Consider the following 142356-nt stretch of genomic DNA (forward strand, 5'->3'; position numbering starts at 1 on the left):
CCGTATCGTGATAGTCGGTGTATACTGGATGGTACCCATAAGTGACAAATTTGCGTTTTTCCGTACAGATTTTCTTGTACGTCGTACACGTCTTAAAATGCATAATAAACGTACTTTGTACGGCAAAAACGTACAGGTTGACAGGTGTGCATGTTTTTTTGAGGTCTCACTTTTACGGGTACCCTTAGCGACAAAAACTCGCTATGTGCCTGCCCCGGCTGCCCGCCCGCCTGACTGCTTCGGCTCCATGCTTTGGCTGTAATGAGGACCCTGCGCTTCGACTCCCTGCCCCGGCAAGGACCTTCAGCCGTACCGTTACTGCAGCCACCGGAATTACATTTTGTTTTTCTTTCAGACCGGTATCAGACCTTCACTTTTCATCATCACATTTTCCAGTTCAACCTGCTCTCTAAGGTTTTTTTTTATGGTTTTATGATTCAGACAGATTCCAGAGAGATTCAGATTTCAGATTCAGATCTACTTTATTGTCATTCTAGTACACGTGTATACAGAACGAAATGTCAATACATCTGACCCGCACAGTTTCCTTGAATGTACAGATATAAATAAAATGTTGTATTGAGTTGGAGTATTGAGTACTAATAATATACTAAATAATTATGGCTATCTATAGTATTTTACAGTAGCGCAAATAGTGCAAGAGGAGCAGCTAACCAGATGTGCAAAATGTGCAGTCAGGTAAACAAGTCAGGTAAACAGTAACAATAACACTGTAACAATAACACTGTAAGTACAATAGTGCAGAGAAACAGATGTGCAAGGAGTGGCTAGCTATAAAGAACTGCCAGTAGTGCAAAAAGTCAAACAAAACCAACAGATGTACAGATTAGCAGCATTTTAGATTTACTATGTGTTTGATTGACCATTTAACAGTCTAATGGCCAGGGGGACAAGACTATTGTGGAACCTGGTGGTCCTGCACCGCACACTGCAGTACCTCTTCCCAGAGGCTAGCAGAGTGAACAGTCCATGATGAGGGTGAGAGGGGTCCCTGATAATGTTCTTAGCTTCTTAGTTTTATTGTCGATTGGTTGTGTGTTACTTTACTGAGCATTTTTTTGTGATTAAATACAGCCGGTTTTTGAGTACTGTGAGTTTCCTGCTTCCTGTGTTTGGGTCCATCAAAAATTACATTTTGCTCTTAATATTTCTTTTGTGTGACATTAACACCTCTTTAACCTTTGTATGACCATGTTTTTGCACTATTTTACCTTTATAATTTGTTTTGGTTGCACTGAAAAGAGAAGCTTTCCAATTTTGCTGAACTGGTATAATGACAATAAAGGACATTCATTCATATTGTGACAGTGGGTTGACAAACTGTGCAAAGTTATATCTCTGGTCAAGTATATTAGTGTTAGGAGATTAAATGACACACTTGCATGTTGACTTAATAATAGTGTTCATACTAAATACATATAAATATTAATACATTAGATATTTACTCGTTGCTTTGGAATTAGATCCGGGAAAACTGGGTACTTGTTGAATCGTTAAACAGATCAGCTTGGAATAACGCACCGGTTCCCTGAAAAGCTGGTCTTGAGTTCAAGCGATGTCATTTCCACAGTGAGTCGACCAGAAGCTAATCTAAGAAAATGTAGCAAACAAACCTAAGCATATAACAAGCGAAAAATAAAATATATAATTGTTATGGATACCAATTTGGATCACTCATTTGGTGGCAGCCGCTGCGGGATACCTGATTGGTTCCATGTCCCTTTTTAAACCCAGTCCTGTCACTCTCCGGTTGTCAGTCCATCAGCGAACCTCTGTTGTTACAAGGCAAGCATTTTTTACCCTGACTCCCGCGTGTCCCGTTTTCCACCTGTCCGTTCCTGATCTTCCAATTTGTCTATGGCTACGACCTGTTTTTGATCCCGACCACGTCTGCTCTCCCGTCCTGGCTTACGACCCATTTTTGATCCCGACCACGTTTTTGCTCTCCTGTCTCGGCTATCAACCTATTTTTCCGTCCCTGACACCGCCATCTCCCTTTTAAATATCTGACAGCATTGTAAACTTGTGTTTTAATTTGGAGATGACTGAAAACCAAATTGTTAAATGATGTTAAATGGTATCAGAAATCTGCATCAGAGTAAAGCCTTTCGTATGTATTAGTAGCCAAAAACACCATGTTCTTGAGTGGTCGCTAATAAAAGCTTTTTTCTTAAAAAAAATATCAAACTGGTCTAAATGTATATCACTCACTTTCTCTCGGGGATAAATGAGTACTGAACGGATGTGTAACAAATATGATAGACTTCAATACTTCAGGGAAATGACACGGACTAGCGGACAACCTGACAAGTCAAGGCCAACAATGGACTCACCGTAGTTGGTTCTTCCTCCTGCTTTCCGGTCTCACTAAACGATAGAGCGACACCTAGTGGTCAAAAATTACATAATTTCCCTTAAAGTAAAGGAAAAATGTTGCATATAAATTTGCTGATTTTATTTGCTCATGCTATGGAAAAGTTACAATATAGGTAAAATCAAATACTCCGCTGGCAGATCCTTTTTGCACATTTTAAGTATTTTTTTTGTTATCTTTAAGAAAAACAATTGTTACAAATATTGTAATATCCAAAATTACCGCAAAAATATTAATGAAAATGGATAACTTGTATCACCTTTTTAGCCATAGTGACTCTAAATGATTCAAACAAACAAAAAAAGGTTACAAGCAACTTGATCTTAAAAAAACGTTAGGAAACTCTTACCTGATGTTCTGTTTTGCTTTCCTTAATTGAAAGCACAGCTCAGGAAGTAAAACGCCTATCTAAGGATCAAGAGGTTGCAGGTCCAATCTCGGCTCCTGTTCTATGTCAAAGTGTCCTTGGGAAAGACACTGAATCACTAAAGTACCGAATAAGCAGGTAAAGTCCTTGTGTGAATGGTTAAGTGTGAAGCACATTGTAAAAGTGCTTTATGAGGTCTTCATTGACTTGAAAAGTGCTATATAAATGCAGACCATTTACATCTGATTTATTAAAACGTGCATTAAGAAATATTGTGAGCATTCAAATTCACTAATTATGATTGTTGTTTAATCCAATGCTCGACCAATTTGTGGTGGGTAGACCATTTTCACTTGATCCTTTTGTATGTGATTCACATGCTAAAGTCAGCACACTTGCCTGAACATTGGCAAAACTCTGATCTCAAACAAAATATTCCCTTCATGTAAACATACTGATTGATTATAGTCCTTTTTTCCCTCGGTTGTTAGCAGGTACATCTGAAAATACAGACAGCAGAAAAGTCTCTGGGTAAGTAACTTACCTGGCGCCATACTGATCTGGTCATCTTGTTAGAGCAAGCTGGACTTGGGCCTGCTGGCTGAACATTTGCACAACCTGCAAATAAGCATGAGACAATTTGGGGCGGCAGTAGCTCAGGAGGTAGAACGCTCGTCTTGGGATCAAGGGATCCCAGTTTGAATCCCGGCTCGTCCGTGTTCCATGTCGTGTGGTTCAGTGTCCTTGGGTAAGACACTGAACCCCTAATACCCCCAATAAGGAGGTTAGCGTCTTACATGGCTGCAATACAAGGCCGCTATTGGAAAATGTGGAGCACATTTTAAAGTGCTTTGGGAAGTCATTGACTTGAAAAGCGCTATATAAATGCAGACCATTTCATTTTATTTCAATTATGGTGTGCAAAGTTGCATCGTGATTACGGGAACGTTATACACACTTGTTAAGTCTACCGATTGGGTCGGGAGACTACCGCTTTGGCTACTATTCTCCCGCCTACCGATCTGAGAGCAACATCTACCGATTTCTAAAAAAAGAATTTTTTTTTTTGGTCGCCAAAATTTTTATGTAAACAAAGTTTTGCCGATGAAAATGTAGCCGAATTATCCATAGTCTTTATCATCGTCTTTTTTGGCGTTCTGCACCGGAAAAAGCTTTGATCGAGACTCGGCAATCATAATCTCGAACTCTGTAAAGTTGGCCGTTTTTGGTGTACATCTCTCAGAATTCAGTCTAATAAAAATAACTTGTTTTTATATTCCTAAATATAAAAACAATCTTTCTCACACACACACACACACACACACATAAAGTAACGTTTCAATAATGAGTGTAATTACATCTTTTGTGCGTTTATCAATCTTATATTATTTTATTGTGAAGTCGTGCTCATGTGTGTCCTGTTTTCACTGACGTATAATAAACCACGCCCACCGTTTGGGCTTCCCTTTTTCAACCAACAAGGAGCCTCGTGAGTACTTTGCAGCTGCTATCACGATGTAGTTTTTAACAATATATGTATTCTATCTGTGTAAATACAGCCACCAAAGAGTCTTAATAATGACTATCTTTGACAACTCCCCGTGATCTCATTCCTTCGAGAGCAGCAGACGAATAAGAGTGCTACATATGACTATGTTAAAGAACACCAGAAAATTTGGAATAATTAAACATTGTAATAATCACATGTAAACATAAAATAACAATAGATTGAAGAACGAATTTTTTGTTGTCTTTTCAAATAATAATAATAATAATAATAATAATTGCGGGCAGCACGGCGGCGCAGTGGTTAGTGCGTGTGTGGCCCAGTTCTTGGGAACCTCCTGTGTGGGTTCAAATCCAGCTACCGGACTTACTGTGTGGAGTTTGTATGTTCTCCCCGTGCTTGCGTGGGTTTCCTCCGGGCACTCCGGTTTCCTCCCACATTCCAAAGACATGCATTTCAGGTGGATTGGCCGGTCCAAATTGTCCCTAGGTGTGAATGAGCGAGTGAGTTTTCTGTCCCTGTGTGCCCTGCGATTGGCTGGCAACCAGTTCAGGGAGTCCCCTGCCCACTGCCCGATGATTGCTGGGATGGGCCCCAGCACCCCCGCGACCCTACTGAGGATAAGCGTTGCAGCTAATGAGATGAGATGAGATGATAATCGTGTCGAAAAAAAATCTCCCGATTTCCCATTTCTGAAACTTAACTTGGATGGCTATAGCTGGTGTAGCCCTGTGAAGCTAGCAAAACATATTTGTTTTGCGGACCTTATGAAAATTTTCTAGTTGATTGATGGTTGCTTGCTATGCCTGACTGCTAACAGGTTTTCAAGACTCTCTTCATGGCTGTCTTCCTTCCTGCCGGTCTTTCTCTTTCTCTGTCTTTTTGCTTATCTGCAGGACTATTAAGTGTGTGTGTGCACGCGTGGGCGTGCGTGTGCACTGAATGGATTTGCATGAGAGCCAGTGGGGTGACCCTGCTCTCTCACGCCAAGGCTTCTGAGGAACAAATAGGACTAGTCGGATGTCGTGACAGCACTCACATCAGTTTAAATAAGAGTGCTGCGCTGCAGCCGTGTGTGTGTGTTAAAGCAAGCAGCCAGGCACGCATTTAGTCAAAAAAGCTTTATGAGGCTTTGTGTGTGCCTGAGCGTGTTTAACAAGGAAGCATGCAATATCTTTTGGAGATTCGGCAGAGAGGAAGACTGCGATATTCACAGTTTAATAAACTCAATGGCGTTGATGCACACACGCACGCATGCTTTTAAGCGACCCAGGAATGTAAGGACCAGGTTTTCTGTGTGAGACCAATCAGCCTTGAATAAATGACTGCTCTCGTGGGGTTAAACAGAGTTCACTTGGACATCACTGCAATATGAATGAACCCGGACCACAACATTGATCGACACTTGGTCTGATTTAGGTTGGCAGACGAGTCCCTATGCTAGGGCCAAAAATCTGAAATTCAGAATTCATGATTTACTTTACCCATAGTAAGATCAGGACTTAAAGAATTCAGATCTGCGGGATTTGCAGGACCGAACACGAAGCAAACCTGTCACAGACCAGAATGGAAACAGGACCCAATTGCATACGTTTCTCAGTTTTTATTGAAAAGAGAGGGAGAGTAAGGCTTGCTCGCTTAAACCAAGGACTGACGGAAAACGGAAGCTAGCGAGGCGGGAGTGACACTTCCGTGTCGGATCAAGACAGGCGGAAATGGTAAGTCGTTTGGACGGGGCTGGAGATCAGAGGTGATGTCAAGTTCGTAATCGGCAGGAGGCAGGTAGGAAACGAAGGAAAACGGGTCAGGAAACAGGGGCAGGCAGAACAGGCGTAGTCAGGTCCAGAAACGGGTCAAAACGGAGATCAGGCAGGAGACAGGTATTAACAGGGACGGAGACGGATGGGAACGCTCACTGAGTGAAACACAACAGCTCGCAACGATCTGACAAAGTCTGAACTGAAGCCAGGGGCTTAAGAAGGGTGTGGCCACCAAACAGCTTGTGCTGTGCCAATCAAGCCGCCGCAGGTGTTCCCAATTGGCAATTGACAAAACCTGAAATTTCCCATTTTATTTACAAGTACTCGGGAGGAGGAGAGGTGATTTATGATTATTGATTTAAACCTGTCTTTTGTGACTGTCGTTTGTCACCTGTGGTCAGGTATTTTTTTTCTCCCTCCATTTCTTCCTTGCCCTTTTTAGTCACTCACTTTCCTGGCTCTAATGTCCAACCCACTCCTGGTGTTACTGGTCCTGATTACTCTCTACTCACACTTCTCGTTGCCTCATTGCCACGTTCCAAGCTTGATTTCTTCAAGTTGTACCGAACTCTTGCCTCCTTTCCCGACCTCGAGTAACCCCTGCCAAACATTTGGACTGTCGCCTTGCTGAAGTGAGTTTATCGGCTCACTGACCCCTTGCCTACCTCTTAGAACACAAGTGCTGTCTTTTGGGATATTGATGCTGTCGCACCCATATTTCACTCCCAATATACCGAACTCTTTTTGAATGAAAACAACCATTTCTTCACTAATCCACGTTTCCATGTGCTTCCACTCCACCCACCGGGGGTCCTTGACAAGACTGTATAAACATTTAGATCTTTCATATTTATGTGTCTGCAAAGGTTACATTAACTGACAATGTTCCATTATTGACGGATTGTTTCAAGAGTTGAAGGGAAATTTAGGGCCGGCTGTCATTTTATATGGGTTGAAAATTGTGCCATTAAACACAGCAGCAGTATGTCCTTAAGAGTCTAGTGCAGCACTAAAGAGACAAATAGATGCCAGGTGGATTAAAACAAAAACAAACAAAAAAAACAAGACAAGCCCGGCCTGACCCGAACGTAATGATTCACATTTTAGGCCCGACTCGACCTGAATTTTGTATCAAGCTCTGGCTTAAGATCTTACCTTTAATAGGGTAGCAAATAACATGACATATTGAATGACAGTGTAATGCATTTCAGTGCAATTCAGAAAAAGGTATTTTCCATCAGCTATCAATTAGAATCAGGCTTTCAACATGCAAAATGATACTTGCGAATAGACGAACTGAAGTGGGTTGCCCGAACCCACATTTTTAGTCAAGTGTAAATGCATTTAAAACAAAAGAAACAATGATTGCGTGCGTAGGTTTGTTTATGTGTTAGAATAAAATGGGACGTTCTACATTGGGCAGACTACAAAGTCAAGACAAACTGGTTTGCAAAAAAGAAAAAGGTCCAAAGACTATAATGGTAAAGACAAAAGCCTTTGAGTAACTGCATCAAGCAAGCCAAACAGTCAGGATAAGGATTTCCCCTATCATTTTTTAGAAAATAAATGTCCATCTAGCAGCCAACTTATGAAAAATGTATTCCAAATGTATGTCCCTTATGTTGGAAAACAAACTAGTTCCTGAAGGTTATTCATTCAATGCAAATTTTTGCTTTAAGAGACCCGTAAATTTCCAAGTAAAACTGCACCATGAAAAACAAGAAGATGAAGCCGAATAAAGAGTCAAAGAAACGTTGGGTTACCGTATTTTCCGCACTATAAGGCGCACCTAAAAGCCTTTTTTTTTTTTTCAAAAGCTGACCATGCGCCTTATAATACAATGCGCCTTATTTATGGATCAACATTAAGTTTTCCAACTAACTTGCAGCCGCCGACTCGATTTTCCCCCGAACGCCAAGTAGTACGCGGTGGATGGTGGGATTTATTTACCGGCGTTTCATTGGCTAACCAATGCGTCAATCATCAGTTGAATCGATCACTATTGGCTAAAGTTATTCAGAGGTCAAGAGGCGGATCCTTCTTATCATTTACAGACTGCCATTGGCTCAAACGGCAAACAAAGCCTGCAATTGGCCGAAAAAGATGTGTCAATCATCAGTTGAATCGATCACTATTGGCTAAAGTTATTCGGAGGTCAAGAGGCGGATCCTTTTTATAATGTACAGGCTGCCATTGGCTTAAACAGCGAAACAAAGCCTGCAATTGGCCGAAAAAGATGAATGCGTATAGCATGTGGCCGATGGCATAGAGAAAGCATTTTCTTCTATTCTGTATTTGTAAATATTGTATTCTCCTGGATTTACTACCCTCACGGATATAAGAGGACATTGCCTGCACAGTATTATGAACACAATGACTTCGGTGAGCTATTCCCGGTTTTATATTGTCTTGTTTCAGACTGAACTCGATGTTTCTGTGATAAGCGGTGCAGATAATGGATGGAATGGAGTGTCTATTTTTAAATTAAACTCAATTCCAAGTGTTTATTGTCATATGCACAGTAAAGTTGCGAGCGAAAAAGAAAATAGATACGAAGGAATGGTTATCATTTCTTGAATCCCAAGACTTTAACCTTCCGAATGATGGAACGATGCATTTGAGTGACATCTTACGGACACCGCATTCGCACGTGTTCTCGACACGTATTTGCGTCTTTGCAAGCTTTCGGAATGTTAAGGGGGTAATACGTTGGACTGAACTATCTGACTGTTTTGTCCACGTTCCCATTGTAGCGCCTTATAATCCGGTGCGTCTTATATATGTCAAAAATAGGACCAAAAACTATTTTTTCGGGGTGCGCCCTATAACCCGGGGCGCCTTATAGTGCGGAAAATACGGTAGTCTGTTTGCTTCACAGTTGAGATACTTTGTTGGTTTAAGATCAGGTAACTGTGTAATTGTAATCCTGTGCAGTCCTTTGAGACATTTTTGTGATTAAGGGCTATATAAATACATTTGACTTGACTTGACTTTAGTGTTTACTTCTTGTCTATGTGATGAAGCAGGTTTCTCTGGTTACACGTCTGAGGTTATTTTAGCTCGTCTTTTTAATTATTTAGAACATGATTGCGTAGTTCTTTCTCTATTCATTTGACAAGTCCAGGGTGCAGCCCAAAATCTTCATCAAAATGTATTTAGTACAATAATCCCTCTCTATAACGTGGTTGACTTTTAACACTATAAGAGATTTTAATAATGTATTGTGTTTTGCATTTTGTTTGGCTAAACACTGCCTAACAGTAGATATTGTTAAAATAAATAGATACATGCTTACAGGTTCAGTATACCATAAAGTAATTTAATGAACTAATGTTTGGGCCTGTAAAAATGGAAAAAATGAGTATTTACTGTAGTTATAGAATAAATGTAAAAAAAAGTAACGGTTTTTAATTCACAGATTTTGCCTTTGACACGTTATATTTGTAACGTAAGCCCTACGATAAACTGAATATCTGTCAAGAACCGGAACAGGATCAGGACCCAAATGCGTGACGTTTCTCACGCAAGCCTTTTATTTTACGGGAAATGGAGAGTCATGCACGCTAGGCCTCCATTTCTTAATCACAAAGAGTCTGGTGTGGAGTGACAGGAAGCCAGAGGCCAACGAGATCGATCAGATATCGGACGGATGGGGTCTATACCGGACAGGACAGGACTGACAGGATTGATGATAAAAAAGGACAAACTAGACGGCAACGAAAACTGGAGAAAATAATAAACAGGACAAAAATAGACAGGATCGAAACTGGAAGCCGATATTAAACAGGACAAAATAAATGGGAACAATACCAGACAGGAAATACTAACAGGAAACAGGACTAAGTCAGAACCCACGTCTTGCGGGGCAGAGGTTTGTTGACGGACTGACAAAAGGAGAGGAGCAGGACTGGGTTTAAATAGCAGGGAAGCCAATCCGTCAACGAGCCGCAGCTGGCGCCACACAGGCGGGGCCAATTGGGCGCCAGGGCAACCGTGACAATTTCATTTTTAACATCAAATATTATAGTTTATTCTAATACTTTATATGAAAAAAATACAACTTATTGCTCTTGGTTAACCATATACAGGCAAATGAGTATTTTGACCACATCATCCTCTTTATGCATGTTGTCTTACTCCAAGCTGTATAGGCTCGAAAGCCTACTACCAATTAAGCATATCAGGTGATGTGCATCTCTGTAATGAGAAGGGGTGTGGTCTAATGACATCAACACCCTATATCAGGTGAGCATAATTATTAGGCAACTTCCTTTCCTTTGGCAAAATGGGTCAGAAGAGGGACTTGTCAGGCTCTGAAAAGTCAAAAATAGTGAGATATCTTGCAGAGGGATGCAGCACTCTTAAAAGCTTCTGAAGCGTGATCATCAAACAATCAAGCGTTACATTCAAAATAGTCAACAGGGTCGCAAGAAGCGTGTTGAAAAACCAAGGCGCAAAATAACTGCCCGTGAACTGAGAAAAGTCAAGCGTACAGCTGCCAAGATGCCACTTACCACCAGTTTTGCCATATTTCAGAGCTGCAACATCACTGGAGTGCCCAAAAGCACAAGGTGTGCAATACTCAGAGACATGGCCAAGGTAAGAAAGGCTGAAAAACGACCACCACTGAACAAGACACACAAGCTGAAACGTCAAGACTGGGCCAAGAAAAATCTCAAGACGGATTTTTCTAAGGTTTTATGGACTGATGAAATAAGAGTGAGTCTTGATGGGCCAGATGGATGGGCCCGTGGCTGGATCAGTAAAGGGAAGAGAGCTCCAGTCCGCCTCAGACGCCAGCAAGGTGGAGGTGGGGTACTGGTATGGGCTGGTATCATCAAAGATGAGCTTGTGGGGCCTTTTCGGGTTGAGGATGGACTCAAACTCAACTCCCAGTCCTACTGCCAGTTTCTGGAAGACACCTTCTTCAAGCAGTGGTACAGGAAGAAGTCCGCATCCTTCAAGAAAAACATGATTTTCATGCAGGACAACGCTCCATCACACGCATCCAAGTACTCCACGGCGTGGCTGGCAAGAAAGGGTCTAAAAGAAGGAAAACTAATGACATGGCCTCTTTGTTCACCTGATCTGAACCCCATAGAGAACCTGTGGTCCCTCATCAAATGTGAGATTTACAAGGAGGGAAAACAGTACACTTCTCTGAACAGTGTCTGGGACGCTGTGGTCGCTGCTGCACGCAATGTTGATCGTGAACAGATCAAAGCACTGACAGAATCCATGGATGGCAGGCTTTTGAGTGTCCTTGCAAAGAAAGGTGGCTATATTGGTCACTGATTTGTTTTTGTTTTGTTTTTGAATGTCAGAAATGTATATTTGTGAATGTTGAGCTGTTATATTGGTTTCCCTGATGAAAATAAATCATTGAAATGGGTATACATTTGTTTTTTGTTAAGTTGCCTAATAATTATGCACAGTAATAGTCACCTGCACACACAGATATCCTCCTAAAATAGCTAAAACTAAAAAAGCCCCACTCCAACTTCCAAAATATTCAGCTTTGATATTAATGAGACTTTTGGGTTCATTAAGAACATGGTTGTTGTTCAATAATAAAATTAATCCTCAAAAATACAACTTGCCTAATAATTCTGCACTCCCTGTATTCTAGATTTCTCTAGCATTTACAACATGGTAAGCGCCACCTTTAATTTACAGGCATGTCTGATAGAAATAATAAAGGTTTTCAGGGTCTCAATGCTCTATTTTGGGATTTATTATTTTAAACGGGACAATTTAGCAGAATCAGAAAACTAACTTCAAATTCAACCTTTTTTTTATATTCTTCTAAGAACAATACTGTCTTCCCTGTAAGTGGCATTCCTGTGACCTCACTAAGGTACTCTGGAATTAGGAAGTCCACGCTGCCGGTGATTCATCCTCCACACAGCCGGAGGTGTAACGGCTGATAACCACGAAAAAAGTGCGTCACAGAGGCGGAATGAGAGGTTTGTTGTGCCAGAGGCGTGTGAACTAATTTGAGGCTGGACACATTTAGCTATACGTTGACTCGCGCAAGGTTTCAATGACGTATGTTTTATTTCCACTCTCAATTTGTGTGGGAGAACCATTTTGGCAGGGTCGCTTGCAAGAGAAAGGGGTGGAGAAAGAGGGAGAAAAACACAGATATAGAGTCATAGCTCAAGCCAGAATGAATGAGAAAGACATAAAAAAACAGGAAGAAACAGAGGGATAAAGAGAGACTTACATAAAGAAAAAACGGACCACGCAGAGACAGAGGGGAAAGGAGAAACAGACAGCAAGATAGAGGGAGAGAGAGAGATAAGCAAAGATAAAAAGAGGGATACAGAAAATAAATAAAGAGAATGAGAGAAAGAAAGGGCATAGAGAGGGAAAAAGAGAGGCAGAAATCAACAAAGAGAGACTGAAAAGAGAGATAGATAGACAAAAAGGGCTAGAAACGGATGGATTGAGGGAGAGGGAGACAGAGAGAAAAATACTCGATACAGATAGAGAGGGAGAAAGAAAGGGAGAAAGAAAGTCTTAATTAGAGAAAGAGAGCAAGGTAGGAGAAAGAGAAATGAGGCTAGAAACAGAATATAGGTAGGCAGTGGAAGAAAGCAAAACAGAGAGAAAGACATAAAGGAGGAAGGGAGAGAAAAAAAGCTAGACACAGATAAAGGAACAAAGAGACAGACAGATAAAGACAGAGGGATGGATAAAGAAAGAGAAAGAAGTGAATACCTGATTGGATATTGAGGAACAAAGGAAGAAATATAGATACGAACAAATAGAGCAATAGAAAAAGAAACATACCGATAGAGAGAGGGATAAAACAGAGAGCTAAAACAAGAACCAGACAGAAAGGAAGAGGTAGAGAGTGAAAAAGCTGGACACAAAGAGGGAGAGGAAAATAGATAGAAAGAGAAACAAATGAATACAGATAAAAAGATCTATACTGAAAGAGAACGAGAGAAAGAAAGACTCCATTAGAAATAGAGAAAGAGAGCAACGGAGAGAGAAATATAGGGACAGATAGAAAAATAGAGGGACAGACAGATAGCTACAGATAGACAGATGGATAACCTGCTCCCCTCTACATCAACCGTGAGTGAGTGGAAAGGGTCCTGCGGGCCCTAATCTCCTGGACAGCAAACACAAGAGTAATCATAAAACAAGGCCCTAGACTTCCTGAGGGTCCTCATGAGGAACAACCTTGACAGGAAGTCGCTTCTAGCATTCTAATACTCATCCATCGAAAGCCTGCTGACCGACTGAGTTACCACCTGGAATGGGAGCTGCAATGAGGCGGACAGAGGGAGGCTGGAAAGGACAGTGAAAGCAGCATTTCCTGCCTCCTCCCCTCCCTGATGGACATCTACTTCACTCGATGCACGAGCAGAGCCCAGAACATTATCATGGACGGATTGCATCCAGGTGTTTAGGTGTTTGACCCGCAGTCCTTTGGAGGATGCATGAGCGCAAGAACCAACGGAATGAGGAAAAGCTTCTCCCCGAAAGCCATTACCACCCTGAACTGACATTTTCAGCATTCACAGGCAAACTGATCTGCACAGAGTGAATATGCACCTATTTATTATATGATATACAGTAAATTCCGGACTATAAGCCGCTACTTTATTCCCTAACATTCAACCCTGCGGCTTATTCAGTGATGCGGCCAATTTCTGTAACTTTTCTAACGGCCGCTAGCGGCGCTCGAGTGTTGCTACCATTACCTGCCCTGTCAAAGCTATATTATTATTATTAAAGCTTTGAAAACTCTCTCGGTGTACCGTCTTTCTTTGTAAATATGTGTAACCCATGTATAATATGTATTTGCAACTGAATATTTTTGTAATGTATTTATTTGTATTCATTTTAGAAACTTATTCTGATATGTTTTGCCCGGGTGAAGGAAAAATGAGGGGCGGAACAAACGCGGGGTGCCTAGTTTAAGTGGGGACCGGTAAAGGTGAGGGACAGACAAGAAAAGGGGAGGGGGTAAAAAGTTGGTTAAAGAAAAAGGAGTTGCGTGAGTAAATGTGTTCATCTGATATATTTTTCCCACCCTTAGCTTTAGAAATATACACTTTTTTCCTTGGATTACTTTCAACGGGACCCGGACTCTGCAGGTCTGCATCAAACCTTAAGTACCGGTATCATTTTCTGTTCATTTTGCCGGCTGTGATTTTTGGACTGTGGACTTTAATGAAGGACATTTAGTTTCAATCGCGGGACTTGAAGTCGGGTTTGGGTTAATTTTGTGTTTGTGTTACATGTTTGAATGTGGGCGCATGCGGCTTATGTACAAAATCGGTTTTCCTCTTAAAATGTGGTGGGTGCGGCTTATAATCAGGTGCGCTCTACAGTCCGGAATTTACTGTAAATATATTGTAGTTTTTAATGTTTTTATCCTTTTTGCGAGAGGGAGAGAGCAAAATCCAATCAGAGAGGAGGATATTGCTCAATAGAAAGCTAGAGAGATAGATATTGTCCAGAATGAAGAGGGGAAGAAAATAAATGACACCGATAGATAGAGAGAGAAAGACAGAGAAAGACAAAAAAAATCTGATAAAGAGAGTGATAAAGAAAGACGGCGAAAGGAAGACTTGATTAGAAAAATAGAAAAAGAGCGTTACAAATATAGAGCCAGATAGATAGAGGGATGGGCAGCACGGCGGCGCAGTGGTTAGCGCATGTGCAGCACAGTTCATGTCTTGGTAACCTCCTGCGTGGGTTCAAATCCAGCTCCAGACTTCCTGTGAGGAGTTTGTATGTTCTCCCCGTGCTTGCGTGGGTTTCCTCCGGGCACTCCGGTTTCCTCCCACTTTCCAAAGACATGCATTTCAGGTGGATTGGCCGGTCCAAATTGTCCCTAGGTGTGAATGAGCGAGTGAGTTGTCTGTCCCCGTGTGCCCTGCGATTGGCTGGCAACCAGTTCAGGGTGTCCCCTGCCCACTGCCCGATGATTGCTGGGATGGGCTCCAGCATCCCCGCGACCCTACTGAGGATAAGTGGTGTAGGTAATGAGATGAGATGAGATGAGATAGAGGGATAGAAAAAGACATAGTGCATGAGAAAGACAGGAAGAGAATAAAAAGAGAGATAGGTATTGAGAGAGACAGTAATTACAGATATAGAGACGGATAGACAAAGAGAGAAATAGAGATTTGTGGATAGAGTAAGAAAGGGGGAGAGGGAGCATACACGGTATGTACGAGACTGGGAGTATGCTAGCTGTGAGACATAATTACGACAGATTAGTAAAGCTACACTGAGAACCTGAGTCTGTGCCGTCTGGATTCGCAGACAATGATCTCTGGTATCACACACTCCTCTATCTCCTTCTCTCTCTCTCTCAACCTAGGAATCTTTACTCAAATGCATGGTGAAGTGGAAAATATGTATCTCACGAGTACCATTTTTCCACGTAGCTCATAAATTCCAATCAGACCCGTCTGTTTTCAGTCCGTCAGCCCTACATAAGCTCCCCCGAGTTATCATAAACGTCCATATGACATATAGACTGGAAACGACAAGACGATATGATGACTGAAGCGATATTCAGAAAATGATCAGAATGACACGCTGTTTCAGTTCTAAACCTGGATCTGAAAGTATCTTGTATGCAATGGGCTTTTCTTAAAACTCACCAGCAAGTGTCATCATATCTTGATTCTTACAACAAACGCTGATGTTTACATTTCAAGCAGTTCCTTGAAGCTTTGACCTGCGGGAGCTGGGATTATTGTAATTGTGGTTTTACTAAAATGTGGTTTCTGTCATGATTACTTATGTGAAGCAACTTTGCTCAACTGCCGCAGGTTCTGATTGACTCCCTGTCACTATTTGAATCCAGTCCTGTCAGTCCCCTGTTGTCAGTCGGTCTGCAAACCTCAGTTTATACTAGGCAAGCCTTTTTCGGCCCTGACTCCCACCTGTCCCGTTTTTGCTCCCGTCTATCTCTGGCTACGACCTGTTTTGATCCTGACCACGTCTGCCGTCCAGTCCCGGCTTACGACCTCTTTTTGTCCCTGACTACGTCTACTCTCCCATTCTGGCTTACGGCTCGTTTCCGATCCCGACCAGGCCTTGCTCTCCCAGTCCCGGGTACCGACCAGGTTTTCCGTCCCTGACACCGCCATCGCTCGCTACGGGAGATCCACTTCCGTGTTCAGATCACAATCAGAGTACGAGAGCGACTTGCTTCCCGCGTCAGGCAAACACCAGAAGGCGCAGCCCTTCCTCTTTCTTTCAATAAAACTTGTGGTAAACTTCACGCAATCGGGTCCTGTTTCCATTCTGGTCCTGACAGTTACTTGAAATGTATGTGTGAACAGGAAATTGAATCGGAGACTGAGTTGGATAATAAACATTGAGAGTGCAGTGGCAAAGTGGCAGAATTCTCAGCTGGCAAGTTGCGGAAAAAAATCCGCAAGATAAATGGATAAAAATCCCACTTTTAATATTGGGGCCAAATATGTCGAATACCACTGGTCTGTGTTGTTTTAGCACTACCTGAGAGGGATCAACTGACCCGAGAGATTTCAGTTAACACCCTGGCTTCGGGTGTGAATGGGTACCTTTGTTTTGTAAGTTGTGGCCATTACTGGGACACTCCAGGGGGGCACATGCTTGTAGTTTTGTCCTGTAGTGTATTAAGTACCGTAAATTCCAGACTATAAGACGCTACTTTTTTCCCAAACCTTCAACCCTGCGGCTTATTCAGTGATGCGGCCAATTTATGTAATTCTTCTAACAGCCGCCAGCGGCGCTCGAGTACAAAAGGTAAGATTTAGACCGGTGGACTATATGAGCCGAGGAAGACTGCAACTTCTTAGCTTGTGCACTAATTAAATTAGCGTAGACATATCCCCATCATGCAAATTGCAAAAAGAAAGGCCAATGACGTAGCTTTCAAGCTAAAAGCAAACGAGCAGTCCGATAAAGAAGGAAATAGAGCTACTGCACATAAACTTCACTTTGCGAGCGTGTTGCTGGCATGTTTTTGAATAAGGGAGCGTGGGACGACGTCTATATGACAAAGTCTCTTTCCCATACTGGGGAAGACGATTTTGATGACGTCAGTTATAAGGAGGAAGATAAGGACGGTTTGCCATGGTTTCTACAAGTGCGTTTTAACAGACTCGTTTAATGTGTTGCGAGCATGTTACTAGTAGCATTTTGCTACCCTTCACAGGCACGGTTTGGGATGAAAGTTATAATATTATCATTAAAGCTTTAAAAACTCTCTTGGTGTACCGTCTTTCTTGTAAATATGTGTAACCGATGTATAATATGTATTTGCACCTGTATATTTTTGTAATGTATTTATTTGAGACACTTATTCTGATATGTTTTGCGAATTAAAAAAGAGGGGCGGAGCAAACGCGGGCTGACGGGAAGTGGGGTAAAGGTGAGTGAGACCTGTTGTCGCGGCGGACAATAGGTGATATATATTTTTCCCACCCTTACCTTTGGAAATATAGACTTTTTTTCCTTGGATTAGTTTCAACGGGTACCCAGACTCTGCAGGTCTGCATCAACCTTTAAGTACCGGTATCATTTTCTGTTCATTTTGCCATCTATGGTTTTTGGACTGTGTACTTTATATTCAGTTACAATCGCGGGACTCAAAGCCGAGTTTGGGCTAATTTTGTGATTGTGTTACATGTTTTAATGTGGGCGCATGCGGCTTGTATACAGGTGCGGCTTGTGTAAGTACAAAATCGGTTATCCTCTTGAAATGTGGTGGGTGCGGCTTATAATCAGGTGCGCTCTATAGTCCGGAATTTATGGTATTTCTTTTGTATTCACTCTTACAAATACACTGACAACTGTGAATACGACTACCGCGTTGCTACCCCAGCCTTCAGCCTTATAGTAGATCTCTGATTCACTCATTGTGTTTCACGCCATCTTATGGTACATACTTTGTGTGTTTTTGACTGATTTTCACTATTGCAGGTTTTCTGACCTCTGTGAGTGTATACAAGTGTGTGTTTGTGTGCATGCGTGGGCAAGCAGCACTTGAGTCTGTCATCTCAATCTGATCTCTATCACCCATGGCTGTCTGGCTGAGGTTATCTCGGCAATGGACCACCCCTGCAGACAAATAAGAGTTGTCTATGTCCTCTGCCGCTCACTCATGTCTTTGCCTTATCTGTCATTCATCATGATTCATTAACTCTGAACCGGTTCTCCTCAATTTTGCTCGAATTATTTTTTACCATCGGGTTTTGTGTTTACGGTGGCCCGTCTACATATGAGCTACTATGATATACAATATGAGTAATTTGAGATATGAGAAGTAGTTTGAGCAAATCTTATGCACGACATGCGAGAAAAAAATCCAAATTACAAAAAGTTACAGACGCTACCACTAGATGGCAGAGTGCTTGAGACTGCTCACATATGATATATTTTGTCGCATAATATTAACATTTTTGGGGGCTTATTCAGTCGGTTGTAAGATACAGAACTGTACTTAATCACATTTTTAGTGGAAATACAATTTTGGCAACAAGATTCACTTGATATAATTGGAAATTATTTGAATGCAACACAAACTTTTTCTTCTTTTTTCTGTGTTTTTTTTGCTACTTTTTTTTTAAATTCCTTTAAAAAAGACTCATTGTGTTTTTTTCCAAGCTGTTACTTTTTTCTTTTTGTTCTCTATTTACTTTTTTCCTAATTTTCTTTTTTTATGGCTTTCTTCCAAATTTTTCCTTCTTTTTTTCTCTTCCTTTAGTTTTTTTTCTCAGCTTTTCACAACTTTTTCATTTTGGTATTTTTTTCTTTTTTGTTCTATTCACCCCTTCTTTTAAGTCATTTGTGCATAGTTTTACATAATATTTGGTCATGTTGGGATTAAAGAAGCAAAAACAACCTGAAGAGCCGTTTGGTAGCCGAAAGAGCCGGTTCCTTTTAGTGAGCCGAGCCGAAGAAGCCGGTTCTCGACAAACTTTACTCAACTTCGTTCTACTTCGACTCGACTTCAAAATACCGCATTTAGGACACAACGTCAGGGGAACCCGTGTATTTTTACATTCATGCACTGTAACTTTGACTTAAATCGCTTCCTAATTAGTAATTTTGAACCCTCATTTTTGTGCGCTGGCTAGAATTTCTTGTGCGCTGAGAATGTGCGAGCAGTGCGCAATTGCGCACGCGCGCAGCTTAGAGGGAACACTGCTTCCGACCCCGACTTTGCTCTCCTGTTTCGGCTACTGACTCGTTTTTCCATTCCCGACACCGCCATCGCTCGTCACGGAATATCCACTTTCGCGTTCAGAACGACCTGCTTCCCGCGTCCAGCAACCACCGGATCGTGGCAGCAAACTTTTCTCTTTCTTCCAATAAAACCTGTGAGAAACGCAACGCAAGTGGGTCCTGTCTCCCCTCTGGTCCTGACACATACTCTTAGATCCTAAACAGAAACATGATCACCACCCTTGCTGTACTCGCGGAATAAGCATTTCCAGTACAAGGTGAGGGTTCACCAAAGGCAATTGTAATTACCACAGTACATCGAGTAAATTTATTGAAGAACAATTCTCCAAATCGGCTAATATTTTCTTCAGTTGTATTTTGTAGGGGACAAAAAAAAGGACACCGTCTCAACTAACTGTTTTTGGTAGCAATGCTAAGCTAACTAAACTGTCCCTCAGCTGAAATATGCGCTAAGTGTGGAAGTACTATCATGTTTCTTTTCTCACATACTTTCAGCCAGAAAGGAAAATAAAGTGTTTTCTTCCAAAACTCATATTCATTCTTCATGTTTTGGCGATGTTTTTAAGTCTGGGTTCTGACTTGCATCTTGGCAGTGAAAAGGGATAATAAGTAGTTCCAAAACTGTCGAGTTGGGAGCTTTTATCTGTGAAAGTGTTTGGGAAATTGTGTAAATCTGTGTGAATTCCAAGAGAGCTGAGCCAAAATAAACTGTGCTTAAATCTTATAAAATGAAGAAAGTTTGTTCTTCTTATCAAAGTGGTCCACTTTGTGATTAAAGTAGTAGAAATGCTGTACAATGTTGCAATAATAAATTGGCGTGCGGTGATGTTCATGTCTGGTGAGGTACACTCAGATTTACACATTAATAAATCTACATCTTATTCATCGAAAGAACAAAAATTTTATTGTCTTACCTTAACATATAATAAAGTCTACAAGCTTCTCCTTTTGTGTCAAAGCATCAAAGATAGATAATCGTCCATTATGAAAAAAAAATCCATTACTAAATGTCTTGACTCAATTATTTGGAGCTGATGTATCCGAATCCTTCATCTCACTATCACGCTCTGCTAGGAGGCAAGAGAATTGTGTGCCTCACTCTGCATTTGCAGACTCTCACCACAGTGATGTTACATACTAATTTTATTCATAATTGCCATAATATAATGTGAAAATTCTTATGTCAAATCAGAAAAAACTTTTACCGAATAAATATAACAAATCAATATACAGAAGCTGCCCTACTCACGAACGAAATGGGTTCCAGACGATCGTTCGTGAGTTGAATTAGTTCGTTAGTTGCTTCAGTGCTATATTTTGTATGGAATGTATGTTTAAGGCTTTTATAAGTAACCTGTATTGTTTCGTACTGACCCTAAACATTTCATAAAATAATATGCTCTATGAAGATAAATAAAGTTAAGTTTAACTTACTTTTGGAAGATGAGTTTCAAGAGTTAGGCGACTTCCTCCTCCCTGGTAAAAAGTGCGCGAAAAAAGCGATTCAACCATTTTCTCAACCGCATCAAGTTTTCTTATTCCACTTTTGTTTCAAAAGAAGCGGCACGCCTCTTCTCTACACGTTACACCAACCATATTGAAAAGATGAATAAGATATTAAACAATAAAAAAAGTTATTAGTGCACTGCAGATACAGTATAGAATGTTTACACATGAATTAGAAAGAGGAAGCGGATTTCTTCTTCAGGTGGATGCTGGGTGACCTCGCCGGAAAGAAGAACTACAGTCATGTTCTGTACTCGGAAAATGGTGCACACACACAATACAAAATCTAACTCACAGCAATGTCCAAATATTTTTCGGCATCCTGGAAAAAAAAATCGTATCTACTGTTTATCGCAAGTCAAATGGGCGTAAGTAGGGGAGAGTCTGTATTATATTGTTTTAATGTAGTGCCGTGCTTAACATATTCATCCATCACGCAAAAGGTCCTTGTTTCAAGACCGGGTGGAAACATATGTTGGCCTGGAGAGGGATGGGCGCCACCAGGCTGTACTCGCCCAAGCCTCTACTACCCTAGTGGTCAAGAGATTCAACCAACCAACCATTCCCCTGACTTCAGTCACTGTTGTTTTGTAGTAAATAATACCACAATGTCAGCCAAAGGACAATGACATTAAGGCAGGTTAATTGTCAGACACTTAGAGCAAAAACAGGACTCTTATCAATAATGAGGTATTTATTAATAATATAAGAAAGTATTGTGAAAAAGTAACAAAAGTAACTAATAGTTACTTGACAAGTAACTGTAATTAAATTAATGGTTTAGCAATTAGATTCCATTACATTATTTAGTTACTTTAGGTATGCTACGAATGTTTTACTTGCATAACTAGCATTAGGCTACCTCTGTACGCATATCAATGTTAAAAAAACATATTGTTTGCTTTTTAAGCTATTTTAGAATTTTTGCCCAATTTCAGTCATACTTTTTAGTTTTTATAACATTTTTGTCATCTTGTTTGATTGGGAAAGCTTTAGTTGTCTAAATCAAACATTGTTGTATTTATTTAAGTCCCAGTACACACAATTATATTATACTTATGTCAAGAACCAGAACAGTAGGAGGACCCAGATGCGTGACGTTTCTCACACAAGCTTTATTTTACGGGAAATTAGGCAGTCATGCTCGTTAACCCAAACGCCAGTGATTCGGCGATCGTTGGGCGGAAAACAAAAGGCAGGTGTCTGGCGTGGAACGACAGGAAGCCAGAGGGCGACGAGATCGATACCAATTGCACGAGTAGATATCGGGCAGAGGGGGTCGATACCGGACAGGACTGGACGGACAGGATTGATATCAGGCACAAGAGACTGGAGTCCGATAACAAGCAGGACAAGATAGACGGAAACGATACCAGACACCGGAGACCGAAATCAAACAGGACAAACTCGACGGGAACGATGTTTGGGATCGATATTAAACAGGACAAAATAGACGGTAACGATACCGCACAGGAAACACAAGCAGGAAACCGGACAGATTCAAAACACACGTCTTGCGGGTGCAGCGGTTCGTTGACGGACTGACAATGGGTGAGTGAGAGCACTGAGCTCAAACCGGAGGGAAGCCAGTCAACAAGCCGCAGCTGGCGCCAAATGGCCGGGGTCAATTGGGCGCCATGGGCAACCGTGACAATCTCAACAATGTTTTAATACAGTTTTTATCAGGAAAAAATACGTTTTGGATTTTTGTCAGTCGATAAAACAACTCCATTTGATATGAAAACAGTTCATAAAGTATTTTTAGGATTTGGAGGGAAACAACGGTGGCGAATAAATCCAGAAATCGCCATTTTGTTTTGTAACATCAAATCATTTTTATGACGTCTTTATTCATGAACTGAAATGTCTAGGTTTTAGTGTTATTTAGTCAAATGTATACTGTAGAAATGTTAGTCTTAGTTATTATTTATGGAATTACTTTTAGTTTAGGGAGATGCAGTCAGGGGAGACGGGTGAGTCCCCGCTTCATCTATCATTACGGATATATATTACTAAAAATATATTAAATGGTTGCATTTATTCAGTATTGAAGTCATTTTTCATTTAACTTGACAATTATTCGGATGTTCTTTTTCACAATTGCTGATTTTTCACATTATATAACGAATTTTATTAATACAATAAATTTGTAATGTATTACTGTGCTGAGCGTCTGCAGATGCAGAGTGAGGCACGCAATCCTCTTGCCTCATGGCAGAGGGCGATGGTGAGACTGAGGATTCTGATTTGGTGCAAATTTAAGCCCAGAATAGAAGTAGTGATCAGTTGATGCTGGAGAGGGATGTGCGCCACCAGGTTGTACTTGCCCAAGACACACCACAGGAAATGGTACCCCTATTTATCTTTTATTGATATTCACGATGTTTTGTGTCCTGTTGCCTAATGCTAAATCTATCGCACCCTGGTCATCCTGGAAGGGGGATTATCACTTGTGAGCAATGTTCCCTGTAATTTTCCTTACGGGTCTGAGCGTTCACACAAAGTCGGTGAGCAGCGCTTGAAACAACAGTGAGCCACCATAATCCCAAGTGTGGCAAGATAATTCATTATCAAACATGTCCAAAACTTGACATCAAGTTACATTTCGCTGAGTTTCCGGCAATGCAAAATTATTTTTCTCTTTTGAATGAATTGACTCATGTACTATTGCAAAGGTTGTACGGCCTACAAACGTCGTTTGTTCTTACAATTCTTTCACAAGATTCCCATTTCTTTTTATTTCCTGACATATTTTGTCGCATAATATTAACATTTTTGGGGGCTTAATTAGTCGGTTGTAAGATACAGAACTGTACTTCATCACATTTTTTTAGTGAAGTACAATGTTGGCAACAAGATTCACTTGATATAATTGGAAATTATTTGAACACAAAACTTTTTCCTCTTTTTTTCTGTGGTTTTTTTCTACTTTTTTTTAAATCTAAAAAATCTCATTGTGTTATTTTTTCCGAGCTGTTACTTTTTTCTTTTTGTTCTGTATTTACTTTTTTCCTATGTTTCTTTCTTTTCTTTTTTTCTGGCTTTTTTCAAAATTTTTCCTTCTTTTTTCTCTTCCTTTTGTTTCTTTTTTTCTCAGCTTTTCACTACTTTTTCATTTTGGTATATTTTTCTTTTTTGTTCTATTCCCCACTTCCTTTAAATCATTCTGTGCATAATTTTACATAATATTTGGTCATGTTGGGATTAAAGAAGCAAAAACAACCCCAAGAGCTGTTTAGGACCCGAAAGAGACGGTTCCTTTTAGTGAGCCGAGCCGAAGAAGCCAGTTCCCCGACAAACTCTACTAACTTTACTCAACTTCGTTCTTCTTTGACTCGACTTCAAAATACCGCAATTAGGACACAACGTCAGGGGAACCTGTGTATTTTTACCTTCATGCACTGAAACTTTGACTTAAGTCGCTTTTTAGTTAGCAATTTTGAGCCCTCATTTTTGTGCACAGGCTAGATTTTCTTGTGCGCCGAGAATGTCCGAGCAGTGCGCAATTGCGCACGCGCGCAGCTTAGAGGGAACACTGCTTGTGAGGCCTCTCTAAAGGTTTCCTTTATCCTCATGCTGAGGTTTTTGAGTTTCTCCTTGCCTGCATGTTGGTTTAAGATCAGGCGATTGTGTAATTGTAAATCCTTGACATGGTTTTACTCATAAAGACTTCATTTACAAGTTAAAGTAAAACAAAAAACAAAGTCCATGCTACAGTTTATATCCTGCATGGCGTTTTTCCTCTGCCAATCAAATTATGCAGGTTCATTTATTTGTAAATCAGGCTGTGCCTCACCAGATAAGAGCTATACTGCACTTCACTTTGTTTAGAACAACTTTTGAGAAAGATTGTTTTTTTTTGACACAATTAACACTGATATTCAGACAAAGTCTAGTCAATTAAAACGGTGGTCTCTTATTGTTTTGATGCAGTTGTAATTATCATAAGTGGTCTTTGTGAATTTTGCAAATACAGTACTGTATTCACAAGAGTAACCTTCACCCATCAGCCTGTGTATAATGCAAGAAAACATTTTGTTTTCCAAACAAGCCAATGGAAAAAGCATGAATCAAAACATGGCATCTCACCCTCGTGAGACTTGGCCCTTGTATCGGTCTTGGCCGTTCTTTCCTCAATTGCACGGTGGGGATAAGGACTTTTTGTCCAGTCGTGTGAAAGGAACATGTCAATCTGAAAACAGATTGACCTTTTATCAGAGTATATTGGTTGACTTATTTTAGGACTTGATTGATTGAAGCTTGATTGATTGGGGCTTTATTTGGGAACAGCACGCACACAAAAACGACATCAACGAATATATATATACAATATACAATATACAATAAAAAAATCCAGCTACCGGCCTTCCTGTGCAGAGTTTGCATGTTCTCCTCGTGCTTTCGTGGATTTCCTCCCAGATTCCAAAAACATGCATTTCAGGTTATTGGCCGGTCCAAATTGTCCCTAGGTGTGTATGAGTGAGTGAGTTGTCTATCATTTTTTTGCCCTGGTTAGCACACAGCACCACGATGCAGAGGTTCAAGGGTTCAGGTCAGCTATCTACCTGGAGTTTGCATGTTCTCCCCGTGCCTGTGTGGCTTTCCTCCCAGCACTCTGGTTTTCTTCCCGTTCCAAAAACATGCATTTCAGGTTAATATGCTGGTTCAAATTGAGGTGTGAATGAGTAAGAAGATGGTTGTCTGTCATTGTGTGGCCAGCATCTGGCTGGCAACCAATTCAGGGTGTCCCCTGCCCACTGCCCGAAGAAGGCTGGGATGGGCTCCAGCACCCCCACGACCCTATTGAGGATAAGCGGCAAGTGGATTAAGGTGAAAAAAGGTATATATATATATTGGATAAGTCACATTGATTGACAGATTGGACTCGAATATTTTTTAACAGGGGTGGGCAAACTTTTTTTGCATATATATATATATATATATATATATATATATATATATATATATATATATATATATATGGCCAGCACGGCAGCGCAGTGGTTCGTGCGTGTGCGGCACAGTTCTGAGGTCATGAGATCGAACCTTCTGTGAGAGTTTGCATGTTCTCCCCGTGCTTGCGTGGGTTCCTCCAGGCACTCCGGTTTCCTCCCACATTCCAAAAACATGCATGTCAGGTTAATTGGCCGGTCCAAATTGTCCCTAGGTGTGAATGAGTGAGTGAGTTGTCTGTCTTTGTGTGCCCTGCGACTGGCTGGCAACTAGTTCAGGCTGTCCCCTGCCCACTGCCCGAGGATGTCTGGGATGGGCTCCAGCAACCCCCGTGACCCTACTGAGGATAAGCGTTGCAGATAATGGATTGATATATATATATATATGCAAAAAAAGTTTGCCCACCCCTGTTAAAAAATATTCGAGTCCAATCCGTCAATCAATGTGACTTATCCAAAGCACACGAGCACTCACATCAATTCGAACATTTCACCTTTGCGTATGAGTATCAGGTGTTACCTTGACAACCTGCTGCTCTTTCACCTTTTTGTTTGCCTTGCAGCCAAGAACAGACACACAATAATGCATGAGCAGAAATGCGAACAGACTGAGGCAAGATGACGCCACCTCTCGCAACTGCTCTCAAGGTCACGGCGGCATCAGGAGTCAAAATGAATGCCTTTTTATCTCCAAAGACGAAAATGACTCATTTGGGTTGTTTCTCGCCTGCTGTCCAATTAATTATTAATGAACCTCACTACAGTTATAGAATCTCATCTCTCATTTTATAAGCTGCACCGCTTATCCTCAGTAGGGTCGCGGGGGTGCTGGAGCCCAACCCAACAATCATCGGGCAGGGGACACCCTGAACTGGTTGCCATTCAATCGCAGGGCACACGGGGACAGACAACTCGCTCGCTCATTCGCACCTATGGACAATTTGGACCGGTCAATCCACCTGAAATGCATGTCTTTGGAATGTGGGAGGAAACCGGAGTGCCCGGAGGAAACCCACTTGTGCACGGGGAGAACATACAAACTCCGCACAGGAAGTCCGGCAGCTGGATTTGAACCCACTCAGGAGGTTCCCAAGACCTTAGAACTGTGCAGCACACGCGCTAACCACTGCGCCGCCGTGCTGCCCACAGTTGGAGAATGTTAATATATATTTTTAAAATGACACTGGTTGACAGGATGGGAATAAAAACCTGCAACATCATTTTCATTGGTTCATGAAAAGGGAACAATAAACCACATTTCTCACCCAATTGGCTGAAAATTGTCTTAATTTCAAGTATATTTTTTTCTTGTTTTTAAGATATATCTTCTGTTTTATGGGTATTTACTCTAAATATTTATTCTGTGGATCTTCTTTTAATCATTGGATGAATGGTTTCTCTTTTTGACACTGACAACCTCCACCTGAAACATTTTTTTTGATTAAAAGTATACTTTTTTGGGTTTTACTAGAAAATTTAGTTCAACTTTCATTAAATTAAAAAACATACGCTTAAGCATCTTTTCTGTCGACGAGGTAAGATTTTCTGGGGCATTCTATGCAAACTAATGTGCAAAACAATATTTTTGTCAAGGTCTGGTAGGCCTCCCTCCACCAGAGGGTGCTAACAGGGATTAAAACTGGGCACAGGTGTGTCTGATCACCACACACCTGTCCCTTATTATCCTGACCCTTTATAAATACATGGACATTACGTTTGCTATTGGTATATTGTTGTTTGGTCCTTTTTCCGGTTTTGTTAGTAGTTCTCTGTTCACTTGTTTGTTTTTTACTTTGTTCCTTGCAGTTATCATTCCCAGTTTTGGTTGGATTTTGTTTGGGCATGTCATTTTTTTGTGACCATTGGTCATTTGTCACTTTGTTCCTGTGTTCCACCTGCAAAATTGTTATCTTTATGAGCAATTTTGTCTGAATGTGACCTTTAAATCCTGGTTAATTCAAGATATCTACAATTTCTCATCTAAATTACTTTTCAACATTTTTTCTTTGAGTAAAACAAAACTTCAGTTGATTCTGTGTACTTCTTATTCAATTGGTAGATAATGTTGTTTATCTTAAATGTAATGTTTTTAATGTTACGATTGTTTTGAACTCCAATAAGCTAGTTTAGTATAGAAATAGGTAATATTTACCCATACTAGTTTGAAATATATATTATTAATATGTTGTGTATTGGGCAGCACGGCGGGGCAGTGGTTAGCGCGTGTGCGGCACAGTTCTGAGGTCGTGGGAACCTCCTGCGTGGGTTCAAATCCAGCTCCCGGCCTTACTGTGCGGAGTTTGTATGTTCTCCCCGTGCTTGTGTGGGTTTCCTCCGGGCACTCCGGTTTCCTCCCACATTCCAAAAAACATGCGTTTCAGGTGAATTGGCCGGTCCCAATTGTCCGTAGGTGTGAATGAGCGAGTGAGTTGTCTGTCCCCGTGTGCCCTGCGACTGGCTGGCAACCAGTTCAGGATGTCCCCTGCCCGATGCCCGATGATTGCTGGGACGGGCTCCAGCACCCCCGCGACCCTACTGAGGATAAGCGGTGCAGCTGATGAGATGAGATGAGATGTTGTGTATTGTTCTACCTTATTAAACAGTGTATTTATAGCGATTCCAACAAGTGAAAAAAAAACAACGTAATTAAAAAAACAATAAAATATAATTCAAACATACATTTCTTTTTAATATTTTCAGGTTGGGATATAATCGTTAATTTACATAACATGAGTCTCACTGAAAAGGAGCTGACATAATTGTCTGCAATCTTGCCACGGGTACCTAAAAGTTTCAAAAAGGCGAAATAAAGAGAAATAAGTAGTTTGGATCATTCCTTCAAGCTAATTAATTAATCAGTGGCAATACACCATACAGCAACACCTAGTGGTCAAATAATACAGACTGTCGCATTAAAATACATCGAAACGTCTTAATCGAATGATACACATCAAAAGACAATTTTTACTCTTTAAATATGTGAGATATAAACAGCTTGCCAACATCATTTTTGCCGTTCCATGTATTCCGTTACTCCCCAAGCATGCACAAAATTTAGTAATTTTATTCATATTTAGTTTCTTTTGTCTTTTATTAGCATATTTGGTATTGGAGTAATCCAAAAGTAATCCAGTTAAAGTAACCCTACCCAACCCTGTCCAAAAATCATAATTGGACAGGGTTGGGTAGGGCTTACCACGTGTTGTGAGTCATCAACAGAGTGTTCAACAAGGAAGTGTTCGACATGTATTGTAGCGATAAATAGGCATGAAAAGATGCTGGAGTTGATGTTGGCTTCACAAAGTACTGGTTAGCAGTATGACAGATTGCAGAAAAAGCGTTGCTGGGCAATCTACTTGAGCGAGGTTGTTGGGGCCGTGGTTTGTTGAAAAAGCGTCAGGGAGCCACTAGGGAGTGCAAAAGAGCCACATGCGGCTCCAGAGCTGCTTATACATAAAAATACATATGTCATGGTTGCCGTGGCGACCGGTCTGCCCCGCCCCCTGGGCACCAGCCGAAGCAGATCAGCTAATTGCGTGGCTACTATTTAAGGTTGGGCTGTGGGTATTGCGGGTGTTGGCTCATTATACCTTTTCTGTTCTGTTATGCCTTGTCCTGTTTAGTTTAAGTCGGAGGAAACCTGTACCTGACCATTCTGAGTGTAAGAATGTTTTTGTTCTGTTTTGTCCAGGAGTTAATGGACAACTTTTATTTTGGTAAATAAAAGCTTTGATCGTACGCAATTGAGTTCTCCCTTCCTGCCTCCTGCCTCCGTTCTGGTCCGGTCACCCCTTCCACCACGTGACAACATATTGATGAATTGGTATTTATTGCGGTTGCCTTGACACCAATTCTGGCTAAAATAAAAACTTGCGTAGGCCTAAAGTATTTCTTTGTAAATTTTCAGAAAAAACGGTTAGCCATTTCAGGGCCTGTTCCACGAATGCACACAAATATAAGTAAATCAGGATTTCTAAATATGTTTAGATATTTTGAAATAAGGAAAATCATACTTAAAATGAGCAAAATATCCCACCAATGGCATAAGAATGTATTATCTAAGTTTTAAAAATATGAGTGAGATGCTTATTCATAGTCTAAAAGTGCAAAAAGGTAATGCGCAAGAGTACTGTGTATTGCAGCAGAAATATTGCACAAGGCATGAATGGCACCTGATATTTCCAAGACCATCTTGTACTTAACAGAAGAACAGAGTGTTCAACAAGGAAGTGTTCGACATGTATTGTAGCGATAAATAGGCATGAAGAGATGCTGGAGTTGATGTTGGCTTCACAAAGTACTGGTTAGCAGTATGACAGATTGCAGAAAAAGCTACTTCAGTCTGGAACAACTGCTCTTGATGCTCTGGTGCCTGAGGGGTTGGGAACGGAAGAAGGCGTGTAAGGGAAGTTTCGGGTTGATGTTCGAGAAGGCTTTCTTCCTGCATCTGTTAGGCCTGTCTGTGGTTGTGTGGAGGCTGTTCTGAAGCTGATGGATGAGAAGATGGCCTGTCCACTCCTGACACTCTGTGATTTGTGTAAAATCTAAGACATGGTTTCCTAGGGTTGGATTAAGCGAGGGGTGGGCAAAGATTTTAAATATCCGGTTAAAAACGTGGCCAAGGGGCCAGCCCTGGAGACCCATCCATATTTTTTTTCATTTATGAATAATATTACAGGAAGAAATCTACCGTAAACTCCGGACTATAGAGCGCACCTGATTATAAGCCGCACCTATCACATTTCGGGAGGAGAACCGATTTTGTGCATACACAAGCCGCACCAGTATATTAGCCGCATGCGCCCACGTTGAAATAACGCAATACAAACACGATTTTAACCCATACCCGATACAGTCCAAAAATCACAGCCGGCAATGAGCGGAAAATGATACCGGTACTTAAGATTTAACGCAGACCTCCAGAGTCCGGGTTCCCGTTGAAAGTAATCCAAGGAAAAAAGTGTATATTTCCAAAGGTAAGGGTGGGAAAAATATACATCCACTATTGTCGGCCGCGTCCACAAACACGTCTCACCTTTACTCCACTTCCCGTCAGCCCGCGTTTGCCCCGCTCTTTCTTTCTCATTTGCTCGTACAAAACATATCAGAATAAGTTTCTAAAATAAATACATTACAAAAATACATATATACATATTATACATGGTTACACATATTTACAAAGCAAGACGGTACACCGAGAGAGTTTTCAAAGCTTTAATAATAATATTATAACTTTCATCCCAAACCGTGCCTGTGAAGGGTAACAAAACGCTACTAGCAACACGCTCGCAACACGTTAAACAGCTCCGTTAAGAAAACATACCGTGCTCATAGTCAGCACGGTAAACCGTCCTCTCTCCCTCCTTATTACTGACGTCATCAAAGTCGTCTTCCTTCAGTATGGGAAAGATACTTTATCATATTGACGTCGTGCTACGCTCCCTTACTCAAAAACACGCTACCATCACGCTCGCATAGCAGACTATACGTGCGGTAGCTCTGTTTCCTTCTATATCGGACTGCTCGATTGCTTTTAGCTTGAAAGTTGCGTAAATTAAATTACGTAAATTGGCCGCATCACTGAATAAGCCGCAGGGTGGAAAGTTTGGGAAAAAAGTAGCGGCTTATAGTCCGGAATTTACGGTACATGTTTCTTTAAATTTGTTTTTAAATCAATCAGTATCATCAAATTAGTCTGGAAAAACTCACAAATAAAGCAAAATAATATACAGTATGTTCCAGGTTTAAAAACTTTTTTGTAGTATTACTGTAGTTGTATTTCAGAAGTATTTTTGTGGTATTTTGTGTAAAGGATTTTTTAAGTATTTCCATAGAAGTTTTTGGTAGTAATTCTGTAGTATTGTCGTGGAATTATTGTAGTTTTATTGCAGTAGTATTGTATTTCTGTTGTTGGATTTCTGAAGTATTTCTTGTAATAGGATTTTGTATTATTTCTTTAGTCGGATTTTCATAGTGTAACTGTTCTTGTATTTTAGTAGTATTTTTGTCAGATTTCTGTAGTTCCATTTTTGTAGTATTTCAATAGTGGGATTTTTGGATCAAATCCGTTGTAGTATTTTTCTAGTATTACTACTTATTCCGTAGTAATGCTTTAGTATGTTGGTGGTATGATTATAGTTCTGTATTTCTGTTGTCAGATTGGTGTCGGAATTCGGTAGTAGGATTTTTTTTATTCTTTTTTATTTCCGTAGTAGTAATTCTGTTGTCAGATTTTTCTAGTATTACTGTATTTCTATATAAGTTGTATTTTTTGTGTTGTAGTCCTGTAGTTTTATTTTTGCATTAATTCCATAATAGGATTTTTTTTGATCATTTTATTGTAGTATTATTTTTAGTAATACTGCAACTGTATTTGAGTAGTATTTTTGTATTTCTGTTGTCGGATTTTTGTTGTATTTCTATAGTCTGATTTTTCATTTGTTTCCACTGCAGTATATTGTAGTATTAATGTTGTTTTATTTTTGTGAAATTTGTCGTTGGATTTTGGTAGTTTTTCCTTAGAAAGATTTTCATTGTACTTTTGTAGCATTTCTGCAGTAGGATTTTTGTATTGTAGAATTAATGCCGTAGGATTTCGTAGTATGTTTATTTTTTTCTATTCGAAATAATGCAAATAATATATTAGGTCCCTGTTTTTAAGAGCCAAATTTGATTTGAAAGTTTGGTAATTTCGTAGTATTTTTGTAGTAGACACATAAAAAGGGACAATGGGGAAAAAGCTGGCAATAAAAACATTTTGTTATAGATAGTATCTTATTAACTAATATATATTGTCATTTTATGTTAACCATATTTCTCGGAGGGCCAGATTAAAAAGCCTCCTGTGTTGCATGTGGTCCGTGGGCTTCAATTTGCCCATCCCATTACAAATGAGATAGATGATGATCAGGGTTGGGTAGGGTTACTTTAACTTGATTACTTTCAATTACTATTGGATTACTCCAATACCAAATATGCTAATAAAAGACAAAAGAAATTAAATATGAATAAAATTATGACTCACAACACGTGGTAAGCTTTCTCTCCTGGCTTTGATCTATTTGATCTCCGGCAAAACCAACATAAAATGTGACAGAAACAAAATGAAAATAAATCCAAACAGCTTGCCAACTTCATTTTTGCCGTTCCATGTATTCCGTTACTCCCCAAACCCGCACAAAATTTAGTCATTTTATTCATATTTAGTTTCTTTTGTCTTTTATTAGCATATTTGGTATTGGAGTCATCCAAAAGTAATTGAAAGTAATCATGTTAAAGTAACCCTACCCAACCCTGATGATGATAAATGTTGCGACTCACTTTGAATCTACAGGGACTCAGCACAGTAATGTGTTACTTGTGTTTAATAGTATTTATAATACGATAATTTTGTTAGTTCTTAGCACACCAACACCTGCCAGGGGACTAATTACCTGAGCAACCATACCTGGCGCTTATTAGACTCCTGCATATAAGGACAGCATGGACAGGTCCCCAGCGTCGAATCATTGACGTTTCTGCCCGACCGAACTACTCCTCTAATACCGTTGAGGCATCCTTTGCGCTCAGTAAGCTTTTGTATTTATCCCGCCTTGTATTTTTTGCACCGTGTTTTGTGTTTTTGTTACCTGTTATTCCATATCCTCCTCCTGCGGAGCGCTTTTTTTTACTTTCCTTGTCCCCATTTAAACTGGCAATTTGACGATGTGTCCGCGTTGAGTCTTCTCCGCTATATTAAAAACAAATTATGTGATTTTAAAAAAGACAATGCAAAAATGGTGGATGTAAATGAGACATAACCTTAAAAGTTAATACTAAAAATCTAATACATTTTATATTCCATGTGCCTCTGTCTCATCTGACTACAAGCCACTGATATGGACCATTGATGAGCTGAGTGAAGATATTCTTCCAGTAGGAATACAGTAAGGGTCCACAGTAATATCAGATGATTTTTATCAGAGGCAGGATCTGAAATGTTTCAGAATGAATATTCTTCACCCCTAGGGTGTTGGGAACAGATATTATAGAGGTAGTTTTCAGGTAGGTTGAGACAAATGCCCTGTGAAGCAAGGTGTTGAAAATGCTTTTTAGCACCTCAGGCTGGTGGGAAATTATAGTCCCTAGGGACACGCAATGTACTGGAAACAAAAGAAAAATTCTTACCTCCTTGTCTGAAACGTATGTTAGTTTTTATGTGTATTATTTTAGGACAGTTTATTGCATTCTGACATTTTTAAAGGTCCTTAAAAAATACCTAATTACCTCATCTGGCACATAATTTTGCTCATTGCGAGATTTTGTTTTAGCTGGACTACAAAAATACTTCCAATGAACAAAATGATCTTCCATCTACTAGATATGACAATATTCTGTTTTAATGATAAATGTTCTTATTCAACAAAATGAACATTTTAATGGAAGAAAATACACTTTAAAAATGTCTGGGTTTTTTTTTGCTGAAAGTGTTTTTTTATGTATTTTTATTTTTCAAGGTAGTATGTTGTTGGGGCCTGCACTGCAACAAATATTATAACATTTGCAAAATAATACACTAATTGAATTGATGTGTATTTTTTCGGTTTTTACGATATTTTAAGATTGTTTACTCTTGCAAAAATAGACAATTTGTACTAAGCAAAAGGGTCTTCTTACATAGAACAAATTCTTACCCCGTGAGCAGAAAAACCTGCTCAGTTGGGTGACGTTTTTTAATGTCAGGATATTTCAAATTGTTTTCCTGATGAAATAGTTAAACACCTACTCAAATTGTCTCATCCCACACAAGGTTCATGGTTCTTGTTTTTTTTGTTTTTGTTCGAAAACATTTAACATCCACGAAAGAAAATATTTTCTTCCTAGTAAGGAAAAATATACTTAAAATAAGCAGTCTTTTCTAAAATGAACAAAATTATTTACAATCTACTTGATAAAATAGTTATTTTCAGAATCTTTATTTTATGTTGTTCAATATACAAAATAAAGGACCTGGACCTGACATGAATGTCTGACATCTTGGTGCCAAGAATACACCAAAAAAATCTTGCGAAAGGCCGGGCAAAAAAATGGAGACTTTGGGTTTCTATAGCCTGTAAGCGTTCTTATGCTTTGCAGCATTCGTTTTTGGTTGCGCTACAAAATACAGTGACATCTAGTCGTCAAATATGACAGTTTCCCTTTAAAATTATCTTAACATTCAAGCGTATGGTTGACCAATGCAATTTCTTGAGCCTGCATTTTTATTCTTACAATTCCGTGTCATCCAAAACATGAACCTGCAAATTTTTTTATAGTATTCGAAGCTCAAGTCATGACCTAGGAAACAAAAGCGAAGGACAAATGCAATGTCTTAGTGAGCAGCTGTGTTTGGCAGTAAACATGCGGTGATGAATAACTATAAATGCTTTCAAGATCGAGGAATGAAAAATGACCTCCGGATCACTTTGAGCTCTGTGAAAAGGGAAAAGCCTTCCCCCTTAAACCTGAGGACCTGTTGTTGCAACTCAGTAATTCTTTCTACCCTTCATCTTCTCTTGCTTTTAGGGTGTGCGTAGGATATTTAGCAGGCATCACAGCGGTGAGCCAACCAATATCCTTTCCACCCTTTCCTACTCCCACCTTGTTTGCATCCTGTCAAATAACAGCTTGCGGGCGGCTGTGTGCAGCTGAATTAGGTGGGACACGCTGACTGCCAAGACCGTATCTGATGATTAGGGATCAACGTGCCCCCAAGGCCTGTTGCCAAGGATATGAGCCAAACAATAACCGCAACAAACACTCAGGGAAAGCAAACAAAACATTGACAACGCGTCACACGCTTTTTCTTGAGAGTTAACAGCCGTTGGATTGAAACGGGAGAGGTGACCTACATTGGGTGTAACCCCCACGATCGTGGCCTCCGAGTAATATGAGGTGTTTTTGAATACTTTTTAAAACAAACTTCATTTGTGTTTTCAGCTCACGACTGACCGTTTTTAATATTCTTATATTTTATATTATGTTTTTTATCCATCCATCCATCCATTATCTGAACCGCTTATCCTCAGTAGGGTCGCCGGGGGCGCTGGAGCCCATCCCAGCTATCTTCAGGCAGAACTGGATAATAGGAAGAAAATAAAAAATACCCTGATATGGAAGTGAAAATGACAACCAAGAACTAAAAAATGCTAATAACCCAACATAGTTTTCTGATCAAAATATACTTTTAAAGTGTTCATGATATGATTTCTGTAAATGGACAAATATATATTGCCATATTCAGTATATATATATATATGTTAGTTAATGTGTGTGTGTATATGTGTGTGTGTGTGTATTTATAATATTATACCCAGTATGTCAAGCCTTATACAAAGCTTAAATTTTTTTGCAGCTCGAAACAAATATTGTTTTTCTTTCTTGTCCAATATGGCTCTCAAAATTTTGAGTTGCCAACCCCTGGACCAGCTAGTCAGTAAATGCATATGGCAAAGCTGCAAGATTAAAATCAGTGGTTCTAAGAGTAAGGGTCCGTCATGGTATCTCAAAGAAAACCATATAAAATCGCATATAAAACATATTTAGAAATATAAAACACAATACTAAGGTTAGGGGATTGGCTTATATGCACATAAAACAATATGAACAGAAGGAAGCGTAAAACAGGCAGTTTACTAATGCTTCCTTTCGCCTAATCTCCCTTCTTCCTGTTCAATCTGCACCGTGAGGATTGTGTTTGAGAGTGACTACATCTCATTTTATTTTGGTCAGGTGTTTTTCATTTGCTTTTAATGCCAATAATGACAGGAAAATGGTCTGCAATGTTTGTCTTTGAAGAGCTACTGAAATGTAGGTAAATTGTTTTAAGTTGTTTTTACTTTAGAAAATGATTTAAGAATCAGGGCAGCACGGCGGCCAGTGGTTAGCGCATGTGCGGCACAGTTCAGGTCATGGGAACCTCCTGCGTGGGTTCAAATCCAGCTCCAGACTTCCTGTGCGGAGTTTGTATGTTCTCCCCGTGCTTGCGTGGGTTTCCTCCGGGCACTCCGGTTTCCCCCTACATTCCAAAAACATGCATTTCAGGTAAATTGGCCGGCCCAAATTGTCCCTTGGTGTAAATGAGTGAATGAGTTGTCTGTCCCTGTGTGCCCGGCGATTGGCTGGCAACCAGTTCAGGGTGTCCCCTGCCCACTGCCCGATGATTGCTGGGATGGGCTCCAGCACCCCCGCGACCCTACTGAGGATAAGCGGTGCAGCTAATGAGATGAGATGAGATGAATTTAAGAAACAAGCTAAATTTGAACAGGCAAATTATGCTTTATCCAACTAACTTGTGGATTTTAAGGATTGTTTTTCATGTCAAACAACAAAAAATCCAAATAAGATAATCCTTAAAATCCACGTTAAAAAAACAAATCGATAACAATAAGAACACAAATCAATAAAAACTACGTTTAAGATCGATTTTAAAGCTAGACCTAACTCCATGCCAGGTGTGCAATATAATGTACTTCAGGTTTTTCTTGGCATCACCCTTTGTTAGTAATATTTCTAGAAGCAAAAACAATCCCGTGTTTCCCTTGTGACCAATCACTAATTAGAAGTGGAAACACACCGAACTCTTGCAGAAGTAGACCCAGCTGCTGGTTTAGGTTTTTTGATAACACATGGGTATGATTAAAGACAGAAGTAGATTTGTTTACTGAATACATCAACTTGGTGGACATGTTTCATGACAAAAGTGAATGAAAATTTGTCTTTGGACAGCGAGGTGTAGTTTATTGCAATGCCAGACCAGAAATCTGACAAACTGCTTGATGGTGGGAAAATATTTTGTTCACTCCGCTCAGGTCGGATGGAAACACTTTATTTCCAGTCAAAAAATCTGTGGATGTTGAAGCACTATAAACCTTAAATCACTAAAACGTGCAGAAATCAAGCTAAAAAAATTACTTCAATAACGATTTACTTTTAAAAATAAAGGTCTAATCATCTGCAATAAGACTACACTACAAGCTAATATACCCACTTTTGTGTCACAAGTCTATGTGATAGTTAATGTTCAATACTGTACTGAGAGGGAGTTTGTATCATGTTTATGTGTGTTCTCTATGATCTCTATGATTTTGCGTTTTTTCTTGCCCTCATGTAGGTTTTAGATCAGGGGATGGTGTAATAGTCTGTGGTTTGCAATCATCTCTGGTCTGTGCAGCCCTTTGAGACTCTTTGTGATTAAGCGCTATTCGAATTAATATGACTTGACTTAAAAACACACATCTACTCGAAACTACAAGATATTCAAAGTAAAAAGCTAAAACATCAGTTTCACACAGGTTAGTCAGTTATAATTTAATCAACGCCGAGACGAAAATATATCCGCAATGACCTTGTGCACCGAATATTGAAAACAATGACAAACTAAGGCAGAAATTACTTTTTTCTTATGCAAGGAAATCATTTTGTCAGACACAGAACAGATGGTAGACCCAAACACGTAACGTTTCACAACAAACTTTATTGCGGAAGAGAAGTCAGTTGTGGGAAAGCAAGCGCTAGCGATCCGGCGATCGCTGGGCAGGGGGAGCAGGGAGTTCACGGGATTGGAGTGTGGTCGGAAGGCGGGAACGAGTCGAGTAGCCGGGACAGGCGATCGGGGCGTGGTCGAAGGAAGGAAAAAGTCAGGGAGCTGGAGACGAGCGAGATACAGGTAAGGACTAAACAGACAGGAGTCAGAGTCAAATAGCGCTTGCCTTGAATGTGCGGAGGTTCGCTGGCGGACTGACAAGGAGTGAATGTAAGCGTTGAGTTTAAATAGGTGGGTAACCAATCAGGCAACGAGCAGCAGCTGGCGCCAAACGAGCAGGCACAGGTGAGGGCTATTGGTAATCGTGTCAAATTCACACAACCTATGGGACGGAAAACCAGCATACTTACCGGGTCAACTACGCACAAACACATAGTTAAAGCGGAGAGTCGGAAACATAATTACTCACTTGTGTCACAGATTCCACAAGACTGAACAATGTACATGTGTAAACAGTGGCAAGTTGGGTCTTAAAGGAACAGCATGTTTACAAGCAGGTAAATATACACAGGAGGCAAAAAACTGAGTGATAAATAAAATCACATTCTTTTCTGAATACGTTGACAATAAAGAGTTAAGCAGAAAAATGACAATGTTGGCACGTATGCATGCACACTCGTTAATCACTTCTTCTTACATTTCTCGATATTTAGGTTTTTGTCATGATTGCCGATTGAGCGCAGCTGCGACGGCTTAATTGGCACCAACAACCCGGACAGCTGATTGGCTGATTCTCTCTTTTTAAACCCCCGGCTTCCAAAAAGAAGCCGTCAGATCGTTGTGTGAACTGTTGCCTTCAGCTCAGTAAGCCTTTTCGTCCGACTCCGTTCCTGCCCTGTTTTTTTCTGCCTGATATTTGTTGCCAACCTGTTTCCAGACCTGACTACGCCCCGTTCTGCCTGCCTGTTACCTGACCTGTTTCGCCCCGTTACATGCCTGCCTCCTGCTACCGACCTCGCTTACAAACTCGACACCGCCTTTGATCTCCAGTCCCGGCCAACGACTTGCTATTCCCGCCTGTCTCCGATCCTCCTCGCCAGACATGGAAGTGCCACTTCCGCACCACTCTCTCCTTTTGTCCGTCAGCCATTGGATTGTGGAAGCAAGCCTTACTCTCCCTCTTTATCAATAAAAACTGAGAAAACTAGCACTATTGGGTCCTGTGTCCGTTTCTGGTCTGTGACAGTTTTTAAAAGAAACTTAACTCTGCATAATGCAAAACCAGTGATCTGCATTACGATGTCATATTTCGAACAACTACTACATATGCAGTTGCAAAGATTACCTGCATGAGTTATCTCTCTGTTGCTCCCTCATATCTTTTAAGGTTTAATTTCCCCCTATGTTCCAATCCTGAGCCTTCACTCTGAAAATGCTGGTCTACTCGTAATCCCTAGAGCCAAGAAGAGATCCGCAACTTTGATAGCGTTCTCCATTCGGGCCCTGGTGCTGTGGAATGCTCTGCCCTCTAACATTTCGATCCGCAACCCTAGTGGAATTGTTTGAATCTAGCCTTAAAACACACGTATATTCTATATCTTATGAATGCTCTATATTTCATGTCGACAATATCTGTGTATTATTTGTTTTCCCAACATATGTTGCAGTCCGGTCATCCTGGAAGGGGGATTACCTCATGTGCGTTCTCTTCTCAAGGTTTCTTCATTATTCTCATATTGGGGTTTTGAGTTTTTCCTTACCCTCATGTAGGTTTTAGATAGAGGGATGGTGTAAAAAGTCTGTAATTTGCAATAGCCAGTGGTCTGTGCAGCACTTTAGGACTCCTTGTGATTAAGAACTATACAAATAAACATGACTTCACTATGTAATTTGTCTTGAAAAGCAGGATGCGATTGGTTATGAGTATTGGTAGAAACAGCAATTTTTGTGCATCCCTTGTCATGTTTTTTGTGGATACATCCAAATTTCAGACAAACATAAATTGTAAAGTGCCAAGTACACTACAGATGTTTACAGGCTGACAGCGCATGTCAGGAATGTCGGTCTGCTGGGCTAAGCATGCTGCTAAGTACTAGCTGTTGACTTTAATAATAAGTATAAATGGAGAGCAGTTGTTTGGGGTGTAAAATGAAGCTGAGGAAGCCCAGTTTAGCAAAGAATGAGGTGGAAATAAGTGGTGAGGAACGTTTGCAAGGACATGTAAAAAAGAAAAAGTGAAGTGCATGCTACCAAGGAGCAACATAATACCGAATGAGATTGCTGTTACAAAATGTAGGTGTAAATCTAGTCATTCATCTTTTTGGGACACTTTTTGGGATATCGGATGTGAGTCATGTTACAGCAGTCATGACGTATCACATTCAAGTCCATAGTCACTGTTTGAGTTGTCACAAAGGAATTGATGGCACACCTTGATAATGGGATTGGCTACCCTCTTCAAAGGCAATCGGATGTTTTTATGTAATACTCCAAATTCCACAGGCTTCCCGTCACTTTCATTCTTCATATCCCGGTGTACATATGAAGGGAGTGTTGCCTATTTGGTTAGCAAGGCTCCATTGCGCTTTACCAAAAATAGAGAGTGGGGAGGAAAATCTTTTATACTAATATGATTTTTGAAGGGGCAGCACGACGGCGCAGTGGTTAGCGCGTGTGCGGCACAGTTCTGTGGTCGTGGGAACCTCCTAAGTGGGTTCAAATCCAGCTCGCGGCCTTACTGTGCGGAGTTTGTATGTTCTCCCCGTGCTTGCGTGGGTTTCCTCCGGGCACTCCGGTTTCCTCCCACATTCCAAAAACATGCATTTCAGGTGAATTGGCCGGTCCAAATTGTCCCTAGGTGTGACTGAGCGAGTGAGTTGTCTGTCCCCGTGTGCCCTGCGATTGGCTGGCAACCAGTCCAGGGTGTCCCCTGCCCACTGCCCGATGATTGCTGGGATGGGCTCCAGCACCCCCGCGACCCTACTGAGGATAAGCGGTGCAGCTGATGAGATGAGATGAGATGATTTTTGAAGGAGAATAAACATGACATAAACACCTTTAACATTCCCCACTGCAGTAAACATTTGTGTAATAGATATTATATTTCAACGAGGATCTGTTATGAGTTCACGCGCTTCAAGCTAAAATTCAGTGGCTGTGTGGCCCAAGCTCCGCCCCTTTTAAAGGGTAATTGCACCAGCTAGGCAGGTGGCCGTTTTCAATAAACCGGCAATGGACACTAAAGGTATAAATGAGGAGAACAGAGGATTTACTTGGACTTACTTATTTGCATTCATTGCCTATGCCAGGGGTCGGGAACCTATGGCTCGCGAGCCAGATGTGGCTCTTTTGATGATAATATATGGCTCGCAAATCTGAGGTTGGGGTTTAAAAAAATTATCTTTTGCTTAAATCCATCCATCGATTTTCTACTGCTCGTGTCTTGTGCAGAGTTCCGGTTGCTATTATTTTAATTGGATGATAATACCCTACGTTGGCCAATACTGGGCCGTTGCTGGGGGCACAGGTACACGCCCCCTTTTGCGTCCCTTGGCACTTTGCTGTTGGTCATTAGCTCAAAGCTAACCCTTCGACAGAGAAGATGGCGAAACGAGAAAAAAGATGATGAACAGTGTACATCTCAGGAAGACTGGACCGAAGAATTTGCCTTTGTGAAGAGGTATGCCTAAATTGCAATGACAAAAATGTATCGATGAAACGGTTGAATGTAAAGCGGCACTTCGACACACGCCATGCTGCCTTTGCATTGAAGATGTGGATGAACAAGTTCAAATCACTGAATGAAGAGTTGGAAAGAATTGCACGACAGAAAGCGGAGTTGGCAAGCAAGCACATGTGGACAGAAATGAACAAACTTCAACCCGAAGACGAGTTGGTCCTCAAAACTTGGAACGCGCTTCCAGTCACATACCACACACTGAGGCGTGTGAGTATTGGTGTATTGACAATGTTTGGATCGACGTATTCATTTGAGCAGTCATTTTCACATCTCAAATACATCAAGTCCAACCTACCATCACGGTTAACGGTTGAATGCCTCAATGCCTGCATGAAGCTTAATCTCACCATGTCCCAACCAAACTACAAAACCATCAGCAAATCCATGCAGCACCAGCAGTCGCATTAATGGTGATTATTATAACAACATTATTTAAAATAATAAATGAAGACGCTTGTTACGCTCACATTAAATTGAATTCAGTCTTAAAATATATGATATGGCTCTCACTGAAACAAATTTCCAAAAATTGTTCTTTTATGGCTCTCTCCTGGCCTATGCGGATGGATCACCTGAATGTTTTTCTGTAGAGAGAAGTTATCAAATAACAAAAAGAGTAAGCATAAGAAGGAAGAGGACCCACACAGAGGACTGGAAGGATGCTGCTTGGGAGGGTGGGATGGCAGAGCTATGCCCTTGCACAATAGTATTGCCCTTTACACGTTGGTTAACTACTGTTAAAAGATAATAACTCTGAAATTGTTTAATTGATGTTGAAAATGTCAGGAAAAAATGTTAAAACGTCATATCGTCACGTCATATTGTCAGATATAACAAAATTGTGAATATGCTTGATGGCTATTGAGATTGTCGTGTTTGTTTTGCTGCTGTTGGCGTCGGTGGATTTGTTCAGACCAAAGACAATCGACTTTGGCCTGGACGGATCTATTGACACTAACAAAGATGTTATATAATGAAATTGCTTGATTGCTATTAAGATTTTCGAGAAGGGTTGTTCAAACCTCACATTGTGTTTGCTGTTAAAAACGTCATATTGAAATATAATATTGTGAATGTGCTTAATTTCTGTTGAGATTGTCATGATTGTTTTCTGTTATTAGTGTCAATAAATTTGTTCAAACCAAAAATGTTACATTGGCTGAGTACCCTGTTGGAAGTGAGTTAAAAATTGTAAATGCATTATTACCCAATAAATTACATGGGTGAAAAAACAGTTTTAAGATGTGTATCTCCAAACTACCGAATGATTCCAAATGTGAGAAACGCCTTATTGCCCAGCGCGCTTTTTGTGGTGAACGTGGCTGGGGACTCAAGTGTGGGATTCCATGCGAAAGTTTGAATTGTGGGCATGTATATAAACCAACGGCGTGTTCTAATTGCACAACGTGTTGGACTTGTTTTGATGAGACTGAAGAGGCCAAGAGGCACACGAATGAAGCCCATTTTAAACTGGCTGCTGAGGAACATGGAAATTGAGCAGAAGATTAATAAAGCGATGGTTCGAAAATGAAGTTGAGAAACAAGCTCCGACAAGTGAGGAGAATGCGGCTGAGTTTCCGTGAGGTGGCCCATTTTGGAAAATGAGCACTGGATCATCGAGGAAAGATCAAGTGTCATAAACTTTTCGACGGTCGCCATTCGACAACAAGCAAAGACGCTACGTGTTTGTTTTTTTTCATCCCACTCTGTCGCTATGTATTTCTGACTCTATGCATGCCCATATCACAGCCAATGTGAAAAAAGTGAAGCAAATGAACTCCGTACTTGCTGTCATCCCGAGAGGCCTGACGAAGGAATTTCAACCAATAGACATCAGTATGAACCGGCCGTTCAACGTCAAACTGCATGCGCCGTGGGAATGGTGAATGACCGCAGTTTCACAAAAAGCAGAAGGCATCGCCAGGGGGGTATCGCCACAATTTGTAAATGGATTGTTGACGTGTGGGCACTTGTGTATGCTCTAAATGTTGTTCGATCCTTTGCAAAAACCAGCATTATTCCCGAGGGACCATGTGGCACATAGTGACTCTGAAAATTAACCATTTGTTAAAGGTTGTTTGCACCTTGTTTTTAAACCATTATTTATGACGAATGACAGTGAAAATGAGCCTCAACACTCTTAACTAAGTGGTATAAGGGTCATAGCTTCTGGTATTATTATTATTATTTCATACACTTTGTTGAATTATCAATCTTCTCACAGTGAAATAAATGTGCTGAAAAGTTAGCTTTTGTTCAGGTTCAAATTGAATACCACACGAAGATTTCTCAGTCACTCTGTCAAAGATTGTGTCAAGATTCAGAGTAGTATTTGAGAATATCTGAACAATGAGCTGGAACAACGATCAGCAGCTCATTATTTTGGTCCTGTTCCTGCACTTAGGCAAACTACATAGACACAGGAACCTGTCTGTCTCTCTCTTTCTCTCTTTCTCTCTTTCTCATGACCTGAATTGACCACTCACCTTTGGGTTCAATTTTTCTCCTCAGCTGGGGTCACTTGTCTTAATTTCCTTCCTATCACAACTCTCCCTTGTCACTTTTTAAATTCCCTGTGCCCTTGGATCACTGCTAGTTTGATGTCTTCCATGTCACGTCCCAAGCGCTGTTGTCCTACAGTTTTCTTATTCCAGTACACTGAACCCCAGCCTGGCCTTACGGATCACGAGCACTGCCTGACGAATTCTTGGATAGTCGCCCTCGCTGCTATGGTCTACTGGAACACCGACACCTCGCCTGCCTATCGGATCTCGATTGTTGCCTCGCTACCTGACTTCCTGTGTACCTAATCCCGCCCAAATATGAAGAAAATACCACTTTCTGTATTAATCTGTTTCTGCACTTTGCTTACGCATTATCCCAAGTGCTTTTTTTTGATCATATATATGTTCAACAATAACATTACATTTACAGCATATTTTAATCAGTCAGTCAAGCCTGCAAATCACAACATATAGAGCAGTTGGTTCCAATGCCAGATACAGGTGAGGGTCACTCGCATAGCAAACTTTGTACACTACGTTGTTTAATCAATGACAATAATGACCTATTCTAGTATTATACTTGCAAAGTGGACGTATACGACTACTATGCATTCCTCTGGGGCAGTGCATCCTGTTCTCTCAGCCCCTTCCAACCTCCAAAGCACAAGCACACATTTCGCTGCACGTACGCACGACTCAAACCCTCCGCCCAATTGTGTGCCCACGCTTCTCCGGCATACTTCCATGAAACAAATGTTTTCTGTTTTTTTATTCCTTTGTCCAACGAGCTACTACTTTTATTTTCATTCTGACCATTCTGAGCTCATTCCTTACGGAAAAGAGATTATTGTATTCGCAGGAAATAAATGGAACCAAGTCATATGTGAAAAGGTCATTGTGTAAGAATCAATATGAACTGGGCTGAAGGTACTGTAGATGGGAAATAAAGCGTATGTGTTTATGTCTGTATTGATTTAGTTTACATTACCAGTTATATTTATATTCAAAGTAAAATACATATTTCAGCTGTAGACTTATACAGTGGAACCTCGGTTCTCAACCATAATCCGTTCCAGAACCCTGTTCGAAAACTGATTTGTTCAATCACCGAAATCGTTTTTCCCATTAAAAGTAATGTAAAATCGTTTTAATCCGTTCCAACACCCTGAATGTTTACCATGAACGTAAACATGAAGCTAACCCAGGCTAATCGTACGTTTGCGTTAGCGTAAGATTACGCTAACATGAACGTGTAAAAATAAAAAAAAGAATTATGAATAGGATTTCTTACCTTTGTGGTGGACAGCGGGGAGAGAAAAATCATCAAATGTTTTTCAACCTCTTCCAAAACTTGCGGCAGTTGCTTGCATATAGCGCTAACTTTCTTAGCCGCATCACTTGATTTCACAGCCTCCTTATTCTTTACTATCGTACTGATAGTAGATTTAACCATGCTGTATTCACTAGCAAGATCGGAAATTCGTACACCTCGTTTATATTTAGCTATTATGTCTTTCTTAAAGGCAATAGTTGTACGAACAACTTGTCTTTTTTCACCTGTCCTGCTTGCACCGACCTTCTTCGGAGGCATAATTAGTGGCTAAAACACCCGTACGCCGCTCAGCATCGCACCTTTGCGTACAGGCGTTCGAACTCCGATTTTTTTGACCGAACAGCGAAGCAAGAATTTCTCGAAATTTTTGGTCGAACACCGTTTTGTCCGAACTGAGAGGCGTTCGAAAACCGAGGTTCCACTGTACTGTGTTTGGATATCGAAATGTGTCAGTCTAATAACATTTTTATTTCTTTCATTTCGTTGTACTTTTGTATTATGACAAGAAAGGCAATAAATTAGTTAAATGCAATTCTGGGTTCTGTTTTTATCGGTGGATCTAAGATTTTTATTTAGTTACGGTTTTATACCCTTAGGCGGAAAGGACGTCATCTCGAGGTAAGTTTACCCTATAGGAGCTCTTCTGAAATTGTGACACTGCATCTCGGATTTTGATTGTTTGCAGGGGGGTTTCTGGTTCCATTGACCTCAATAACCAAGGGATTAATGTATTTGAATGTAGTCAATTACTTATTTGCTTCATGTTTTATTGTATTGAGGTCTCAATGTATCCTTTCATGTATTTGTTATACATTCATAACATTGTTCTAGGTGGTGTCGGGTTGGATGGGTCTTGAAAAGTGTCCTCTATCAGTATCAAACTGAACAAACATGGACGAATTGAGCTGCCAGATGAAAGCCTATAGAACAAAGTCCAGGAAAAATTGTATAATGTTTTATTTTTTTAAACATGCATACACAAGCAATAGAACAGCTACAACAAATGATGAACTAACCATATGTATGGTGCAAAAATCACTGATGAATAGAGTGTAGGGATTTTTTTTAGCCATAATGTTGAAAATGGTTAGGATTGAAACAAATTATTCTTTACTGCAATAAGTAAAGATCTCTTTGCCTTTAGGGGTTGCTTGTGCTCCACCATAAATCTTTTTTTTACTCTGGAGGATACTAGAATTTCCTACACTGATAAAAAAGAAATTAATTTAGATTATTACTTTGAGTTCTTTGAGTTCTGATATGAATTACTAATCCCAAGAAAATTATATCAATGAACCAGGCCGTTTGAAATCACATGCACAATTTATTAAGACGGAGAATCAGTGATGGAAAAAGAAAGGGGGGACACACACCGGAGATTATGGGAGTTTTCGACCGCTAAAGGTTACTAGCACAAATTGAAAGTTTCCGCTATGCAGGTCGATTTGGGGAGATTCCCTTGTAAAAACAAAACGCTTATTCCCAAGAACCAGCAAACATGGTGTTAAATCTGAAACCGTCCTCTTACTAGTTGTTGCGGAGAGACTTGGTCGTCATGGCTCACCTGCTGAACTCAAGGCCGTACTGCGATGAGTCAGTCAGGGAGGAAAAAAACAGAATGGCAAGCACTCAGCCAATTGATTCATATGGACCAGTGACGCTCGACCAGACTATGCCTCTATGGGCGTGGTCTTAGATATCAGATACTCTTTGCGCGTGGTCTTAGATATCTGATACTCGCAGTATCGGGTGACGGTGTTTGAAGTTGCTGAACCTTTTAGAAAGCCAAAGAAGTCAGAGATTAGTGTAATGTTCTATACTTGAGAATGTCCCTCCAATCAACATAATTACGTACGGTGAGAACTTTATTTCATCAATACATTGCCTTGGATGTTTTAATTACATTGACATTTTCATGTTATCAGATTGGTGAATTGGTACCACCAATAACAGTCCAAAGGGGATGCAGTAGTTCCATACATTCCAAAGTGAGTTATTTGAAACGAAGATGTAGAAGTCATTTTTGTGCTGGGCTTATTTGCTCTCCAAGCGTTTGTTGAGTTCAGTGTAAATAGAAGACTCCCTCTAGTCCTGTGCATCATTTTACTTTTGTGGTTCTGCTTTTCCTCCATCACTAAGTTGGCTACAGACAAAACACACAAGGCTAACAATGACAAAAATTGTGACTGATGATGTGACGTTGAGCATGATCGAATTTCATGTTCTAAGACAATCCAAACGGACGGGAAAAAAAAAAACGACTGACATGCTTTGCCCATGTGTGTGTTAACAACCATGTGTCGCTGCCCTGCGGACATGCTTTAACATCTTGTAGAAAATATTCCCAGAAGGGTGGAAGCTATTTGAAGGCTCTCTACACGCAAACATTTCTTGAGAGTGCAACACGACCACAATTGGATGCGATGCAAACGACTGCATATTTTCTTTTTTCCTACAAAATGTCTTCCTCTAACATATTGGAGATGCAATCTCTTAGGGTAGAGATCTGTCCATTGACCCAAATCCATCTAATTAATATCCTAAAGGAATATGTTTCCTTTTTATTATTTAACGTCCATTTTTAAGCGATCGGCTTGCGCTTTATTGAATCCATATATTCTGTATTCCACTGATCAGGTTATTTGCTTACCTCTCGGCACACCAATCACTCTAATAAGGTTGAGTACTATGGGGAAGAACTGCCTCAATTCAAATCTGTTAGGAAAGAGTCGATAAAAAAAAAGTTCTTAAACTAATGTGTCAGTGACTGGATTAGCGACATATTGGGAAAGGGAGGTGTGCTGGAGGAATCCCTTAAAAGCAGAGAAAGAACTTTATTTTTTAATCTTCTACAAGTGTCCTTTTCATTTTGGCAATGGTGAAGTAATACCGTAAATTCCGGACTATAAGCCGCTACTTTTTTTCCCAAACGTTCAACCCTGCGGCTTATTCAGTGATGCGGCCAATTTATGTAATTTTTCTAACGGCCGCCAGCAGCGCTCGAGTACAAAAGGTAAGATTTAGACCGGTGGAGGAAGACTGCAACTTCACTAAAACTGGCCGCAAGCGAAAGGCAACTTTTTCGAAAGTCTGCCAGTGGATCCTGACAGCGTGGGGCGACATCAAAAAATCCACCATCACCAACAGGTTCCGAAAAGCCGGTCTGCTGCGTGACGAAGAGAAGGGCACACCAGCGACAGTGAAAGCGTGGGACAACGTCTATATGACACTGTTTCTTTCCGACACTGAGGAAGACGACTTTAATGGCTTCAGTTGTAAGGAGGAAGATGAGGACGGTTTACCGTAATTTTTACAAGTACGGCATGTTTTTTAACAGACCCGTTTACTGTGTTGCGAGCGTGTTGCTACCATTAACTGCCCTGTCAGGCACCGTTTGGGATGAAAGTTATATTATTATTATTATTATTGTTAAAGCTTTGAAAACTCTCTCGGTGTTCCGTCTTTCTTTGTAAATATGTGTAACCCATGTATAATATGTATTTGCAACTGTATATTTTTGTAATGTATTTATTTGAGACACTTAATCTGATGTGTTTTGCGAATTAAAAAAGAGGGGTAGAGCAAACGCGGGCTGACGGGAAGTGGGGCAAAGGTGAGTGAGACCTGTTGTCGCGGCGGACAATAGTGGATATATATTTTTCCCACCCTTACCTTTGGAAATATACCCTTTTTTCCTTGGATTACTTTCAACGGGCACCCGGACTTTGCAGGTCTGCATCAAACGTTAAGTACCGGTATCATTTTCTGTTCAGTTTGCCGGCTGTGATGTTTGGACTGTTTCGGGTATGGGTTAATTTTGTGCTTGTGTTGCAGTTTTTCAATGTGGGCGCATGCGGCTAATATACAGGTGCGGCTTGTGTATGTACAAAATCGGTTTTCTTCCGAAAATGTGGTGGGTGCGGCTTATAATCAGGTGCGCTCTATAGTCCGGATTTTACAGTAATCTATTCCTTATAAATCTTTAATGGGTTTTTTTTTCTACAAAAATCACTACGCGTATTTATGATTTGTGGCCCTTATACTGTTTTGTTTCTAATGATGTGACCAGTGACTACATAACAGCTTTCCTATAAAGTCCAGCTCTTACTTAGTGTGTTGCTGCAGCTCTCATGCCCGAGTCTGGTCGGCTAGAGAGCGGATCATGATGTTTTAACATGTGCTTGTTAAGCCTCAATTATTGAGTCAGGATCTACGGCGCTGCAGCACGACTGACCTTTTCAACCCGCCACAGACGAGTCGAGCTAGCATGCACGCTAGCATGCACCACGGCATGCATGCGCCTGCATGCACGCACGCTCCATATGGCACAATTAACCTTTTGAACTTGATGCAGACGCGCGGTCTGAGGGGCGCACACCAACGTGCATGCTTAGACCTAAACATGCAAGCTTGCGCTTATGTTAAAGTCTACCGGATAAAGCCTTGATTGGGGGCCCTCCTTAAAATGACAAGCTTTGATGGGTGTAAAACGGAAACAACGGGACGCTCATGAAAAAGGACAGCTGCTACGAGGGGCGGGATAGAAAAAACTTAAGATTAATTGCCACTTGAACCAGATGTCTTAAAGATTTCATTGCAGACAAAGAGCAGAGCGTAATAAACTTGTCAAATCACAAACAGCACCTCGATATTTTTTTTCTTTACTGACTTTTTGGGTTCTTCACTGAAGAAATATTAAAAAATGGGAAAGAAAGGGTCATAAAACAGCCCATATAAAAAGTTGTATGCATTGCAATTTATTGGGTCGTATAAGTATTTGATCCACAACACCTTAGCCAAAGTTCTGGCTTCCAGATATTGGCTTGGCCCATGTGCCACACAGCTGTGGACAATTTCTATTTTTTTGGAGCACAACTTGTTACACGGTAACCGGGGGTGTACAAATTACGGCCTGGGGGCCATTTACGGACTGCCATCCGTTTTCAGCAGCCTGCAGTATATACAAAAAAGTATGAAGTATTTTTGAAGTATGGCGGTAAGCAGGATCTCTATGCTGCTCTGCTGTCACGGCCAGTGCGCAGGGTAGACCCAATCGCGTTACGTTTTCTCACAATTCTATTGAAAGAAAGAGGAAGGGCAGCGCCCGCGATCCAATGCTCGCTGGACGCGGAAAGCAAGTTGCTCTCGCAATCGGATTGTGATCTGAATATGGAAGTGGATCTTCCGTAGCGGGCGAGGGCGGTGTCAGGGACAGAAAAACATGTCGATAGCTGGGACAGGAGAGCAAAAACGTGGTCGGGGTCAGAAACAGATCGTAAGTCGGGACAGGAGAGCAGACCTGGTTAGGATGAAACGGGTCGTAGCCGGAGACGAATGGGAGCAAAAACGGGACAGGCAGGAATCAGGGTCGAAAAAGGCTTGCCTTGTAAAAACCGAGGTTCGCAGACGGACCCGACAACAGGGGATATAGAGGACTGGGTTTAACTAGTGACAGAGAGCCAATCAGAGCCCGCAGCGGTTGGCGTCAAATGAACGGGCACAGATGATTCACATCGGTAATCGTGACATCAGGAAATTTGTTACTGCATTTTACAGTTTTTGTACTGTTGTCCTGTAATTCTGAAATATCTAACTGCATATATTTTTTTTGCTAAAACCGGTTTATTATTTCAGTCATTTGTATGCACTTCATTTATTAAGTGGTAATTAATGCACCTTAAGACTATCCATTCCTAGGAATGTAGTTATTCACTTGTTTATATCCTGTTTTACTCACTCGATGTCTCAATGTATCCATTCATCTAGTTGTTTCACAGTCTACATCAGGGTTGAGCAAACTAAGGCCGATGGGCCACCAAAAGCCCGTCAGGCTTTTTAATCCGGCCCACCAAACAGTGTAATAATATGATGATAAATGACTATACAGGTGTAGATCCTATTCATAATTCTTTTATAATAATAATAATGCAGGTGCATAAATGACAGGTCTCAGCCAGTCGCCATGGCGACCATGCTGGACATGACAAAAAAAACATGTTTTTTTGGTTACACTTTTATCCCTAGTATCATTTTGTGTCATTTTTCCCCAATTTATTGGATTCAAGAAAATCAGTTGATATAAAAACGTATATTAATCATTGTTTTCCTCCTGGCCTGGCCGCTCGGCCAAAACTTTTAACCCAATGCAGCCCACATCTCAAAGTTTACCCACCCCTGTTCTACATTGTTCCAAATTATGTTCTGATTTACCGTTGGGAGGAAGGTCTTGAGTCCTAGCAAACCGCCAACAGATTTGAGTCTGGACAAGGAACTGGTGTGAACCTGGGATTTTTCCACTGACTTATTTTTTTTCTATCATAGCCTACCATGGTCCGCCACATAGGTATGTTAATTTTTGTCAGCCATTTTCGAAATTGCACTTGGGAAACAATTGTATTTTTTTGCACTCACAAACCCAGCATATTCTTTTTTATTTTTATTTAACATATTTATTTGTCAAGACCAAAACCAAAAAAGTTTTATTGGGAGAAAGGAAAGGGTTGCCTCCACGATCCGGTGATCGTTGGACGTCGGTAGCAGATCGCGTGGGACTTCCGTGGCGAGCGATGGCGGTGTCGGGAACGGAAAAACGGGTCAGTAGCCGGGACTGGAGAGCAAAAACGTGGCCAGGAAAGGAGAGTAGGAAAGGTCGAAAGCCGGGACAGGAGAGTAGACGTGGTCAGGATCAAAAACGGGTCGAAACGGGGGGACAAACGGGAACAAAAAACAGGTCGGAGTCAGGGTCGAAAAAAGGCTTGCCTATCGTAAACTGAGGTTCGCAGACGGACTGACAAAATGGGACGGATAGGGGGGGTTTAAATAGGGACAGTGAGCCAACCAGAGTCTGAGGCAGTTGGCGCCAAAGGAGAGGAGGGGGCACAGGTGAAGCATATCATGACATTATTTTATTGTAATAAATACTTCAATCAACCAAGGTGTGGATTCGAACACACATGGGAATGAAAAGTCTGTCCTCAATCACTACATATACAAAGGTCCAAATTATTTTCGAATAATAAAAAAAAATGTTTAGTATAATTATATTTTTGAAGCTTACATTGCATTTCCCTTTTCTGCACTACGTCAATGTTTAATTTATGCATAGTAATGATTCCAAATCTTATTTTTAGGAAAAAAATTCACTTGTTCTGTTGCGACAGTATAAAAATAAAAATGGAGCTTCAATGTTTGAAATGCATTTTACAGAGAAAATTTTCCTATAATAGCTTTAATCTTATGTATGTGGGTTGCCTACTTTTATCCTGTTGGAAGCAATGTTCTCTATAATGTCATTTATGACGATAAAGACAATTCTAATTCTAACAGTAGTCATTCATTTTACTATCCAACGGTCTTCTGTCCCAGTGTAGCATCCCTAGGACATTATCTCGCAAACAATCGGGCCCTGTTTTTTTTCTTTTTTTCATTAACTCAACAGTGCAGACCAGAACTCTAAACACATTACCTCAATTTGATTAGAATCTTTCCGCCTGTTGGCCTCCTAGCTGGCCTGCTCCTCAAGTCTCTTTGTCACTCATGTTACTCCTTGCCTCCTCCTCCTCCTCCTGCACATCTAAAGCTCCTGCCGGACTCACATCCCGTGAACCCCAATTATGGAAACAGGAGATGACAGTTGGACCGTTGGAGCAGAGAGGTGACTGTGAGAGGAGCCATCCAAACTGCAGAAGAATCGGACAGGCTTTCCTTTCTATCTGCTTTGATATGCAACAGTGAGACTGGACAAGTGAATGAGTCATTTGACCATCGCTGGACATCTTGAGAGGTGGCAGGGTGAATGTAACGGAAGGGAGTGTCTAGCTAGCTCACCTAAGCGTGCATTTTAAGATGACGTGAGTTACAGGGAACACGATTGTGCTCAAATGATCTAAAGCGTTTCAGAAATATGTCATCACGGGTAAGCAAGGTACACAATTGGGGCTCGATTTAGGGACGTTTGATGCAACGAGTTTCTTGAGTCTCCATGCACAGAATCCACTTTAAATTAAATCAGAGGTGTCAAAGTTAAACGGATGGACAGGCCAAATGGATCAATTAATCAATAAAGCTAAGGGCTGGACTGATCAAAAGATGATTTTTTTTAAGTGACGCATATAGTTTAGTGTAGTGTTTCTCAACCAGGGTTGGGTAGGGTTACTTTAACTTGATTACTTTCAATTACTTTTGGATCACTCCAATACCAAATATGCTAATAAAAGACAAAAGAAACTAAATATGAATAAAGTTATGACTCACAACACGTGGTAAGCTTTCTCTCCTGGCTTTGATCTCTTTGATCTCCGGAAAAACTAACATAAAATGCGACATAAACAAAATTAAAATAAATCCAAACAGCTTGCCAACATCATTTTCGCCGTTCCATGTATTCCGTTACTCCCCAAGCCTGCACAAAATTTAGTCATTTTATGCCGAGATGGGAGAGCAGACGTGGTCAGGATCAAAACGGGTCGTAGCTGGAGACAGACGGGAGCAAAAACAGGTGGGAATCAGGGTCGAAAAAAGGCTTGCCTAGTATTCACTGAGGTTCACAGATGGACTGACAACAGGGGAGAGGCAGGATTGGGACATAAATACTGACAGTGAGCCAATCAGAACCCGCGCCAAATGAGTCACAGCTGAGTCACATCAGTAATCATGACAGCATTCATTTAAACCACACATACATGTCAACTTAATGCAGATTGTCTCGGTCACTGATAACAGACGACTTCGTCATTGTAGGTAGCTAATATTGTCGGGGTATTCTACATAGTCTGTCTTGCTGTGAGTGAATATGCACTGTGTTTGTAAACTTTATTTTTGTCTATAATGCATATTGTACCTTATCATAATACTCGGTATTTAGTTTTTTTTTAGGTGCACTTTGTAGTCCAGAGAAATATACAATGAAATTCAGTGGAACCTCGGTTCTCGACCATAATCCGTTCCAGAACCCTGTTCGAAAACCGATTTGTTTGATCACCGAAATCATTTTTCCCATTAAAAATAATGTAAATCGTTTTATTCCGTTCCAACACTCTGAATGTTTAAACATTCAATTTAACGTAAATATAAAGCTAACCCAGGCTAATCGTACGTTCGCGTTATCGTAATCTTCCGTACGAAAGATTACGCTAACATGAACGTGTAAAAATAAAAAAATCAGGTTATTTACAAGTCATTTAGCACCCGGGTCTCCACAACAAGTGGTGAGCGGTTCATTGGAAAGGGGGCTCCGTTCCAACACCCTGAATGTTGGGCTCCATTCCAACACCCTGAATGTTTACCTTGAATGTTTAACGTAAACATAAAGCTAACCCAGGCTAATCGTACGTTCGCGTTATCGTAATCTTCCGTACGAAAGATTACGCTAACATTAACGTGTAAAAATAAAAAAAAAGGATAAAAAAAAGAATTATGAATAGGATCTACACCTGTACGCCGCTCAGCATCGCACCCTAGCACTCACTCATTACCGGCGTTCGAACTCCGATTTTTTGACCGAACAGCGAAGCAAGAATTTCTCGAAATTTTTGGTCAGACTGAGAGGCGTTCGAAAACCGAGGTTCCACTGTATTCTAAATGTCTATTTCCTCTTCACTCACATTCATAATCCCACAGTTGTAGGTTCACATTGCTTCAACAATGGCCAGCTGCAACCAATGAACATTCCAGATGTCGTTTTTTTCTTTTCTTTTCTTCCTCCTTCTTTCTATCATTTCAAATTTCAGCACTAAGCCTTTAAGATCGCCGGCAGCCAAGTATGGTCGGGTCGGTGTCATGAACTTTTAGCGACCTTCTAAAGCGACAGAGATCGTGACCTTTAAGACCCCGCCCGAGGCTGAGCTTTAGGGCCCTATTATGCTCCAGCACGGAACGTCTTGCGGGCCAAAGTGTGAACTGCACGGAAGTGTATGAAACGCTGTTTGAGAAGGAAGTCATACTTGCTCTCACAATAACATCATACTCTCACATATGCACAACTATACTTCCATACAGACACCCGTGCTCAAACACTACTATACTCTCTCATACACAAAAGCTACTACTGTCACAGACCAGAAACGGACACAGGACCCAATAGCGCTTGTTTTCTCAGTATTTATTGATAGAGAGGGAGAGTAGGGCTTGCTTCCACGATCCGATGGCTGACGGACAAGAGGAGCGGGCGGGCGGAAGTGGTTGGTTGCAGGAGGCAGGCATGTAACGGGGCAAAACAGGTCAGGTAACAAGCAGGCAGAACGGGGCGAGGTCAGGTCCGGAAATAGGTTGGCAACAAAGATCAGGCAGAAAAAGCAGGGCAGGAACAGAGTCGGACGTAAAAGCTTACTGAGCTGGTAGCAACAGTTTGCATAACGATCTGACGGCTTCCTCTTGGGAGCCAGGGGTTTAAAAAGAGAGCAACAGCCAATCAGCTGTCCGGGCTGTTTGCGCCAATTAAGCCGTCGCAGGGGCTCTCAATCGGCAACCATGACAACTACACTCTCTCAAATATATTACTATACTCTCATACACTCTACTATGCTTTCATGCACATACTACATCCACTCACAGACATACTAAATACTCTCACACACATACTGCTATACTCCCACATACATACTACTATGGACTCTCATACACCCTATTACATACCTGTCAACCTGTACGGTTTTGCCGTACAAAGTACGAGTTTTATGCATTTTAAGACGAGTACGAGGAAATCTGTACAGAAAAACGCAAATTTGTCAATGATGGATACCATCCGGTATACACCGACTATCACGAAACGGCAAATCAATCAAGTAAAAGGAGTTCGCCGCTGAAGCCTCTATTTCGGTATCGTTTTTTCTGTTGCAAACTTGAATTAAGGTTGATTATTTTAATCTACTTTTAAATCAAATACATTTTTTTGTAGATCGGATGGACTTTGATAATTTGATGATCCAATTGTTTAATAGACAAAGTACTCTTTTACTTTTACTCAAGTATTTGAACGACTACTTTTACTTGTTCTTGAGTCATATTTTTCTAAAGAACAGGTGTCAAACAGGCGGCCCGTGGGCCAGATCAGGCCCGCCAAGGGATTGAATCCGGCCCGCAAGACAACACTCAGAGAAGCGCAAGAGAAAAACAACCTGCAGGTTGAAATATGTCAACTTGATGTTGCCAAAGCCAGGTGCCTCTCGCAAAGACACTGTACTTGTATTTATTTCTCTCTCTCTCTCTTTTTCTTTTCCACCCCTTTTCTCCCACTCTGTCTCTTAATAGTGCTTAATTGGCGCAAACAGCCTGGACAGCTGATTGGCTGTTGCTCTCTTTTTAAACCCCCGGCTCCCAAGGGGAAGCCGTCAGAGCGTTATGCAAACTGTTGCCACCAGCTCAGTTAGCCTTTACTCCCGACTCTCTGTGTCTCTTTTTGTCTTCCTTTGTTGCTCTTTGTCTCTTTCTATCTCTGTGTCTTTTAACCTCTTTTGCTCTAACTTCCTTTTTTCCTTTTCTCTGTTTTCTCTTTCTCTCTTCATACCCTTTGCGCTTTCTTTTCTCTTTTCTCTCCTTTCGTCTTTCTATTTCTCTTTGGATTTCTTTCTTCCTCTCCCTTTCTTTTCCCGCAGTCTCATGACTTTTTATCTTTTGTTTCTCTCCCCCTCTCGTTTTTTTTTCTTTCTCCCGCTCTCTCTCCTTCCCCCCCCCCCCCCTTTCTCTTATTTCTTTATCTATTTTTCTTCGTCTTTAATCTACTAGTCCGGCCCCCGACAGAATTTTTGTTCTATCGTGTGGCCCCCGAGTTAAAATGAGTTTGACACCCCTGTTCTAAAGTAACAATACTTTTACTTGATCTCCATTTTTGGCTACTCTACCCACCCCTGGTTTTATGTGAGAGCAACCTCTCACAGGAGCGGTCCTTTCTGGCTTCAGTTTACTGTTCGGACATCCGCAGTTTGGAACTTCCCAATTATCGCTAACACATCTTTTTTATGTTCTCATTTTGCCCTGTGCTCTTTTAATACTTCCTCTCAGTGCAATAAAGGAACTCGTCGGAAAGTGAACGCTCAGGCATCCAGTTGTTCCTTCCAGTCAGCTGTTTTTTAATCTGCAAACAGGTGCAACCTGACAGTTCACAATGAACAGCTGTACACATGGCAGACCTATCATTTGGGACATCGGACTATTAAACAAAAGTAGAGTGACTCTCTGAGGCCGTGTATAAAATGTTCAGGGATGATTGGATTTGGAAGCAATTCATCCCATAGGAAATAACAGATATTAAAGGAATCCGTTCCTTTGAAAAATAAACTACAGGCAGGTAAAACCCTTTGAGGGGACTCATTGTCCTATTTGATCACACATGGAAACAGTTGCCAGCAGCGTTCGCTCTAAGCTGCGCACGTGCGCAATTGCGCACAAGAAAATCTAGCCAGCGCACAAAAATGAGGGCTCAAAATTACTAATTAAGAAGCGACTTACAGTGCATGAGGGTAAAAATACACGGGTTCCCCTGACGTTTTGTCCTAAATGCGGTATTTTGAAGTCGAGTCGAAGTAGAACGAAGTTGAGTAAAGTTAGTAGAGTTCTTTGGCTCGGCTCACTAAAAGGAACAGGCTCGTTCCGGTCCTAAACGGCTCTTCAGGTTTTTCTTGCTTCTTTAATCCCTACACGACCAAATGTTCTATAAAACTGTGCACAAAATGACTTAAAGGAAGGGGAGGAAATAGAACAAAAAAGAAAAAAATACCCACATGAAAAAGTAGTAAAAAGCTGAAAAAAAAGAAAAAAAAGAAAGAGAAAAAAAGAAGGAAAAATTTAGAAAAAAGCCAGAAAAAAAGAAAGGAAAGAAATGTAGGAAAAAAGTAAATAGAGAACAAAAAGAAAAAAGTAACAGCTAGGAAAAAATAAACACAATGAGATTTGTTTAAAGGAATTAAAAAAAATTGAAAAAAAAAACAGGGAAAAAGAAGAAAAAGTTTTTTGTTGCATTCAAACAACTCAAGTCAATCTTGTTGCCAACATTGTACTTCCACTAAAAAAATGTGATTAAATACAGTTCTGTATCTTGCAACCGACTAAATAAGCCCCCAAAAATGTTAATATTATACGACAAAATATACCAGGAAAAAAAAGGAATAAAAATCTTGTGAAAGAATTGTTGTAGGCCGTAAAACCTTTGCAATAATACGTTAGTCAATTCATTCAAAAGTGAAAAATGTTTTTGCTTTGCCTGAAACTCAGCAAAATGTAACTTGCTGTCATGTTTTGGACATAATTAATAATGATTTAGTTGCCACACTTGGGATTGCCGTTGCTCACTGTTGTTTCAAGCGTTGCTCACCGACTTTGTGTGAACGCTCAGACCCGTGGAAAGGGAAATTAGAGGGAACATTGGTTACAAGGGGAGTCTTGTGTGGTACATGTACCCATATTTTTATTTTGTTAGTTTGGTTTTTCGCCCCTTTGTGTAAAATTGGGCCTATGCTCCCCTCAACTTCCTATTAAGGGTATCACCACCAGTGTAACGATTACTGGAACCCGTTACTGGATACAAATCTTGACTATTGATTGATTGATAGATAGATAGATAGATAGATAGATAGATAGATAGATAGATAGATAGATAGATAGATAGATAGATAGATAGATAGATAGATAGATAGATAGATAGATAGATAGATAGATAGATAGATAGATAGATAGATAGATAGATAGATAGATAGATAGATAGATAGATAGATAGATAGATAGATAGATAGATAGATAGATAGATAGATAGATAGATAGATAGATAGATAGATAGATAGATAGATAGATAGATAGATAGATAGATAGATAGATAGATAGATAGATAGATAGATAGATAGATAGATAGATAGATAGATAGATAGATAGATAGATAGATAGATAGATAGATAGATAGATAGATAGATAGATAGATAGATAGATAGATAGATAGATAGATAGATAGATAGATAGATAGATAGATAGATAGATAGATAGATAGATAGATACTTTATTCATCCCCGAAGGGAAATTCACATTTCCAGCAGCATCCCTGAGCTGAGAACAATACAATAATAAAGCAAAAAGAATACAATATACAAATACCCAATGTGACGTGCTAATACCCACTGTAGCGTGTTATATAGAGTATCTAGATAGTGCTACACAGAATACACATTGCAATAAAATACGGTAATATGCAATGTAGGGGGTGTGGTTTAATGTGGGCCTTTACTCCGCGGGTGGAGTTAAAGAGTCTCATGGCATGAGGAAGAAAAGATCTCTTCAGTCTGTCCGTGGTACAAGACAGTGACAGCAGTCCGTCGCTAAAGCTGCTCTTCTTATTGATGTTTTCCAACTGCTTGAGAATTCTGTATCACACTTATTATGGTATGCAATTATCTTATCAGCAGTTCTAGCTGTTGGGCCTACACACTTCCCCTTTAATAGTGAAGAAAAATACATTCCAATATATGTTATACACTAGCAAATACGTAAGATACTTTTTTCAAAAACCGAAAAAGAGGGGCAATATTGAGTGAGTATGCGAGTACAGATGCTGCCCAACTCATGAACGTTCCAGACGATCGTAAGTTGAATTTGTTCGTAAGTTGCTTCAGTGCTATATTTTTTTTTGTTTAACGTGTATATCAGTATGGTTAAGGCTCGTATAAGTAACCTGGATTGTTTTGTACTAAAAAATTAACATTTCATGAAATAATATGCTCTATAAAGATAAATAAAGTGAAGTTTAACTTACTTTTGGAAGATGTTCTTCAAGAGTTAGGCGACTTCCTCCTCCGTGGTAAAAAGTGGCCGAAAAAAAGCGATTCAACCATTTTTTCAACAGCATCAAGCTTCCATATCCCACTTTCGTTTCAAATGAAACGGCTCGCCTCTTCTTTACACTTTACACCAAAGATAATGAACGGACGCACAAGATATTAAACAATAAAAAGTTCTTAGCACGCTGGAGACACAGTATAGAATCTTTACACACGAATTAGGAAGAGGAAGCGGATTTCTTCTTCGGGGTGGATGCTGGGTGAGCTCTCACAGCGCCACACGCCGGTAGTGGCAGAAAGAAGCTCTACAGTAACGTCCTGTACTCTGAAATCGGTGCACACAATACAAAATCCAACCTACAACAATGCAATGGATATTTTTCGAAATCCTGAAAAAGATGTCAGTAACTACCGTTTTTCGTAAGTTGAATGATTGTAAGTAGAAGTGCGTCTGTACTTTATCGGCTCAAGAGGACATCGTGCAACAAAATGTGATCTGGAGCTCTCCTCTGCTGGATGCAAGTGGTACTACAAGCAGGGCCACTCAGAAGCCAAACTACACTCCAGCGTCAAAAGGAAATTCAATCCACTCTTATTTGCCTTGAATTAACTTGCTGAGTGATGCAAAAATCACACAGCAAAACAAATCAATGATGACGCTTTTAATAATCAAGACCACAGACTATTGCAAACTACAGACTATTATGACACCATCCCCTCATCTAAAACCTACATGATGGCAAATAATACACATATTATCAACATAAAATACAGGTTATTCATATGCTATAGAATAGTAGTGTGTTTTAAGCTTAGATATAAACATTTCCACTGAGGTTGCAGATCGAATCTCAGGGGGAAGAGCATTCCACAGCACCGGGGCCCGGATGGAGAACGCTCTCGAACCTGTGGATCTCTTCTTGGCTCTTGGGATCACTAGTAGTAATAATCAACTTAATCAATCTTGTAAAAAACATTTTTGCAGCCCTGCTATTGATGCTTTTAGTCAAAAGGAGCAGTATGTACCGTATTACTGTGCTGAGCATCTGCAGATGCAGGGTGAGGCACGCAATTCCCTTGCCTCACGGTAGAGGGGAATAGAGAGATCAAGAGTTCTGATTTGACGCACAAGTCGGCCTTAATCAATAGAATTAGTCATAGTAATAGCAAGCTAACAGCAGGTCAAGCCATCCGGTAAATTATTTCTCGTTTAATATGCTCTTTTTTTCATAATGGAGGATCACCTATCTATTGAAGCCTTTGTTAGAAAGGAGCATCATAAAGCTGCATTGAATATATGTTAAGACCAGAACAGAAACAAGACCCACTTGCGTTACCATTCTCACAAGTTTTATTGGAGGAGGGGCTGTGCCCACGATCCGGTGTTCGCTGGATGCGGGATAGCAAGTCGCTCTGGTACTCGGAATGTGCTCCGAACGTGGAAGTGGATCTTCCGTGGCGAGCGATGGCGGTGTCAGGGATGGAAAAAGCGGGTCGGTAGCTAGGATAGGAGAGCAAAAACGTGGTCGGGATCGGAAGCGTATCGTAAGTCAGAATAGGAGAGAAGACGTAGTCGGGGTACAAAAAGAGGTCAAAAGCAGGGACGGGGAAGCAGAAGTGGTCAGGATCAAAAATGGGTCGAAGCCGGGGACAGACGGGAGCAATAAAAGGGACAGGTGGGAGTCAGGGTCAAACAGAGGCTTGCCTAGTGTTCACTGAGGTTTGCAGATGGACTGACAACAGGGGACTGACAGGACTGGGTTCAAATACCGACGGGGAGCCAATCAGAACCCGCGGCGGGTGGCGCCAAATGAGCGGGCACAGCTGAGTCATATCAGTAATCATGACAATATAGGTAAGGGTAGAACAGATCTTTTTTTTTCCTATTCTACAAGTTGTGTTTTGCTTTCTTGCCCTGTCAATCAAATTATGAGTAACATGAAGCTCCATTTATTTGTAAATCCGACTGTGCCTCACCAGACACGAACCTCTCTGCATGTCAGTGGTTTATTATACACTCCTAACCAGGGTTGGGTAGGGTTACTTGAACTGGATTACTTTCAATTACTTTTGGATTATTCCAATACACAATATGCTAATAAAAGACAAAAGAAACTAAGTATGAATAAAATTACTAAATTATGTGCAGGCTTGGGGAGTAACGGAATACATGGAACGGCAAAAATGATGTTGGCAAGCCGTTTGGATTTATTTTCATTTTGTTTCTGTCGCATTTTATGTTAGTTTTACCGGAGATCAAAGAGATCAAAGCCAGGAGAGAAAGCTTACCATGTGTTGTGAGTCATCGTTTTATTCATATTTAGTTTCTTTTGTCCCCGCGACCCTAATAAGGATAAGCGGTACAGCTAATGAGATGAGATGAGTTTCTTTTGTCTTTTATTAGCATATTTGGTATTGGAGTAATCCAAAAGTAATTGAAAGTAATCCAGTTAAAATAACCCTACCCAACCCTGCTCCTAACCTTATTAGACTAAAATGATGACAAATACATTGTTATTCAGACTTAGTCGCAGCGATCTTGACCAAAAGTTTGTCTCATTTTCATTTCTAGGAAAAGAAACGAAAATGTGCGATCATTTAGATTGGAGCGTGTGATAAGCAGAGGCTCAGCGTGAGAGCAAAAGGCAATACTAAATCCACCTGAAATGATTTGCATTAGCGGTGCTTATTCACTTTTGATGCATGTGATACAATATTCAAATTCTTCATCACATTTTGGGGAGGGTGATTGAGACACGTGGACGGCATCATCTGAACACGTAAGATGAGATGTTATATGGCCTTGAAAGTCGATGTTACGTTAAAGCCTTTTTGGTTATTGTGCTAGCTGCCATGCCAATTGATCCACAACAAATCTATGTTAACACTTATTTTTTTTAAGTAATAAAAATGATTTCCAGCTCCAGACTTTCTGTGCGGAGTTTGTATGTTCTCCCCGTGCTTGCGTGGGTTTCCTCCGGGCACTCCGGTTTCCTCCCACATTCCAAAGACATGCATTTCAGGTGAATTGGCCAGTCCAAATTGTCCCTAGGTATAAATGAGCGAATGAATTGTCTGTCCCTGTGTGCCCTGCGATTGGCTGGCAACCAGTTCAGGGTGTCCCCTGCCCACTGCCCGATGATTGCTGGGATGGGCTCCAGCCCCCCCGCGACCCTACTGAGGATAAGCGGTACGGCTAATGAGATGAGATGAGATGAAAAATGATTTCCTTTTGTTATTTAGAAAAAAGTTGAATAAGAATTTTAGTGCTTTCAAATCAAAAATAATGTTACGGTTTTTGCTCTAAACTTTGCTGTTATACCAACCAAGGGGGAATAACATGACAAAACATGTACCGTATTTTCCGCACTTTAAGGCGCACCGGGTTATAGGGCGCACCCCCAAAAAATAGTCTTTTGTCCGATATTTTCCATACATAAGGCGCACCGGATTATAAGGCGCTACAATGGGAACGTCCTCAAAACTGTCAGATAATTATATGTATTACTACCCCCTTAACATTCCGAAAGCATGCAAAGAAGCAAATACGTGTCGTAGACACGTGCGGATGCGGTGTCCGTACGATGTCACCGAACAAACATTTCTTAGTTTCCATTTTATTTTTTGCTGGCAACTGTGTGGACAGCAAAGTAAGAATTTTATTGTGCAGGGAAACGGGGTTCTTTACTCTGCATATGACAATAAACACTTTAAATTGAATTTAGTTTAAAAATAGACTCATCACAGAAACATCAAGATCGTTCTAAAACAAGATACCGGGAAAATATAAATCCGCATAGCTCACCTAAGTTCTCTTGCAGCCTTCACGTTCATTAATGATACGTAACCATGGTCTTCTTTCAGCCGTGAGTGTAGTAAATCCAGGAGGGTAAAATATTTACAAATACAGAATAGTAAAACATGTTTTCTCTATGCCGTAGTGCAACCCAACATGTGATTCACATTCATCTTTTTCGGCCAATTGCAGGCTTTGTTTCGCCCCTTTAGCCTATGCGAGCCTGTAAATGATAAAAAGGATCCGCCCCCTTTACCTCCGAATAACTTTAGCCAAGAGTGACTGATTCAAATGATGATTGACACATTGGTTAGGAAATGAAACGCCGGTGTATAAATCCCAGCATACACCGCGGACGACTTCGCCTTCGGGGGAAAATCTAGTCGGCGGCTGCTTGCTTTAGTTGCAAGACTTTGCGACTTAATATTGATCTATATATAAGGCGCACTGTATTAGAAGGCGCATGGTCAGCTTTTGAAAAAAATAAAGGCTTTTAGGTGCGCCTTATAGTGCGGAAAATAAGGTACTTACCTTTTATGACAGTAGTTACAGCGTTCTAGAGTTTGGTACTATATTCCTGCCCCCAAAAAATGAGTGATACTGTTTAAAATAAACATTGCTTCTAATTTTACAGTTTTTGTAAAAGCTAGCTATGTTAGCTACAAATTTAATTTTACAGGAACTGAGTAAACTTTTATAATAAGTAAAACGTTTGTTTGATCATGTGGTTTTTTTTTGGGTTATTTTCGGATGGAAACATTTGTTGGCCTGGAGAGGGATTGGGTGCCACCAGGCTGTACTTGCCCAAGACACACCACAGGAAATAATGCCCCTACCACCCTAGTCTTCAACTAAACGCATTCCACGGGTTTAGGGACATAACATTGCCAAAATCAAGAACGTTTGACGTGACTGCTGAATTTTCAATAATATCAATGCTAAAAGTATAGCTTCCGTTTGAGTAAAGTATATGCTGGGTGTTAGCCGCTATGCTAACTGGAAAGTTGGAAAGAAAAGTGCTAGCACATGATTGTATGATAATAGGATTAACAGCTATGCACTAGTTTTGCTAAACCATAAACTGCAACACAATCGAAAATTATTTTTTTCTTTTTTTTTTGCAAATATAGCCTACCTACCTTGTTGTGCCTAGTTCAAGATTTATTTAAAGAGACAGTGTGCATTATTTAGCCACAGAAAAACTGTATTCATTAAAAATATTTATTTAAGTAATAAGCCATAATACAGAAACTATCATGTGAACATGAACTTATAAAATATTCATGGATCAGGTCATATGCATTTATTTTACACTACAAGTGCCTCACTGAGATGGACAGACATGATTGTCTGCCATCTTGCAGCTGCGGGTACCCCAAAAACCTTGCAAAAGGCTGGGCAAAAACAAGAAAATGAAAACGGTGTGGTTTGTGATTTATGATTCTCCATCGTTTTTATTTTTCATTGTGCTTTTTAGCATTTGTTTTCAGTTGAACTCACAATACAGCGACATTCAGTGGCCAAATAATGTCCCTTTAAAGGACATTGTGAATGGTGGGTCACTTTGTGTCACGATTGCCCATTGCCCTCACCTGTGCCTGCTCATTTGGCGCCAGCTGCTGCTCATTGCCTGATTGGCTCCCCTCCTATCTAAACTCAGTGCTCTCATTCACTCCTTGTCAGTCCGTCAACGAACCTCATCACTTGCAAGGCAAGCATTTTGACTCTGTCCGGTATCTTTCTCATGTATCCAGTATCCGGTATCGCTCCCGTCTGTCCAGTCCTGTACGGTATCCGGTATTGATCCCGTCTGTCCCTTCCTGTCCGGAATCCTGCTTTTGTATCCGGTATCGATCCCGTCTGTCCCGTCCTGTCCTGTATCTTTTCCATTTAGTTTCCCCCTATGTTCCTGCTCAGATCCTTTTGCTTTGAAAACGCTGGTTTACTAGTGAGCCAAGAAGAAATCCGCAGGTTAGAGAGCATAGTTAGACTTTTTATGATTAAGGGCTATACAAATAAATGTGAATTGACTTGACTTTTGTTTCTTTTTTTATATTTCTGTGTTTTCATTTTTTTTTCTTACCTCTTTTTAGGTAATTCCGTGCATAACGTTACACAATAATTAGTAACCTGAAGAGCCTCTTAGGACCTGAAATACTCTTTTTAGTAAGCCACGTTGAAAAAGCCGGTTCTCTAAAAATAGTCTGAATTCCCATCTCTACTAAGTAAACTCCGGTAAAAGACGTCACTGTGGTGTTTTGTATTTACTCCGAATATTTTCAATTGTTTGACATACAATAACTTCTTTTTAAAGTAATGGACATAGTTACTTTCCCTGGTAACTAATTACTTTGACTATAGAGTAATTCAGTTAGAAGCGGTGAGAAACAATAACTTATTACTTTACTACGGTAATTAACGTGCCAAACACTGTCATAGATAACATTAAACAAGATCCTCAAGAGCTTTCATTTTTTTTACATCAGTAAAGGAAACCCTCTATCTTTTCTAGTACTTAGTCTTCGATTTTGCCCCGCTAACCCCAGCCAGCAGGTCTACAAAGTAGTGCTTTCGGTGTGCCGGCAGCAATTCCTGGAGGGCATTCAGGCAAACAAACTCAGCCAGTGCCCGCTCAGTGACTCACACAGAAAAAGACAGCCACAAGAGAGACAAGAGACAGAGACTGGGAGAGGACCCAAAAGCAGGGGGGTAAAATTATTCAGATGAGAGGGCAAAAAGGAGTTTTAAGCCTTGGAGAGACAAGGAGAGGGGGCAGGTGATGTCGGAGGAAAGAGAAGGAAGGGCGGTTTGAGAGATTAACATTGTGAGGGGAGAGGCGGGAGAGAGAGACGGGGGATGAGAGAGGGAGATGGGGGCAAACAGAGGGCAACCTGTGCAAGCTTGCATGCACACGAGAGGAGCAGACAGGCACGCAGCCCAGCGAGGAAGCACGAAGAGAGCAAAATAACTCCTGCTCCCTAAACCCCTACGCCCCACACCCATTCGTTCTCTCCCTCTTTCTCGTCCCGACAAAAATATATATATTTCTTCTTAAAAAGTGACTCTCAGCACGACGGTATCACGACACTCACAGGAGGCAAAGTAGAGGCGGAAGGGAACTCTGGGACAAACAAAATGAGGACAAAAATGATTGACTATGGTGTTTGCTGCATCTCATCTCATCTCATCTCATTAGCTGCACCGCTTATCCTCAGTAGGGTCGCGGGGGTGCTGGAGCCCATCTCAGCAATCATCGGGCAGTGGGCAGGGGACACCCTGAACTGGTTGCCAGCCAATCGCAGGGCACACAGAGACAGACAACTCACTCGCTCATTCACACCTAGGGACAATTTGGACCAGCCAATCTGCCTGAAATGCATGTCTTTGGAATGTGGGAGGAAACCGGAGTGCCCGGAGGAAACCCACCAAGCACGGGGAGAACATACAAACTCCGCACAGGAAGTCCGGTAGCTGGTTTTGAACCCACACAGGAGGTCGCAAAGACCTTAGAACTGTGCCTGCACACGCGCTAACCACTGCGCCGCCGTGCTGCCCGTGTTTGCTGCATATTAAAAGAAAATAAACCGTATCAACTCCTTTATAGAATAAAAAAAGAACCACAACATTAATTTTAATTAAAACTAACAATATGACAAATACACTTACCATTGATTAATAGGCAAATGAATGCACACTTATACATATATTGATATATGTGTATATGATTTTATGAAGAAAATAAGTTTCAGATATTGTAAACTAAGAATAAGATGATACATGAAATATCACATTTATATGTAATGACTTAAATATTGTTGTCAGAACCAGAACAGGAGGATGACCCAGATGCGTAACGTTTTCACACAAGCTTTATTTTACAGGAATGGGGCAGTCATGCGCGTGAACACAAACACCAGTAATTTTGCGATGGCTGGGCGGAAGAAGTAAGACAGAGATCCGGTGTGGAAAAAAAGGAAGCCAGAGGCCGACGAGATCGATACCAGATACACGAGCAGATACCGGACAGACAGGATCGATACCAGATACACGAGCAGATACCGGACAGGACGGGCCAGACGGGATCGAGACTGGAGTCAGATATCGGACAGGACGAGACAGACGGGATCGATACCGGATACTGGAGACTGGCGCAAGATATCGGACAGGATGAGACAGGCTGAATGGATACCGGATATTGTAGCAAGATATCAGACAGGACGAGACAGACTGGATCGATACCAGACATTGGAGACTGGAGTCAGATAACAAACAGGACGAGACAGAGGGGATCGATACCTGATACTGGAGACTGGAGTCAGATATCAGACAGGACGAGACAGACGGAATCGATACCAGACACTGGGGACTGGAGTTAGATATCAAACAGGAAAAGACAGGCTGAATGGATACCGGATGTTGTAGCAAGATATCAGACAGGACGAGACAGACTGAATCGATACCAGACATTGGAGACTGGAGTCAGATAACAAACAGGACGAGACAGAGGGGATCGATACCTGATACTGGAGACTGGAGTCAGATATCGGACAGGACGAGAGAGACGGGATCGATACCGGATACTGGAGACTGGCACAAGATATCGGACAGGATGAGGCAGGCTGAATGGATACCGAATATTGTAGCAAGATATCAGACAGGACGAGACAGACTGAATCGATACCAGACATTGGAGACTGGAGTCAGATAACAAACAGGACGAGACAGAGGGGATCGATACCTGATACTGGAGACTGGAGTCAGATATCGGACAGGACGAGAGAGACGGGATCGATACCGGATACTGGAGACTGGCACAAGATATCGGACAGGATGAGGCAGGCTGAATGGATACCGAATATTGTAGCAAGATATCAGACAGGACGAGACAGACTGAATCGATACCAGACATTGGAGACTGGAGTCAGATAACAAACAGGACGAGACAGAGGGGATCGATACCTGATACTGGAGACTGGAGTCAGATATCAGACAGGACGAGAGAGACGGGATCGATACCGGATACTGGAGACTGGCACAAGATATCGGACAGGATGAGGCAGGCTGAATGGATACCGAATATTGTAGCAAGATATCAGACAGGACGAGACAGACTGAATCGATACCAGACATTGGAGACTGGAGTCAGATAACAAACAGGACGAGACAGAGGGGATCGATACCTGATACTGGAGACTGGAGTCAGATATCAGACAGGACGAGATAGAGGGGATCGATACCTGATACTGGAGACTGGAGTCAGATATCAAACAGGAAGAGAAAGATAGAATCGTTACCGGACAGTCATAACCCACGTCTTGCGGGTGCAGAGGTTCATTGACGGACTGAAAAGGGTTGAGTGAGAGCACTGAGCTTAAATAGGAGGGAAGCCAAACGGGCGGGGCCGAGTGAGGGCAAAGGGCAACCGTGACAATTGTGTTTAGTGTTTGAATTTTTTCTTCAAAGGGAGTTGAACATCAGTCATTTACATTCCTTTTTCTCTCGGTGTGAAAACAAGATACACACCAAAACTTGTTTAAAAACAACAAAAAAGATATTAACACAAATATCATTGCTTTACTATATGGATCTCCAACTTAATGGTCACCATATTTATTTTTATATCCAAAAGTGGACGCATGGTTTCAAAATCGGATTTATCCTCATGACGGAAAGAGAATATAATATTCAGTTTTGTCACTGTCATAACAATTGAATTACCTGATATACAGGAAGTAACTTATCTTGTTCTTCATATTTTATTCAAACAACCAGCAGGAAAACAGTTCAGCACAATGCCCGACTTCGCTTATTCTTACACACTTTGTCCTTGACACGTTTTAAATCTTTCTAGACGCATTTTTCACATCGTATTTGAGCGTTTCTACGTCAACAGCATGTATTGTTTGCCGGGACAGACGGTGTTCCCTCCCCCGGACCGCATTAAACACGGTACTCACGTAATATCCCGCTGGGTACAGTTTTGGGTGGGGAGCCGACGGGTGCACGATGGGGTGGAAAAAGGTTCTCCACTGAATTTCCTCAGCAAGCCCTGAGTGCAAAGTGTCACGGCGAGGACATTCAGAGGTTTTTAAATAGTTAACATGAGCGCTACATAGCTTATCGTGAATTATGAAAGACTGTCAAAGAGTTGGGAAGTTGCAGAAGTATTTTAAAATCGGGAGGCTGTGCTGCGCCTGTTATTGTGGGAATATAAAAATGAAATTACCGTAAATTCCGGACAATAGAGCGCACCTGATGATAAGCCGCACCCACCACATTTTAAGAGGATATCCACTTTTGTACTTACACAAGCCGCACCTGAATATAAGCCACATGCGCCCACATTAAAAGATGTAACACAATCAATCACAAAATTAACCCAAACCCTACTTTGAGTCCCGCAATTTTAACTGAATATAAAGAACACAGTCCAAAACTCACAGCCGGCAAAATGAACAGAAAATGATACTGGTAGTTAAGATTTGATGCAGACCTGCAGAGTCCGGGTCCCGTTGAAAGTAATCCAAGGAAAAAAGTGTATATTTCCAAAGGTAAGGGTGGGAAAAATATATATCCACTATTGTCCGCCATGTCCACAAACACTCACCTTTACTGGTCCCCACTTCCCGTCATCCCCCGCGTTTGTTTCGCCCCTTCTTTTTAATTGGCCAGTGCAAGACTTATCAGAATAAGTGTCCAAAATAAATACAAATAAATACATTACAAAATATACAGTTGCAAATACATATTATACATGGTTAAACATATTTAACAAGAAAGACGGTACACCCGAGAGAGTTTTCAAAGCTTTAATTATATTATTATAACTTTCATTCCAAACCGTGCCTGTGAAGGGTAGCAAAACGCTACTAGGAACACGCTCGCAATACAGTAAATGGGTCTGTTAAAAAAAACATACCGTAGAACATGTAGAAATCAAGATAATCCGTCCTCGTCTTCCTCCTTATAACCGACGTCATCAAAGTCGTCTCCGTTTAGTATGGGAAGGAGACTTTGTCATATAGACGTCGTCCCACGCTCCCTTATTCAAAAACATGCTAGCAACACGCTCGCAAGGTAGAGTTTACCTGCAGTAGCTCTGTTTCCTTCTTCATCGGACTGCTCGATTGCGTTTAGCTCGAAAGCTGCGTCATGTGCCTTTCTTTTTGAAATTGCTGAATGCTTACATTATAATTTACAAGGAATAGTATTAAGATCATTAGTATGTAACACCGTACGCTGCTAAACATCTGCAGATGCAGTGAGGCACGCAATTCTCTTGCCTCTTGGCCCCAAACTGTACAACTAGTGATAGTATGATCAAGCGAACTGTCACGGTCATTCACTCCTTGTCAGTCCGTCAACGAACCTCTGCACTTGCAAGACTTGTATTTTGACTCTGTCCAGTTTCCTGCTTGTGTATCCAGTATCCGGTATCGATCCCGCCTGTCTCGTCCTGTCCGATATCTTGCTCCAGTGTCCGGTATTGACACCGTCTGTCTCATCCTGTCTGGTATCTTGCTCCCGTCTCCAGTATCGATCCCGTCTGTCTCCTTCTGTCCGGTATCTTGCTCCTGTCTCCAGTATCCGATATCGATCTCGTCTGTCTCCTCCTGCCCGGTATCTTGCACCAGTCTCCAGTATCAGGTATCGATCCCCCTTGTCTCATCCTGTCTGGTGTCTTGCCCCAGTATCCGGTATCGATCCCGTCTGTCCTGTCCGGTATCTACTCCTGTGTCCTGTATCGATCCCATCTGTTCTGTCTGGCCTCGATCTTGTCTGCCTCTGACTTCTCTGTCTCAATTCTTCTGCCCAGCTATCGTCGCATTCCTGGCGTTTGTGTTCACGCACATGAAAAAATAAAATAAAGCTTGCGTGAAAACGTTACGCGTCTGGGTCCTCCGTCTGTGTGGGTTCTGACACTAACAAATCAAACCATCCAGTAATTCTTTTCTCGCTGCATAGCCTTTTTTTTTAAATCTAGGAATCCTATGTATCTATTGACGCTTTTATCTAAAAGGAGCAGAGCATAAACTTCATTAATAAGCCTTGCATAGCAATTGAATGAATACCTACAAATATATCACAACATAAATAATCACATGCATAAATCGCGAGGACATTCAAAGTTTTTAAATAGTTAACATGAGCGCTACATAGCTTATCGTGAATTATGAAAGACTGTTAAAAAAGGCGAGATTGGAAGTTGCAGAAGTCATTTAAAATCGGGAAGCTGCACTTCACGTGTTATTATGGAAATAGAAAATAGAAAATTCATGATTTTTTTTTACATTTATTCAGTTTGGAAGTTCTTTCTCATTTAACATACCATTTTAGAGATATTGTAAAACATTTTTGAATCTTTGCATTATATTGTATAATGAAAAATATTAAAATAATTAGTATGTAAAATACTGTGCTAAACATCTGCAGATAGAGTGAGGCACGCAATTCTCTTGACTCTTGGCAGAGGGCGTAAGTGGGACTGAGGATTCTGATTTGGGGCACATCTTGGCACAGTAAAATATAATTAAAGTATTTATCTCATCTCTCATTTCATCTCATTAGCTGCACTGCTTATCCTCAGTAGGATCGCGGGGGTGCTGGAGCCCATCCCAGCTATCTTCGGGCAGTGGGCAGGGGACACCCTGAACTGGTTGCCAGCCAGTCGCAGGGCACACAGGGACAGACAATTCGCTATCTCATTCACTCCTAGGGAGAATTTGGACCGGCCAATTAACCTATTATGCAAGTTTTTGGAAGGTGGGAGGAAACCGGAGTGCCCAGAGGAAACCCACGCAAGCACGGGGAGAACATGCAAACTCCACACAGGAAGGCTGGTAGCTGGATTTGAACTGTGCTGCCGTGCTACCCCTATTATATATATATATATATATATATATATATATATAAAGTCAACCATCCGTAATCATGGTAAATGCGAACTCACGACCAAATAAGATCATCGAGTGCTTTTGGAAAACATCGAAGCGTACAGGGAGCGCAGTTGCTGTGTTTTGCGGAAACGTGGCTCACGTTTAGCATTCTGGACGCTAACGTGTAGCCACCCGGAGCTACCCGGAGCAATCCGGCTTCAACGCCGCTAAACAGAGACACAAAAGCCGGGGGGAATCGGAGAGGAGGCGGACTTGCTATCACGAGGTGGTGTATCCCTGGATTTTCGCAAAGAAAAGTTCTCCATCTGCCGCAGGGATGTCGAATTTTGGACTGGCGTGACGTCATCCACTTCGCTACAAGCACCCCTAGGGCATCATGTTCATCTGTTAATAAACAACGGGGTAGACTGCTGGAAGTGTGAATTTCCCTACGGGGATGAATAAAGTATCTATCTATCTATCTATATATCTATCTATCTAACAACACAGAATCCCCCAAAATTGCATATTGACCGATAACAAGAGAAAAAGGCGTCTCAGAAGGAATGAGCTATTGATTGGCGGGAAGCCGGCTCCATCGTTCACTTCCCAGAGTTCCGTTCACAAACGACACAAGTCGGTGTCTGTCGAATATAGGGCTCACATTTTTCGTGACACAGCCCTCATTCGCCGTTTCTTTCGGTGCATTATTAATACTGTATTCATAATCGCTATTGACAGTCAGCAATGGCGGAAAGAATAGTTGGATTACCCGTTACTGACAAAAATAGCGTTGTTCCAAACATCGACGACAAATGACCCATCTTCAAATAAACACATAAAGCAGAGAATGTTCTGAGAAATTCCTCCCAAAAATGGGATGACGTTTTGTTTTCTAATATTTTTTTCACATTTAAAACAAAACAGACGACAACATATTTGCTGTTGCGTTTTTTTTTATTCAATCAATGTTACATTAAACTAACATAAATAAACATTTTTATGAACAAAAGGCACACAAGTTCAAATATAAACAAAGAACGTTTGTACAGTTTGTCTCAATCAAACTTGTCTACAGTCTGAGAATACGAACAAAGAGAAAAAGATACGTTTCATTGCCTCAGCAAAATGAAAACTATACACTTCAATCCCTCCTTTGGAACTTAAAAGTGGTGGGCGCCAAGGCAAAAACGCCAACATTTTGTAACTTCGTAGGAGTCCTCCGCCGGAAGGCTTACAGTACGTAGATGTCCGTTTGGAGAAAAAAAAATACTCAAAAACTGCTTTGTCCATTGACCAGTTGAAGAGGGCCCGAGATTAATGTCCACTAAATAGAAACACGCAACACGTCGACTTGAAACTTGAAAAACATACAGGCCAGCAGCAGGGAAAACACACCAAAACATTTTTTTCATTGTGGGTTTTCAAAATTTTAGTATGGGATTGGAAGCTTTTGTCGTTTTGTTGCTGCTTCCTTGAAATACCAAAGAACTGTCTACAACAGAACTGTGTTCATTTACAGCCAAAAAACCAAAAGATGGCTGGTCATGTTTGATTTTTTTTATTTCATTTTCTAATTAAGACTCCAAAGCATTTTTTTTGTTTCTGTTTGTAAACACAAGCTGATAAATGGAGAAGCAAAGGTCAGCAGCCAATCAGAAAAGAGCCAGCATACCAATAAGAACTACGTTTTTGCATCCTTTTCAGACCAAATAAAGCTAAAATATAAAACACAGTGGTAGTCAGAGACAAACTCACCACTGCATGTTAACAGAAGCCCGACATGTTATTTTTATTTCTATTTTTTCCCCAAAAAGGCTTTGGCCAATACCCTTAAGTAAACGCATTTAAAGACTCCAGTCCAACATGACTGTTACCAGCTGCCATCCATTTTCTAATGGTCAGTACGTTTACATGCACACATCCTATTTTCCATACTTTGGACACAAATTTCCACCCTTTTCTTTATTGCCATCCGGATTAAAGAGTACCGCTAATTCAAAGTTTACATACACGAGTGCATGTGAATGTACTGAATTATGGAGGACCAGTCCTGCCTTATGTAGAAATAAATGAATACATACAAATATATACCACACATATATGAACACATACATAAATCGCATCATACCGATATGATAACAAAACCATTTATTCATTTATTTATGCATTTAGTCTTGGATTTCGTCACGTATTTTGTCTTAACAATGTTATTCAAATCAGGAGGTGGGTCGAACTGGCTGAGCTTTTCAGTATTTGTTAATAGGTGAAGTAACCGATTCAATCATCGCTGATCAACCAATAAGTGTAAAACTTAAGTCAAGTCATGATTATTTACATAGCCCTTTATCATAGGGAGTCTCAAAGGGCTGCACAGATTATTGCAAATTGCAGATTACACCATCCCCTGATCTAAAACCTACATGAGGGCAAGGAAAAACTCAAAACCTCAACATGAGGCAAATGAAGAAACCTTTAGCCAACTGTGCTGTGCCAGCTCCTCATTTGAATAACATCTAGTTGCAGGGTTGGGTAGGGTTATTTTAACTTGATTACTTTCAATTACTTTTGGATTACCAAATATGCTAATAAAAGACAAAAGAAACTAAATATGAATAAAATTACTAAATTTTGTGCAGGCTTGGGAAACAATACATGGAACGGCAAAAATGATGTTGGCAAGCTGTTTGGATTTATTTTAATTTTGTTTCTGCCGCATTTTATGTTAGTTTTTCCGGAGATCAAAGAGATCAAAGCCAGGAGAGAAAGCTTCCCACGTGTTGTGAGTCATCGTTTTATTCATATTTAGTTTCTTTTGTATTTTATTAGCATATTTGGTATTGGAGTAATCCAGTTAAAGTAACCCTACTCAACCCTGTCTAGTTGTGACAAAATACACGTCAAAATACACAACAAAATAAATGCTGAAATAAATGAATGATAAAATATATGCAAAAAATGCATAATTGAATGAATAAAGTGCATTTCTGTCATATACTTACATGATTTATCGATGTGTTCATTTATTTATAAGGCATCTATTTGTAGGTAATTATACATGTATTTTCACATATGGCAGGATAGCTCCTCGGAAACTGAAGGAGTGACATAGTACATTTAATCCCTCAACGGTCCAGTCGTATCCAGTTGAGTCCAGTCTGGACTGTTCAAGTCCGGTTGAATCCAGTCGGCCGTTAACATCTCTTAGACCAGCCGTTACGGGAAGTTAGGTGAAGCTAGCTACCTGAGCAGCCCAACACTCCGTGTGTTCAAAGCGCTACCAAGCTAGGTACCTCCTCGTAATGGATGATGAAGTAAGGGTAGCTCTGGTCGTCATTAAATATAACGTAAATCTGAGGGTCCACCCAGTTGTCCACGCAGGAGTCGTAGAGATCGCTGGAAGCCTCGCGGGGGTTGATGGGAGGCGGTCGCCGCATCGAAGGGTTTCCTACAGTAAACCTGCAGAGAAAGAGTTGCATATGAGTTCAAGAATAAGGGTCTGTAACCCTTTTTTATGGGCAAATTGAAGAACTTTTATCAGAACTTTCAAAGCCAGTATTCAAAAGTTTCCAGAACTATTAAGAGAATAAATCCGGTTTGAATCGTTACGACCATTCGACTTACGAAAAATATCCGGACATTGATGTTAGATTGTGTATTGTGTGCACCTTTTTCCGAGTAAAGGAAAGTACAGTAGTGCTTCTTTTCACCGCTACCGTGTGGTGGCGCTAGGTCACCCAGCATCCACCCCGAAGAAACAAGCTGGCTTCTACTTCCTGGTTCTTGTGTAAACATACTACGTGTACTGTATCTCTAGCGCGATAAGAATTTTAGCGTTTTGATTGTTTAATATCTCGTGCATCCATTCAATATGGTTGGTGTAAAGTGTAAAGAAGAGGCGAGCTGTTTCTTTTGAAATGAAAGTGGAATAAGAAAGATATGATGCGGTTGAGAAAATGGTTGGATCGCCTTCTTTGCCCACTTTCTACCACGGAGGAGGAAGTTGCCTAACTCTTGAAGCCCATCTCCCACAAGTAGGTTAAACTTCACTTTATTTATCTTTATAGAGCATAACATTTTATGAAATATTAGTTTTTAGTACAAAACGATACAGGTTACTTATACAAGCCTTAAACATACTCATATAAACCTTAAACATACAAAATATAGCACTGAAACTTTCAAACGTATTCAATTCACGAAAGATTGCCCGGAACCTGTGTCGTTCGTGAGTAGGGCAGCGTCTGTTATACGTATCTGCGATTTTAATCATGCGTGAGCATTTATCAAGACATATAATTTTTAGATCTTGAGTAAATGGCAACTATATTTGTGGATCTAAATAATACCTGTGTAAAGATTTTGAGACAAATCTCAACACATTAATTGCTGGGTGAAATATGTACAATTTCAATTGCAGGAAGTCCTTCTTGTTACAATTTACCACTGGGAAACGCTACCTTTATTTTTAGCATGGTCCATAGATTTTTTTTTATAAATGATGTGTAATCCTTGCACTTGTATACATTTTATAGTGTCCTGTTTAGGGGAAGCATGCACCTGACCACCGTTAATAGGACAATGTCATACAAACTAATGCTGGCTGCTGTTAACCATGGGGGGACCCAATTCAAGAACAAATGGGAATAATGGATGCACTATAGAATAACGAAGAACATGAAGACTGGACTTTGAAAATAACTTAATCACGGTAGATGTTCCTCAAGCCTGCAATGATTTCACCTTTGTTGCCTTTTGTTTGTTGTGTTTAAAAAGAAAAACGACAAAAAACCTGCAGAGACACGAGGGCACGTTGAGTTCATGTAGACAATTAAGAGCATTACATGGGTTTCAGACATACGTCTGTCTGGAGGGTTACGGAATAATTCAACATCTTGAAGAAGACTCGTCTAAATTTAATGACGACAAGGCTGCCGCTGTTTCATGTGATTAAGGGAGCTTGAATAATATAGAATAGGCGACCGAGCACGCGGGTTCATATAAGAACATGAACGTATATGAAATGGACCAATTTGTTTGTGCAGACCTTATGAGCCGTAAACCGTAAATCTTCACGCTGTTCTCGGGGGTTATAAATAAAATAGTGGACACGGAGGACGTTTATTGCAACACACTTTAAATGCTTCGATACGGGAATCTGACATCAGTCCTAGGGAAGTGGTCCAGCGTCAGTATGCGCTGTATGATTAATATATAAGGTGATGTTGGCCCCTTTTAAGATTTAGGACGTTGTAATGTTTGATCACTCTGATTGTCCGTCTAATTGTGTTTGAGTGCATGTGACAAGAACAGGAAGTAACAAATGTGAAATAAACAGTAAGTGATGGAAAACTGCTGTGAGGTTGTGGTTTATGTGGGAGTACATTGCACATGAAAAGCAGGTATGCATTGTTAAAGAGATAGTGTGTATTGTTACGCCTACTATAACATCACACGTAGTCAGTTCATTGCATCATTTCATTTCCACCAGCATTATCTCCAGACAGAAGAGCAGTTTCAGCGACAGACTGCTGTCACTGTCTTGTACTACGGACAGACTGAAGAGATCTTTTCTTCCTCATGCCATGAGGCTCTTTAACTCTACCCGGCAGAGTAAAAGCCCACAGTAAACCACACCACCTACATTGCATATTACCGAATCTTATTGCAATATGTATTCTGTGTAGCACTATTTAGATATTCTATATAACACGCTACAGGGGGCATTTGCACGTCACACTGGGTATTTGTATATTGTATTCTTTTTGCTTTATTATTGTATTGTTCTCAGCTCAGGGATGCTGCTGGAAATGTGAATTTCCCTTCGGGGATGAATAAAGTATCTATCTATCTATCTATCTGTCTACTAGTGGTAAACTTTTGAGATCTATATACAGATAAATACGATGTGTGTGTGTATGTATATATAATGAGCAACAATACTTTTGTCACATAACAGCAGTGTTCTCGTTTGCCCGCGTCCCTGCGTCCTAGACGCATTATTTTCGCTGGGGACGCATCGTGTCAAATCAACGTGCGTCCCCGGGACGCAACTTTTTTGACACGAAATTGTCATTATCATTTTTTAACAAAGATTTACCGCACTCCAAACTTTTCGTGAGGCAGATCCGCCATTGTTGTTTTGGTCTCGCGGTTCGAGTTTTCGTCCGCACGCCGATCTCTAGTTTGAGTTGTGTAGTGAAACTCCGTCTCTTTTTCGGCTTTTTCGGCACAACTCATTAAAAGAGCCGGCTCTCAAACTGCTCACTTGCTTTGATGCATTATATTACGAATGATTATGTTGTATAAAGAAGTTAAGAAAAAAAGGAAGTATAAAAGGAGAAAATGAAAAAAGACAGGTTTGTGGCGATCCCTTTAATCAGTATATTACCAACAATAATTTAATGCAGAAAATGAATTAATAATTTGAATAAGAAAATTTATTATTCTACTTAATTATATTTGCATGTATTTTTTCCTTCTACAGTGAACATCCAAGCGACTTCATTTTTGAACTTTTTTTTATAATAAACCTCATTCATGTCGAGCAACTCAGTGTCTCACAACAAAATGTTCATTAACAATATATATGATATAAGGAATCACGTGTACGATATAACATGTTAAACTACATAAATAAACATGTTTTTTTTTGTATTTTGTAAGGGAAAATACGACAGTTTGTAAGGGCATGGAGCACACTAAATTTTGGGGACCCATAGATCTCTGTTGGGACCTATAGATTTTTGAGCATAGAGGTAAAATGAACACTGTAACAGTGATTATGTTAGGGTCTGACATACTTCCTACTACTAGAGGGCCCCAACCAGGGTTAGAACTGGGCACAGGTTTCTCTAATTATCATACCCCTGTGCCCAATTATCCAGAACCTGTTAAAAGAACATTTTAAACGTTACACGTAGTCAGGTCATTGCATCATTTCATTTCCACCACTAACACAACATCAGGTTTTGTTTGTATTTTCCAGTTCCAGTTTCTGGTTTGGGCATTTCCATGTTTTCGTGAATCCATGTTTGTTTGCTACTTGGTACCTTCTTTGGTTATTAAATTGAACCCCTTGTTTTAAGCTCCACTGCCTCAAGTTCCAGCTTCCCCCACATGGGTCCATCACCGTCAAAACGTAACATTAAACGTGATTTGAAACCCATACAAGAAAAAAGAAATCCAAGATATTACAAACCTGCCAGTGAGCACTTTGGCCAGGAACATGCAGTGAACTCCTTTGGGCGAGCGCTTGGAGAAATTGTGCGAGTAGACGGCCTTCCGGGCGAAGTAAGAGCCCTGGCCAAACATGGTGGCGTGTTTGCCGCAGACCCGTGGGTCAAAATTGTGCTTGCAGATGCCCTCCACAACGTCTGCAGAGGTGCCATGGAAGAGGTGGCGCTCGCTCAGCAGACGGTCCATCTCCGACATTCGGCGGGACATGTACTCCTTCTTCCTGTTGGGAGGGAGGAGATAAGGTTGTTTGTCGGAAATACATGTGTGCTACTTCAGTAAAACCCATAAGAGAAATAAACACTGGTACTTCTTTATACAGGCATCTCTTCACACGGAAATTTCGGTATACGAGTTTTATCTGCCACTAAGATATTCCTTGTCATTCGAAGGAAAATCCAGATAGCGAACAGTCCTCGAGGCTACCACTAGAACAGGGGTGTCGAACTCATTTTAACTCGGGGGCCACACGATAGAACAAACATTCTGAGAAAGAAACAAGAGAAAGAGGGAGGGAAAAGGAGAGAGGGCGGGACAAAAAAGAAAAAAGTCGTGAGAGAGGGGGAAAAGAAAGGGAGAGGAAGAAAGAAATCCAAAGAGAAATAGAAAGACAGAAGGAGAGAAAAGCGAAAAGTAAGCGCACAGAGTAGGAAGAAAAAAAGAGAAAAGGAAAAAAGGAATTTAGGGCAAAATAAGTTAAAAAGACACAGAGAGAGAAAGAGACAAGGAGCAACAAAGGAAGAGAAAAAGAGAGACACAGAGAGTGAAAGAGACACAGACAGAGAGTGGGAGAAAAGGGGTGGAAAATAGAGAGAGAGAGAGAGAGAGAGAGAGAGAGAGAGAGAGAGAGAGAGAGAGAGAAAGAAATACAAGTACAGTGTCTTTGTTCGAGGTACCTGGCTTTGGCAACATCGAATTGACATATTTTAACCTACAGCTCGTTTTTCTCTTGCGCTTCTCTGAGTGTTGTCTCGCGGGCCGGATTCAATCCCTAAGAGGGCCTAATCTGGCCCGCGGGCCGCCTGTTTGACACCTGTGCACTAAAGTCTGCTCACCGCTAACTGCAAACATCAGCTCGTCCAATTTGCACATGCAAATTACTACAGGGAAAAAATTGTCCTGTACAATTTTTTTGCCTGTGCAAGTTCATTTAAAGTTACAGTCACCTTCATTTTATGTGTACAGTAAGTGCTTACATACAGCATCACAAACTGCCTCTTAATCATACCTGTCAACCTCCGCCAAATGCTTCCCTAATTAATGATTGCAAATTCTTAAGTGACAATAAACCTTACAAACACAACATGGCATCGATTGACTCCCAGTAAGACGGGCTAGGTAGAATACCGCGACAATATTAGCAATCTATTAGAGCCAAAATCGTACAAAGATTGTTAAAAGGGGCATACACCAGGGGCCTCCAGCATGGGGCCCACAGGCACCCACTAAGGACAGCTGAGTTGCGTGTGGACCTGTTTGAAAAATAGCTCACCAGTGCTGGGTCAATGTGATTTTCAAACAAAATTGTTATTTTCCAAGAGGTTGACTGACCCCTATTTAACCCTACTTCCAATAATTTACCAGGTAATATGAAATGAAATGATCTGCATTTATATAGCGCTTTTCAAGTCAATGACTTCCCAAAGCGCTTTACAATGTGCTCAACATTTCCCAATAGCGGCCTTGTATTGCAGCCATGTAAGACGCTAACCTGCTTATTGGGGGTATTAGGGGTTCAGTGTCTTACCCAAGGACACTTCAACATGTAACACGGACGAGCCGGTATTCGAACTGGGATCCCTTGATCCAAAGACGAGCGCTCTACCTCCTGAGCTACTGCCGCCCCCGATAATAAATTAAAAAGGTAATAACATTTTAACAACATAGCGTAATAACAGGGCAGCACGGCGGCGCAGTGGTTAACGTACCTCCCGTGTTATTTTCGATTGTTCTCGATTGTTCTCAGCTCGGGGATGCTGCTGGAAATGTGAATTTCCCTTCGGGGATGAACAAAGTATCTATCTAGTATCTATCTAGTATCTAGTATGTGCGGCACAGTTCATGTCTTGGGAACCTCCTGCTTGGGTTCAAATCCAGCTCCAGACTTCCTGTGCGGAGTTTGCATGTTCTCCCCGTGCTTGCGTGGGTTTCCTCCGGGCACTCCGGTTTCCTCCCACGTTCCAAAAACATGCATTTCAGGTGAATTGGCCGGTCCAAATTGTCCCTAGGTGTGAATGAGCGAGTGAGTTGTCTGTGCCCTGCGATTGGCTGGCAACCAGTTCAGGGTGTCCCCTGCCCACTGCCTGATGATTGCTGGGATGGGCTCCAGCACCCCCGCGACCCTACTGAGGATAAGCGGTGTAGCTAATGAGATGAGAGATGAGATGAGTGTATTAACATATGTTGTTATTTCTGAAATGCATAACAAAATGGGTGCCCTTTGTGCCAATTTGTTAAAAAAAAGTAGCTCTCAGCTTGAAAAAGTTTGGCGACCCCTGGTGTGCACAACTTGAAATACTAAAAACTTATAAAATACAGCGAAATCATATGAGTTGTCAGGTACGCGATCTCCGTGACTCTTTGCACTCCCCTCTTCCTCCATACCATGCGTACACATTAGTTACTGCGACTCCCTCAACATGGTATGTTCTCATAATAAATTCACATTTTATTTTGTTAATATAATATTATTACATTATTTTTTATGTTTAATTAATATTTAAATGTGTTTTAGTGAGCAGGAAGATGTGTTTTATATCTATTTAGGGTTCACGTGGATGCTCTTATAAATAAGATTAATATTTATTGAATACACTAAAACTTGCCTTTTTAAAAAAATATGAATTTAAAAAAGTCAGGAATATTATTCCAGAATAAACAAACTTAAAAATCAAATGAATTAAACATCGTTGCTCTCCATAAAAATATCTCCTGTCCTGAAAAAACGGAAATATTAATACAATTTGTGCTTTTCACTTTAGGAATTTGCTTTGGTGAAAAAAATCTTTATATTCTTCTTTAAAACTGTTGGATTAGTAGCCCAACTGTTAAGGTGCCTGGAGTACAGGTCCAAGGTTCTGGGTTCAACGCCTGGTCAAGACAGTACCAATCCCAGGATTAGTGTTTTGATAGCAAGGTGGATGGGTGGGTAGCGTGCAGCCTCATAGTGCAGAGGTTCAGGGTTCAAGTCCGGCTACTCCCTTTTGGAGTTTGCATGTTTGGGGCGGCAGTAGCTCAAGAGGTAGAGCGCTCGTCTTGGGATCAAGGGATCCCAGTTCTTATCCCGGCTCGTCCGTGTTACATGTTGAAGTGTAAGACACTGAACCCCTTATACCCCCAATAAGCAGGTTAGCGCCTTACATGGCTGCAAGGCCGCTATTGTGGAGCACATTGTAAAGCGCTTTGGGAAGTCATTGACCTGAAACGCGCTATATAAATGCAGATCATTTCATTTTTATTTCATTTTATTTCATTAAACTGTCAACTTTCGGTATGGATTCAAGTTTTTCAGCTTACTCTGAAGTTTTGTCTTATAGTACCGTTTTACATTGAATTCCTTAATTACGGCCACAAAAGCTCCACAAATAGGACACACGGGTTTACCGGCAAAGTCAGTTAACATAATTTTCTCGGCCATTGTGGTTTTTAGCATCCGAGTATAGTTTGGAAGTTATCAGCGTTTCATAGAACCGGGCCATTATAGTAGATGTACATAAAGTGATTTCGTACCCCGGGCCGGATGTGACCCGCGGGCCGCGAGTTTGACACCTGTGTCTTAGAAGATGGGTGCGAACCAATGAATTTTTTATTATTTCGTATCGGAAAAATTCACTCGTCGCACAAGTATTCGAGCAACTAGCACGACCCTGGAAAGGCTTAAGCTCGTATGAAGAGGTACCAATGTAAACACATTCAGATGCACTCCAGCAAGTTGTAAATCAATAATAAGGGAACTTGTTTGTGCTTAAAGCAGCAGTAAGAACATTTGGCCTAATCTGTTTCTTGAGCAACACATGCACGCAACGGGTTTCATGTGAGCAGATCAATCAGGCGTGCACAAGCGAGAGCCAGCTCGGCGCTGACCTGGGCCTGACCTCCAGTGATCCCGCGGCTTGTGACCTGACGCTGAAGGCAGCAGCACGCATCCAAACAGCTGCGTTCACACACATTTACAAGTACCAGTTTGCTACCATCAAGTTTAATACCACGGTATTTATGCCATATGCAGAAAAAAGCATGAATAAATAACTACAAAAAAATATGCCACATACCGTAAATTCCGGACTATAAGCCGCTACTTTTTTCCCAAACTTCAGCCCTGTGGCTTATTCAGTGATGCGGCCAATTTATGTAATTTTTCTAACGGCCGCCAGCGGCGCTCGAGTACAAAAGGTAAGATTTAGACCGGTGGAATATATGCGCTGAGGAAGACTGCAACTTCTTGGCTTGTGGATAAATTAAATTAGCGTAAACATACCCTCATCATGCAAAATGCAAAGAGAAAGGCACATCAAAAAATCCACCAATCCGCCGAAAAGTCGGTCTGCTGCGTGACGGAGAGGAGGGCACAGAATCAGGAGTGGATGAGAGTTCCAGCGACAGTGACAGCGCGAGTGAGGCTGCGGAAGCATGGGACGACGTCTATATGACAAAGTTTCTTTCCGACACCGAGGAAGACGACTTTGATGGCTTCAGTTCTACGGAGGATGATGAGGACGGTTTACCGTGATTTTTACAAGTACGGTATGTTTTTTTTTACCAGACCCGTTTACTGTGTTGCGAGCGTGTTGCTAGCGTGTTGCTACCATTAACTGCCCTGTCACAGGCAGCAATTGGGATGAAAGTTATATTATTATTATTAAAGCTTTGAAAACTCTCTCGGTGTACCGTCTTTCTTTGTAAATATGTGTAACCATGTATAATATGTATTTCCAACTGTATATTTTTGTAATGTATTTATTTGTATTTATTTGAGACACTTATTCTGATATGTTTTGCACGGGCGAATGAAAAAGAAGGGGCGGAACAAACGCGGGGTTACTGGAAGTGGGGTAAAGGTGAGACCTGTATGTGGACGCGGCGGACAACAGTGGATATATAGTTTTCCCACCCTTACCTTTGGAAATATACACTTTTTTCCTTGGTGTACTTTCAACGGGACCCGGACTCTGCAGGTCTGCATCAAACCTTAAATACCGGTATCATTTTCCGTTCATTTTGCGGGCTGTGATTTTTGGACTGTGTACTTTAATGAAGGACATTCAGTTTCAATCGCGGGACTTAAAGTCGGGTTTGGGTTAATTTTGTGTTTGTGTTACATTATTTAATGTGGGCGCATGCGGCTTATATACAGGTGCGGCTTATGTAAGTGCAAAATCGGTTTTCCTCTTAAAATGTGGTGGGTGCGGCTTATAATCAGGTGCGCTTTATAGTCCGGAATTTACGGTAACTGAATAAAGTAAAACCTAAATATATATAGGCATAAATGCAATGTATTCGTTTCTTTTTGCATTTTGCCATTTATTTTGTCATTTATTTATTTTGTGGTGTTAGATTAGGCCTCTCATCTATTAGATAGAAGACTTGAGATGACCCGGTAGGTTGCAGTGACCTTCCTTGCTTGGCGTCTTGCTATCTAAAAGCACTTTTGCACACATTATCCAGTTTGAACCAATTAAGACCATTGGGTCTCACATTGGCACAAGAAAGAGCTTGAATCTTAACTTACAGTGGTGTCTTTTTGTTGTTGTATTTTGTCACAACAAATGTTATTCAAATGAGGAGGCGGACCAGCTGTCCGAGCTTTTCACCTATTGGTTGATCAGTGATGAACAAATAAAATACTACACTGATTAATCAATAAATAAAAAGCTTAGCCAGTTTGACCTAACCCCTCAATTGAATAATGTTTTGGGACAAAAACCACTAAACCTAACCCGCACTCTCATTTTTAAATAACATTGAGACAAAATACACGCCAATTGAATGACAAAATAAATATAGAAATATATTTATACATTTTGTCATTTATTCGGTCATTTATATGACACATAAATATCATTTATGTCATATATTTGTCATGCCCTGCACAGTTGTCATGGTGCCCAGCTGGCCCCGCCCCTTGACACCGGCTGACCTGCATTTCCTGATTACTCCTATGGGTACTTAAACACGCCTTTTGGAACTGCCCTTTGCCAGATCGTTGTTTACCCTTGTTGAAAACCAGTTCATGCCTGTTTAATACCCGTTTATTCTTGTTGTGCTTGTTGGACTTTGTTGCACTACAATGTAACATTATGAGAGATTCCTGCAAGTTCTGTTTAATTCCGTTAAATGTCTAGTCTGTAGTTTTGACTGCATTTGAGCCTGCTTTGTTTTGTTTTTGGTCCGTTTGTGTGTTGGACAACTTTTCTTTCTCAATTAAAGTGACAGATCGTCTGGGCAAATGAGTTCCAACTTCCTGCTTCCCGACCCGTTTCAAGACAGTCCAGTGCCGCTTCGTGACAATATTTGAGTATTGCCAGATTTGTTTAAGCATTCGTTTATTTATATGTCATAGTCATACCTAAGACTTGTAACATTGGTAAAATGGCGGCGCCCTCTGTTGGCTGCGGCTGCATCGGCTCGCTACAACGGGTCAGGTGTATCGACATTTCGTTCTGTGTACATTGTTACAAAGAATGACAATACAAAGGAAATTATTATTATTATTATTATTAAATAATTGTAGTTAGATGTTTATATATACAATTATTATATATATATTTATTTCTACATATGTCAGGACGCCATAGTTATGCAATTTAGAATGAGCCATCATACAAAAATGTCTGCTACTGCACATGAACATAAATAAGGATGGGCAATATAATAAATTAATTTGTCATAGACAATTTAAATTACCCAAAAGTGGCTGCTGATTATTATTGTTCCGACTTAATTGTGGCATTTAAACCCCCTGTTGTCTACAGGCGGAAATGTTTAAAACAGAAAAAAATAGCCTAAATCATATTTTATTAAACTTCAAATGCTGTGACAATTTAAGACACAAAAAATGAAATGTTTTATTCACATTTCCATGTACGCTGTAAAAAATACAAAAAAAGTCCTTAAAATGGGGACTACACAAGGGTTAAGCACAGTAACAATTGGTGGAAGCTATTGTTAAAGGGACAGTGTATATTATTTGACCACTAGATGCTGTGTTTTCGGTCGCACTAAAGAATACAGCGGCCTCTAGTGTTTAAAACATACATATTGTCCCTTAAATTAAACGTCTCAATAGCTTGTTGTGAATCATTTGTAAATCATAATCATCTAGACTGGTAGATAAAATCAAGATTCCATTTTTTTGCCTCTATCGCCCAGGCCGAAGATTTCAGAGTGAGGGGATCAAAATGGGGCCTCTTTCTCAGAATGACACAAGGTCAGTCATTGTGAAAAGCTAGCTGTACCAGTCTGTGCCACAGCTGATAGGGCCTGCCCCTCTCCAACCACAGCTGAGCTCACAAACGGAACATCACCATCACAAAAACACCACTCCTTCCGCTTCGTTTGCACATAAAAGGCAAATCATTCTCACGAAGACCCACTAGAGCTAGTTCCTTTTGCCCTTCCTTCCTCTTTCCCTCACTGAGCGTTTCACATCCCGCACTATGTAATCAAATCTCTGTGAGAAACTTGCTTAGTGTGAAAAGCTTGCAAGGTCAGCATGAGCTGCAAAAGTGTGGAGAATACATGCTTCAATTTTTGGCTCACAAAAGCTAGATATAATGTAGGTAGGTCTGATACCAGTACAAGAATGAGTGCAATTATTTTCGAATAGAAATCAATATGACGGGGTTATGAGTGCACGGTAGGAAAGAGGTCTAAATATAATGGAAGCTAGAGCTCTTGTTGGTGATAGGAAGGAGTGGAGAGGTGTTGTGAAAGGATAGTGGGATTGTGGACGCGTTCTTAAGGATGGGCTGGGCACCCGTATGATGCGGCAGGGGTAAACCAGTGAAAGCTGTCGGGCCCTGCTGTTGAACAAAAGAGTGTGTTGTGTCACCCTGACCCGAGTGACATGGCCGCTTTCTGGTGTCCCGTTTATCTGGAGGGACGAAAGCATGACCATCTTAGGTGCCTAACTTGTTTGGGTGTTTGGGCAATTGGGTTGGCCATGGTCCAAAAAAATTTGTGTGTTTTTTGCTATTTTTTTCCCTTTTATTTTCTTTGTTATTGTATGTGTTTGTCTTGCTGTCGGTCACCCCTCTTGAGGGATATGACCAAGGTAGATAGATAGATAGAAATCAAACGCAATACAATATTGTGTTTCACGTTTTCTCAGGTCAAATTTTGCAGTTGGGTGCAATGGGAATCGAACCCGGGTTGCGAGAGTGAGGGCACCAAATTTTAACCACTGCTTTTGACATAGATGACGTATAAAAAGGCAGTAGATTGTATCTCATCACAGCATTTTGGGCCACGGTAACAGAGGAAAATGTTAATTTCGTTATGCGTTTCAATGTGTCATCCATACATTTTCTGTGCCACTTATCCTCACTAGGGTTGCGGGGGCGCTCGAGCCCATACTAAAACTTTTCGGGCGGCGGACTACCTGATCTGGGTTGCCAGTCGGGCAGGGCTCACAGGTTACAATGACAACAACTAATATATTATTGGATTCTATTCCAAGCATTGAGAAACTTTTTATAATTTGTGGTAAATGTCTATGCCTTGTTATATATCGACTTTATTACTGGTGGTCAAGTGGTTAAGAGTTTGCCACTCTCACTGCTGCGACTAACTAGGTTCAAATCCCATTCGTACCTATGTTTTGTGGTAAAACATTGTGTATAACGCACACTTGGACTTTTTAATTATTTTTAGGTAAAGACAATGTTCTACACGAATACGGCAGGCCACAAATTGTAATAGATAAATTTAAAGCAAAAGCACTGGAGCATGTTTCGGAAAATCAAAAATATTCATGGCTGCTTTGTTCTTCAATTTTATAGCTCCTGAACACCAAGTCTCCTGCAACCGTCACTTTCAAATAATGTGGGCCCGACACCCTGTCGGTCATTCGTAATTAGAACAGTGCTGGATTTTATGCATCACAAAACAAGCAATTCACAAACTTTTTTTTCTTGGGTGCTAATCAAAACTTTCGTTAAAAGACATCGGACAATGCATTTAACACTGGCCAGTACAAAGTTTGTCTTCAGATGTGCCATTAAAGGGACAATGTGTATTATTTAGCGCATCCCAGTGGTACATGAAAGCAATGTTAATTAAAAAGAATTCTATTGATTTTAACTATTGTAATCCTTCATTTTGTTATCAATATACGTAGGTTAAGACATTTGGATTTATTTAACATTACATTAGCCTCAACTAACTTGTTTTTACGGGTAACCGAAAACAAAAAACAAAGAAAAGGGGGATGTGGTTTGGTCACTTTGAGTCTCCGTAGTTTCTTCTTCGTGCTATTTAGTACTGTTATGATTGCACAGCACAACACAGCGACATCCAGTGGTCAATTAATACATGCCTTCCCTTTATGGAATAAAATATTAAGGCCATTTTGATTTCTTTTTATAAGAAGATCAAAATCCATATTTGTTTGTAAACAAGGACAACAATTGTTTTCCCCAAGGTGAGTTCAGAATGCCCCCCCCCCAAATTTTATTCTTTTTAAAACTTTCAAAATGTAAATAGTAAATTTGTATTTTGGGATATTATATTTCCAATTTTACAGTATGTTATATGAATTCTTAGTCTATAATTCAGGCCCCTAAAATGTGGTCAGCGGCCCTTTTAAGGCCCGTGCTGTGGTATAAAAAACCCTCTCTACTAGAAAATCAAGATAACAGTACTTCAGAAACCCAATAATAATTTAAGGTTTCAAACCTAAAATGGAAAAACTGGGGTGTGTTGAGATAGTATTTATTTGCCTGCTTTACAAACAGTTCAATCACTGTGTAATATTTGACCACTAGATGTTGCTGTATTATGTAGTGTACCCAAAAACGGGTGCTACAAATCACAAAGAAGAATACGTATTATGGAGATTCAAAGAGACCAAACCGTACCATTTTTCTGTTCTTTTTTTTTGCCCAGGCTTTTACATGTTTTTAATTTTTACCCTTAGCAACAAGATGGCTGACAATTAGGTAATGTAAGATGAATACAAATATCTTGACCTACCAGTATTTTAAAAAAAAGGCATGTTTATATGATACTCCATGGATTTTTGGTTGCTTTTCAAATCAATGTTCAAGAAAATACCTTTTTTTAGCACTAGGAGGCACTAAATAATACACAATGCCCCTTAAACACTGTAACAAACCACCAATTTGCGCCAGAGAGGTATAAAATAAAAAAACGCTTGATGAAAAGCAATCAACAACTCACCTTTTGTACTTCTCCCAAAGGAAAGGATTCTGTACCCGGAGGATCTTGATGATCCTGAACTTGGTCTCGGCCACGGTTTTGTGGAACAGGCTGTACACGGTGCGGTAGCTTCGGTCTTCGCGGGACACGGGCACCTGCAGGAAGTCTTGGCTCACGCCCATGGGCAACCACGTTTCGGGGAAAAGGCTTGGCGGGTTGGTGGTTGTCGGGGAGAGCGGATGTGAGGCCGATAAGTCCATTGATGATGTAGAAGACGAGGAAGAACTAAGTGGAGGGGAAGAGATGCCACCCAAAGTCCTAAGGGGGAGAGACAGAAGTACTTTAAGAATCAATGCAAATACATTATAGCTAGGAATCTGCCTCACTTGTGTAGTATAATGTAAAATGTATATAATCCTGCGGTCTTTCGGTGCCATAACGTAGAAATAAGTTTTCAGGAGCATTGTCTCTGAGTGCCAAAACATAACAAAACATTTAAAAAAAAAAAAAATCTTTCATAAAGGGTTAGGCACATCAGTCAGTATCAAGCCCCTGTAAATATCCAACCATCCATTATCTGCACCGCTTATCCTCAATAGGGTCGCGGGGGTGCTGGAGCCCATCCCAGCTATCTTCGGGCACTGGGCAGGGAACAATCTGAACTGGTGGCCAGCAACTCACAGGGCACAAAGAGACAGACAATTCGCTTGCTCATTCACACCTAGGGACACTTTGGACCGGTCAATTACCCCAATATGCATGTTTTTGGAAAGTGGGAGGAAACCGGAGATCCCGGAGGGAACCCACGCAAGCACGGGGATGAACATGCAAACTCCACACAGGTTTGATCTCATGACCTCAGAACTGTGCTGCAAGAGCGCTAACCACTGCGCCGCCGTGTCCCCCCCTGTAGATAATGTCAGCATAATATATCCCCATTAGATGGCAGGAAGGGATTTGATCAAATATTTATCCACAGATCAAGGGAGCTGCCACTTCTTAATGTTGCTTCCTGTATCCTGCGATTGAAGTATGTGGACGGCCCCATATGGCAAGTAGGCAGTGAAGCAGTGTGTAAGAGAAGCGAGCATACGGATTAGTACAGAAGGTTGTATATATTATGAAAAAGATGACGGACCCTTCGTCATCGTCAGGGCACAGAGGGATGACGTTTCATGCGCGTCTGCAGGAATGCAAACGCCATGGTGACCAAAATCGTGTGATCACATCAACTGAAACATCGGACGCTGAAAAGTTCTTGCGAAAGGAATGCATCGTTCACGTAAAAGTTCAGTGTTTTTTGCAATCAAATGTTAACTTGCAAGCAAAGCCCCCTTGTGTTTATGGAAAGCAGTGTTTAGATATCGGAGGTATCATAAACAAATGCATCATTTCACAAAAAAGCCGTTTTTCCGAAAGGTTTTCTTGGAAACCAGTATTTTTAAAGAACTTAGTGATGTTCAACTGTTAATAGCTCCTAAAGAATGGTAAAAACTAGAAAAATACTTTTTATTTCTCGTGAAAGATGAGGGTTAAAGCCTTCTATTGATATGTATGCTTGTATAGCTGCGGAACTAAATTTTCTATAGGACTTCAAAAATGTGAAAAAATAGCAAAAAATGGCAGTTTGAGAGAAATTGAATGTGTTTAGTCTTTGGTAATAATTTCATTTCCTGTATTTTCCGGGCTATTAGGGGCAGCTAAAAAACTAATTTAGTCATTAATTTTAGAAATCATCTCATTATCACAATAGTTGTACTCGCGGGACCAGAAAAAACTATTTTCATCGTGCATTTTGAAAGGTTCAACAGTCTCTCCTCTTCAAACATCCAGTTCGATCCACCATTTCTGTTTGTCCCTCACCCCCCTCATCACCCCCTCTCTGGAGGAAGCAGAGCCTATTTACAACAAAGACAATTAAAACATGTTCTTTGTTCCTTTATCTCTTTGTTTCATTATCCTCACTGTAAAATGTGGAACTGGAGTCATCCAATTTCGTTGTTACAATATATCCCATGTTGTAACAATGACAATAAAGGCATTTTCTATTCTATTCTATTCTATTCTATTCACCTCTGCGTCAATAACATTAACAGAAACAGAAAAAAAGGAAGTCTAACAACGAGATACTATACAAACTCAGCAGGGTAAAGTCATATTTAGGGCTCCAAACCAGCAAATGTTAGCTGAAAGCCATGTGTGAAGTACGCCATCTTCCTATTCTGAGCTTGATTGTATCCAAAATGCTTTCTAGTTATTGTACTATTCTTTATTCCACAATATCCCCCCTGCGGTCAATGAGGACGCCGTTGTAAAAGAAACACCAGAGACAAGTAAATTGCAGTTCAGTTGATATAAAAAAAGCCCTTTCAGTCTGTCACGTGGTTCATTTTTTGTGGTTTATCTGGTTAATCTGTCAACTTCTCACTGTGCCACTCTAAATGCAGCCAGTGCCATCAGCCGTCAAACAGCCTGAGCCGGCGTTTGTTGTCAAGAGATTTTGATCAGTTTGACTCTGAAACGCACTGACAGTTTTCTTCGTCCTGCCTGTCTGGTCTGGATCTCGCGCCACTATCGACGCCTGGGTCCCTACGGGGCTTTGGAGAACTGACACAAAGCAATTGAGAAATGAAACAATAACAAGGGACTGCCGATGTGGGAAGGGTGTAGCACGTCACTCAAAGCAATGACCTCAACTAGGTCTGCGACTTCCGACTATTTCGATAGTCATCAAGTCACCCAACATTGAAACAATTAGTTGAATAATCGATAATTATGTTTTCTCAGTAGATTTAATTATGCGTAATGATAATAAATATGACAAAATGGGTACACTGAAAAATGCATCTTAACATACTGCAGATTCGTACCAAATTAAATAAAAATGCAGTATTTAAGACAGGGATGTTTGACTCAGTTTGGCTCTTTGGCCAGATCCAGACTTTCTGTGTTTTAGGCCGGATAAATTTCAACTCCAAATATTTTACTTTTCAGCCCTGTGCTTGATTATTAGTAACCTACCCTACATATTCTAATCACAGTTATCAAGGGAACTTTTCTAAATACTACACATTTACATACCGGCCAACACCATCGCTTTACGCTTTATAGAGTGTGCAATAAAGTTTACCGCTTTTTAATGTCAAAAGGTTGGCATATTTGTATCTTATCACAAACAATAGGGATTTTCTTTTTTATGTTTGTTATGGAATGTGTTAACTGGTTTATTAGAACAGTTGAGTGAATGTGGTTTTACACCTGCATCAACTCAACACGCTATACAAACGCCAACAGTGCCCTTTATTGGCCGAAGAGACCGTTTGTTTTGCATTACAGACGCTCCCTACCTACGAACATTCGGGTTTCGAAAAAACATAGATACGAGCATTTTTTTCAGGATGTCGAAAAATACTTGGACATTGCTGTAAGTTAAATGTTTTTTACTGTGCACCTGTGCACCTTTTTCCGAATACAGAACAGTATTGTAGTGCTTCTTTCCGCAGTCACCGGCGTGTGGCATTGTGAGAGCTCACCCATCACCCACCCCGAAGAAGAAGTCCGTCTTTCTTTTCCTTGTTCGTGTGTAAACATACTATACTGTATCTCCAGCGCACTAAGAACTTTGACATTTTTATTGTTTAATATATCGTGCCTCCATCCAATATGGTTGGTGTAAAGTGTAAAGAAGAGGTGAGACGTTCTTTTGAAATGGTAGAATGGGTTTTTTTTCGGCCACTTTCAACCACGGAGGAGGACGTTGCCTAACTCTTGAAGCTCATCTTCCAAAAGTAAGGTAAACTCAACTTTTTTTATATTTATAGAGCATATTATTTAAGGAAATGTTTATTTTTAGTACAAAACAATACAGGTTACCTATGCAAGCCTTAAAAATACTTATCCAAACCATAAACGTAAAAAATATAGCACTGAAACAACTTACGAACAAATCCAACTTAAGAACTATCATCTGTAATGTATCTCGTTCGTAAGTAGGGCAGCGTCTGTATATTACAAAAACCATACATTTTGATGGAAATTACCTAGATACTTGCTTCATTTTGTAGCAATTTAGATGAAATCATCGAATGGCCGTGAACCATCCACTGGGCCGTATGTTTGACACACCTGATTTGAGACCAAGGAGGCGTAATGCTTGGTCAGCAGAGACCTAAATCCATAAATAAACCTCTGTCCATTTTCAGAGACAGGTAAAAAATAATGAATTAAAATCAAGTAAACATTTTTTATCCTATGAACCAATACCAGGCTCATTGGCCGCAGTGGAACAGTAAATATAAGCCAATATTTTGTGCGTTTTGTGAAGTACATTCATTGTCAACTACAAAGTCTGTAACAAAATGACTTTAAAAGTTTTGGTATGCATACTTGATGTTAACGCCAACATTTCTGTATGTCACAAGACAGAGACACTAGTGCACATGAGCGACTCTCCGAAGATATTATATCTTTGTAGTGATACCTCACTCTGTTGAGAAAACGTGGCTTGCGACAAAAGTAGACAATGGAATTCGATGTCGACTTTTCCGATTGTCAATTTTTGTCGACTAATTGTTGCGGCCCTAACATTTCCTTCTACGCCTTGCACAGTCTGTTCCTTGGACACTACAAACTCAGGACACTGCATTCACTGGAAACTCTGGAGAACAAAATCTTTTGTTCCAAATTCCAGCTCACAGTCACGTTTTGCACTCCATTCAACCAGTCTGGAAACCATTTATCGTCCTCCATCTTTTGCTTTCTTGGCTGCTCGCCTCACTCTCTCACTGTTTCTCTCTGTCCTCCGCACCCACCATCTCATCTTCGTTCCTCCATCTCTGACACTCCTACATTTTCCCTTTTCATGGCTGCCAGGTCCTGTACGAACAGCTCGTTCTAATTCGCTCAATGTGGGATGAGAGCAGATGACTGGCGTTCCGCCGGGGACGTGAAAAACTCTGCAAATGAGGTGAGATGACACTTGTTTTGAATCCGGTATCACATTCTTCTAGAGTATGGCTGCCGGCGAGGGGTGGGAATCAGACTACTGCTTGAAAAAAAATGGCCGCAGAGTGGGATCCCTAAAAGCTGCTTATTTCCATCCAGGTTTTCCGGTTTTCTCGCTTGAAAAAAAAAATGTTAAAGGTCTGTTCCTGCTTCACTGAGCTATTTTCCGATTGCACACTCTGTGGAGTTTTTGCTTTGACCCGATAAAAAAATAAGCTGAACAAGTATTGCTCCACTGCAGCTCGTATATTATAGACACTGCCGGACATGGCAGAGCAATTTTTTACATTGAGCCAAACTAAGCTCACAGCACGGCGGGGCAGTGGTTAGCGCGTGCGCGGCACAGTTCTAAGGTCATGAGATCGAACCTCCTGTGTGGAGTTTGCATGTTCTCCCCGTGCTTGCGTGGGTTTACTCTGGGCACTCCGGTTTCCTCCCACATTCCAAAAACATGCATGTCAGGTCGATTGACCGGTCCAAATTGTCCCTAGATGTGAATGAGAGACTAAATTGTCTCTGTGGCCTGCGACTGGCTGGAAACCAGTTCAGGGTGTCCCCTGCCCACTGCCCGAAGATAACTGGGATGGGCTCCAGCACCCCCGCGACCCTACTGGGGATAAGCAGTGCAGATAATGGATGGATAGGCTCACAGTAAGTAGGGGCTAAGAAAAAAGACACATATACATTGATATAGTAACTCATTTTCAAACAGTTTTAAAGATAGAATTTCAATGCCGGTCAATGAAGGTTTGAAGCTTTGCATTATCAATTTAATATTTCAAGGTTTAAAGTTTATTTATATATATATATATATATATATATATAATATATATATATATATATATATATATATATATATATATATATATATATATATATATATATATATATATATATATAAAATATACATGTATATACAGCAGATCTATCAGTATATTAAACCTACTATGCACAAATTCCTAAAATCTTTATAGTATGAAATGCAATGGTTCTGGTTCACATTAAATAAGTCTTGTTTATTACTTACTCTAGGTGCGGTGCAAGCATCACTGAGGACAGGAACATGGGCCGCTTCTTGATCTGACGCCGGAACCCAAACATGGCATTCTGCTGGAAGCCCTCCCTTATGTTTAGGATGTACTGGTTCTGGAGCGTGATGAATCGTACTTCTTTGAGACCCTTCAGAGTCGCTCTCTCTATAAGCTTTACCACAGGCTATGGGAGAGGGGAAGGAGGACACGGAATTAAAAAAAAATATTAGGTTTCCTGTGTGCATTTTGGTCAATAAATAGAAACAATGAATGAAATTATGATGTATGATGACAATTATGTTACACTGTAGAGCATTGTTCAGCAACCACAGGGCCGTGGACCAGTATTAGGCTGTGGGTCGTGTGGTAGTGGACCGCAGAGTAATAAATAAACGTTGCCTTATTTTTTGCTGCTACTTTACATAATGCACATTTTTATTACCAACAAAATAACTGAAAATTTGGGTGAGCGATGTATACAAGGTTTTACGGTGGTATTTAATGTACTTGAGCAATGATTAACCAGTCAAAAATTATTGCTGACCACATTTGCACATTATTTGTCGTGGGTAGAGCACAGAATCCTTATCACTGAACTAGAAAGGATGGAGATGTCATAGGCATTTGATTTTCCGATCATCACACTATTTTTAATAATGATGCCAAGTTGTACAACGTTGTAATAGAACATTATGAAAGAGTTTACCCAAAACAATATTGTACAACGTGGTACTGCGAGTAAAAATAGTGTGATGATTAGCTCAAATTGAATGCCGTTTCGTATGTCAACTACATCCCTAGTGGTATATTATGTTCCTGCTTGGAGCCTTTGCTCAGAAGATTCTGGTTCACTAGTAATTCCAAGAGCCAAGAAGAAATCGACATGGCTTGATTAAGGCTTATTTTATTTTGTTTTGTTGTTATTGTTAATATTACTAATGTCATGATTGGGACGTGCCATGAGAATATTTTCAGACATTAAACCAGTCCAAAGTACAGAAAAGGTTGCGGACCACCGCTGTCGAGCACTCAAATGAGACTGCATTGATCCCAACTCATCTGATGGCTAAATGATTGATCAAACTCGAGTTAATGTGTTGGGCATTGTGGTCCTGATTGGGTCTTACCTCTGAGTATTCCCTCCAGCCAAAGTTGTCTCTGCAGTAGTACTTCCACACTGTGTGACAGCTAGGATCGGGGGTCGTGGCGGCCATGGCGAGAGGACTAGGGGGAGTGGACAGTCTGCGGACTCGATCAAACTTCAGGTCACAAACCCGCATGGCTCCAAAATCCAGGGAAAACACTGACCCCCTGAAGCACAGAGCAGAAAAACAAGATGTTATTTTAAACGAGTCTGGGTAATTTGCATTCAGAGGATACGTGACTCTGCTGCAAAGCGGTCACAGTTCATGAAGCAAGCGTATTAACCTCGCTGTCGAGGAACAACATGACCGGACCTCTAATTAATCAGAAAGTGAGTGAAGTTTTTACTTTTCATTTTATTTAAAGCAGGTGTATGGAATTTTGAACTTTTTTACATGCCATCTTCTGGCTTATGTCATATTTGCAGCTTCTGTCAAGCTACTTATGTGCGTGCAAGTACATGCATTTCTCAGACACGCTCGAATAAACACTTCTTTTTTCATCTTTCTTGAGTTTTGAGTTGGCGTTTGGACTGTATTTGAAACAGGCCTTTGCTTACTTTCACCATTTTCATCCTGCACTAACAAATCGTCATCCTCGTGCAAAAATGGCATTACAGACAATAATCAGTTTTCGAGAAAAAAGGCTAAAAACTGTCACATATTCGAAACAATAGTTGCACTTAAATTAGTCTTATTTTTTCTGAATTCCTAATTAATTAGTATTGATACTAGATGAGTTTGTCAAAACAATTGTTAATTAGGGGATAATTAATTTTGAGGCCTTATTGTTTACATATTTCTCATGCAAAAATGGCCCCAACCAACATCATTTTCAAGCAGACTTGTGAGAAACATGAATAGAATTTCAAGCCTTCACAAGCACTTCACCCAAAATTCAAACATTTTCTAATCAATGAAAACACAATACAGTGGAACCTGGGTTTTCGAACGCCTCTCAGTTCGAATAAATTGGTGTTCGACCAAAGATTTCGAGAAATTCTTGCTTCGCTGTTCGGTCAAAAATTCGGAGTTCGAACGCCGGAAATGCGTGAGTGCGTACGCTAGGATGCAATGCAGAGCGGCGTACGGGTGTAGATCGTGTAGATCGCCCCCACCCCTCATGACCAACTGTTATCACGTGCGCACTTGCCTCTTTTTGCTTTCGCTTTTAATATCGGTGAACGGAGTGTTTTAGCCCCTAACTATGCCTCCGAAGAAGGTCGGTGCAAGCAGGACAGGTGAAAAAAGAAAAGTTGTTCGTACAACTATTGCCTTTAAGAAATACATAATAGCTAAACATGAAAGAGGTGTGCGAGTTTCCGATCTTGCTAGGGGGAATACAGCATGCGCCTTCTGCTAACCACCACAAAGGTAAGAAATCGTATTCATAATTCTTTTCTTTATCTTTTTTTTTACACGTTCGTGTACGAAAGATTACGCTGACGCGAACGTACGAGTAGCCTTGGTTAGCTTTATGATTCGAGGTAAACATTCAGGGTGTTGGAACTGAGCCCAAAATTCAGGGTGTTGGAACGGAGCCCCCTTTCCAATAAAGCGCTAGCCACTTGTGGTGCTAAATGACTGATTTTTTTTATTTTGACACGTTCATGTTAGCGTAATCTTTCGTACGGAAGATTACGATAACGCGAACGTACGATTAGCCTGGGTTAGCTTCATGTTTACGTTAAACATTCATGGTAAACATTCAGGGTGTTGGAACGGATTAAAACGATTTACATTATTTTCAATGGGAAAAATGATTTCTATGATTGAACAAATCGGTTCTCGAACAGGGTTCTGGAACGGATTATGGTCGAGAACCGAGGTTCCACTGTATTAAAATTCAGGCATTTACAATTATTTCAAGTATACCTAAAAAAAAACTGGTTTTAGTAATAACAAACTAAAATGGCTTCTGGTTTTATTGTACCATTGTTATAATTTTCACTTTATCAGCATTTTAACTACTATAGAAAATGTCTACGACCTCTCGAAAAAAGTAAGGGTCATCATCTCAGCGTGTCTACGAGTTTTTGTGCGAGTGTGTTTGTGGGGTGAAGAGGTGGGGGCGACAGTCTATCTACATTAGTCTGCCATATGGCCTCCAGCAAGTCATGTTTCTGGGTCAGACATAGTACTTGCATAAATATGGGCACCGTATATTGACACGCTATGCCATGCAGACAGTGGTCAGACTTGTGCGCACATGCACGGACACGTTATCATTGCCAAATATACATTCACACAAAAATTAACAAAAGATACACTAATTAAAGGGCCCCTCATTAATGTCGTTTGCTGAGAATATAATTGACAGCTTTGTGTATCTGTTTTGAAGTGTTGAAAGAGGTCTGAACCCATGTAAAAGGATAAAATTATATCTAATTGTGCAGACATTCATGAAATGCAAATTAAGGTGACCCGGGTTGTTTGTATATGGCTGTTTTGTAACTTATAAGAACTAAATTATCCATCACCTTTGGCAAAAATGAGATAAAAAGGGTAAAATACTGCAACTCCATTACAGGGACATTGTGTAATGTTTAGCGCCCCTGTAGTGGTAAAGAAACGTAAAAAATACATTGATTTGAAAAACAAGAGAGCCAACAAGCGCCAAACTAAGTTCGAAATCCCTGCACTCCACAACACACTGGCATCTCATAGTCAAATATTACACAGTGTCCCTTTAATGTGCAAATTCATTGTAACTTCCACCTTGTAACTTATATGCACAACCAAATCACATACTCTGCAAAACTGGGTAAACTTCAGAAAATAAACACAAGACTGTGAAAACATATCTCGCGGCTTATTTTCCGTATTCACTTTTTCGTTTCTGCTAAATGTTATTACACGAGACTATGAAAATATATACCTCGGGACTTTTTTCTTGGCTCCCTTTCATTGCACTATTGTTACGATGCGCTCTTCTTTTTCATTCACAAAATTGCACTCATTATAATTTAGGTCAGTCTGTTATGATAACCAATTTGAATCACCTGTGGCCGCTCATTTGGTGCCAGCCGCTGCGGGCTCTGATTGGCTCCCTGACCCTTTTCAAACCCAGTCCTGTCACTCTCCGGTTGTCAGTCCGTCTGCGAATCTCTGTTGATACAAGGCAAGCCCTTTTTTTGACCCTGACTCCCGCCTGTCCCGTTTTTGCCCCCGTTTTTCCACTTGCCCGTTCCTGATCTTCCTGTTTGTCTCTGGCTTACGACCCGTTTTTGATCCCGACTACGTCTGCTCTCCCGTCCCGGCTTACGACCCGTTTCGGACCAGACCACGTTTTTGCTCTTCTGTCCCGGCTATCAACCTATTTTTCCGTACCTGACACCGCCATCTCCTGCTTAAAAATCTGACAGCATTGTAAACTTGTGTTTTAATTTGGAGATCACTGAAAACCAAATTGTTAAATGATGTAAAATGGTATCAGAAATCTGCATCAGAGTAAAGCCTTTCGTATGTATTAGTAGCCTGTTCTGGCTTACGACTCGTTTCCGATCCCGACCACGCCTTGCTCTCCCAGTTCCTGCTAACGACCAGGTTTTCCGTCCCTGACACCGCCATCGCCCGCTACGGAAGAGCAAATTCCGTATTCGGATCACAACCAGAGTGTGAGAGCGACTTGCTTCCGGGGTCAAGCAAAAACTGGATCGTGGGCGCAGCCCTTCCTCTTTCTTTCAATAAAACACAATTGGGTCCTGATTCCGTTCTGGTTGTGACAGTCTCTATGCACTACGTAGTACATATTTTATATCACATATATTCATTCCTTTACCCCGATAGTTTCTTATCTTTTTTTTTTCTTTTTAAAGTCTTTATTAATAGTTAACCCTGGAATGCCATGTCTAATCTTGTTGCATACAATGTTTCACAAGGAATAAATTCACCTTTGAGTATGAACATAAATTGCTTTGTGTCACACACTTTTAAACAGCATGGACTCTATATTCAGTTTGTAGGTTGTCAACATGTAAGAGGAAATAACACAGGAATAAAAACCCTAAACATTTTCCGAATCAGCCGAGTCAAAGTCCAGTGTTTAGGCATATTCCGGTAATTTGAAAATGTTTGATGATGACATCGAAAGTGAATTGTAACTGTGAGCTGCGAAAGAGAGGAAGAGGAAGCGGACAATAGAAAATAAATAGAGCAGATTTACAACACAGGCTAGTGCATTTGGAAAAAAGCACATTCTTAATTGTTTCTGTGTTTTGATTGACGACTTTTCCCCCTTTGTTTTGCATGAAAGTCCCGCGGATGCAGCTGCATAAGCTTTCCACCCACTTCCCCCCCGATAGACACACAACCACTGTTTGCACACGTACAATATATTCTGTTGAACAATCACATTTGCAAATTTTATTATCAGCATACAAAGTGCACTTTAGTGGCGTTTACAGGGAGCCTCCCCGCCTCCCAGATCTCCTTTGTGTCTCCCACTGTGTGGCCCTAACAAATATTTGGACAGCAGACAGGACAGTACTCGGTAATTTTCATAGACCTTTCACTCTGCTCCGGCCCTCCTCTTGTTCCTGACTGGTTTGTAACGTTCCCAGAATAAAATTCCGCCAGTTAAATTAAGTGCACTCAAACGGGGCGCTTTGGACACGGAGGCTAATCAAAACTTGGAAAGGGACGTTTCTGGCACCGGTTCTACAGAGATCAGTTTGATGCATTACACGTTTTAAATATTTAAATAATGAAAATAAAACATCTGCTGACTTGAAAGTGGTGTGCTTAAGGTGTGGAGGCAGGCAAAGAAAAGAAAGGGGGAGGAAAAAAAACGGCAAAACCTGCTCTACCCTGTACCACGCGGTTGAATTTTCAAAGTCATAACGCGAAGGGCGAGGCGGGGTTGTTGCTGGAAAAAGAAATAGCCTATCTACAAACATAAAAAAAGAAAAAAAAATACTGGAAGTAACAAGAATGTCAAACAGGCTATTTATTCTCATCCCACCCTCTACATGCACACATCTCGAGATTTTCTCACAGCGTAACTCGCACACAAGCCTGCATACTGGCATCAGTCATGCGAGTGTGAACGTCACAGGAAAAAAAAGAACGCTCCCTCACATACATTCTTTAGAAAGATTCATGTAGACACATGCAAAACTGATCCAGTCATGCCTCAATAAAACAGTTGATAAGATCCGCTAACGAATGCTTCGTTTGCGCAAAAATACACACAGAAACTAAAGCTGGATCTTTTTTGTAAATAATTAGAATTAAGTTTTTATTTACTTTAACGCAATAAATTCATCGTTATATGTTTTATTGATGATTTACTCTTATTTTCTTTTAAATAGAATAAATATTTTTGACAACAAACATCGTCACATAATAGAAAACTTAAACGTGTATTCATTGATATGTATTATATGAATCAAAAACATTGTAAATACAGAACTACTAAAATCAAGTTAAGTCAAGATATGTTTAGTTGTATAGCCCTTAATCTCAAAGAGTCTCAAAGGGCTGCACAGACCACGGATTATTGCAAACCACAGACTATTATGACACCTTCCCCTGATCTAAAACCTACATGAGGGCAAATAATACACAGATATTGTCAATATAAAATATAGGTTATTCATATGCTATAGAATAGAAGTGTGTTTTAAGCTTAGATTTAAACATTTCCACTGAGGTTGCAGATCGAAACCTCAGAAGGAAGAGAATCCACAGCACCAGGGCCCGAATGGAGAACGCTCTCGAACCTGCGGATCTCTTCTTGGCTCTTGGAATCACTAGTAGACCAGCATTTTCAGAGCAAAGGCTCCGGACCGGAACATAGGGGGAAAGTAAATCCAAACACATGAGAATATAATTCTGGGTGTGGTGTAAGTACGTTTACGGCAAGACAGTAAGTAATAAACAAAATTGCAGATTACATAACGCAAAAAAAAATGCGTGGTTTTAATTTCTAACACTTCCTGGATGTAAATTTAGGTTTTAAGAAACATGTGCGTCATGGTGCATTATAGTTACTTGACGTACTATTATTAGTTTAAGCTCCATGACACAGGATATTCTAGCAACCTTATCTTCTAAATATTAATATTATAGAATCAAATTGTATTTCAGAATGGATAGAGAATTTACAAATTTGTATTCTTTTACCTGTAGCATATCAGAGTGGCATTTATAGGTGTAAAGTGGTTATTAGACACTGTTATCACTTACATAAACAACAAAGTAGTGATCATTAAAAACATTATTGTGCAATATCGGTACAGACGCTACCCTACTTACGAACGAGGTAGGTTCCGGATGATTGTTTGTAAGTTGAATCCATTCGTGAGTTGCTTTAGTGCTATATTTTGCACGGAATGTATGCTTAAGGTTTGTATAAGTGTGTTTAAGGCTTGTATAAGTAACCTGTATTGTTTTGTACTAAAAAAATAAACATAATATATTTTGCTCTCTAAAGATAACTTAAGTTAAGTTTAACTTTGGAAGATGAGCTTCAAGAATTAAACGACTTTCTCTTCGGTGGTAGAAAGTGGCCGAAAAAAAGCGATTCAATCATTTTCTCAACCGCATCAAGCTTTTATTCCATTTTCATCTCAAAAGAAACGGCTCGCCTCTTCTTTACACTTTACACCAATCATATTAAATGGATGCACGAGATATTAAACAATAAAAATGTCAAAGTGCTCAGCGCGCTGGAGATACAGTATAGAATGTTTACACACTAACTAGGAAGAAGACGGATTTGTTCTCCGGGGTGGATGCTGGGTGACCTCTCACAGTGCCACACTACCGTTTTTCGTAAATTAAATGATCTCAAGTAGGGGAGCATCTATATTAATATTACCGTTTAATATTTGCAATGATCACCTTATTTAAAATACAAAAACTGCAAATTGCTTGATTTGTTTTTTGATTTTTCCTAGTTTTCATGGAAAAAGGGTATCTAGTAATCTGCTATAAACTGGCCAACTAAACTACAGGAGATTCCTCGTATTTGCAACCTCAGTTTAAATTTAGAAAGATGAAAAGTGTAAATATTTTTATCCTGCTCTTTTTTTACAAAATCCAGCCTGCAGGATGTGAAACCAAAGAACTGCTACGTTAGAGCTTTGATCTGTGTTCTTCCATTTGTTACATCACTATTTTTGATGAACTGGTTTGACTCAGTAAATGAAAAAAAAATGACCTGAGCGTGACAAATATTTTTCCAGCAGATTTAGGGCGGGAGTAATTCTTTCAAAGATATCCGGCTATTTAAATAGGCAGCATCCGCAGACATGCAATGGTAAGTCAAATTATTATATTGTGTAACCCTTACACAGCCATATGAAACGTAATAGTGTAGTGGTTCACAAATGGAGCAACGTGAAGGCCCTCAAGGAGGCTACTTGAGATTATAAAACTATCTTCAAAAAAGAAAAATAATTTAAAACATTAATGGCTTGTGAAAGCCTATCCCCATTTTTTTAATTCAGGAATCAATAAAACAAATATTATTCCCCCCAAAAATGAGTCTTGCATGAACCATTGATGAGGATTTGGATAACGATCAAGTCAAGTCACATTTATTTGGAGAACCACTAATCAAACAAAAGTGATATTTTTTTCAGATGGCATCAACTGAAATTATGTATTCACTTCTATAATCATAATATTTTAGGAAGATTGTACATAACATAACTCTCATTTATAGACGACGTCCCTAAAAAAAGTTGAGAGAAAAAAATATTCCAATTTGAAGAAAGTGGATCCGAACACTACTTGTTTCAATAGTCCCAAAATCGTATCACTCTATATCAGGGGTCTCAAACTCAATTTATTTGGGAACCGCCAGAGCCACAGTCTGGGTGAAGGAGGGCCGAATGGGGTTTTCCACAAGAAAAGCTCTGATAAAATGGTAAATGGTCTGCATTTATACAGCATTTTTCAAGTCAATGAAGACATCCCAAAGCGCTTTACAATGTGCTTCACACTTACCCATTCACACACATACACTCAAACACCAATAGGAAGTCAGCCATGCAAGGTGCATCCCTGCTCTTTGCGGGGATTAGGAATTCAGTGTCTTGCCCAAGGACACTTCAACATATAGCACGGAGGAGCCGGGAATCGAATCTAAAAATATTCTTCTGTTCTCTAAACAATTTTTTCAGGATTTACTACACAAAATCTGTAAATAAAAAATATTGGGAATAAATATTATTATTTTTTTAAAATCAATGAATCGATCGATCAGTAAGTGTGTGTGTGAATGGGTAAGTGTGAAGCACATTGCAAAGCGCTTTGGGAGGTCTTCATTGACTTTAAAAGCTCTATATAACTGCAGACCATTTACCATTTGTTAATGTAGCATGAAAATGGTGAAAGTAAGAATTCTTCTTCAAGTAGAGTCCAAACGCCAACCCAAACCCCAAGAAAGATGAAAAAGAAGACTATTCAAGCGTATCTGATAAATACACGTACATGAACGCACATTATGAACAAGCTGACAGAGGCCTCAATAATGACATAAGTCAGGAGATAGCAGCAGCGAGTCAAAAAATTCCGTACAGCTCTTTCAAAAAATAAGGTACTGTTTAAAATGATGGAAAAAAATCAGTCATTTTTGTCTGAAACCTGTAATCTTAGCTATTTTTTTCATCACAAACCCCAAAGGTAGGCTTGTATTGTACAAATAATTCCCGAAAACCGGGTAACTTTCATGACAGCCTAAAATAATTGTCTCATTTTGGACAAAAAAACTTCATAAAGTCATATCAAATTGATCCAAGCGGTGAATAGGTCTGTTGTTAAATAAATACTTTTTATTTTGATTCTTTTGTGGAAGCGCGAAAAGGTCGAGAGTCACTGCGCCAGTGCATCGACATTAAACCAGGAAGACCTGTTTGAAAAATCTTTTGAACAAGGATATTTATCTAAATTCCCGGCCCTACTCTTGACTAACAAACTCCTAACCTCACCCTGCTGATTCATAGTATGCAAGTACACGCAAGCACACACAGTTCATGTTTGCACACAATCACAAAAAAAAAAACACACACACAAAACAAAACGATCTTGTGTTTTATATAAAATCTATGACATGAATCACTCTGACTTGACGTGAAATTGCACGCACACACAGAGTTTGATGTCAGGTCACTTTGCCCCTAGTCCTGTGTGACTCTTAATGTCAGTTAATGACAAGCAAGCCTTTTATCACCTGGCTAACAAAAGAGCCCTATCTGTAGCTCTGGTTGGCCTGCACACACACACTGACACGCACACACGCTTCGTCACGAGGCCATGCAAGAATTAGCGGGCCGTCTTTCAAGTCCGAAAATATGCTCCTTATTACACACACACATTTTACAGGAAATGGGCTTAAGACGTTCTGTTTTCTAAATCTAACATCACATGCTGCTGTGTTCTAATCATGGGTGCAACTGCAATTCCAAAAAGTACAGACAACATCTCATGCATATAGAAAAACGCATGCTCAGCAGTACGATGATGCTTCGCCAATAACTGGACTATCGAGGATTATAACAGTGCAACTTGTCGAACGAGAGGTGCGGTCGACAAAAATTTCTAATAGAAACATTTGACAATGGAAGTACATTGTCGTCAGAAGAGAGACATCTCTACATAAATATCATCTGCTGAGAGTCGCTCATGCGCAATAGCCAAAAGCATCTCTGTCTGGAGCGGTAACATAAACATACAGAAATGTCTCTGTTAACATCAACTACTTGTTCCAAAACTTTAAAACTTTGGGAGCACTTTAGCCTGAATGCAGCCAATAAAAAGACTATTTGCAAAGTTTACAAATCAGATCTTCTGTATCATGGCGGTAGATTGGTGGCGCAAGAACATTTACGTCATTTACGACCTGGAATGTAAGGATGTAACTATTAGTCGACGTTGACCACCCAAAAAAAAAATGAATGATAGTAATAGTTGACACTAAATTTCAGTTTGGACTATTTTTACCAGACACATTTTTTCAAGAGAAAAGAATCTCTACATAACTATAATCTCTGACCAAAGTCGCTCAAGCTTAATAGCGTCTCTAGTTGAAGGGGTAACATAAACACACACCATAGCATATACGAACAACAAATTAAAGTTTGGAGCAATTTAGTCTGAAAACGGCCAATAAAAAAACGACTTGGAAAGTTTGCAAAGAAGACCGTATCATGGCGGTAAATCGGTGACTCGCTAACATGCACTATGTTGCCCATACGGCAACTGTTTTTCAACAATAATTAAGTTACTGTATTTAAAAAGTAAAACAAGTTTATAAACAGATGTAAGTTCATTAAGAAGTGGACTACATAAATATTTTGTGTTTGTGTTTGGGATTTAACATGAAAATTGTAGGAAATAATACTGCTTTCAGGTTTCTTGCATCGCCTCCTGGTTATGCCAGCTCAATTTAAACAAAGATTTAAGACAACGGCTGGCAGGAATGTTGCATGTTTAATCCATCACCATCAATGTTAAAGGATTTATAAGGCAATTTTGTACGTTTCTTAAAGTTTTTATATGATATAATAAAATTACATCTTATAATAGTTCAGACAGATGTAAAGTTTTTGCATTTTATTTTCAAAAACCTTTTGGCCCATGGTCTGAATGCATTGTATTGTATTGTTGCAGTTTTCACCATCCAAAAAAGGGAATTTAAGTCTTAATATCACGTCCACTGTGGTCACACCCTCTCATGCATATAAAACCTCGCGAGTTCAGCAGTACAGTGCTGCTTAACTAAAAACTGGACCGTTGAGGATTATAACTGTGCAACTCGTCGAACAAGAAGTTGCTGACGGCATGAACGTTCCCATTCGCTGTTGACATCACCACAAAGACAAACCTTTCTTCTGGTGTATCATATGGCTGGGAATAGTTAGTGCTGTAAATAATTCACAAATGAGAACGGTACAATTCTCACACTTCATACCAGGCATTGCCAAGACACAAATCCACAGACGACAAAATGTGTCTGTGTTGCCATAACAACGGTCATGCTCATTATGTCAACTACTGCTCTTGAGCTCGAGATCGATCTTATCATCAAACCGAGGTAACCACAGTGATCCCCCAGTGCGTGCGTACGTGCTTGCTGTCATGAATAGACCAGCCGGATTTTGCCTCTATAGAACGCCATCAAAGACTTGTGAAGCCAGGCTAGTGCAGCAAAAAGCTTTGATAGAACCAAGCGCTGAATGAACCGGAACATTAAAGAAGTCAGAGGATTAGCTCTTGAAGTCAAAAAGCCACCAAGACAGAATTTAACATCGTTTAAAAGGTCAGCTTTGTTAACAAACATTACACTGTTAGCCTGTTTAACATGAATTATTGTGTGGTATGCTTGTGGCACGGCAGCAAACAGAAAAAAAAACATACAAAGAGCGATAAACACAGCCGAGAAGATCATTGGCTGCTCTCTGCCTTGTCTGTAGGACAATGCTGGCTTGCAACATTATTAAGGACTCTTCTCACTTCTCATTAAATGTTCCAGGAAAAATATTTCAATGAACCAAATTGATAATAGTAACCATAAAACCAAGATTAAACTCTTAACATTTTTTACAGGAACATTAAAGGGTGAAAAGTATCATGGTTTTAGGGAAGCATTCTGCCCTTCCATCCATCCATCATCTGTAATGCTTATCCTCAGTAGGGTCGCGGGGGTGCTGGAGCCCATCCCAGCTATCTTCAGGTAGTGTGCAGGGGACACCTTGGTTGCCAGCCAAGCCGCACACAGGGACAGACAACTCACTCGCTCATTCACACGAAGGACAATTTGGACCGGCCAATTAACCTGACATGCATGTTTTTGGAATGTGGGAAGAAACCGGAGTGCCCGGAGGAAACCCACGCAAGCACAGGGAGAACATGCAAAAAAACGCTGGTGGCTGGACTTGATCCTATGACCTCAAAACTGTGCCGCGGACGCGCTAACCACTTATCCGCCGTGCCGTACGCATTCTGCCCTTAAGCTCACCAAAACACGAGATGTTTGATGGGTGTGGCATGATAGGTCTTCCTTCTTTTTCTACTCCATTTAAACATATTAACATTGTTGATGGTATGTCCTTTGATGATCATTTCTTACAAGTTAGATGTTTTTTCAGACAGTGTCGATCTATACAGTACACATATTTTCAACAATCCAAACCAACAAAAGATATTTTCAAAGACACTGTTTTAGAGAAATATGTCTTTGGCTTCAAATAATATTTGTAAGACAAAAATGGGTGGCATCATTTGAAAAATACAGAATTTATTTCGAGGCTTTGTCAACCTACATGCCTTACCATTGTATGTCTTTTAATAAGTGTTAATAAACTTAATTTCACTATCCTCGGATGGCCATAAAAACAACGCAAACATGCTAAGTTTTAAGACTTGGGAGAGGTATTTGCCATTGTTAATGAGAGGTCATAGAGCAAATGTATTTTCACCTGAGCGTTAAGTACCCACACTACAATCTTGCTTTATTTAAATTTTTTACTTCTTCCATGACCAAAACCCAAATCAATCAACAAATGTGCAGCTAAGAAGAGTGATGATTTTGAATGATAAAAGTGTGTATTTGAATGGCTCCAAATCTTTGAGCCATGTGCAGTTTCTATCACAGGAGCCAGCTGAGCCTGTCTGGCTATATGAGGGCGTGTGACATCACCAGGTACACATCCTGTTTGAAGGGCACGTTGCGTCGAGTTTCAGTTAGAGTTAAAATATTCATCCAGCTGAAAAAAATTGCAAAGCAATATCAATAAGGTAAATACGATACTATGTGTTTAACAGTCATACTCAAATGCATTTATAATTCATGAAACACAAAACAATTGGAAAATCGGTATAAAGAAACAACATCCCAGTTAATGATTGCACCAACTGGCAGTTCACTCTTCTTTGCAATAGGTCTTTTTTCAAACCAGCTAACTCTCTTGGTATTTCTTATTTTGGGTACAGCACCCAGAAAAAAGGACTATGGTTATAGTATAAACACTCCAAAATACACTAGTAACTGGAGTTTTCCATTGCAGTAATTTGCCGTACATGAGCCAAGCTTAATCTCCCGATAAACATCTGAGGGACCATGCACCACTTATTATCCACGAGCATCCAGTTCAATCACTTTGGGCGGCATCTCTAAGGAAGTCAAATGATCTAGCCGAGCACTGAACGTCTTCACAGAATTGTGATTTAGCAGTAAAACTAATTTCAAACTAGTATATTAGATGACATGAGAACACAAGATGCCTAAGGCAAAACCTCAGGCTGAACGTTTAGTTCAGTCCTTATCCTCAAATGTGTCTTTGTAAGACTGGTTCCAGGTGATGTGATTGAGCGATGTAAGGGATACAGACAGAGTACAACAATATTATGGCAAAATGCCTTGGCATTTTAGATATCATGTTGTATATATTGCTAAAATTGGTATTGCAATTTAAAAGTATGCTTCACATAAACATTTACACAGAAATGTAAGAGCAATTGAAATGTCAAAGTTTGGTTAGCAACCACAATAATTGTAGCAACCACAGAAATTGTATATTTGGGTTAGCTTTAAAAATAAATGACTAGTACGGCATTGAATATTCCAGTACTTGTAAGACTATCATTTTGAAGTTGGCATTGTGGAGCAAATGCCCAAACATTGTGGTGGCTGGCCAGACTTTGTTTGCTGACACTAGTCTATAAATACAATAAACTCTTTTGGGAACTCCAAATTCATAGTACCGCGCTTGATTTAGGTTAGCAACACCGAAGTAAGGTCAAAGACTATTAAATGTGTGCGATGAGGGCACACATGCACAAAAAAAATAAGCGCATGCTTGATGTTTTGGTTTGACTTGAGGGCTACAGAGGCAATGGACGAGCCAGATGGAGCCAGAAGGTCCCACTTTTCCCAGATGTGCTGTAAAGTATTTGCTTTGTCCTTGAGATTTGTAAGTCAGAAAAGAGAAAAAAAAACTGCATCAAATAACAATCTAGTGTTCACTTGAGGACCACACCAAACTTTTATGCGTGTCTCTCAAAGTGCTTTAGTACAATGTCACACCAGTTCCTTAGTCGCAGAATGATTTATGGTAATTTAAGTCGTAATAGGAGCCTAACAGCTCCGTCTTGTGCTGATAACACAAAGTAAGGAGAAACTGGGGAGTCTTTCTCTTTCTCAAAGATACTCGTTGTAGTTATGGGCTAGGGATGTTTAACATAATCATCAAACAAACACGATAAATTCCCAGTGTTGTAAAAATGCCCTGAAACACTGTGGTGCTTATATCAAGCCCAGGTATTTGCAACCCAAAATGTTGAAGAGCCAAACCTGACCAAAGAAAAGAAAAACACAAATATTTCTAGAGCCACAAAAAATGTAAAGTTAAATATGAATGTATTTTCTAAAATGAAAACATAAAGGGATTCATACTTAAAAGCTAGTCAGTTACTTTTTATTCTAAACGTTTTAAAGTACTGGAAAACATTAGGAATGTTTGTTGTATTTGCCCACTTACAGAAAACCGCAAAATTACAAAAAAACATACCTCCCCCATATTTACCATTTTGATCATTCCTGAAAAAGCTCCAAGGAGCCACAAAGGCAGTGCTAAAGAGCCACGTGTGGTACTAGAGCTGTAGGTTGCTAAGAACCATGCTAGCCTTATGTGTCCTTTATGCTGTTCAATGACTCCTCAGTTAGAATTGACTGTAACACTTATATCTAAACAACAATCAAATCCACCATATATTAAAAAAAATAATAATAATCATGTTAACAATGTTAAGACAACTGTAATCCTAAATTATGCTTTACTTGTAAACCATTGCTAGCCTAATGGTATTGCTAAAAGAGGATCTGATGCAAATGCTAAAAAAAATAGCATCTACTGCAGGAGTTTAGACAAATATTTACTAACAAATGCAGTGAAAAGAAATACCATACAGGGTAACATTATTTAAAGGAACAAATGATCTTAAATCTATTCAAAACTAGCGAAATGAATTACAACTTTCAACTAAATTGATCCCACGTAACATTAACCAGGGGTTGCCAAAGTGGTGCCCTTAAGGACAACAGAGTAGCCTGAGATTCTGATAACAGATCACCAGTACTGGGCCAGTAATTTTCTAGTAAGATTATTTTTTTAGTTATTGACTGAATTTATTAAACCTTACTTCCAATCATTAACCTGGTACTAACATATGTACAGCATAGTAAATAGCATGAGAAGTTGTTATTTTATAAATGTATACTTATCAAACTGGAAGACCCTTGCGCTAATAATTGACCAAAAGTTGACGCCTGTTTTAGTCTATATGTAAAAGAACAACCCCACATTAAATACACCCCACAACCCAATGAGGCCCCAAACATAACGTTTCCAAAAAATGAAATTAACAATATGTAGGAGAGACCAAGAGGAAGGCCGCGATTGACGTGGATGTATGGTGTTATGAGTGCTCTGCAGGAAAGGGGTCTAAATATAATGGAAGCTAGAGCTCTTGTTGGTGATAGAAAGGAGTGGAGGTGTTGTGAAAGGATAGTGGGATTGTGGACGCGTTCTTAGGGATGGGCTGGGCACCCGTATGATGCGGCAGGGGTAAACCAGTGAAAGCTGTCGGGCCCTGCTGTTGAACAAAAGAGTGTGTTGTGTCTGTCACCCTGACCCGAGTGACATGGCCGCTTTCTGGTGTCCCATTTCATCTGGAGGGACGAAAGCATGACCAACTTAGGTGCCGAGGTGCCTAACTTGTTTGGGTGTTTGGGCAATTGGGTTGGCCATGGTCCCAAATTTTTTGTGTGTGTTTTTTTGCTATATTGCTTGTACGTGTTTGTCTTGCTGTCGGTCACCCCTCATGAGGGATATGACCAAGGTAGATAGATAGATGAATTTATTAGGTATGCAATTAAAGCTGCTGCGAAGGGTTTAACTACGCAGATATTTCTGTTACCTCTTGTACTCAAGATTGTAGTGAAATGAATAGACGTTCTGTTCCTTCTGCGTACGACACACAAAGAAATATTAACGGACAAAACTCATGTGAACGGCTTTTGGGGTACATCATAGATATAGAACAAGGTGACCGTGCATGTTCTCATTGTGTGTGGCTATGCACGCATACAGTACAGTTCCGCAGGAAACGGCATGCTCCTTTATGTCACCCCGCCGCGGTCTGCCAAGTCCTTGCATGTGTGTGAGAGCGTATCTGAGTTTGAGTGTGTAACTGTGGGCGTGTGAGAGGAGAGTGAAAAGAGAGGTTTATCTCTGTCTGCTAAACTGTGTGCGTGTGAGCGCTGCAAGCCACTGAGCTTCTCTCTTCTGGTTTGCGTGAGCATCTGCGTGCAAAGCAGAGAGAGAGTGAGAGAGAGAGCGAGTGCGAGAGAGTAAATGTGTGAGTGTGTTTGTGCTCTATTGTGTGCATGTCTATGACCGAGGGAGGGATTGAAGCTGCCAAGTGCGGCTGTGTCAGTGACCGCACAGGGGGTCACAGAAGTTCACCACGCTCTGCCATGAGTGCTCTAAAGTCTGCTTAGGACAGAGTTGCAGCCAAGAACAGGACTGACTTACAGGAAATGAATCACAAATATTACAGCCAGGGAGATGGGAAGTCATATGATGAGGGACCTGATAGATTACGTTTGCACACAATAACAAAAACAAAACCAAAATAATCAATTAAAAATTACGAAAAAACTTTGCATACAATGAGTGGCCTTAAAGTTTCATTTTAGAGGGATTTTAGAGGGATTTTCTGCACATGTGTTAGAGACAGCACCACATAGTAGTTCTATCTACCTTGGTCATAACCCTCAAGAGGGGTACCGACAGCAAGACAAACACATACAATAACAAGGAAACATAAAAAAAATACAAAATAATAAAAAAAATTAAAAAGACCAAAATCTTTTGGACTATACAGGGATCAGAATGGAGATTTTCATTTTCAGCTGAAATAGCCAGGGTCCAGGAATAAAACAGGGCGGAGCCCCCCCCCCATTTTTTTGTAAATACTGCAAGATAAGTTCAAATGCAGTTCAGTCCCTGCAGCTTGAGCAACAATGCGGCCAATTTTTCTAACGGCCGCCAGGGTGCGCCAGAGCAATAAAGGAAAGAGTGAGACAGTCGGATTTTGAATGTTTGCTACGCAAGAGAAAAAGTGAAAAAGTCGGAATGCCTTTGGGGTTCAAAAACAGCGGAAATTCTGATCCCTGACTATGGCCAACCCAATAGCCCTAACAAAATGCAGATCACAAGTTAGGCACCCCAGCACCTAAGTTGGTCATGCTTTCGTCCCTCCAGATGAAATGGGACACCAGAAAGCGGCCATGTCACTCGGGTCAGGGTGACACAAACACTCTTGTGTTCAACAGCAGGGCCCGACAGCTTTCACTGGTTTACCCCTGCCGCATCATACGGGTGCCCAGCCCATCCTTAAGAACGCGTCCACAATCCCACTATCCTTTCATAGTAGTAAAATACATTATTCATCGAAAAAATCGATTTAAATAATATTCAAAAACAAATCATATGAACCTGTATTTTGAAAATACTCTTAGGTCTAGAAATCTGAGTCTGTCAAGCTAATCAGAATAGAGAAAAAATTGCAGTATTGGAACCGTGAAAAGTAACCCACATTATAGCGAGAGATTACTGTCCATGAACTATCATGTAAAGGTGCATTTTTGAAATAACATAATTGTCCGCCACCTTGCTGCTACGGGTACCCGAAATAAAAAACTTGCAAAAGGCTTGGCTAAAGAAATGAGAAAGAAATTGCAAGGTTGGTCACTTTGAGTCTTTAGTTTGTATTCTTACTAGTGCTTTGTAGTACTCGCTTTGGTTGCACTACGAAATACAGAGAAATCTTGTGGTCAAGTTTCCCTTTTACTCTCTGTACTTCTTACCAACCCTCCCAACCCTAATAACCTGCCTGGTGACTCAGGTAAGTGGACACTATTTGAGGTATGGAGCAAAGAAATATTTGTTCATAATTGCAACTAGCTCTAATCGTGTTAGGATGCAGGTTTTAGGTTCAAACCTAGGCTGCAGCGATTCAAACTAAAAAAGAAAAGGGTCTCAAACACAATTAACAGGAAGTCGCTTCCTTATCTACGCGAAGCAAATCAGTTTACTGCAACATTGTTGTCATGACAATGGCATCTAACCATTAACCACGCAGAAAACTGGCCCTCATATTCAACAAAAAACTGACAATCTGATAAAGTAAAATAAGTAAAAAACTACTGAAAGGCCATATTGTGATTCATTTATCAAAATTTATGACAGCATACTGTTTTAGGTTTGACTAGCTCCATATGAAAAAGTTGGTTTTGTCAATTTTGTAAAACATTCTTATGATCCATTTCTGTTCTCATGTTTTTTTTGTCCACAATGAAAGACTAATCAGTTTTTATTTGTTTTATTATTTTGTATAGATAATGAAAGAAAACCCATTGTGGGTTTTGGAAATATAGCCAAAAAAGCTTTAAATGGTTGGCACCTATCTGCTTAACAAGTGAATGAGTTAAACGTGTTGATATCAACACAAACTATTTGTGAAAGACACATTACATATGTAAATTAAGATTTCAATGAGCTCTGAATTCCTGTTTGTTTGTTGACTGTTTACTGTTAAGTGCTTACTGTATAGTCTGTAGTCTGTGTATCCCTTTGAGACTTCTTGTGATCAAGGGCTATACAAATAATCATGACTTGACAAGTGTTTATCATCTAGACCAGGGGTGGCCAACCCGGTCCTCAAGAGCCGCATGTCCTGCATGTTTTGGAGGTTTCTCAGGTGATGCAAATTTTAAGATTGTTTGCAAGCTGTGCGGGAGCTTGATAATGACCCAGGTGATTGGGATCACCTGTATTTGAACAGAGAAACTCCAAAAACATGCAGGACATGCGGCTCTTGAGGACCGGGTTGGCCACCCCTGATCTAGACGAATAAACAACATGTTTAGGTCAATACAACTAGTTACATTAATGGTTACCGTTTTTTTAATGCTTAAGTTTGTAAATGCTCAAGCTAACCTCATTATGGATGAGTTTCAGGGCTAACTTAGTTTGGTATCACATCTACACACATTAAAACAATAGGATTATAGAAGATCTTAAAGTCAAGTCATGTTTATGTGTGTAGCCCTTAATCACAAGAAGTCTCAAGGGACTAGACAGACCATAGTATTACACCATCCTCTGATCCACAACCTACATGAGGGCAAGGAAAAACTCAAAACCTCAGCGTGAGGAAAATGAAGAAACCATTGGAAGGAATGTGTGGATTGTCAACAAAACCAAAAGGGCAAATTCTTGAGTGACTGTTGTTCAACTAAAAACATCTGACAAATAACATGCAAAGACTTGTGCCAAGTGACAACACAAGCTGCTTGGCAGTTGGCACGAGCACAGTCACTGGCAAACACTACGAGAGCGGAACTGACACTTACTGATACTTGAGTCGGACTTGATCATTGTCCGGGTTGCAGTAGAGTCTTTCCAGCTGTTCCTGGGATTCGTCCGCCATGCTTTGCCACGTCTGAGTATCGCTCCTACGGATCTGCCAGTGATAGGGCAGAACCGTGTGGTGGTGGGCGCAGTCGCTGCCGTACACGCATTGTCCTTGGAGAAAATCCACACAAATGTCCACAGAGTCTGATTGGTGCGTGTGATACTGAAGCTGGGTGAGCAGTTCAAACACCAAGTCCAGGGAGGCCTCTTCGCTTTTATCCTGAAAAAGCACTCCTTTGTCAGGCAGCTGGGCTTGCAGGAGTAGGGGGTGGGAGTCCCGGAGGGCTGCGTAGTCTTTAACAGGAGCGGGATTTGGATGACTTGAGGGGTCTTTGATGGCTCCCTCCTGGTGAGAAGCCTGGGGTGTGACTATGGGAGGTACATCCCTGCTGGCAGTCGTTATTGTCCCAGTCTTGCCTGCAGCCCTGACGCCGACTTTCGTCCGCTCCCCCCTCCGCTCAGTCTCCTCCAATTCCGCCGTAGTATCGGCCATCTCCACATCCCCGGTACTCTCCGCCGCGTCGCCAGCGCTCGGCGAGTCTTTGAGGCCGCAAACCGGCCCAATACAGTTCTGTTTAGCCACCACGGCAGCGCAAAGGTTCCCCGGCGTTCGTCCGGCCTGACTCCTCGGCACGAACACGCCATCCCCCGGTATATCGCCGCTCAGCAGGGAGGTCAGAATGGGCTCCTCCAGGGCGCGGTGAAGGCATTTGGTGTCGATTTTCCTCTGCTTCTTTTTGAAGTAAGGTTTCACAAGAGGTATTTTGTCCGACAGTCCCACAATTGATTGTTCGGCATAGTCCTCCCCTTCGTCCACATTTAAGCTTACGTCGAGCGAAATACCGGTCGGAACACCGTCCGTGGATTTTTGCAGGATGTGCAACGGTTTCTCCATATTGCACACCTCACCCTTGGTCCTGTGAGTAGAGAAGATAAAAAGGTAATCCCCGCGCAGACATCTTTTCACAATGAAGTCATTTTGAAGTCATCAATCAACAGATCTTCTCATTTATTACCGTGAACGTCACGTTTCTTTTCCTGGAAAGAGAACCGTCTGAAGCGAAACCCGTACCGCATTGTTTCTCTACATAGCAGACACTTATATCAGGGGAATTTATATCTTCAAAGTCCAATATTCTCGCAAAACATTAAAAAGCCTTTGTGCCACCCGAAAAGGTATTCACTTACAGTTTTTGTTTTTATTTTTTTGACTCTCACTGTGCTTCAAAATTCTGTTTTCTGATGTAGCCTTTGGGGCTGGGGTGTTTTTCTGTAGTATATTTTAGCATTTTTTTTGTTGACTATAGTAATCACGCATTGTAGGTATGAGCCAACCCTTGTTTTATATCATCAGTAAAAGTTTTCTTTGCTATAAATCTGAGTTTCAGTGTTGCTGGATTTAATTGATTATAAACAAAACAAAATTGTCGTCAGATCAACCTGCAGAAGGATGTTTTGGCACTTCCAAGACAGACTGACAACATCGGGAGTAGTGGTTAGGTATCGGCGCTCTTACTACCGCGAGCTGGGTCTGAATCCTATTGCATTAGTTTCTTCAAACAACACGTGTGACATAAAATTATTATTTTAAGTTAAGAATAAGTGAAACTTAATTTTGTACTGATTTTTCATTCAAAATTGGGGTTGTGCGTTATACACAAAAACACAGTAAATATAAATGAAATAAGTTGAAAAACAAACAGTTTCTGAGACTTTAGCTTGGTTAATTTTGTGATGATCATACAATAGTCTATATTTGAACCTTAGGTGTGTTTTACCAAAACCTCCAAGAAAAAGAAAGCAAATTTAAACCAGGGGTCTCCAATGTGGTGCCCCCGAAGGAGAGCTAAGGTGCCCACGGACCTGTTATGAAAATAGCTTACCGGTGTCGAGTTATAGTTATTTATTTAGTAAAATTATCGTTTCCGTGGTTGACTGTGTCTATTTAACCCTACTTTATTACAGTGTATATTTTCCGTAACACTTTTTAAATGCTCTTTATCAACACGTTACATTAGGTATTTTTGTATTCAATATCTTTCATTTTATTATTTTATTTTTTTGACACAAGGATACAGCTGGAAGTGTGAATTTCCCTTCGGGGATGAATAAAGTATCCATCAATCTATCTTCCAAAGAATAACCTGGTAATAACATGGTAATAACATAGTAATAACACAATAAGTTGTTGATTTGGAAATGCATATCAAACTGGGTGCCCTTTTGCGGTAATTAGTAACAAAAAGTAGCTCTCTGCCCTGGTCTAGTGGTTGAGAATCGGCGCTCTCGCCACCGCGATCTGGGTTTGAATCTTGTCGTTAATGGTTCCCGACACAACATTTATGCCCTACAATCCTCAAGTTAGGTTAAAAAAAGCGTCATAATCGAATAAATACGGTTTATAGAGAACTGCGTCACGCACAAAAACTAAGTCGGGGAAAACAAACGTCTGAGACACCAGCGCGGTTTATTGTGTGAACATCGAACGATGGCGTTTAGAGTTGAACCTCCTGTGTTTTACCAAAACCGGTCCTGCGCCTCCATGAGAGATAAAATCTAGACTGTGACGCGGAACTAGGCTGCCTCTCTCCCGGGACGTTGTGTTTTTGATCGGGGGAGTCCGATACGCAGCTCCCGGTCGTGTACCTCCGCGCAACTTTGCACGTAGACACCCAAAAATACACGATCTCACGCACGAGTCCACTGCGGCGGAACAGCGACAAAAGACCACCACCCCGGAGAACCGAGAACCGTCCCCCCCTCCTCGATAGCTTAGCAAAACAGGGTTTTTATGGCCTACGATGGTAGTCATTGTATCCGGAAAGAATAACAACACGAAAAAATGAGAGAAAAGTACTCTTTTTACCTGTGAGATCAAGTCTCCCCACTCAGGTCTCGGCGCTCTTGGGTATATTACAACCAGCGAGCACATCGGCAGAACCCGGCGGGAGAGCTCCGCGATATCCGCATATGGGTGAGACGGTAGTCCGGGTATAAGTCGTCGTATTTCGCCGCTTCCCACGCCGCTCTCATGCTCCGTCTCGATGGATCCTTGAGCTGTGTGTCCAAGTAAAGAGATCAGAGAGCGAACACATCTGAAAGAGGAATCGACGTGCTTCTGCGCCGTGCTCGGCTGCCTCTCCTCTGCCGGGACAGGGCCCGCCTCCTAACCTGCGGGAGAGGGAGGGAGGGAGGCTAGGGGGAAGACTCGAGATCCCGGCTTGAGAGTCGTCTAGTGGCGGAGGAGAGAAGTTGCAAGTGTGTGGTAGCCAGCGGGTGTCTTTGTTCCTCTTGTCCTGTTCTGTCCTGCAGCAACAATGGGCGACTGTCTGGGCTGTGAGGGGACCGATGTTCCCTGTAATTTTCCACGGGTCTGAGCGTTCACACAAAGTCGGTGTGCAACGCTTGAAACTACAGTGAGCAACAGCAATCCCAAGTGTGGCAACTGAATCATGATCAAACATGTCCAAAACTTGACATCAAGTTACATTTTGCTGAGTTTCCGGCAATGCAAGATTATTTTTCTCTTTTGAATGAATTGACTCATGTACTATTGCAAAGGTTGTACGGCCTACAAACGTCTTTTGTTCTTAAAATTCTTTCACAAGATATCCATTTCTTTTTATTTCCTGATATATTTTGTCGCATAATATTAACATTTTTGGGGGCTTATTTAGTCGGTTGTAAGATACAGAACTGTACTTAATCACGTTTTTTAGTGGAAGTACAATGTTGTCAACAAGATTCACTTGATATCATTGGAAATTATTTGAATGCAACACAAACTTTATCTTCTTTTTTCTGTTTTTTTCTACTTTTTTTTGAATTCCTTTAAAAAAAATCTCATTGTGTTTATTTTTTCCGAGCTGTTACTTTTTTCTTTTTGTTCTCCATTCACTTTTTTCCTACATTTCTTTCTTTTCTTTTTTCTGGCTTTTTTCAAAAATGTTCCTTCATTTTTTCTTTTCCTTTTGTTTCTTTTTTTCTCAGCTTTTCACTACTTTTTCATTTTGTTATTTTTTTATTTTTTGTTCTATTCCCCCCCTCTTTTAAGTCATTTTGTGCATAATTTTACTTAATATTTGGTCATGTTGGGTAAAGAAGCAAAAACCACTTGAAGAGCCGTTTAGGACCGGAAAGAGCCGGTTCCTTTTAGTGAGCCGAGCCGAAGAAGCCGGTTCTCGACATACTCTACTAACTTTACTCAACTTCGTTCTACTTCGACTCGACTTCAAACTACCGCATTTAGGACGTCAGGGGGACCAGTGTATTTTGACCTTCATGCACTGTAACTTTGACTTAAGTCGCTTCTTAATTAGTAATTTTGAGCCCTCATTTTTGTGCGCTGGCTAGATTTTCTTGTGCGCCGAGAATTTGCGCGCAGTGCGCGATTGCGCACGCGCGCAGCTTAGAGGGAACACTGACCAGGACCGGTCCAAGCCTTCATTGGGGTCCTTAGCAAAATGACATTTGGGGCCCCCTATTACTTGTTCATTTGCATAGCTACTAGAACTGATTCCATGTTCTACTCAAATTGGTTTTGAAACGACCACAATTACAGTGTTTGTTTTACCTGTGAAAAGTGATGAGTCCCGGGCACTCGCATTCTCAAAAATCTATGGGTCCCAACAGAGATCTATGGGACCCCAAATGTAGTGTCATCGAGGATGAAATTGTAAATCGGCGACAAATATATAATAAAAATCTATAGATTCATTGAGTTTTATTCATCAAATTATTCATTCATTTTCTGCATCAAATTATTGTTGGTAATATGCCGATTAAAGGGATAACCACAAACCTGTCTTTTTTTTTATTTTCTCCTTTAATACTTCCTTTTTTCTCAACTTCTTTATACAACATAATTCGTAATATCAATCATCAAAACAAGTGAGCCGTTTGAGAGCCGGCTCTTTTTGATGAGTTGAGCCAAAAAAGCCGGTTCTCTAAAAAAAAGACGGACTTCCTTTCACTACACAACAAGATCTCGTTGGCCGAGATCGGCGTGCGGACGAAAACTCGAACCGCGAGACCAAAACAACAATGGCGGATCTTCCTGAAGAAAAGTTGAATGTCCATTGAATATATTTAACCATATAATATTTTTTCAACTCCATATTTCCTTGATAACAGGTAATAAACAGCCTTCGCTGACTGCACGTATCTGATGTGTACACAATGTTCCGTCAGTTCAGTTAATGCAGATATACTCAATCGTGGATTTTATATTCGAGGGATTTGAACCATTTGTAACTCAATTGTTGTTTGGATTCATTGAACCTAAACTAAAATAAAAGTTAATCAGCAGTCCCGTGTTTTACAATCTGGACACTAAAAAGCGGCATCCGCTATGGGACAACTTTTTAGATGGTTGTAGAGGTTGGTAACAGCCTCATGAAAAATAATGAAGCCAAATTTCCTCACCAGGGAACTCCAACCCCCCTCTCTCTTACTTTTTGTATAATAAGTACCTTATTCCGTGTTTGTGACAATACATATTCACAAATGAGAGAGAGCGAGAGAGAGAGAAGGAATGAAAGGCAGAGAAAGAGAGAGAAGGAATGAAAGGCAGAGAAAGAGAGAGAAGGAATGAAAGGCAGAGAAAAAGAGAGAAGGAATGAAAGGCAGAGAGAGAGAGAAGGAACGAAAGACAGAGAGGGAGAGAAAGGATGAAAGAAAGGCAGAGAGAGAGAGAGAGAGTGAGTGGGAATGAATGAAAGGCAGAGAGAGAGAGTGGGAATGAATGAAAGGCAGAGAGAGAGAGTGAGAATGAGAGGCAGAGAGAGAGAGAGAGAGAGAGAGAGAGAGAGAGAGAATGAGAATGAGAGGCAGAGAGAGAGAGAGAGAGAGAGCGGCAGAGAGAGAGAGAGAGAGACAGAGAGAGGGATAAAGAGAGAGAGACAAGGAATGAAAGGCAGAGAGAGAGAGAGAAGGAATGAAATTCAGAGAGAGAGAGAAGGAATGAAATTCAGAGAGTGAGAGAGAGAGAGAGAGAGAGAGAGAGAGAGAGAGAGAGAGAGAGAGAGAGAGAGAGAGAAGGAACATAAGACAGAGAGGGTGAGAGAGAATGAACTAAAGGCGGAGGGAGAGAGAGTGAGAATGAACGAAAGGCAGAGAGAGAGAGAGAGTGAGAATGAACAAAAGGCAGAGAGAGAGAGAGAGTGAGAATGAGAAGCAGAGAGAGAGAGAGAGAGAGAGAATGAGAGGCAGAGAGAAAGAGAGAGAGAGCGGCAGAGCGAGAGAGAGAGAGAGAGAGAGGCACATAGAGGGAAAGAGAGAGAGAGAGAGAGAGAGACAAGGAATGAAATGCAGAGAGAGAGAGAAGGAATGAAATTCAGAGAGAGATAGAAGGAATGAAATGCAGAGAGAGAGATAGAAGGAACAAAATGCAGAGAGAGAGATAGAAGGAATGGAGAGAGAGAAAGAAGAAATGAAAGTCAGAAAGGGAGAGAGAGAAGAAATAAAAGTTAGAGAAAGAGAGAAGGGAGATATAAAGAGAGAGAAAGAGAGAGAGAAGGAATGAGAGAGAGAAAGAAGCAATGAGAGAGTGAGAGAAGGAATGAAAGGCACAGAGAGAGAGAAGGAATGAAAGGCAGAGAAAGAGAGAGAAGGAATGAAAGGCAGAGAAAGAGAGAGAAGGAATGAAAGGCAGAGAAAAAGAGAGAAGGAATGAAAGGCAGAGAGAGAGAGAAGGAACGAAAGACAGAGAGGGAGAGAAAGGATGAAAGAAAGGCAGAGAGAGAGAGAGAGAGAGAGAGAGAGAGAGAGAGAGAGTGGGAATGAATGAAAGGCAGAGAGAGAGAGTGGGAATGAATGAAAGGCAGAGAGAGAGAGTGAGAATGAGAGGCAGAGAGAGAGAGAGAGAGAGAGAGAGAGAATGAGAATGAGAGGCAGAGAGAGAGAGAGAGAGAGCGGCAGAGAGAGAGAGAGAGACAGAGAGAGGGATAAAGAGAGAGAGACAAGGAATGAAAGGCAGAGAGAGAGAGAGAAGGAATGAAATTCAGAGAGAGAGAGAAGGAATGAAATTCAGAGAGTGAGAGAGAGAGAGAGAGAGAGAGAGAGAGAAGGAACATAAGACAGAGAGGGTGAGAGAGAATGAACTAAAGGCGGAGGGAGAGAGAGTGAGAATGAACGAAAGGCAGAGAGAGAGAGAGAGTGAGAATGAACAAAAGGCAGAGAGAGAGAGAGAGAGAGAGAGTGAGAATGAGAAGCAGAGAGAGAGAGAGAATGAGAGGCAGAGAGAAAGAGAGAGAGAGCGGCAGAGCGAGAGAGAGAGAGAGAGAGAGGCACATAGAGGGAAAGAGAGAGAGAGAGAGAGAGAGAGACAAGGAATGAAATGCAGAGAGAGAGAGAAGGAATGAAATTCAGAGAGAGATAGAAGGAATGAAATGCAGAGAGAGAGATAGAAGGAACAAAATGCAGAGAGAGAGATAGAAGGAATGGAGAGAGAGAAAGAAGAAATGAAAGTCAGAAAGGGAGAGAGAGAAGAAATAAAAGTTAGAGAAAGAGAGAAGGGAGATATAAAGAGAGAGAAAGAGAGAGAGAAGGAATGAGAGAGAGAAAGAAGCAATGAGAGAGTGAGAGAAGGAATGAAAGGCACAGAGAGAGAGAAGGAATGAAAGGCAGAGAAAGAGAGAGAAGGAATGAAAGGCAGAGAAAGAGAGAGAAGGAATGAAAGGCAGAGAAAAAGAGAGAAGGAATGAAAGGCAGAGAGAGAGAGAAGGAACGAAAGACAGAGAGGGAGAGAAAGGATGAAAGAAAGGCAGAGAGAGAGAGAGAGAGAGAGAGAGAGAGAGAGAGTGGGAATGAATGAAAGGCAGAGAGAGAGAGTGGGAATGAATGAAAGGCAGAGAGAGAGAGTGAGAATGAGAGGCAGAGAGAGAGAGAGAGAGAGAGAGAGAGAATGAGAATGAGAGGCAGAGAGAGAGAGAGAGAGAGCGGCAGAGAGAGAGAGAGAGACAGAGAGAGGGATAAAGAGAGAGAGACAAGGAATGAAAGGCAGAGAGAGAGAGAGAAGGAATGAAATTCAGAGAGAGAGAGAAGGAATGAAATTCAGAGAGTGAGAGAGAGAGAGAGAGAGAGAGAGAGAGAAGGAACATAAGACAGAGAGGGTGAGAGAGAATGAACTAAAGGCGGAGGGAGAGAGAGTGAGAATGAACGAAAGGCAGAGAGAGAGAGAGAGTGAGAATGAACAAAAGGCAGAGAGAGAGAGAGAGAGAGAGAGTGAGAATGAGAAGCAGAGAGAGAGAGAGAATGAGAGGCAGAGAGAAAGAGAGAGAGAGCGGCAGAGCGAGAGAGAGAGAGAGAGAGAGGCACATAGAGGGAAAGAGAGAGAGAGAGAGAGAGAGAGACAAGGAATGAAATGCAGAGAGAGAGAGAAGGAATGAAATTCAGAGAGAGATAGAAGGAATGAAATGCAGAGAGAGAGATAGAAGGAACAAAATGCAGAGAGAGAGATAGAAGGAATGGAGAGAGAGAAAGAAGAAATGAAAGTCAGAAAGGGAGAGAGAGAAGAAATAAAAGTTAGAGAAAGAGAGAAGGGAGATATAAAGAGAGAGAAAGAGAGAGAGAAGGAATGAGAGAGAGAAAGAAGCAATGAGAGAGTGAGAGAAGGAATGAAAGGCACAGAGAGAGAGAAGGAATGAAAGGCACGGGGAGAGAGAGAGAGAAGGAATGAAAGGCAGAGATCGAAAAAGAGGGAATGAAAGGCAGCGAGAGAGAGAAAGTTGTTTATGGTGTTTGAGGTCTTGGAAAATGTCATTTAATTTCATGATTGCATTTTAAAATGTAGAAATTTAAACAAAACCAAAATTATTTTTATCCATTCAGTGATAAAATAATTGACAAATTACATGGCGCACAAACACACACAAACACATAAACATATATATGTAAATATAAAAAATATATATAAAATATAAAATGTATATATAATGTAGGCAGCACGGTTAGCGCGTGTGCGGCACAGTTCTGAGGTCATGAGATCGAACCTCCTGTGTGGAGTTTGCATGTTCTCCCCGTGCTTGCGTGGGTTACCTCCGGGTGCTCCGGTTTAATCCCACATTCCAAAAACATGCATGTCAGGTTCATTGGCCGGTCCAAATTGTCCCTGGGTGTGAATGGGCGAGCGAGTTGTCCGTCTCTGTGTGCCCTGCGACTGGCCGGCAACCAGTTCAGGATGTCCCCCCCCTTTCCACTGCCCGAAGACAGCTGGGATGGACTCCAGCACCCCCGCGACCCTACTGAGGATAAGCGGTGCAGATAATGGATGGATGAATGGATATTATATGTATAATAAATAGTACACATAAACTGTATATAGCTATTCTTTTACCCACGAGCCGCCTGACTCACAAATTTCCTGGAAATCCACTGAGTAATTTTTGGTTTTTAAATCACCGCAACTGGTTTTAAAAAAAGAGAAACAAAAAGAAAGAACATTTTACCCTGTGAAAATGTTTACCAACATTCACAGGAGGTGCAAAAACAGTCTTTTTGTTTTATTATTTGTCAAATAATGGTAAGTGGTATGAAAAATAAGAGATTGTTAAGTAGGTTTGCTATAAAGTTCATAGCGTAGTTCCCCCAAACACACCCTCTCAGACAGTACAGTTATTATTACCAGTCCGACTAGGTCAGGGTGCAAGGAGTTTTATGCACATGATGTCATCAAATTCAAACCGCCAAAAACCTAGACACTTTACCAGGGAAATTACTAAGCAGGTTCTTTTAGGTCTGGTATATTTTAGACTCTAAAAGAGAGTGAGAATGAGAGGCAGAGAGAGAGAGAATGAGAATGATAGCCAGAGAGAGACACTAAAAAGCGGCAAATCCAAAGAGAAATAGAAAGAGAGAAAGAGAAAATGAGAGAAAGAGAGAATAGGGGAAAGGAAGAGAGAGCAAAAGATGGTAAAAAGACAGAGAAAGAGACAAAGAGGAACAGAGAAAGAGAAAAAGAGAGACAGATAGAGAGTGAGAGAAAAGGGGAGGAAGAGAGAGAGAGAGAGAGAGAGGGAAAGAAATACAAGTACAGCGGGTGTCAAACTCGTTTTAACTCGGGGGTCACACAATAGAACAAACATTCTGTCGGGGGCCGGATTAGTAGATTAAAGAGAAAGAAAAAGAGAGTTAAAGAAACAAGAGAAAGGTGGAGGGGAAAGGAGAGAGGGCGGGACAACGAAAGAGAGAGAGGGAGAGAGTGTGAGAAACAAAAGATAAAACATTGTGAGAGAGGGGGGAAAGAAAGGGAGAGGAAGAAAGAAATTCAAAGAGAAATAGAAAGACAGAAGGTGAAAAAAGAGAAAGAGAAAAGGAAAAAAGGAAGCTAGAGCAAAATAAGTTACAAAGACACAGAGAGAGAAAGAAACAAAGAGCAACAAAGGAAGAGAAAAAGAGAGACACAGAGAGTGAAAGAGACAGAGACGGGGAGATGAGGGATGGAAAAAAGAGAGAGTGATATAAATACAAGTACAGTGTCTGAAAAAAGAGAAAAGAAAGCGCGAAGGGTAGGAAGAGAGAAAGAGAAAAGGAAATTAGAGCAAAATAAGTTACAAAGACACAGAGAGAGAGACACAGAGAGAGAGACACAGAGACAGAGACAGACAGACAGACAGACAGACAGACAGACAGAAAGACAGAGAGAGAGAGAGAGAGAGAGAGAGAGAGAGAGAGAGAGAGAGAGAGAGGGAGAGAGAGAGAGAGAGAGAGAGAGAGAGAGAAAGAAATACAAGTACAGTGTCTGAGATGCACCTGGCTTTGGCAACATCAAGTTGACATATTTCAACTTGCAGCTTGTTTTTCTCTTGCACTTCTCTGAGTGTTGTCTCGCGGGCCGGATTCAATCCCTTAGCGGGCCTGATCTGGCCCGCGGGCCGCCTGTTTGACACCTGTGTTTTAGAGGATTGAAAAAAGACATATTTTGGTTCATTACGGTTGAAACATTTGCTGACTGTATATCGAGCAAGTTCCTATTTAACCAGAAGTGTTTTTTTTTTCTTTTTCAGGAACTTGCTGTGTGGCATGGCCTTGTTTCCTTGTTTGCTGACAAGCCATGTCTACCAAAACTGCTGCGGTTTTTAAAAGCGAATTTTCTCCAAAGGGTGTTTAATGAGCGCGAAATAAATGCTGAAGTAAATACAGGCTGACTATACATTGGGAAGTACAGCAAAGATTTAGGAAGATAACCGCATTTAATGACATATGTTTCAAAATGATAACGAAAGCAGGCAACAATTATGATTTAGTGTTGCTTTTAGGTAAAATAAATTTATATTTCCATCCATCCATCCATTATCTGCACCGCTTATCCTCAGTAGGGTCGAGGGGGTGCCGGAGCCCATCCCAGCTATCTTCGGGCAGTGGGCAGGGGACACCCTGAACTGGTTGAAACTTGCATTTATTTTTCTCATTTTTTATCACTGTTTTGCCTTTTGTATATTATTTATAAAGTAAATGTTTAGAACAGGGGTGTCAAACTCATTTGAACTCAGGGGGCCACACGATAGAACAAACATTCTCTCGGGGCCGGACTAGTAGATTAGAGAGAAAGGAATTAGAGAAATGGAGGGGGAGAACAGTAGAAAGGGTGAGACAAAAGAGAGAGAGAAAAGAGAGAGAGAGCATGAGAAACAAACGAGATAAAAAGAGAAATAGTGAGAGAGGAGGAAAGAAAGAGAGAAATAAAGAAATCCAAAGAAAAATAGAAAGAGGAAAAGAGAAAATGAGATAAAGCGAGAATAGGGGAAAGGAAGAGAGAGCAAAAGATGGTAAAAAGACAGAGAGAAAGAGACAAAGAGGAACAGAGAAAGAGAAAAAGAAAGACAGATAGAGAGTGAGAGAAAAGGGGAGTAAGAGGGAGTGAGTAGTAAGTAATTCTGTCCAAAGTCACTCTTTCATTGAATACAATACGTAATATTCAGGACCAAACAAAGGAAATGACTGTATTTTACGCACTATAAGGCGCACCTAAAAGTCTTAATTTTTTTCAAAAGCTGACCATGCACCTTATAATACAGTGCGCCTTATTTATGGATCAATATTAAATCGCAAAGTCTTCCAACTAACTTGCAGCCGCCGACTAGATTTTCCCCCGAACGCCAAGTAGTCCGCGGTGTATGCTGGGATTTATTTACCGGCGTTTCATTGGCTAACCAATGTGTCAATCATCATTTGAATCGATCACTATTGGCTAAAGTTATTCGGAGGTCAAGGGGCGGATCCTTTTTATCATTAACAGGCTGGCATTGGCTGAAGCGGCAAAACAAAGCCTGCAATTGGCCGAAAAAGATGAATGCGTATAGCACATGGTTGACGGCATACAGAAAGCATTTTTTTACTATTCTGTATTTGTAAATATTTTATTCTCCTGGATTTACTAAACTCACGGATATAAGAGGACCATGGTTGCACATTATTATTGAACACAACGACTTCGGTGAGCTACTCCGGCTATACATTTTCCCTGTATCTTGTTTCAGACTGAACGTGATGTTTCCGTGATAAGCGGTGCAGATAATTGATGGAATGGAGTGTCTATTTTTAAATTAAACTCAATTCCAAGTGTTTATTGTCATATGCACAGTAAAGTTGCGAGCGAAAATAGAAACTAGGGAATGGTTGCCATTTCTTGAATCCCAAGACTTTAACCTTCCGAATGATGGAACGATGCATTTGAGTGACATCGTACGGACACCGCATCCGCACGTGTTCTCGACACGTATTTGCGTCTTTGCAAGCTTTGGGAATGTTAAGGGGGTAATAAGTTGGACTGAACTATCTGATTGTTGAGTCGACGTTCCCATTGTAGCGCCTTATAATCCGGTGCGTCTTATGTATGTCAAATATAGGACCAAAAACTATTTTTTCGGGGTGCGCCCTGTAACCCGGTGCGCCTTATGGTGCGGAAAATACGGTATATACATTTACAATAGAATACAATTTAGTTTGCCATCATTTTGTATAATTATTTTTGATATTTTTTTACAATCATATTATAAACAGTGATAGAAGGGCATAAACAATGGACATCGATTTGCATGTTCTGATTAATGACTAAACTTACATGCAAGCAATACTGTATTCCATGTAATTTCAGGTTATCTGTCAATGGTCTGGTATACTGTTAAACCACACTCTAACGGATTATTGTCTCGACTGGTATAAGCAGGGGACCCAAATGCGTAACGTTTCACACAATACTTTATTCAGCGATCAGGGAAGTCAGGGCGAGAGGAAAAAGTCAGCAATGTTGTGCTCGCTGGGCAGGAGGAGCGGGAAGCTCTTGCGAACGAAGTTTGGATCGGGGTGTAATACAGGAAACAGAATAAGGATATGGGTAGCTGGGACAGGAGAACGGAGCTTGTATCAGGGATCGATACAGGAAACAGAATCAGGACACGGGTATCTGGGGTAGGGGAAAAGAGCCTGGATCGGGGATTGATACAGGAAACAGAATCAAGGTACGGGTATCTGGGGTAGGGGAAAAGAGCTTGGACCGGGGATCGATACAGGAAACAGAATCAGGGTACGGGTAGCTGGGACAGGAGAACGGAGCTTGTATCAGGGATCGATACAGGAAACTGAATCAGGATACGGGTATCTGGGGTAGGGGAACGGAGCTTGGATCGGGGATCGATACAGAAAACAGAATCAAGGTACGGGTAGCCGGGACATGAGAACTGGGCTTGGAATGGGGATCGAGACAGGAAACAGAATCAAGGTACGGGTAGCTGGGACAGGAGAACGGAGCTTGGATCGGGGATCGAGACAGGAAACAGAATCAAAATACGGGTAGCCGGGACATGAGAACTGGGCTTGGAATGGGGATCGAGACAGGAAACAGAATCAGGATACGGGTAGCTGGGACAGGAGAACGGAGCTTGGATCGGGGATCGAGACAGGAAACAGAATCAGGATACGGGTAGCCGGGACAGGAGAACGGAGCTTGGATCGGGGATCAATACAGGAAACAGAATCAAAATACGGGTAGCCGGGACATGCGAACTGGGCTTGGAATGGAGATCGAACATACAAACCCCACACAGAAAGCCCAATAGCTGGAATTTAACAAGGGACCTCTGAACCGTGAGGCAGATGTGCTAACCAGTAAATCCTTGGCTCTGGAGCAAAATACGAATGCAACATATCATAAAAATTCGCTCCTTTTTGATTGTGTTGAGTTACGTGATTAAAAACATGTTTTATTTCACGTGAATAGCTAAATACTGTCTATTCAGGTGGTGATGATGCCCATGCTTCGACCCTTGCAATCCGGTTATTCTTCAATGCTACGCAAACGGGTTACATGGCGTCAATAGTCAATGAAGTCAATAAAGCAGATTATTCTGATTGGTCAACAAACCTGAATTTCTATTTTAGACCAAATATTGCTTGCATGTTAACATAGTCCTAGACGATTTATTGCTAAGCTCTCCACTCTTGGACAGCTGCAATTACTCAGACACTTCAACAAAACTCCAAACATCTGCATGGCATTTTCCAAAGTCCAAGTCAGAGGGCCATTACAGTGTCCCGATAGCTGCGTAGTTTTACGACCCCTAATTCTATATCCAAGGCATCCATAAAAATTGTGATCACAAGATTATAATGAGATTTAAGGAAATACCCTGAGCACCATGCACATGTACATTTCAACCACACTACTATTAACCCAATGAACTTTGAAGATAACGAGATACAAGAGTGTCACGAGAATTTCTCAATCATCCCCGCCTTTCCAAGCAGCAGAAACTATCTGCTTGAGCTGTAGCCTGAGGTGTCAGAGATATGCAAAATGCATGAAGCTGGATTCCAGAGAAAACCTCCGCTGCTGAGGAGGTGGAAATGAAAGTACCGTATTTTCCGCACTATAAGGCGCACCAGGTTATAAGGCGCACCCCGAAAAAATAGTTTTTGGTCCTATATTTGACATACATAAGACGCACCGGATTATAAGGCGCTACAATGAGAACGTTGACAAAACAGTCAGATGATTCAGTCAAACTGATTACCCCCTTAACATTCCCAAAGCTTGCAAAGAAGCAAATACGGGTCGTAGACACGTGCGGATGCGGTGTCCGTACGATGTCACTCAAATGCATCGTTCTATCATTCGGAAGGTTAAAGTCTTGGGATTCAAGAAATGCCAACCATTCCTTAGTTTCTATTTTCGCTCGCAACTTTACTGTGCATATGACAATAAACACTTGGAATTGAGTTTAATTTAAAAATAGACACTCCATTCCATCAATTATCTGCACCGCTTATCACGGAAACATCACGTTCAGTCTGAAACAAGATACAGGGAAAATGTATAGCCGGAGTAGCTCACCGAAGTCGTTGTGTTCAATAATAATGTGCAACCATGGTCCTCTTATATCCGTAAGTGTAGTAAATCCAGGAGAGTAAAATATTTACAAATACAGTACAGAATAGTAAAATACTGTTTTCTCTATGCCATCAACCCAACATGCTATTCACATTCATCTTTTTCGGCCAATTGCAGGCTTTGTTTTGCCCCTTTAGCCTATGCCAGCCTGTAAATGATAAAAAGGATCCGCCCCCTTTACCTCCAAATAACTTTAGCCAATAGTGATCGATTCAACTGATGATTGACACATCTTTTTCGGCCAATTGCAGGCTTTGTTTTGCCCCTTTAGCCTATGCGAGCCTGTAAATGATAAAAAAAGATCCGCCCCCTTTACCTCCGAATAACTTTAGCCCATTGTGATCGATTCAAATTATGATTGACGCATTGATTAGCCAATGGAACGCTGGTAAATAAATCCCAGCATACACCGCGGACTACTTGGCGTTCGGGGGAAAATCTAGTCGGCGGCTGCAAGTTAGTTGGAAGACTTTGCGACTTAATGTTGATCCATAAATAAGGCGCACTGTATTATAAGGCGCATGGTCAGCTTTTGAAAAAGATAAAAGCTTTTAGGTGCGCCTTATAGTGCGGAAAATACGGTAACTCATTTAGAAAGTACACGCTTGCTCGTTAAAAACAGGGCGCAGTTGATTAATAAAGAGTAAATTCCTGGTTACATACCAACAGACCTGGAGCTGTCTTCCTTAGCTCACTTGCGTAAAAGACGAGTCATTGTTCAGGCCTCAGCTTGTCTGAAAGGATGCTCTGTCGAAGGGCAACCTGCTGATGTCAATTATATCTTTGAGTTCATAAAATCATAACAAAAAAAAGAAAAACAAGCGCTGTGATGAATACATAGTATCATAGCAGTTACAGGGAGTTGAAAGGTCAATGCGTGATTGGAAATGACATCGGGTATCAGAGTCACAGTCAGTGTTCCCTCTAAGCTGCGTGCGTGCGCAATTGCGCACTGCTCGCACATTCTCGGCGCACAAGAAAATCTAACCAGCGCACAAAAATGAAGGCTCAAAATTACTTATTAAGAAGCGACTTAAGTAAAAGTTACAGTGCATGAAGGTAAAAATACACAGGTTCCCCTCACGTTGTGTCCTATATGCGGTATTTTGAAGTCGAACGAAGATGAGTAAAGTTAGTAGAGTATGTCGAGAACCGGCTTCTTCGGCTCGGCTCACTAAAAGGAACCGGCTCTTTCGGGTCCTAAACGGCTCTTCAGGTTGTTTTTGCTTCTTTAATCCCAACATGACCAAATATTAAGTAAAATTATGCACAAAATGACTTAAAGGAGGGAGGAGGGGAATAGAACAAAAAATAAAAAAATACCAAAATGAAAAAGTAGTGAAAAGCTGAGAAAAAAGGAAACAAAAGGAAGAGAAAAAAAGAAAGAAACATTTAGAAAAAAGCCAGAAAAAAACAAATGTAGGAAAAAATTAAATAGAGAACAAACAGAAAAAAGTAACAGCTCGGAAAAAATAAACACAATGAGATTTTTAAAGAATTAAAAAAAAAGTAGAAATAAACACCGAAAAAAGAATAAAAAGTTTGTGTTGGATTCAAATAATTTCCAATTATATCAAGTGAATCTTGTTGCCAACATTGTACTTCCACTCAAAAATGTGATTAAATACAGTTGTGTATCGTGCAACCGACTAAATAAGCCCCCAAAAATGTTAATATTATGCGACAAAATATATCAGGAAATAAAAAGAAATGGATATCTTGTGAAAGAATTGTAAGAACAAACGACATTTGTAATGTAAGCCGCACAACCTTTGCAATAGTACATGAGTCAATTCATTCAAAAGAGAAAAAAATTTTTGCACTGTCGTTACATCAGCAAAATCTAACTTGATGTCAACTTTTGGACATGTTTGATAATGATTTAGTGGCCACACTTGGGATTGCTGTTGCTCACTGTTGTTTCAAGCGTTGCTCACCGACTTTGTGTGAACGCTCAGACCCCTGGAAAATTACAGGGAACATTGGTCACAGTGCCAACACAACAGCATGAAAGAACCAAGCGATTCTGATTTTGGATGGTGAAAGCAATCAAGTGTGTGTGCGTGAGTTTCTATTTTTCTTTTAATACATTTGATGTTTTATCGCTTTTGGGATTTTATCTGTTCACATGCCTACACACATTACTGTGGGCAGATGATGGGCCCTTAGCCTTGAGATGTCTGTTTAGATTGCAACAGGGGTCTGCTTTGGGAAATAACATACGTGTACTATGAACTGAGATAAAGGAATGGATGTCACTCAACTTTTTGCGCCTTAACTCTAAAAAGACTGAAATAATAGTTATTGGTCCATCAAAATGCTGTGACTTGTTCTCCAAAACTGCTCTGAACATTGACAAATGTAATATCACCCAGGGTGTCTCAGTCAAAATTTTAGGTGTCATATTTGTCCCTGATCTGTCCTTTCAGACACACGTTAAGAATATTTTTTTTCCATCTTCACAAGATTGCTAAAATTCGCCCTATGCTGTCTCAGTCGGATGCGAGGACTATAATTCATATGTTTGTTACCTCCCGTCTCGATTACTGTAATGCACTACTCTCCGGTCTCCCGAAGTCCAAAATAGAGAGCTTTCAGCTGGTACAAAATGCTACAGCGAGGCTTTTAATGAAAACAAGAAAGTTTGATCACATTACCCCGATTTTAGCTAACCTGCATTGGCTCCCTGTTAGCTGAAAATGCGATTTTTAAGGTTCTGTTGGTATTTTACAAAATCATGCATGGACTTGCTCCCTCATATGTTTCAGATTTAATTTCCCCCTATGTTCCGGTCTGGAACCTTCGCTCTGAAAATTCTGGTCTACCAGTGATCACAAGAGCCAAGAAGAAATCCGCAGGTTCGAGAGCGTTCTCCATTCGGGCCCCGGTGCTGTGGAATGTTTTTCCACCTGAGATTTGATCCGCAACCTCAGTGGAAATGTTTAAATCTAAACTTAAAACACACTTCTATTCTATAGCTTATGAATAACCTATATTTTATGGTGACAATATCTGTGTATTATTTGCCCTCATGTAGGTTTTAGATCAGGGGATGGTGTCATAATAGTCTGTGGTTTGCAATAATCTGTTGTCTGTGCAGCCCTTTGAGACTCCTTGACTCTTGACTTGACTTGACCAGAAATACAATTTGAAAATGTATTTTTTTTCTTAGTTTCTACACAGACAGACAACTTAGGCTAGTCTGTGAGCTCTATGTTTGCCTTTCTATCCATTCATCGTATTTTCTTTTTAAAGTCCCTATTATGTGTTTAACCTTAAATGCTATGTCTAATCTCATACAATCTTTCTCCATGTTGTTATCAAAAACTATAAACACTGTACACTGGGGGCAATGTATGTTTATGGCAATAAAGACTATCTTGAACCTTGAATGAAAAAATCCAATTGAATAGTGCATTTTCTTCAAAGACTAATCATGATAGTAAGCTGAGACTGTTTGAGGGGGTTCTAACCTAAACATTTAAGATGGGTAACAAACAGTGTTCCCTCTAAGCAATTGCGCACTGCTCGCACATTCTCAGCGCAAAAGAAAATCTAGCCAGTGCACAAAAATCAGGGCTCAAAATTACTAATTAAGAAGCGACTTATTTCAAAGTTACAGTGCATGAAGGTAAAAATACACGGGTTCCCCTGACGTTGTGTCCTAAATGTGGTATTTTGAAGTCGAGTCGAAGTAGAACGAAGTTGAGTAAAGTTGTTAGAGTTTGTCGAGAAACGGTCCTAAACGGCTCTTGAGGTATCTTGAGGTTGTTTTTGCTTCTTTAATCCCAACATGACCAAATATTATGTAAAATTATGCACAAAATGACTTAAAGGAAGGGGGGATAGAACAAAAAAGAAAAAAATACCAAAATGAAAAAGTAGTGAAAAGCTGAGAAAAAAAAGAAACAAAAGGAAGAGAAAAAAGAAGGAAAAAATTAGAAACAAGACAGTAAAAAAGAAAAGAAAGAAATGTAGGAAAAAAGTAAATAGAGAACAAAATGAAATAAGTAACAGCTCGGAAAAAAATAAACACAATGAGATTTTTTTAAAGGAATTTTTAAAAAAGTAGAAAAAAAACACAGAAGAAGAAGAAAACGTTTGTGTTGCATTCGAATAATTTCCAATTGTATCAAGTGAATCTTGTTGCCAACATTGTACTTCCACTAAAAAATGTGATTAAGTACAGTTCTGTATCTTACAACCGACTAAATAAGCCCCCAAAAATGTTAATATTATGCGACAAAATATATCAGGAAATAAAAAAATGGATATCTTGTGAAAGAATTGTAAGAACAAACGACGTTTGTAGGCCGTACAACCTTTGCAATAGTACATGAGTCAATTCATTCAAAAGAGAAAATTCATTTTGCATTGCCGGAAACTCAGCAAAATGTAACTTGATGTCAAGTTTTGGACTTCAGACTTGTCTGATAATGGATTAGTTGCCACACTTGGGATTGCTGTTGCTCACTGTGGTTTCAAGCATTGCTCACCGACTTTGTGTAAACGCTCAGACCCGTGGAAAATTAGAGGGAACATTGGTAACAAAGCTTTCAAACTGATTTTAAATTTCTTAGAAGCACATTACTTATTATTTCAATTTAAAGCAGAGTTTGGAGCTGTTTAAAACCCAAAAACTATCCAAAGCAATTGAAAAGGAACAGAAATAGTCCATTGACCCACATAAATCCCTCCAAACACAATATAGGCCAGTTTGAAGAACACCTCATTTAAACTTATGACAAGCCCCTTGTGTATTTCTTTTTATTCCAGTGAATCAAAGAAGGCTTATTTGCACTAGAATGCGTATCACTTGGATTATACTCACAATTTAGGATTGAAATAAAGAGCTCTTTGTAACTGAATTTATACACATTTGGTCCTTCTGCTAATGTTCCTTTGGGTGATTTTACTTAACATAAACCTTTTTGGTCAAGAGGCCAAAGTATGGTCTTGAGTTTCTAATACTGTTGCAGTCTACACATCTTCTGTCTGAGTTTTACCGACATACGAGGAATCAAGGCGATGTGGATGATTATTAAATGTCTCGGTGTGTTTATTTTTCTATGACAAATTAACAAAAGTGAGCATACAAAAAATCCTCGTCTTAAGGACAATGTTATAATCTTTGTGACCTTTTGCCACATTTCAGAGCCTAAAGATATAAAACTGCAATTTCTTGTGAAGCATCAACAATAAGTGGGACATAATCACGAAGTGGAACACACTTTATTGGATATTTTAAACATTTTTAACGGATAAAAAACGAAAAAGTGGGTGTGCAAAATTATTCAGCCAGAATTGAGTAAATGCTTTGTAGCGCCACCTTTTGCAGCAATTACAGCTGCAAGTCGCTTGGGGTATGTCTCTATCAGTTTTGCATACCGAGAAACTGATAATTTTGCCCATTCCTCCTTGCAAAACAGCTTGAGCTCAGTGAGGTTGGATGGAAGGTGTTTGTGAACAGCAGTTTTCAGCTCTTTCCACAGATTCTCAATTGGATTGAGGTCTGGACTTTGACTTGGCCATTCTAACACCTTGATATGTTTTTTGGTGACCCATTCTATTGTAGCTTTTGCTTTATGTTTTGAATCATTGTCTTGTTGGAAGACAATTCTAGGTCCCAATCTCAGGTCTTTTGCGGACTCCATCAGGTTTTATTCCAGAATGGTCCTGTATTTGGCTCCATCCATCTTCCCATCAATTTTAACCATCTTTCCTGTCCCTGTTGAAGAAAAGCAGGCCCGAACCATGATGCTGCCACCACCATGTTTGACTGTAAGGATAGTGTGTTGAGGGTGATGAGCTGTGCTGCTTTTACGCCAAACATAATGTCTTGCATTGTTGCCAAAAAGTTTGATTTTGGTCTCATCAGACCAGAGCACCTTCTTCCACATGTTTGGTGTGTCTCCCAGGTGGCTTGTGGCAAACTTAAAAGGACAGCTTTTGTTGATATCTTTAAGAAATGGCTTCCTTTTTGCCACTCTCCCACAAAGGCCAGATTTGTGCAGTATACGACTGATTGTTGTCCTATGGGCAGATTCTCCCACCTCAGCTGTAGACCTCTGCAGTTCATCCAGAGTGATCATGGGCCTTTTTGCTCATCTCTGTTCAGTGTTTTCCTTGTATGAGCTGAAAGTTTAGGGGCACGGCCCGATTTTGGTAGATGTGCAGTGGTCTGATACTCCTTCCATTTCAATATTATTGCTTGCACGGTGCTCCTTTGGATGTTTAAAGCTTGGGAAATCTTTTTGTATCCATATCCAGCTTTAAACTTCTCCACAACAGTATCTCGGACCTGCCTGTTGTGTTCCTCGTTCTTCATGATGCTCTCTGCGCTTTAAACGGACCTCTGAGACTATCACAGAGCAAGTGCATTCATACAGAGACTCGATTACACACAAGTGGATTCTATTTAGCATAGTTAGTCCTTTAAATCAACATTAAATCATTTAGAGATCCTCACTGAACTTCTGAACAGAGTTTGCTGCACTGAAGGTAATTTTGCACACCCACTTTTTCGTTTTGTATTAGTTAAAAAAGTTTAAAATACCTAATAAAGTGTGTTCAATTTCATGATTTTGTCCCACTTATTGTTGATTCTTCACAAGAAATCACAGTTTTATATCTTGTTGTTTAAACTCTGAAATGTACCATTAGGTCACAAAATTCAAGGGGGACAAATAGTTTCGCAAGCTTCTGTACTTGCACAAGACACACCATAGAAAATGCGACGCAAGTGGTCAGGGGAACCACCCCTTGTATTGCCAGATTTTGTAAAGAATGCTCAGTGCATAATGAGGACATGCTTTAAAGGACAGTGTGTATTATTAAGCGCTTCCTAGTGGTGAAAAAAATTAAGGAGGTTGGTTTGGGGTGGCTAGAAGTATTCTTATTCCGAGGTGGGGGCATGACAGAAAATAATTGAGCAGCACTGCATTAGTGGATCTTGGCAGTGTGAGCATGATTGCAGTACATAAACTAGTATTGTTCACAACACTGCTGACATCAACGGGGCTGTCACTGGTACAACTGACACTCTTTTGTCAAACACGCTGATGCAGACAGGCCACACAACGTCGCACACACACCCCGTACCCCCTTTGAATCATTTTAATTGCGGCCAGGAATCCTCCAGAACCAAAGAGAATTGCGGTGAAATGTGTGGAGGGGAGGCTACATGCACACCAGGGGAAAAGATTCAGCAGCACTCAATATCATGCTTGACAATCAAAAAGCGTATGAATGTCACCTGGCAAGAATAAGGAAATATATGTAACCGCGGTGTACCTGTCCCACCAAAGATCCACATTCACGCTGGACTGGATGATGAGGTTTTTACTACAGTTTCTGCAGATGAAATGAGTCACAACATTAGCTTTTCTGCTGGCTTTGATCTCTTTGATCTTTTTGGCAGCTCGCTCTGTAGACTGTCCAAAGCATATCAAAGAGCTTTCTTTTCAAATTACATAATTGTCAGACAAGACTAAAGGAAGACTGAGATCACTTGCGCTCGTTTCTTGGTTTTATTGAAAGGAAGGAAATGACAAGGTGGGATTCTTCGATCCGTTGGTTGGCGGATTGACGGAATTTGACAGGCGGGTGAAGGCTTGGCGGGAATGGTCGCGGACAGGCGTAATCGTAGTGTTCGGAAAATAGTTCAGGAGTCAGACGGGCAGGGCAGATTTACAGAAACGGGTCGGCAACGGAGATCAATCAGAAGAGAACAGGGAGCAGGCAAAGAGTCAGAGGTACGGGCTTACTGAGCTGAAGGCAACAGGTAGCGTGAGTACAATCCAACAAAGTGTAACTGGAAGCTGGGGATTTAAATATACAGGGTGCGCCAATCAGCTGTCCTGGCTGTTGGCGCCAAATCCTGAACACAGGTGTTCCCGATCCGGGTGATTGTGACAATAATATACATTTTAGAATATCACAATACATTTTTACATCCATTTTAACAAGATACCTTTAACAAGAGATCGTATAGTGTTTTTTTTAACGTTTACAATGAATTCAACATATTTTTCTTTAGTCTGAATTTTAACCAACGTCATCCTTTATATATATATGAGAAAATAGAAATAATAACAATAATGAGTATAAAAACGCATACAATTTACCTGCAGATGAAATGAGTAACAACATTAGCTTCTCTGCTGGCTTTGATCTCTTTGATCTCTACAAGGGGAATTAACATTTTAGCACAACAGAAATAAAAGAAAATAAATCCAAACAGCTCGACAACATCAATCCCATTACTGTGCATGTTGAGAGATTTGTCAGCTGTCCTTATAATGTTTAAAATTAACTTTTTTGTGGAGCACCAAAAGATGTGTCTTACCGTTGGCAGCTCGCTCTGTAGACTGCCAACAAAACCCCGCCTTCCGGTCACATGTCAAAAGCCAAAACAAACCCTACCCAATACCAGCGGGTGGCACTGTTGGACTCATCATTGCAGGACACTTACCAAAAACTATACACATATTTCAGCAGGAATTTCAATAAAACAACAGTTATTATTACACCCGTTACATATATAGACATTGTTTCAAAAATATGAGGTCATTGTTGGGTCTTACTAATATTATGGTTGGTTGGTTGGTTGGATCCCTTAACCACTAGGGTCAAAGGGGCACTATTTCCTGTGGTGTGTCTTGTGCAAGTACAACCTGGCGGTGCCCGTCCCTCTCCAGGCCAACTGTTTCACAAAACATCACAGTACAGAAACGTTGTGCATGATGTCACACTCAAAACATTTTGGAGGCCAAATCTAAGATTATCTTTCGGCTTTTCTTTCAGTGCATTCGTAAATACTATAAATCATGATCGATCACTCTAGAACTATATGTTAGTCTCTATTTTGAATGGTGACATGACCCGAAAAGAAGTGATGTAAACAACTCGGAGGAGAGCGGAAGACCTTGCAGCTGAAAATGATTCAGGTTTGCAGGGCTAGCTGACGCCACAGTTTAGCAGCCAAAGTAACGCACCGTCTTGACCGTCGGTAACGGTAACGGCGGAAAAAATAATTAGTTAGATTACCCCATTCTTGAAAAAAATAACGCTTCTCATCTCATCTCATCAGCTGCACCGCTTATCCTCAGTAGGGTCGCGGGGATGCTGGAGCCCATCCCAGCAATCATGGGGCAGTGCGCAGGGGACACCCTGGACTGGTTGCCAGCCAATCGCAGGGCACACGGGGACAGACAACTCACTCGCTCAGTCACACCTAGGGACAATTTGGACCGGCCAATTCACCTGAAATGCATGTTTTTGGAATGTGGGAGGAAACCGGAGTGCCCGGAGGAAACCCACGCAAGCACGGGGAGAACATACAAACTCCGCACAGTAAAGCCGGGAGCTGGATTTGAACCCACTCAGGAGGTTCCCACGACCTCAGAACTGCTGCTCATAACGCTTGTATATAATTGCATTATTCCTAACACTACTAATACATACAGTACATCTAAAAATTGA

General features: G+C 40.7%; 1 protein-coding gene across 1 annotated transcript; it reads right to left on the minus strand.

Annotated features, from left to right (window-relative positions):
- Nucleotides 1-74146: 74146 nt before the first annotated feature.
- tiparp (TCDD-inducible poly(ADP-ribose) polymerase) lies at nucleotides 74147-120641 on the minus strand. Its single transcript, XM_088345554.1, has 7 exons — nucleotides 120355-120641; nucleotides 117428-118405; nucleotides 97984-98167; nucleotides 96853-97040; nucleotides 90843-91139; nucleotides 80410-80667; nucleotides 74147-76667 (listed from the first exon to the last, which is right to left on the minus strand). Exons 2-7 carry the CDS (start codon nucleotides 118381-118383, stop codon nucleotides 76478-76480), a joined length of 2073 nt encoding a protein of 690 aa, XP_088201680.1. The 5' UTR covers nucleotides 118384-118405; nucleotides 120355-120641; the 3' UTR covers nucleotides 74147-76477.
- Nucleotides 120642-142356: the final 21715 nt, after the last annotated feature.

Source organism: Urocampus carinirostris, chromosome 10 (genome assembly GCF_059441175.1).
Source record: "Urocampus carinirostris isolate Australia breed hairy pipefish chromosome 10, RoL_Ucar_1.0, whole genome shotgun sequence".
Lineage (NCBI taxonomy): Eukaryota > Metazoa > Chordata > Actinopteri > Syngnathiformes > Syngnathidae > Urocampus > Urocampus carinirostris.

Coding starts and splice junctions, on each gene's coding strand:
- tiparp (XM_088345554.1), bottom strand. CDS start 118,383: ATGGAGAAACCGTTGCACATCCTGCAAAAATCCACGGACGGTGTTCCG. Junction 98,168..117,427: donor CAAGTCCGACTCAAGTATCA/GTAAGTGTCAGT, acceptor TCTGTGCTTCAG/GGGGTCAGTGTTTTCCCTGG. Junction 80,668..90,842: donor CTTTGGGAGAAGTACAAAAG/GTGAGTTGTTGA, acceptor CCCTCCCAACAG/GAAGAAGGAGTACATGTCCC.